The sequence below is a fragment of the Acipenser ruthenus genome, chromosome 2 (genome assembly GCF_902713425.1).
Source record: "Acipenser ruthenus chromosome 2, fAciRut3.2 maternal haplotype, whole genome shotgun sequence".
NCBI lineage: Eukaryota > Metazoa > Chordata > Actinopteri > Acipenseriformes > Acipenseridae > Acipenser > Acipenser ruthenus.
The window spans coordinates 63,044,038-63,188,216 of NC_081190.1; the positions used below are offsets into that span (position 1 = coordinate 63,044,038).

Here is a 144,179-nt window from a genome sequence, read left to right on the forward strand (position 1 = left end):
ATTGCTGTACAACAATAGTCATTCATCTCTATTAAACACTCATAGTGCCAAATTTAGAAATAAGAAATACTAAAATAAACTAGAATTGAATGATAAAATGTGGCAAAGTGGGTAAGTGTGTGCATGTGAAGGTAATACAGCAGTGCAGAAGAAACAGACAGAGAACAATATCCAGGTGCAATGGTGTTTTTTGATTGTAATATGTCCAGAGCCTGACGGCAAACAACAGTAAACAATAATGAATTAAAGTGATACAGCGGCGTGTATCACTTTATTTATAATCCCCAGGTTTAACCAAAAGTCCCGTCCTTTATACACCCACACGTAACACAAAACACATATAGAGGTACTTTAGTGAGTGAATTAGTGCTTGTGGTGCAAATATAGTTCTCCGTGAAACAAGGGAAGTGCTGGTGTCCAGTTTTGGTGCTGGCCTTCGGCTACAGCTCTGGACTGTGTTAGTAGTCTAAATAACAAACAAACAGTTTTTATGTAAGACAATACAAACAAACACAACACTCACGTTTTCACAGGTTCTACTTTTAGGTTGTCTCTAACCATTTACAAAGGAACAGATCACTTTACTACGTCCCATTTATATACCCTCACTCATGACCCTTGGTTAACGAGCGCATCCGCTGCTCCAATCCACAGATGCCACGCCGTTTCCCGTCGGGGTCATTGAGTTTGTGTACCGTAGCTCCGCCCCCCTTTCTAGATGGCCGACTTCCACCTAACCCTAGGAATAAACTGTCATGAGCGGCATGGGGCACTCCAGCAGTGGTGATGCTGGACCCTCTGGACGGGTGGCTGTCTTTTGCCATGCTCCCCTCAGCAGTCGATGTAGCGGCTGCTGAGGTTGGCCTGGCAATTGCCCTGCTGAATATGGACTGGCAGAAGCTCCTCCCCTTCTGGCACTGGAGACGGCAGCAGCTCCTCCTACTTTAGCACTAGAGACGGCAACGACGCTTCCCCTTCCAGCTGTCTGAGTAACAGCAGTCCCTCCTCCTTTGGCTCTGGAGATGGCAGCAGCTCTTCCCCTTCCGGCTCTGGAGACGGCAGCGGCTTCTTCCCCTTTGGCACTGGAGATGGCAACAGCTCCTCCCCATCTGGCTCTCGAGACAACATGGCTTCTCCCTCTGACTGCCTCTGGGAATGAATGAATGTCCCTCCTGATATTGAAGGGTTTCACACCTCTGCCTGGGCCTGCACCAATGCCCCATCTGTGTCGACCGGGTCACCCTCCAACCCACCCACAAGAAGAAAAACTGACAGTATGTATATAAAGGGAAGAAAATACTCCATATATAAAGCATGATCATCTCAAGTCAAATTTGTTTTACGTGGCAGAAATAGTGTTCTCTTTCTCTCTTTTTTTAAACCGCCCCAAAAGGTAATTACAAGTTCACAAACAACAACATCTCATGTAGGCTGACATTTTGCTGTTAATGAATTCAAATGCATCAAAACCTTGGCATTTAAGCTCTGTCTACTTCTGTGAAAGTCACTCAAATGTTGAAAATAATCAATGCATAAAGTGAATGTACTGTACAGATGAGAAGAAAATAATGAAATAACATACTAAATGATTTCATAAGAGATTGCTGTATTTTTCTTAGAAGTCTTAGGAAACACTAATGTGATGCAAAATACTGTGTATGGCAATAATAAACTAAATTGCATAATAAACCATTGTTGTTACCAAACCAATCTGTAGCATTTTTTATTTATTTAGATCCAAAGGTTCAGTGGGTGTCCTCAGATCCCACAACCAAACCAGCTTACTTTTTCACCCAGGAATTCGAGAGCGGATGTCAGCAACCTACCGACCTCTGGAGGACAAAGGCCAGCCCTGCAGGTGTCCACCTTTAAGCTCATTGAGCACCTGGCCAGCAGGGTTCGCTGTAACTTAATGACTTTCCTCCCGACTAATAAGTTGTATGACCTTACTTGTGCTAAGTCACTAGGCATATTTAGGTAGCTTGCTATATTGTTTTCAGGAAGCTTTTTACATTATAAAGAATAGGAGCAATGCCTTTTTAAACAAACTATCATAAAACCAAAGTTTTCACACAGTAAAATTGGAGTCAGAATTTAATCTTGTTTCCTCTTTAATTTTTTCTGGCCATTAGTTTTCACGATTGTAACTATACATTATATGTTCCCTTACTGGGTCAAGCCTCCAGATAAAACGGTTCTGTTGTTTATTTATTTGTTTCACTGAGCTGGTTTAAGGTATATCTGCACATACTGTGACTTGAATTTTAATACTTGCAATGAACAAGCCATGGGGAACACAACAAAGCAATAAATAAATTATCTCTAGGGGGTGCCATTGAAGTCCATATGTGCATATCACATGGTAAATTGACTAAGCAGCTGTAAAGCAATTTTGAGAGGTCTTAGCTCATATATTCAGATTTGTATCACTTTGTGATGATAATTCAGTTAATTAGCCATGATGTGGGCTTCAACTCCAGATAGCCGGAACTGGCATATCATCGGCAGTGTCGGCTCACCATCACTGTTGGCGACCCTTCATTGGGCCAGTACTGGGCTGCAGTCGTTATCATTGTTCAATAGCAATATACCCAGCAGTATCGGGCCAGCTTATAATAATAATAATAATCCATCGGAAAAGTAACATACACTTTTTTGTGGTATTTGAATGTACAGTGGCACTTGTTATTTGTGTCTTCAATGGCACTAAGTCCTCAATAGAATAAGCTAGAAAAGAAAGTACCCTTTAAAGTTCTGTAAGCATTGCGTCATTTTAGAAATTTGACCCTGATCATAACTTTGGCTGTAAGAGACAAAACAGGATTAAAAACGTAACGTGAGTGTAGACGCTGTCATTTAAACTAGCCGGTTGCAATATATGCAGGATTCTTCCCTCATATAAAATAATAAACAAGTAAATATTTTTACAAAAACACTTTCTCAGTTTTCTTACCGCAGGGCTTAACATGTATTTGACTAAACAAAGGGAATAACAACTGCTTCTGCTTATTGTAAAAACAAACCAAACACAGTGGTGAAAGACAGTTTGTCTCACAACGCCTATTAGTTTCCACTTCATTTTAATCTTAAATCAAAGAGGATTTTTATAACACAGCAGGTAATAACAAATATTATCTGGAAGGTACAGTACTAAGGCACAGCTTTTGCTTGTATACATACAGTACTGTTGGTGAAGGCACAACAGGATCTTCTGGACTACCTTGTTCTGTGTATCTTTTGGTTTGTTATCCAAGTAGTGAGCTTTTTGCTTTGTTGCCAAATAAATCACATGGGTTTGTCAATATGGCATTTTCCCAATCTACAAAATAGACATATTCGGCAACCTGTATGAATATGAAAAGCCTTTAGGCTAAAAATAATCTGGCATGGAAAATTTATATTGGCTAAAAAGAATACTCCAGTGATAGCCCGGTGTATTTATTTTTTATTGTAAATATAACTGGTAGCATCTACCATCCATCATAACAGTGAAATACTGCAAACATCAGGTCCATTATTGTATAAATGCCACTAGAGGGCAATATCAGGATGGCTCAAAAAGGTGTACCAACAGAAAGTCGTGAGAATATTATAAAAGTCACATTGTTTTTTGTTACCATTTTAAGATTTCTCAGCTCTTTTTCTTTTATTAAAAAAAGCTATTGGTGTAACTCTATGTGCACATGTTTCTTGAAATGTGCATGGGTGCAGTACGGTAGCTACGATGGATGATCTCACAAAACGCTGAAAAAAATACAATCATACAGGGCAGTAGAGTGACAAAAAAGTACAGTAAAGGAACGGGCTCTTACTGTGTGCCATTTTGTTTTTTATGATACAGTATAGTATAGCAGAACCCATCAAAGAACAAGGCCTGCTTGAGTTATCACATCTTACAAATGATATATTAGGCATAACACACGGCTTGGTAGAATATATATTCACTAAGTGTGACTTCATATTATAGTAAATTATATTATGCTAATATGTGGTAAAAAGATCTTATTAAGCAGTGACAGTTACTTCATAGTCGACAGCTTTGTTCATATACAGTAATGTATCTCCTTAAAGTCTTAGTGGATCAATGTATGATAAATTCGACATCTATATTAAACAGTGATGTTTTGTTTCCTCACTCCCAAGGGATTTGCATGACAAATTTGGCAACTTTTCCTGGGAAAAGTCTCATAACTCATTTCCAGACACAATGGGTTTCAAATTAAATGAGTGATATTTTGATAAGAGTTTTTTTCCTTTTCAATTGTTGGCATGTGTAACTTCTTGGCGCAAACCTTTGCAATACAACAACATGTAACCAAATGTAACCTTTAAAATTATATATTTAATTAGTAGAATTGTATATTTTAGTGGGAATAAATGTGGGTGCTGACCAACTATGTGAAATACGCCTATTGGACGTATTTCAATACGGATAGCCCAAGGTTTAAATGGCTATTTAGGTTAGAACTCTGATGACAGAAGGACTTTTTGAAAAACATTTTAACTGAAATCTGCAGTGGAGTATGTACTGTATTTTGTTGGTTTAGAATGCCCCACAATGTTTCTGATATCCTAATGTTTTACTTTTAACCAAGTATCTTAATGTAAAAATTTGAAGTACTGTATATTGAAACTTGCTACTTGATAGAAACCTATTGTGACAGGCACATTTCCATATGTTACTGATTAAGTAAATGATGTGGTTTCTCTAGGATAGAAAGTGATGTGCATGCTTGACAAAATATGTCAGGAATGAATCGTGCTGTGTTATATGTCAGAAATAACAAGAAAAAAGTTACTTGTAAATGGGTTTTCACTGGTGTCACTTGTTTGTCATTATACAGTACGATATGCTGTTGGTATCAGAAAAACAAAACAAAACAAACATAATTGCATCATCTTGCACATTGCTTAGTTTATTCAGAACTCTACATTTAGTCTTAAGAATTTCATATCTCACTAATACCCTTCTCCACTGGCACATCCGACCTGTGAGGGCTCGGTACGGTATGGGTACGGTTGGTTGTTAAGACGAGCAAGAACCAAACTGTGAAACTCCGGCCTCACAAAAGATCTGAATCTGGCTCAGAGACAAGCAACAGAAAGACACTCCAGAAAGACAAACAACAAACAACATGGCAGGCAGCGAGTGTGATGAGAGAAAAGTACAACTTTGGGACACTGAGGAAGTGCAGGCTCTAGTTTCTCTGTGGGCAGATAGAAGTGTTCAGGAAGATCTGGAGTCGTGTGTCACAAATGAGAAAGTTTATGCCTGAATTTCTGATGATTTGATGCAAATGGACATAAACCGCGGGTACGGTACACTTAACTCACTCACTCAAAAACACAAAATTCTACCAAATTTCTCATCCTTGACCTTTATTATATTAATATAAAGAAAAATAAAATGTGGACAATAACAAAATTCTAAACTTATTTACAAAAATATAGAAAAAAAATAAAACTGTTCCATAGATACAACTACGGCTCGTTGCAATCTAAACAGGATATCTTTGGCAAATCATATTTTTAAAACCTTCTTTTTTCCCCTTCAACAGAACTAATTGAAGTTTATTAAGTTGATATAATCAGTAAAATTTGTGGATTATAAAGACATTCCTAAATATATTTACAAAATATAGCTATACAGATACAACTGTACCGTTGGTCTATTCATTTTTGAACACCAATTGTTTGTGCATCTTTTGGCAAACTGAGTTAATTAATAAAAATAATTAATAGTCTTTCATTGTGTGATACGTTAGTAGCACGGCTCGGCTCTGCAGTGGAAAAACAACCCGTGAGGACTCGGTGCGGCCCCGGCACAGCTCGGTTGTACAATGGAAAAGAGACATAAGGGGTAGGTGTACTAAGATGGGCCAATCAAAGCACAAACATACCACAATTTGCATTTTCGTTGCGACACTTAACAAAGTGAAACTTTTGTCATATGTACTAAGAGAAAATATATTAATGAAGACAGCTGCAATATACTAATTTAAATATTTGTTGCGTCTTAGCGAGATCAATAGCATTATACACTGAGAGAGTCGTGCGACATTGTTCAAATAATTAGCGGGAGTTGAGTTGTGGTTTGCTGCAGCAGAGGGTGCCTGAAGGATAACGTCTATACATGCAAGTGTGCAAGAATCAAAATAACATTGTTTTTGTTAAATGTAAACGTCATCTGTACAATGCAAATGAAAGGCAGTTTAATCCCATCCGAATCTATAGTGGGGCCCCCACCTTCACCCCCAAATAAAAAATGTGTTTCTATAAAACTTTTTATAATCATACAGTAGCCCATCACTAAACCAGATATGTTTGTCTGACATTAGGAGTTTAAAAAAATAAATAAATAAATCGCACACACATACATTTATAGTGCACAATGTATTTTAAATGTATAAATCATTGCGCTGAAATAACACTAATGTGTTTTGGGTAGGCTACACATTACATTATGAAAAAATATATAAATCTGTACAGTACACCATTATAAAGCACATTTGGGCAGCAATGTGGAGTAGTGGTTAGGGCTCTTGACTCTTGACCAGAGGGTTGTGGGTTCAATCCCAGATGGGGGACACTGCTGTTAATAATATCTTTATTATTTTAAATCTAGTGGTTTGAGACATATATTCTGATGTACAGATCACAGCTTCAGCTCATTCACTTATTTGACCCCACAGGGGAAATATCTGGTACATAGTGGAAGCGGCTGTATGTGTGTACTGTACATTAGGGATGCAGTGGTTATGATTTTCCCAAACTGAAGCTGAACTAAAACCGACATTTCCATAACATTCATAACCGAACGATACCAAAATCCCATTTTTTTGTGTATAATTAAAAAGCGTCAGTGATCTCAGCACTAAGCCGGCTGCATTTTTCTGCATGTAGATAGTTCATATTAACATCCCTTAATAATTTTAATATAGTAACATTAGTCAAAAGTATTGACAAGACTTACCTGATTGATTCTGACTGCCCTCAGTAAGGATAACCGCAGCTTTCATACTTAGTTTTATTGTAGTAACGGGCTATAATAAACCAGCATACTAAACAAGAACTTTGTTAATGTTTTTTGGGGGGCTAGTGGCGGGCCTGAGTTCTAGCTTTATTTTTTCTGACATAAATCAAGCTGCACAAATGTAGTTCAATTTTTTGGTTTTAAACATTCATTTTGGTTTTACTGAAAACCATCTGGATGTCAAAAACAACTGAGAAGTGATAAAACAAATGAACCAGTCATAACCAACTTGCATCCCTAATGTACATCCGTCTGTTCAAGTCACACTTACATTTTTACAAATATCAAGGGAAATGCTTATCCTTTAGCACAAGCTATTGAAAGTATCAGACGCTGGTTATATATTGAAGAGCATATCTGTGCTATTTGTATGTACTGTCGATGTAACATGCTTTTAGTCAGAATCTGGGGAAATAATAACACATCTGTCATCTTAGTTTGTCCGATTTACATTTTTACAAGTCCTAGTAATCTGCTTTTTCATTTTACTTTATTCTAATTTAGCTTTAACAATCATGGCAGAGGGTAAGTATGTTTAACCAAAGGGTCTAGTGATGATACTTTGGTTTTGTTTTCCCCTACAGATTGTCAGAACTCTTTGCCTTTTCTTGACTCCTACTGAACGTAAATGCTCACAGCTTTGCAGAGCAGAATTATCCTTCAGATACGATTCCGGTCTCTGTGCAGGGCTTATTAAAGGTAGGATTTTTTTTTTTAAATGACAAATAACTCAAGATTGTATTCAGAATATAAGTAGACTTTGAAAACTCAGTTTACCAAAAAGCTTGGAAGTTTTAAAATCGTCTGCTTTCCTAACTTTAAACACGGCAGGAAGAATTAACAGGAGATGGATGGGCAGCTACCCATCGATCAGAATGGATCAGGAAGAACAATACTTGACGGGGATGATAAATGTAGAGGGATCTGTGTGCTCAGATCTCTGTTCCAACTGCAAATCTAAAAATGTGTGTAGCAAGCCAATATACCAAATCTGTCTGTTTAGAAAAGTGCTGCAGCAACAACATTTGAAAAGAAATACTGGCTACTTTACACTAACTGCAAAGAACATCTTTAGCTGTATAAAGTACTGAGCAGGTATTGATTTGAAGGTTGTTTCTGTGTGTTGCTAGAGATACAGTGTTTTACTTATTTTCAAAGAATGCAAAGTCTGGAGAGGAGCATTTCTTGACTGCAGTGTGGAGTAGTGGTTAGGGCTCTGGACTCTTGACCAGAGAGTCGTGGGTTCAATCCCAGATGGGGGACACTGCTGCTGTACCCTTGAGCAAGGTACTTTACCTAGATTGCTCCAGTAAAAACCCAACTGTACAAATGGGTAATTGTATGTAACAATAATGTGATATCTTGTAACAACACTATGTAACACAATTTTTGTTCCTGGGTAGTAAGTGTTATTTCCTAATTGCTTATGCCTCAAAAGTATAGAAAATGGCTATTATTCCCCACAAACTTTGCTTTTGTGACCAGGACAGTGATATTTTGAAATGTACCTATTTCCAATGAGAAAACGGGCAAATTAGTGTCTTTTCGTTCACATAAAGTCAGAAAAAAACAACATATGAATCCAAATTAGCATGTATTTATACTAAAGTAATACAAAAATGACTACAAAAGATTTAGAAGTGAGTAGTTTTTCGAGATTTACGATTATACTGTAAATCACTTTCACGAATCAGCCCCCAAATGTAGTCTCCCATCATGTTCTCGTTATACTGTCCTTGGTAGCGGCGTTCAAAGTCCAGTATATCCTGGTGGAAGCGCTCGCCTTGCTCCTCCGAGTACGCTCCCATGTTCTCCTTGAATTTATCAAGATGAGCATCAAGGATATGGACTTTGAGGGACATCCTACAGCCCATTGTGCCATAGTTCTTCACCAGAGTCTCAACCAGCTCCACATAGTTTTCGGCCTTGTGATTGCCCAGGAAGCCCCGAACCACTGCGACAAAGCTGTTCCAAGCCGCTTTCTCCTTACTAGTGAGCTTCTTGGGGAATTCATTGCACTCCAGGATCTTCTTTATCTGTGGTCCGACAAAGACACCGGCTTTGACCTTTGCCTCAGACAGCTTAGGGAAGAAGTCTTGAAGGTACTTGAAGGCTGCCGACTCCTTATCTGGAACTCTGACAAATTTTTTCATAAGGCCCAATTTGATGTGCAGTGGTGGCATCAGCACCTTCCGGGGGTCCACCAGTGGCTCCCACTTGACGTTGTTCCTCCCCACAGAGAACTCGGTCCGCTGTGGCCAGTCCCGCCTGTGGTAGTGCGCCTTGGTGTCCCTGCTGTCCCAAAGGCAAAGATAGCAGGGAATCTTGGTAAAACCGCCTTGGAGACCCATCAGGAATGCCACCATTTTGAAGTCTCCTATGACCTTGATGCCATCTCAGAAAAATACAGATATGTATCCACTTAGGCAGCTGGAACTAAACTGAACTGGTGGGCTTAAGTCCCCTGTATTTATACTACTATTTATATTACTGGAAAGTTCTAGAAGTTACTCCAAGTTTACTCAGCACTGAATCTATCTGGAATGTTCTGGAAAATAGGTAAATTTCAAAATATCACTGTCCTGGTCACAAAAGCAAAGTTTGTGGGGAATAATAGCCATTTTCTATACTTTTGAGGCATAAGCAATTAGGAAATAACACTTACTACACAGGAACCAAAAAAAAAAAAAAAATTGTTACACGGTGCAATTGTAAGTCGCCCTGGATAAGGGTGTCTGCTAAGAAATTAATAATAATCATTTGTCTTATCAAAATTACAGATTTCTTTTTTTAGACAGCATTATTTAAAAAAACAAATGGACATCTAGCATTCTGCTGCCCGCCTGGTGTTCACTCTGCCTCGCTTCGCCCACGCTACTCCACTGGCTCCCGATCACCGCTCGCATCCAGTTCAAGACTCTTGTACTAGCCTACAGATGCCTTGACCATACTGCACCCAGCTACCTCCAGACCCTCATCTCTCCCTACACCCCCACTCGACCTCTCCGCTCCGCCTGCACTAGAAGACTAGCTCTACCTCCGCTACGCTCCCTTGTCTCCAGAGCCCGCTCCTTCTCCACCCTTGCTCCGCAGTGGTGGAATGACCTTCCTACAGATGTCAGGACTGCCCAGTCCCTTACCACATTCCGGCGCCTCCTTAAGACTCACCTCTTCAAACAGCACCTGTAGAACTCCTCTGTTTGTATCCTGGGACACTATCACCCTTCATGTAAATGTGCTTTATTTTGCTCTTATCTGCCCCCTATTTTACTGCATTTAATCCTGTACTTCAGAATACTGTAATCTGCCAAGTGTTTAACCTGTAGTACTTTGTATTTAATCACATCCTGATGTAACTATCACTATTTAATCATATCCTGATCTAACTATCACTATTATCTGCTGTATTATTGAATTGTGGTTTGTCACACTTGAACAAAAGTTATTGTATTTCTTGCTCTTATTGTATTACTTGTATTGTAACACTTGAATGTATTTGTATTTGCTTGCGATTGTAAGTCGCCCTGGATAAGGGCGTCTGCTAAGAAATAAATAATAATAATAATAATAATAATAATAATAATAATAATAATAATAATAATAATAATAATAATAATTCACATAAATGCACTGCTTTCTAATCTGTGCTCATTCTACTGCTTGTATTCACTGAATTTAAGAAAAACTAAAATGTAATCTGGCTGTCCCAACCTTTTTGCTCTGCATAGAAGTAGCGTACTGCATTGAATATTCCACACTCGACTGGAATTACTTCATTAAAAAAAAAAAAAAAAAAAAAAAACCATTACCACAGTTTTAGTACTGTTCATTTTCAACAATATATGTGCTACAGTGTTTTTGCAGAGGTTGCCTGCATATAGTAACAGAAGTTAATGTGAAATAAAAAGAGGCTACATTTGTTGCTTGACTTGTGAACTGTAATGTAGTGTGAATGATGAGGGTTTATTCAACCAGCTTTAATATCTCACAAGACTATATGCCAAAAGTACATTTTATTAACACTACTTCTGGACATAATGTGTACAGTCTGTTCTTGACATTGTCCTATTTAACCAAAATGCTATAAATCCTATCGACTGTGTGCAACCAATCCTGTTCCATTTACACATCACAGCCCACCAGAAGTGATAAGTAACATCCTGTACACTCTCCAATCATTTTTGTATTCTGCAAATTGTTTCCCACCCACCTCGTCTTCATATTCCAGTGTTTTTTATAAGTACATCGAGCGAAGTTGGCGATTAGTGAGTGCAATTAATTGCGTTAGAAATTGATAGATTTGTTTGCTACTAATGGTTGCGGGGACCAGCACGTATTTACAGTTACTGGATCTGAGGACAACCCAAGCCCCAGTGCATTATTTGTCATGAGATTTTGTCAAACAAAACTCTTAAACCTGCTAAATTGAGACACTATTTACCTACAAATCATTCAGGATGTAAAAAGAAATAAACAATTTTAAACAAAAGAAAACAGGAACTTTGCCATCAGCAACTTTCAGTGCGCAGAATGGCAACATTCCTTGCTCACCTGGTAGCGAAGATTCAAGCCCAGGTATGTTATATAAATACTGTTGCATGTTTGTAGAATGAACAGACAAGAAGCCACACTTGAAATCACACTTGAAATTCCTACCCTGATCGCTGTGTAATTCACCAGGAACTCCAAACCGACTGAAGAACTGGCTAATGATCACCTTTGCCACAGTCTCTGTGCACTGATTGGGAAATGCATATGCTTCTGGCCACTTCATAAAATAGTCCATGGCCACTAAGATGACCTTGTTGCCATACTCAGTAGTGGGCAGCAGTCCATAGACATCCACCGCCACTTTTTCGATTGGGGCACCAACATTGTATTGCTACAGAGAGGCTTGAGACCATCCTGGTGGTACACAGCGATCATACCACCTGCACCACGACTCCACGTCCCGCCTGTACCGCACCCAGTAGAGCCTGCTACATAGCTTCTGTAGGGTCTTGATAGATCCATAATGCCCAGCCGCCGCAGTCCCATGGGCAGCAGCCAGAAAGTCTCTTTTCAGGGCAGCCGGCACCACAAAATTCCATATAGTGGAGGCTCCCGATGGGTCCTCCCACCACTGCTGGTGTACACCTGAGCGCAGCTCTAGGGAGTCCCACTGCGCCCAGAGGGCCTTCCTTTAAGGGTTCCGGGAGCCCGCTCATCTCACTCCAGGGGGACCACCTGCTGTCCTCCTTCCAGTGAAGCTGCATTGGGCCTGCCTCTCCATCCCCCAGTTGCTGCTCCCTCCACTCAGCTGCTATTAGTTCTTGATCTGTGTCCAAGGCTCATACCTCAGGCAGCAGCTGAGTCTGTTGCCTGCCCGTGGTCTCTCCCTCCCCGGCCTCATGGAGCTCACAGAATCGACAGTCAATGGCTGCACATGGCCGCCGGGACAGTCCGTCTGCATTGCTGTGTTTCTGCCCAGCCCAATGGCACACTGTGAAGTTGTATTGCTGCAGCCTTTCCAGCCAGCGGGCGAGCTGACCTTCTGGGAGCAGCCACTGGAGGGAGGCATGGTCAGTTCTCAACTCAAACTGCCACCCATACAAGTAATGGTGGTAGTGTTCCATAGATCAGAGAGCTGCCAGTAACTCCCACCGAGTGACACAATAGTTCCGCTCTTCCCTGCAGAGTGCCTGGCTGAAGTACCCCAGAACTTTCTCCCCTTCGGTGGTGAGCTGGGACAGGACAGCGTCAATTCCTACGTCGCTGGCATCTGTATCTAGGATGAACGGCAGGTCATGTTGCGGGAAAGGAAGTATGTGAGTGGTAGCCAAGGCCTACCGCAGCTGACGGTGCAGATCTGGTGCGGTGGAACCTCAGCAGTGCCCCGGGTCCCAGGCAGTTCTTTAGGCTGGGGAATATTAGTGTGATGGCAGAACCGGTATCCACGAGCCCGCTGCACACCACCCCCTCAATCCAGCACTGGGCAAACAGTTGTATTGTCCAGTTCACACCACCCACAGGGGCCTTGGTAGTTGTAGGCTTCCCCGTGGTGGTTCCATTCAGTAAATAGGGTGACCAGTCCCTGCCCTGCATGACTGGCCTCCTCTAGTTTTCCAACTCATGTGAAGACCAGGCTTGGAAGGTGGCAAGCTGGGAGCAGTTTGAAAAGCGGTGCCCTGCCTGGAGGTAGTACGACCCACTACTAAATCCGATCACTGGGGGCTGTGAGGTGTGGGGATCCGCTGGGTTGGGCGCTCCTGTGGCTGGCGCTCTTCCTCACCCATGGCTGCATGAACAGACCTGGTGGGTTGCTCCATCGCCCAAACACCTTCTCGCTCCATCACCAACTCCAAAGCCTCTTGCAGTGTCTCCGAGTGGGCCAGGCGGACCTCGGCACGCAGCTCCCCAGATCCCAGGGCCTCGATAAACTGGTCCTTGGCCAGCTCTTCCTAAACTACTTTGACACCAGTGTTGCGTGTTTGTATAATGAACACACAAGAAGCCAGGAGTTGCATTTTAGGCACCTATGGTACTTTATAAGGCTGCTTAAAATAACTAGTCACGCACAACAAACTCACAGAATACAACACAGAGCCCCATCCCCACCACAACAGACCTCCCCCCCCACAGACAGTGGTGTCAAAAGTTCCCGTTTACCCCCCCATCCCCCCCCAATAACACATAACACAAGACCCCCACCTCCCGTTGGTGACACCCACATGCGCTAATCACCCCACAAACCCGGCGTTTCCCCCCTAGGATCCCCATATTCCCCTAGGATTAATGTAACCATCTTGCTCTAGACCAGTATTTGCATAAATAACATGCCACCTAGACCAGCATGCTTTGCATCAACTTAATACCTGGGCTGCTCCCAGCTCAACCAGCAGGCGGCTCTGTACTCCATGCTACAATACTTTACTTTCTACGTGTATACATATACACATACAAATTAGTTTAAAAATGTTGTTGTGAAAAAATGCTTGACAAGTGGTCCGTGGGAAAAATCTAAACACCTAGGTGGTCCCTACTTTAAAACTACTGCCCTAGTACAATAATTATGCTCTGAACCTTCTTCCATCAAACGCTCTGCTTACGTCTCTTCTCAACACTAGTTTAACTTCTCCAGTCTTCCATGTCATGCAGATTGTCACTCATATCAGACAACTTGAAGAAAACTGCTCACTGCATTATATTAAACAATGATGTCTGCAAATACTGTAATGTATGTAACTTTTATACCATATGAACCAAGTTAATTTTTTAAATTTAGTTTTCCACACAACCGATCTCCACCCTGATTTCAGATCCTGCAATTTGGCTGAATTAGGTACTGGTACTTCAGTTTGGTGCTTTACAGGAACTATCACTATGGCTGGAGAGGTCGATATTTTAGGATTTTAAAGAATTCAAAGAAATTCATTATCATTTCATTCTTATTCTATTTAATTTCTGTTAGTTTTTTATTGTAAAAAATATATAATCTAAGTGGCCTGAAGTCAGTATGGCGGCACTAATTTTTTTTTTAAGCTGTTGACCCATACACGCTTTCATTTTCAGTGATGATTATCCTCTGCATGGTCATGTTACCTTGTTCAGCCAATCACAATGTTTGATTTGTTCAAGCCATTTTATAACAGAAATTAGAAAATGGATCAGAGAATTCCTTCCACTACATAGTAGAACACCCTATTCTCTGGTAAAGGACCTCTTTTATACTAGGTTTAATATCTGTTCCAAATCAATCCACTGGATATGCAAATACAGCATTTATGTAATTTACCTTTTTTCTGCTTGATTAAAGAAAATCTATGCTCTAGTACACACCCTCTGAATGTTGTCTCTCAATGTAGACTAGAGTCTGTTTCAACCAGTCCTTTATGTTCAATCTATATATTTACCTTTAGTATAGCATATAAAGTAAAATGCTACTGGTATTTTTATCCTTTTATATGTTTTATATGTTTTACATACATTTTTTAAAGAGGTTAATAAAAGCAAACAGTTCACAAACCATGTTTGCTTTTGAGGTATGAGGTACCTAAACTGTAGAACAGCTCCATGCAAGTACTTTTTGTTTTTTGTATTGAGTTACTATTTAGGCTATTGGAAATAGCCATGATGCAACATCATCCACCGGTGGGATACTGATGTCTGAAGGCTACCAAACCACACATGGTATTCTGAGCAAACTACATTACTCATAGAATATTTATTAGCAACTAAAACAAGTGCTGCATACAATCACGAAAAAAAAACAAAAAACAGAAGAACTTTAAATGTATTTAATTTTTTTACGCAGCTATTTTCTAATAGCAATAGAACCCACATAAGAGGGCTTTACCATCTGGTAAGGCCCTTCTCGTTATGTTACAATTTGACGACATAAGGCAGGTCTTACCAGATTGTAAAGCCCTCTTCTTCGGGTTCTCTTGCTCGGGTTCTATTGCTTAATAAAACTACCATTTCTGTTTGTAAAAAAAATATATATTTTGTGATTGACATCCCAGTTTTGATGCTCTCTGTTAAATATTTTAGGTTAAAGGCATGTATGCTCCCCATAACCATAGGAAGCTGTCAATCTCAAATGTAAGCAGTCAGATGTGCTTTTACAGCTGCGGTTTTATTTATAATTGTTTTTCTCTATTACCGCCTGGAAGGGAATAATATGCAAAAGCAATATCATGTTTTTAAATATGTAAATATGAATACAGTGATCCAATTGTTAGTGGAAGTGCCAATCTCCAGTGGTCTTGTCACTGCATTAGAAAAAAATAAAACATAAAGCACTAATCTTTAGCGTTCTCAAGAGTTTCAAACTTATCTCTATTTATTGGCCTGCTCCTTTTGAGGAAAATAAAATTGTGGTGTGGGCACATAAGCAGCTGCTGTTTGTCTCAGAGGGTTAATTCTAGCTGTTGAGACTAAAGGAGTAGATTGCATCTGATAGTCTGCTTGGATTACAAGAAAGGGAAGGTCAGTTTTCAGTGCAACATAACTGTCTGCTGTGTTCTCTGGCCCCAAAAGGTTAGCAGTTTGGAATGTATCACTAAAGTTACCAAACAAATGGGAAGAACTGTTATCTGTGAAAGTCATACGTTTGAGAAACTTTATTTGAAAGCAGGCAATTAGGGTTGGGTAATTTATTTAATGTTATTATGGAAGCAGCAGCACATTATCAATAAACACAGTTTACAGAAAACAGCATGTACCCAAAAAAGGGCATATGTAAGAGCAGAAGGATTACAACACGCTGAAGTACTTTACTGTTGTAAATTCTTTGGTATCTTAAGTTCTGCATTTTCCACTACATAGTAGAACACCATTTTCAAACAATTGTAGAGTACATTTGTGTTTTGTCATGCATTCTAGGCATAGAAACAATGGAATTATATTATTATTATTATATTTCATGTCCATAATAGCCCAGTAATAATAATGTCACCAGATGCAGATTCCTGAGGTCATGCACTAATCATCTAATTTTACTGATAATGCCAAGAATTTGAGTATGAAACATGAAAGTCTCATAAACTACGACAGTAGTATTTTAGTATTGCCTGTTACTAGTTATGTTCCTTTAAACACATTTCTTCAGTGCTTTTATTTATGAAACCAGTCAGTAATCATTTTGGTCCATCACACTTGATTCTCTTAGTTTCTTGGTTTATCACTTTTCACCCTGAGTTATACCCTGTCACTCAAACTGATTACAATCAAGCTGATAACCTAGACTTGATCATAGCATGTAATGTAGATTTTCAGATAACACTGATGAGGAACCTGCTGTGCTTGTTTGTGAAAATTATCTATAACATCTTGTTATAGCTGCAGGGGCATAACATCAACTTTGTGGATTTTCAGTGACTCCTTAAGGGAATAAAAGAAAGTATGCATGAACTGCCCTGATCCATGACAAACAGAAAAACAAACATTATTTGGGGATAATAGTAAGGGGAGTTGAAAGACTAGTGCATATTTAAAGAATTGGACCAATACATTATTTAAGCAATATCCGAACAAGAAGGGAACCGAAAAAGAAGGGGCTCCAACATGCAGTTAATGTCCTCAATATCTTTTTTTTAAGTCATGTTTATGACATTAGTGTAGCTCAGATGTTTAAATACCCTGCTGGAAATGTACATATTTTAATTGCAATGTATACTATATTAAAATACATCCTTAGACCATATCATTATCACATTATTATTATATTATATTTCAAAATATATTATAAATCAAATGTAAACAAAAAGGCATCACACTTGCATTGCAATTTTATTAGCATGTCAATGCAATTTAATTTCAGTAATCACATTATTAATATACGTCAAAATATATTATAAATCAGGGGGCTCCCGAGTGGCGCATCCAGTAAAAGCACTCGCTAGAGTGCAGGATGCGCTCAATAGCCTGGACGTCGCCGGTTCGAGTCCAGACTATTCCACAGCCGACCGGACGGGATCTCCCAGGGGACGGCGCTCAATTGGCCGAGCGTCGCCCGGGGGGAGGGAGGGTGAGGTCGGCCAGGGTGTCCTCAGCTCACCGCGCAGCAGCGACCCCTGTAGTCTGGCCGGGCGCCTGCAGGCCCATAGCTGCGTTGTCCTCCGACGCTGTAGCTCTGAGGCGGCTGCACGGTGAGTTCGCAGTGTGTAAAGAAGCGGGCGGCTGACGGCACACTCTTCGGAGGACAGCGTGTGTTCATCTTCGCCCCTCCCGAGTCAGCGCAGGGGTGGTAGCGGTGAGCTGAGCCTAAAAAATAATTGGGCATATCAAATTGGGGAGAAAATAATAAAAACTAATTGGCAACGACTAAATTATTAAAAAAGAAAAGAAAAAAAATATATACATATATATTATAAATCAAATGACAATTCCATATCAACACAATGGTATTACACTTTGTGGAAGGGTGTTGGCCAATTCACTGACACACACGGGAGACAGAAGGTTTAATTGAAAATACTGCACTTGTGCCCAGTTTTATTATTTTCTCTATTTTCTTTTAGCCCGCAGAGGGCGCTGTTGTCCGTGGCCTGAATAGCGGCAACGGTGAACAGGACCAGAGAAATAACAAAAATGGTAAACAGTTAAATGCTGGTGCACTCACAGGTGCTCTTAAATAATAAATAACAAAAGGCAAAAGAAAAGGGAAAATAAAACACAGCAATAAAACTACAAAATAAAGGTGCTGCTTATGCAGTGCCCCCACTGCTGCTAAGCCAGTCAGCTTTGGTCCTCCGTCCACACCCCTTTGTATAGTTGACATATCAGCTTACAGTTCAACAGGAATCATAATTATAGATATTATTAACATATTTTTTTTAATTAGCACAGATGCTTCCAGACGAAGACAAAATTCCCTCCCCTGAAAGAACAGCTCCCCATAACAGTAAAATCTAAAATAGACGAGCCGGCAGATACGAAATAGGAAACAATCGAGCAATGTAAGATAAGGAAGCTTTATTGTCTCTGTGTCCCTCATATGCAATTTAAGTAATTGTTGTAGTCATAGTCGTAGTAGTAATAATAATAATAATAATAATAATAATAATAATAATAATAATAATAATAAAGCAGACACAATGGCAGTCGAGTATCAACTACCCTCCGGACTGGCCTGGGCGGGGCAGTTAATTCAACTTAAATAACACACTTCATATGATACGTGATATTTAAGTTGAATGAACTGCTTCGCCTGGGCTTGTTCGAGCATTCACCCCCCCTAAACTGCATCCATGTGTGAATGAAACAAATATTACAATGAATGTATCTAAATAAAACGACCACGGCAGGACTTGAACCAGTGCTATTGGAGATTGTAGTTACAACAGGTATTACGTTACAAATTAAAATGTAGCACTAATATACTGTTTCAGGTCATCTGACTAATTTAATTTGGGTTGATGTGACATTTCTGAAACTATTCCGCTGCTGTCAATGTTTTCCCCCCTTCCAACAAAAGTTTTTTTGACCTTCAAAATGTAACAGGAGTTATAATTTCTACACAGACGGTTCACAAAGGGCTTCATGAGGCTGGTATGAGGTCCAGAAGAGCCTTAATTCATTTACCTCTGACACTGACAAATTCAGGAACGTTTGAGAGGGGCTGGGGATCACATCAGGTGCAACATCACTGATTGGACGCCATTCCTCTTCACTGACGATGTCACATTTTGTCTTGATTATACTGCCAGACAGCATGGGCACGTTTCTTGCCGCATCATGTTGCAGAACGCAATAGAAAATGGAGGAGAATCTGGGACATGCTAAAGAGAGTGATAGCAGCCTGTCCAGTGCAACCAAGCAGGAGCTCCAGGACAACCTTATCCAAGAATAGGCCCAGCACCAACACCAATGTGCACAGTATCTGATTAGTGGGATGTGCAGGCGTTGTTAAAGTGGCATGTTGTCTCGTGGCAGACATACAGGCAGTGACTCTTTATTAACTTTATTATGCATGATTTTTTACAGGTTAAACTGTATATACAATCAGCCTTTTGTTTTAAAAAATGTGTATTTTTAATATTTAGTTATATATTGTGCAATTTGGTATATAATGGAGTAAAATTAAGGGGTACGAATATTAAATAACGTTTTAATTAAATGTATGTTTACCCGTACCGGGAGATCAGAGGTCAGGGGGGTTAATAAAAGAAAATATGTCCGTTTACACTGAGAAAGTCTTAGACCATGTTGTCATGTAGGATACTGCTGTAACTGATACCAGATTCTTTATTTTTAATTTTGAAAGTACTTTTAAACAACCTGCAGATTATTTATTATTTTTGACATTGTTTGCACATTTTGGATGTGTTTGGATATGGCACAACGTACACTATTCCACTGGGATTTATTTACAATATATTTCTGCACTTTATGGATTATACCGGAGGTATGTTGTGCTGAACTGTTTTTAAAACTACCCTTTCTATTTATGTACTATTGGACTCTGCATCTTATATTTAAGTAAAACTCTTGAAATGGAACACTGCTTGTGACTGAATTAATACTGCTCTGCACACAACGCTGCCATAGGAAGTGACTTGAACCCTGAGTTTTCAAATATAGTGATAGTCTGCAGGATAACGCCACTCAGCTTCACGACACAGCCATTCAATAAATGTCACTGAATGAAACGCCGTTTTGATGAAAATCGTTATCTCTAGCAAATGTTGAGTAGTATATAATATTTCTTAACTGGTTTACACAACGTACGTTACCAGCCTTCAAAAATAACCCCATCTGGCTCTAAAACTGTTCACCTCCGCATGCAATTCAAACACTTTACATTTAAGATGTGACGTGTTATTATTTTGTATTGTACCGTTTAACCCTATTTACTGATAACGTTCTATACTTGTAGATTACTGAAGTAGGAAGAACAGGTCTATATAGATTTCACGCTGTCCCATTATAACTGAATCGCCAGATAATGTGGGCAGGGGATCTTCATGCAAAAAATTGCAGAGTGTTACTTTTAAACAGCATACTGTCATTTAGTTCTTCACAAACAAACTAGAACACTTGAATTAAATAAAATCTAATGTTTTTCTATAACGGCTTGACTTTACTGTGGTAAAAACTCTAGGAAACTAAGTCTAGTAGACACATATTTTGGTAGAAGTCTTTATCAATGTCTTTATTGTTACAACCAATAAAGAGATTGATAAGGGATACTATACATGAAATATTTGTCTGCTCGACTTCCACTTTTACTTCTGATTTACTGTTTAAAGTTATGGATAAACAGTTTATATTAAATGTCCCAGTTTAGAGGAGTTCACTCTTTTCATGTACCAGTGTTGAATCGCCTTCTAATGTTCAATGACATCTTGGTGAATGTTAAAGTATTTTATTCAGGAAACAGTGTTTAAAATGTCTCATAAATATAAGTACATGAGTACCAGGATGTTTCATGGAATTCTACACTTTAATTGTATATTGACCTTTTAAAGAAAGTGTGAGCTTGGAATTACAGGTTCTAACTAACAAATTGGTAAAATGTAGGTGTTGTGGGAAGCTTCTATCTTTGTGCTATACAACATGTTCAATACATGGGAGCTAGTTTAATCATAAGGTAAAATGTATTTGTAAAAAGTTCTAACTACTGTGACAGAAATAGAATGATTCTTGGTGGTAAATCTCCCTACCGGCCTGTGAGGGTGCTAAGTAACAGGAACAGAGTACCTTGGACTGTTTGGACTGGCAATTCATTCCCAGGGTTAAAAGGAAGTCAGTCATCTAGAAAGGGGTTGGAGCTTCGGTGCACTAACTCATCGACCCGGAAGGGAAATGATGTGGCAGCCGCAGAGTGGCTGCACTCGTTTACCAAGGGGTCATGTGTGACTGTACAAATAGGGGTTGAAGTGACGTAATCTGTTCCTTCGTTTTGGTTAAGAAACAACCCAGAAGGACTTGTGTTTACAACTTTGTGAAGTATATCGTGAGTGTTTTGTTTGTTTTGTCTTGTCTGAAAATACTGTTTGTTATTGTTTAGACGGCTAACACGATCCGAAGCTGTCACCATAGGCCAGCACCAACCCGGACTACATCACTGCACTTTGTTTCATTAAGGACTGTATATTCACTACGAGCACTAGAGCATGCACTGTGGACTTGTGTTTGTGTTACGTGTTACGTATGGGTGAATAAGAACTGAAATGTTTATTTTTTGGCAACCAACCGGGAATTTAAACAGAGCAATACACACCGCTGTATTGCCTGTTAACATTGTTTATTATTTACTGTTGTTATGCCATCAGGCAATTGTATTACAAACCATTAAACAACATTGCACCTGGATTATAATCGTCTGTCTGTTTATTGATCACCTGCACCTGCACTCTGTTAACCACTTTGCCACACTACATATCCCTCAGTTTATAATGGTTTTTCTGCACCACCATCTCCACCAATCAGAAAGCCTCTTACTAGCTGAACAGCCAATTAACTGAGTTTTTAGAACAGTGTTACCAGACCAGATCTAAGCAATCATGGCAAGCAGACCACAACATAATGCTGCCAGGAAATTAGAAAATTAGATTTAAACGCAATTTTTGATTTTTTTTAAAAAGATGATTGCAAAACATCATCTGATGATGACTGCCTTCCCTCAGAGTCTGATAGCGGTGGATGGTAAGTACACAGTAATAGGAAGTTATGTGACATTCTGGAATTAACATTGTACCATGTTGTGTAAAACTACAACAGAAGTCATTTGATGCAGTTATAAACACTATTAGAGCAGTTAATACATATAGAGATGGTTTGAATACTGTATTGTAATTTTTTTAATTACAGGTTATATGTAGTTCATAGATTATAGAACAGATTATTTTAATTATTACAGCATTCTGATACATGCAATTTATATTTCAGTCAAATCAGAGAGCAGGGGTCCGCACAGCCAGGCAGCATTGAGCAGGGGTCTGCACAGCCTAATGCAATGACTATTAAGAAAAGATGAAAAAAGACCATAGCAAACCCACAGGAATGGAATGCAGTTAAAAAGAAGAAACTCTGCCAGGAAGGAAAGGCATACATACATAGGAAAGGAAGTCTTAAACTTTAAAGTCATTTAAAGATTGTGAGAATCCATGCAAGTACAGTTGCATGAAAAAGATCACAGAGAATGAGAGGAAACAAATATTTGACAACTACTATAGTTTACCTCAGGATAGAAAGTATGATTTTATTGCTACTACCACAGAGTACCAGACCAAGAAGTACCTTTTCAATATTCAAGGCAGTAGGGTCAGATCTGCAAACTATATTACCTGGGCACACTAGATATCAGCCAGAAACCAGTGTACAATATACACCAAAAGAAAAGTCCAATAACAAGGACTCCAAAACCAGATGGAAGAGGCAAACATCCCAAAAGAGTTGTACCAGAAGCAATGAAAGATAAAGTCAGGGCTCACATCAGCTCCTTTCAAGTTGTGAAATCGCACTACTGCAGGGCAAAAACTAATAAACAGTATTTAGAGTCCAGTCTAAATGTAGCAAAAATGTAGATCTTACACAAGATGAAAAAAGACCATGGGCAGGAGTGTGGAGTAGTGGTTAGGGCTCTGGACTCTTGACTGGAGGGTTGTGGGTTCAATCCCAGGTGGGGGACACTGTTGCTGTACCCTTGAGCAAGGTACTTTACCTAGTTTGCTCCAGTAAAAACCCAACTGTATAAATGGGTAATTGTATGTAAAAATAATGTGTAAAAAATAATGTAATTGTATGCAAAAATAATGTGATATCTTGTAACAATTGTAAGTCACCCTGGATAAGGGCGTCTGCTAAGAAATTGATAATAATACTATATGAGCAGGCTGTGTGGTCCAGTGGTTAAAGGAAAGGGCTTGTAACCCCTGGTTCAAATCCCACCTCAGCCACTGACTCATTGTGTGACCCTGAGCAAGTCACTTAACCTCCTTGTGCTCCGTCTTTCGGGTGGGACGTAGTTGTAAGTGACTCTGCAGCTGATGCATAGTTCACACACCCTAGTCTCTGTAAGTCACCTTGGATACAGGTGTCTGCTAAATAAACAAATAATAAACAGAAGGAGCAGTGCAGTAAAACTGGTGAAAATCTTGTGAAATTGTCATACTACTGTGAGCCGTTATAATGAAGCTAGCAGGAATTACAATAGTTTGATTTTGTTAGTGTATGTATATTATTTTGTATCTTAACAGAATGCTGGGAGAAAAGGAGGAGGTTGTTGTTGTGCAGGAGACGTGGTGGAGTGCAGATCGCTACCGACTGCTTCCCCTTACTTTAATTATTTTTTTTACTGTAATCACACCACAGTTTATATACTATCTGCTGGCCAATTACTTTGTGTGTTTCTACTATTGCTTAGCCTGTATACTGGAGTTGCTGTTTAATAATACCTGATCAAGACTGTAAGGAAGATCAAGCGCCTGCTTCATTTGTCCTCGCTACGGATCCCTGAGAACTGAAGGTAACTCATGGCCTTACACTGCCAACACATCTTTGTCACTGAATTTAACCTTGCATTTCATGTACCAAAGTCAGACAGGTGTGATCAGTGTGAGGAATATGAGGTTGCTAGGAGACAAGGCCTTACTACTCCTGAGCTTGATAAACAGCACCAGGATCATGTGTTGGAAAACGAAGCTATGTGCAATGGGCAGCAGTGTGGAGTAGTGGTTAGAGCTCTGGACTCTTGACCGGAGGGTTGTGGGTTCAATCCCCAGTGGGGGACACTGCTGTTGTACCCTTGAGCAAGGTACTTTACCTAGATTGCTCCAGTAAAAACCCAACTGTATAAATGGGTAATTGTATGTAAAAATAATGTGATATCTGTATAATGTATAACGTGATATCTTGTAACAATTGTAAGTCGCCCTGGATAAGGGCGTCTGCTAAGAAATAAATAATAATAATAATAATAATGAAAAGACCTTGATAACGCAGAAAAGCTGACAGTAACTTTTGACCTTGAGAATGTTATAACTTGTCCCAAAGCTGAGGTTAGTTCATTCTTCTATAAGCATTCATTCTTCTATTTTTTAATGAGTAGTTAAAAAAAACATATAATGAAATAATTTTTTGATGTATTGCTTATGTTTTCCAAAAAAAATCAAATAAATGTTAAAATTCTGATAAACATGATCAGTTCTGTGTTTAATTAAAACAAATCTATATTAAAAATGTCAGATGGAATTATGTACCTCAAACGATATTGAGACTATTAAGTTACATGGTTCTATCTGCAAAAGCACCCCTCGAAAAAATCCCCCAAAAATGAATGGTGGGCCCATGGTTATCTGGCTGTGACTTGCCTTTCAGGTGATGAATACACAGGGATAGAGCAGACAAAGATGTTACTGAACAACATTCAGATGTGGTCTTTGAAAGTACCACACAACCTGCTTTCAGAATTCCGAACCACATGTCTAAAAATATGGTTCAGTTGTTTCTTGCTAACTTTGTTAATAACAGTTTTTTTTCCTTCAGAAAACACAATGGCTCACACTTTGCAAAACAAGTAAATCGGGGCCAAGATGCATTTATGATTATTATCAAAATAGTTTATTACATTAAGGACAACACAGTTTGTGTTATAAACTCACACACTGTGATATTTTGATTTTTTACATTTATTTTTTATTTGTTGTACTTATGAGCCCTTATGGAAAAAACATATATATGGTAGAAAAGTATGATCTTTATATTTTTCATATATAGAAATTGGCCCCTTTTTTGTATATATTTAAAATATATGGGATATATTTTTATATTTTTTAGTCTGTAATCCATATATTTATTTTATATGTTGAAAATATATGGTGCACCATATACTTTCATTAGTCTGTAATCCATATAAAATAAATATATGGATTACAGACTAAAATATATTTTAATATATGTATTTAATATAGGTATCCCATATATTTTAAATATATAAAAAGGGGCCAATTTCTATATATGAAAAGTATAAGGATCATACTTTTCTACCATATATTAAAAATGTATGTTTGTTCCATAAGGGAGTAAACCAACAAACACATTTTCACCTGCTTGAATAAGCCAGGATAACAAGGAGTTTTAGCTGAAACTACTGGTGCTATTTGAATCAAATCTAGGAAGCACATTTTCCTCAGCAATGCAATTTTATGCATCAGGAAAAGTCTTAATGTAAGCTGTATTTCATTAAACATTTAAATTTATTTCAAATACTTTTTTCATATGAGGTTGTGGCATTGCTTGGAATGATTTTTTTTTTATCACATTTTAAAGTTTGTATTTGGAATACATGTTGAAGAAAAACACATATTAAAATAAAATGTATTGGATTTAAATTGTATTAAAACATGTACATTTCCAGTAGGGTAACATATATTCAATAAACAAGGCAACAGCTTAGATAAAGGTTAGAAATAATAACATGTATTAGAAGTAGTGTTAAAATATAACCCAGCATCTCGCCTTATGGCCACCGGGAGTCACCCTCTTTTCAGGTGAGCCGCTGACAGTGGTTAGAAGACATTGAAGGCTGGGTGATGTGACCCATCAACCCCCCCTAAAGGAAAACATAGCTGCAAAGGAGGTAGTGGGATAGAGGAGGAGAAAGAAACCACACATTTAAAAAAAGTAAGCACTGAATTTAAAGCTAACCAACAAACTGTAGCCTTCCCCGTAAAATCAAGGCAAGCCTCCCTTAATATAGAACAGCAATTAAATGTTATTCTGCTGACAATTCAGGTTAAACAAAATCCTGTTCCATTTTCGAATGTTAAACAGAATAGTATTGGCTGGACAATACTATACTGTGCCATAGCCAGCCAAGAAAAATCACTGAGCTTAAGTGGGTTGACAAGATGGAGAGAGTTTAGCTGCATGAGTTGTAAGCACATCATAACCAGTGTGCAGTTTAGAGGGTTGCAGTTCAAGCTTTTTGGCTGACCAGTCGATTAAATAGGCTATTTTGGCTGTGTTCTGACTTACATCCTTGAATATGCATTTGACTTCTATTGTGATTGGCCAGCTGCGAGGCTCCTTGCAAACCGCAGCTCCATGAACTTGAATAAACCTGGAAGTATCACTAACTGCAAATGCAAAAGTCAAACACCAGAACTGATATTTAGGGTTTCTTTGTTTTCAGGTTTTATTTTTTAGCGCTCCGCCTGCCTTTAATCTTATAATTAGTGTCATTTAACCATCTCAGTTTCTTAATTTATCATGGAAGAATCATAATGACAAGAAAAGCTCAACTAGATTTCTACCTATATATTCCTAAAACCACAGTGATGATCGCTTTACCCTCACTGCTTTGAGGTTGTAGCTACACTAACTGTTTCATAAAAGAAAGACTTGACCCTGGCTAAACTCGTCAAATAAAATTAATAATAATTGAGATGATTAATTATGTGTTGGTATTATAAGAGCACTACTTAAAATGCAGAGCAATTAATTTTATTCCACCGGCTTCATTCTGCACATTATTCGATGGAGTAGAAAGAAGTCTACGTAAATCTTCTCGTTTCACTTTTTAATAAGCTTCTTAGCTTCCTGATGAACAGTTTAGTTTTATTCTATTCTTGGGTTTACCTACCTTTTTTGTATGATTTGTGTGAGGAGTGAAAATGACTATACAAACATCGTGGTCAAACTTTCATCTCTACAGCCCAGCCTGAAGCTCGCAGGCAGATCTCTATTGTCAGAATCTGCACAAATCAATATATATATATATATATATATATATATATATATATATATATATATATATCAGTGGCAGCTGGTGGTCAAAAAAATGGGGAGACAGAAAAAAAGCAGAGGTCTTGGGGTCCCCTTCACCAGAAGAATCTTATTATTCTATTCTGACTGACAACCTTTTTCATCTTCTTAACATTTTGCCCCAATTCAAAGCTGTTACACATATTTTCTTCACCAGCCAGCAGAAAAAAGAAAACAGTAGTCCATTGTAATTTATTCGAATAAACTTAACTGTTACACACTGCCAAAATGTGTTTAAAATACAGCATTGCATTAATTTAACATTTAGATTTCAAGACCATGTCCCTTTAACATACTTTGCATAAAATATTTTCGAAACAAAGTTGTTGAAGCAGGTGAAAGTGAGACACAAATCAAGCACACCCTATGCTAATTTGTTAAACTTAATAAATGACCAACAAAAAATTTAGATACTGTTCTGTACATATGAAACGTATCTATTTAATATAAATAACAAACATTATTTCTGGAGTAAGGTACATTACTCAGCTGTATCTTGAAACAAAGGTGGACGATGGAAAACCTCCTCCCAAAAGTAATTTAAAAAAACAAACAGAAACAGTAATTTTAATTATAATTAAAAACATTTATTGTCATTTTGCGTACCTTCTGAGTTGATCTAAAGGTTTATACAAAAATAAAAAATAAAAAACTTTCCCACTGCTCCCAGTGTCATCTGTGTGACTGACAGCAGAGAGAGAGAAGACAGAGACAGAGAATTCCCCTCTTCTTCCTTTCTTTGGTGGATAAATAGTATTTTTCGGTAAGAAAAACTTTTATACACGCACACTAACCTGCCCCAGAAGTTGAAGTTTAACTTCACAACTGCCATGGTCTCTTGACTTGCTGTGATGCTTTATAGCCTGATCCACATTTTTTTAAATCAATAAAGCCATACTTTGACCATGCGAGGGCAGAGTTACTGAAAAGTAAACGAAGCCAGCAATAAAGATGGTTATTTGCTACACCTCCGTCCACTCTGTCATATTATGATTAACACACTCCACAGTGGCGCACTGCCACCTACCCCCCAAATATTGAAGAAATTAATGAAAATGAGCAGCTGAGACACGGCCCGTCCCCCAGGGCATGACTGCGCTGAGGGAGAGAGCCCAGCCTCTCCAACCTGACCACTCACCCCACAGAACTAAATACGGACCACTCAGCACTCAGGTAAGGAAAACCCCACTACTCACATATTTTTAATTTTTGATGTGGGGGAAACCTCAGGGAATCCGTGGCTGAGGGTAGCCCTTCCTCCAGACTCTAAGCGGTCAACTCCCGTTTCGGCTTCCCAGCGTGTGACTGAGAGGCCGAAGCAAAAGAAGCGACATGGAAGAGTAACACACAGAGCCTTTATGCGCTTGCTGATGACGTGTTGGTTAAGGGCGGATTCTCCTTCCAGAAAAGCAACCAAGTTTACAATTATTATTAGCAATTTCAATTTTTGGTTGTGGCCTCCCTTCAGATTTTATCCTAAGTTTTTCAGTATAATCTAGTGTGGCAAACAGTCTTAATTAGCCGATCAACTGCGTTATCTTCTATTTTATATTTAACACCTGCACAAGACAAGCACCAAAATATAACAATTACAAAATATATTGTGTTTCTTACCCCTGATGCATTATTGCCTCCTCGCATAAAAAAAACCTCTCTGTGCTAATTAAAACCTGTGCTCAGATCATGCGATCTGCTAGTGTGAGTACTGTGTTTCAGACAGACAGGAGTTCGTAATCAGAGGCATTGTCTCCTCTCATAAAAAAAACTTCTCTGGGCTCCTCCAATTAAAGCCTATGCTCAGAGTACGCAATCTGCTACTGCGACTACTGACTTTAATGGGAGATAGCACCAGGACTAGAACACCATCTGCCACTGCTGGTACTCTAAGTGTATCTCTCAGCAGCCAGAATTGTTGTTAATTTAGAAATGTTGAATCAAGAGTTTAGGTTAAAATATATTTTTATTTTTTAAAAATACTATTTTTTTTCTTTGAAAAGTTGAGGAGGCTCTACCTCCCACGCGTCATCTAAAGAGCCCACTGATAGATATAGATATATTGATTTAATAGGTCAATTAAAAAAAATATTCAGCAAAAAAGGCACTTTACAGAGCGTTTAAAAGGAACCAAAAACAAAGAGAAAAAAGAAAGAGTACTTGGAAATGCAAACGCAAGTCAAAAAGGAAGTTAGAAAGGCCAAGAGAGAGATAGAAATGAACATTGCTAAGGGGGCTAAAACCAATTCCAAAATGTTTTTCCAATATTATAATAGCAAGAAAACATTCAAAGAGGAAGTTAAATGTCTAAGAGATACAAGTGGCAAAATCATAGAAGAAGAAAAAAAATAGCAAATATATTAAATGATTACTTTTCACAAGTTTTTACAAAGGAGGATACGGACAACATACCACACATGTCGACCTATTCCTAACCAGTTTTAAATAACTTTAGCATAACAGAGGCAGAAGTGTTAAAGGGACTAGGAGCTCTTAAAATAAACAAATCCATTGGAGCGGATGAGACCCTCCCAACAGTACTCAGTGAAATGAAAGGATTTATTTACAAACCGCTAACCAAGGTTATGCAACAGTCTTTTGACACAGAGGTTGTACCGACAGACTGGAGAATTGCAAACGGAATACCGATCCACAAAAAGGGAGACAAAACCGAACCAGGTAACTACAGACCAATAAGCCTGACTTCTATTATATGTAAACTCATGGAAACTATTATAAGATCCAAAATGAAAATTACCTATATGGTAACAATATCCTGGGAGACAGTCAGCATGGTTTTAGGAAAGGGAGATTGTGTCTAACAACTTGATGTTTTTGAGGATGCAACATCGACAATGGATAATTGCAAAGCATATTACATGATTTATTTAGATTTCCAGAAAGCTTTTGACAAAGTCCCACATAAAAGATTAATTCTGAAACTGAACACAGTAGTGATTAAAGGAAATGCATACACATAGATTAGGGAGTGGTTAACATGTAGAAAACAGAAAGTACTGATTAGAGGAGAAACCTCAAAATGGAGTGAGGTAACCAGTGGAGTACCACAGGGATCAGTATTAGGTCCTCTGCTATTCCTAATCTACATTAATGATTTAGATTCTGGTATAGTAAGCAAACTTGTTAAATTTGCAGACGACACAAAAATAGTAGTGGCAAACACTGTTGCAGCAGCAAAGGTCATTCAAAATGATCTAGACAGCATTCAGAACTGGGCAGACACATGGCAAATGACAATTAATAGAGAAAAATGTAAGGTACTGCACACAGGCAATAACAATGTGCATTATAAATATCATATGGGAGATACTGAAATTGAAGAAGGAATCTATGAAAAAGACCTAATCAAGGGAAGTAATGTTAAAACTTTGCAATGCATTAGTAAGACCTCATCTAGAATATTGTGTTCAGTTCTGGTCACCTTGTTACAAAAAGGATATTGCTGCTCTAGAAAGAGTGCAAAGAAGAGTGACCAGAATTATCCCATGTTTAAAAGACATGTTGTTTGCAGACAGGCTAAAATAATTGAATCCATTCAGTCTTGAACAAAGAAGACTATGCGGTGATCTGATTCAAGCATTCAAAATTCTAAAAGGTATTGACAATGTTGACCCATATGTTAACATATGCAACACATCTCTTAGAAGTGACATGTACCAGTATATACATATTCTCTAGAAGACCAGCTGAATAAGTACTACCCCTGCCAAGTTGAAAATAATTTCGATACACATAGTAAGTGTGATCTACAAAATATAAGTTAGATGTCCTGGCTCCATTACTGCCTTATAACACCTTGTAGAAAAGTGTGTTAAAAATAACAAATTATCTACCAGACCAGTGCATCAAAGCTTTAGATCACTTAATCCCTTTAAAATGTCTTCATGCAACACCAGATTAAAAATGTAGGTCACTAAATTCTTTGAGACTGTTCATTCATCTGCTGCAGTCCTCAGTAATTAGCAGGTTTTTCAAACCTAAATCCTTTGAAAGCAGGAGGACACACAGCGAGGACACACAGCTTTGTTGTTGTAATTACATATTTGAAACTTCTTATCTAACAATTAGCATTTTAAAATCTGCAAAGCATAAATTTAATAAGCTTTGTAAGTGGTATCTTTATTACATTGGTGCAGGTTAACTATAAAATTTTGAATGGTTACTTTTATAAATAAAACACCACTAAGTGCCATACTTTGGATTTGTGACAACTTCAAAACATAGAATCCATCTCAGTACCAACAAAAATTCAAAAACTTACAATGGTAAAAAGAATGAAGAATCAAAGACTCAATGGTGAATGTTCCTGTCTTAATCCAGCAGCGTCTGCTTTAATTTCATTACTATGACCAGCAGGTATTCTGTGAGATATTTCTTATAGTGCTTCCAACGAGCTGCATGTATAACCCCAAGCTATAATGTTTGAAAGCATTTAGTCATAAATAGTTATAAAAATGGATGTTACATTTTTTACACTGACATTATTTATCTTAAATGTGCTCTAGGATTGTGTTATCTGTGAGAAAATTGAATTTAGGCCCAATCTATCATAATCACTCCTATGCTGCGTTTACACTGCCACCTCGGACCTAAGCTGACTCAGGTCAAACTGATTGCGGAGATTCTTAAAATTTTTCACGTAGCATTTACACTGCGGTTGTGCCCTGAGCAGGCTTAGGTCAGAATGCGCACACACACCATCTAAATTACAATAAACAAGTCTTGCAGACTGAAACAGGTTTTCCTCTAGAATTTCCCTGTACTTGGCTCCATCCAATTTGCCCTCAATCCTGACCAGTTTCCCAGTCCCTGCCGATGAAAAGCATCCCCATAACATGATGCTGCCACCACCATGCTTCACCGTGGGGAGGTTGTTCTCAGGGTGATGAGCAGTGTTGGCTTTGCGCCACACATAAGCTAAGGCCAAAAAGTTCAGTTTTGGTCTCATCAGACCAGAGAACCTTTTTCCACATGTTTGCTGTGTCTCCCACATGCCTTTTGGCAAAATCCAAACTGGCTTTGATATGGGTTTTTTTCAGCAATGGCTTTCTTCTCGCCACTCTTTCATAAAGCCCAGCTTTGTGGAGCGTCCGGGTTATAGTTGTCCCATGGACAGTTTCTCCCATCTCAGCTGTGGATCTCTCCAGCTCCTTCAGAGTTACCATTGGCCTCTTGGTTGCTTCTCTGACTAATGCCCTCCTTACCTGGTCACTGAGTTTTGGTGGACGGCCTTCTCTAGGCAGAGTCGCGGTTGTGCCATATTCTTTCCATTTTTTTATAATGGATTTAACGGTGCTCCGGGGGATGTTCAAAGTTTGGGATATTTTTTTATAACCCAACCCTGATTGGTGCTTCTCCAGAACTATATCCAGGACTTGTTTTGATAGCTCCTTGGTCTTCATGATGCTGTTTATTTAGATATGCTCTCTAACAAACTCGGGGGCCTTCCAGAAACAGGTGTATTTAATCTGAGATCATGTGACACTTTAATTGCACACAGGTGGACTCCATTCAACTAATTATGTGACTTCTGAAGGCAATTGGTTGCTTATTTAGGGGTGTCACAGCAAAGGGGGTGAATACTTATGCAATCAAGACTTTTCAGTTTTTTATTTGTAAATAATTTTGAAAAATATGTAGATTTTTTTTCCCCACTTTGACATTATGGACTATTTTGTGTAGATCAGTGACAACTAATGTTAATTAAATCCATTTTAATTCCAAATTGTAACACTACAAAATGTGGAAAAGTCCAAGGGGGGTGAATACTTATGCAAGGCAATGTAAACCTGCAGCTCTCTACCCTCGGGGGGAGTGTACAGAGGAGAGTACGGGAGAGCGGAGAGAGCGAAGAGAAAGAAACAATTGCTATATAGAAAGTATACTTGTTTCGTTATTGTTTATTTGTTTGGCCAACGTGCCCTTTTGTTGTAGTGTTTCGTTTTGTTTAAATCTTTTGTTTATTTATTATTTAATAAAAGCACTGAACGCCGTATCGTTCAGTTTCACCCACCACCATTCCTTGTTTTGGTTCCTGTTTCTGGTCTGTGATGTCACCACTCACACGCCACTCAACAGCACTCAGTCACACTGTCCTAAAAACGGCCAGTGTAAACGCACCAGTAGTGACTTAGGCCCATAGTAATTATTTATACAAACATTTTGACAAAATGCTTTTCATCAAAGAGTTTAGTTTTATAGCTAAGTTTCTTTTTAAGACTACTGTATCAATAAAAAAAGGTTAATTTTGAACATATCTTGCTGAACTGCACATTATAATTGAAATGTAATTGCCAATGCAGCACAACATAATTATCTTGTACTTTATTGGTGCTAGAGTAAAAAGTTACGGGGGAACTTGCATTTCATAAAGACAAAATATGAAAAATTATTCAGCCCTAACAATGCTTGTCCAGTTTGTAGTTGCTGATTGAATTGCATCCACATTCTCCCATCCAACAATAACTGTCCCACACATGCACTAGGAGCTCCATATTTTCAAATCTATCTTCCTAATCACCAGGTGGTTCAATGTAATCCTCTTGTCAGAAAATCTAAACTGTTTTCTTTTACAAATCGTTTTTCCCCTTTGCGTGCTTTAATAAAAAAAAAAAAACTACTGTGTTAAACATCGAAAATTAAACACTAGTAAGTTTAAACATTTTCCTTGGTTATCATTTTTTTTTTTTTAGGATACTATGATTTCCAAGTAAACTCAGACAAGGTTACAGTGTGTTCTGCGTGACATATACGTAAACATAAGAACCTACAGACAACTACTTCAAGACTTAAATATATGGGGGAATTATGTATTAAAAATGTATCATTTTATTATTATTTAGCAGACTCCTTTATCCAAGGCGACTTACAGAGACTAGGGTGTGTGAACTATGCATCAGCTGCAGAGTCTCATCCGAAAGACAGAGCACAAGGAGATTAAGTGACTTGCTCAGGGTCACATAATGAGTCAGTGGCTAAAGTGGGATTTGAATCGGGGACTTCCTGGTTACAAGGCCTTTTCTTTAACCACTGGACCACACAGCATCATTCATTAAACACTGAAGTATGTTATGCCCTAGTAGAAACATTGTATTGACCTAGCGTAGTAGCATTATCAGTAATGAAATACTGAAATATGTTTACAAAGCTTTAACCCAAGTTATCTAAAGAATGTTTTAATAAGAGTAAGTATGTATTTTTCTTAATTCAACACAGTTTGACATTCAATACATTTACTGGTCTTAAAACAGCCACAATCAGTTTCCTTAATATCAAACTGTATCTTTTACTTGGAATTCAAAGAGAACATGAGAAAAATGAACAATGGATTGGTATGCAACACCCTGTGTAAACCTTAAACCTTAAAACGCAAAATTATGTTTTTTGTTGTTATCTCTTTCCGAGTGTTAAATTAAGGATATAAATTAATGAAATCCTGGGCAAGCTTTTATATTAACCATAAACACATCAAATGACAGGCCAAGAAGTAGGAGGTGGGGAGGTTTATCACTATTATATCACTGTTTATCAAGGGAAGAAATGGATCATTCTGAAGTAATATCTGAGTGTGGAGAATTAACATATATTAAAAAAATTAAAACATTGCAGAATAGAATTCAATTTGTTGATCCGACTGAAAATGTAAATTAGAAGCAGTAAATCTATAATTTACCCCAAAAATTGAGACTTAAAGGGGTTTACCATCAGTAGCCCTGCCATATATGACATTGATGTTAACCCTACTGCTAGCCATTTTGAAAGGCCCAGAACAACGCTTGAATATAGAGTTTAAGTTGCAAGAGTACAGCTGTTGAGGCCATTAGGGGGTAGGGGGGATGTTTATTATAGTCACCACATTTCTTCTCTGTTACAGGCTTGAGCTTAATGAAAACGAGGGGAAAGTATTGAACAGACTTTTTTTGTACTGTACAGTATAAACAGCTATGGAGGGAGGGAGGTGAGGAGGGAAGGGGGGGGGGGGGGTGTCACCATATCCAACCTACTGTGAGCAATATTGTAAAACCCTTAAATAACAAGCAAGAAATAGCAGTGTGGAGTAGTGGTTAGGGCTCTGGACTCTTGACCAGAGGGTCGTGGGTTCAATCCCCGGTGGAGGACACTGCTGCTGTACCCTTGAGCAAGGTACTTTACCTAGATTGCTCCAGTAAAAACCTGACTGTATAAATGGGTAATTGTATGTAAAACTAATGTGATATCTTGTAACAATTGTAAGTCGCCCTGGATAAGGGCGTCTGCTAAGAAATAAATAATAATAATAATAATAATAATAATAATAATAATAATAATAATAATAATAATAATGAAAGAAATAACAACGAGCTTCTGATATTTCCACAACAGGCCATGTTCTGATGAGCTCCTATGGGCTAATACAGAGGTTGCTGGTCACAAGGCTATTTGGTGTTGCACCCTGTGTGGGGGATAAGCTTAGGGAAGGCAGAAAAAAGGCAGCAAAGGAGTTTCTGGGTTTATATTTCAACCGCTTCATGGAAGGCTCCGCAATGTATTCATTTTAGAGATCTTTTCAAACTCTTTATATTGTTTTAAAACTTCAGACTACTATATTTTCCAAAGGTCATTTTAAATGCCATGTAATATTTCACAAATCCTTCCTGTTTTCCTAGGAAATATGTCATGAATGCAAAAGGCACATGTGTAGCTTCTTATTAGGTCTCCTTGAAGAAACTAAGCAGTAAATTGCAGGTCAGCTTTCAGTAATTGGGTTCCAAAGTGTAATATGAACAAAGAAAACTAAAAAGTGCCAGGCTCACTAGAAAATAAAGTGTGAAAGGGTAATTTTGTGCTTTGCTTTGAAACAAGACATGATTTGTGGTAATCTGTAACAGATTTAAGAGACCAGAGTGAAAAGTAGAGACCTCCACAGTGTGGTAAGATGTGCACTTCCATGACCAACTTTCACACTTTCATTTAAATATTTCCATGTGCATGAAATGGAGACAGGGACTGATTTTCAAAAACATCTCAGACAATCCCTTTCCCTTAAGAACCCTGATCCTGAGAGTCAGCAATTCAACATGTATTTAAATGACCCCCACCCCAATATTGGATTTAAATGAGAAAATGCACACAGGTTGACAGAAGCTGCTTAAAAAAATCTAACTGACTGCCCAAATTGGGTGTACTCACACTCTGATGCTAGAATTATCAATTCATTATGTATGTTACTGTATAAATATATAAAAAATAATAATGGAACTTTACAATATGTCACATGTTATCTCATTGAATGTGTTCATTACCACTTAAAATAAAATTTTAAAATTAGAAAAAAATATGACAACTTACCACTCTTGTTTTTTTTGTTTTTTTTTAAAATAATAACAACTGTCCAATTTAACTACTACACAAATAATCCACACATGGATTATCTTGTGGTGGGCACTTGAGGTTTCTCTGGTTTATAGAGGAGCCCAGTGTATGTAATTTGCTTGGAAAAGGTATCAGTCATTTTTAGGTCAAAATTCAGGCTAGGCCATGACCCAAAAACAATTTTCATCCCTTTTAAAGTGTAGTTCTTCACATGTTTTTTCATACATTTCTTGGTTCTTATTGCCTCCTTCTGTTGCAAGCTATACTGTAGCAGGAGCATTTATCCTACATTGTTTCAAGGGTACCGGAAATATAAAACCTACTGTAACTTTTCTCTGGAAAATTTTCGTTTATTTTTCTATATATACATCATCTCCATAGATAAATAAATCCATTCTGTCACATGAAACAATAAATTACTGAGATATTACAAAGAGATTAAGACACAAAATTGTGGACGTTGGTAGTACAAGGCTTCAGTCGTTGATGGAAATCTGGCCTCAGCAGCACTTGAACAATCTCTCTCTCTTTCATATATACGATACTCTGTACTTTATGTGTGGGGTAAGTTTGTATAGCCTCTGATGATCATTTGTTTAAGACAGATTGGTATTTTGAAGGGGAAAGCTAGGTCTTAATAAAAGACTATCTTAAGGATCAAATATCTCAGCCATAAATACTGAGAAAGGCAAATGTGTCCTTAATCGACTTTTTTTCTATTGAAAAAAAGAATACAAATACAATAAGGATAACAAGGAATTATATATAATTTATTATTCCTCTATAATTTACAAAACTATGAAACTTGACTTGATTCAGTTCTAAAAATTTAGTTTTTTCATCCATTAGGAAAACCCTGCAATTATTTCCATTGCATTACACACCATTTATCAAACAAATGTAGGAATTCTATTGCTTTTAATTTGGCAAATGATAAAACCAAGAATAACATACTTAGTTTGAAAGCTTTGCTATGTAATGCAATACTTAGACTTGATTTATGTGATCACAAAACATTTGATTTAAACAAGTTTGTACAGAATCTAGTGGAGCACACATACCAAACAAAAACAACTAAACAGTCCTTTGAATCAAGCCGAGAAGCTGGGTTTGGGGGCCACAGCTTGATTCATATTCATACATGTATGGATGAAGTGTCTGCTACTGTAATCCTCCTACTCCTAAGAAGGGCACATTGTAAGGGCTTGAGATCACAGGTACCAGTACATGAAAGCAGATTCTGTTCATCAATAGCATAACATAAACACACAGGTCTATGGATTCAAGCAACACTTTGCTGTTTTCAAGACTAACTTAATCTTTTTGTTTGTTTTTGTTTTTGTAAAATTATATCATTTCATTCTTTTGTGCACTAATTAAAATAACATATTACCGCTATTACAAAACTGATTAGAGTAATTCCTGTAACTATAAAATATAATATCTGCTTCAAGTCACATATTAAAATGAACTAATAGTAACATACTAACTATGCATGATTCTGTAGTTAGTATGGAGGACTAGTACCAAATACCTCCAGATATTCTTCAGGTAGGTTTTAAAAATGTAAACAAATTCCAAACACAGTGTAATAGCTTTATTACCCCTTTAGTTTTGTAAAGCATATGTATAGATTGATTAAGTAAGCCCCTGAGTACTGTTCTGACTTGTAACCCAAGGTCAGAGCCGCCTGATCGGTATTTGGAGTTAAAGTAATGAAGTAATATTCAAATTTACCATTTCAAAGGGAAAATGTATCAATTTTACACCAATTTGACTGCTTATTATAAATCTGCTTATTTTTTTTCCTTTTAGGTGGCGTTACAGGTTTTGCATTAATCCAGTAGTTTTTTTTCTTTTCTTTCATTATGGTCTGTGTTGTGTAAAGGTATATTGATTTCATCTTCTAGTGAGGTTTAATGTACAGGTTGCAGAGGATTATGGAGTTCAGCCAGCAGGATCTTGAGTTTTCAGGCAGTTTCAGGTCATTGAGGTATAATGCATTGTTTAGACTGAACAAACCACTTTTAAAATTGAACTGCGTGCTATGAGCAGGTGTAATTCCCCAAAGACATCCCTTTTTAAACCCCAGCAGATGCTAACATTTAAAAACATGGTATCAGATCACAACATCTCGGTTCCCCTTAGGCCAAACAAAAATAAACTGTTTCTCTGTACAGTCCTGTAAAGTAGCTCTGTGTATCTTAATGACTTAGAATTGACATAAACAAACACAGCTTTTTCATTTACAAAGTGCATATGAATGGGTCACTATATGGGAAAAAATAATCCCCTAAATCCACTTCCTTCTGCAGTAAGAAAAATAACCTTAAAATCTTACAATAATTAAACATAACACCGATAATGAATTCTTAATAGTAATCTTTAAGAAATGTAGACGTTTATATAAAACAAATCTATTTAGGACGTTAAATTAGAAATGTAGTTTACTCAGCTAATGTATTTTTTAATACTACATGCCATGCCGTTAATACATAAATGAATAAATAAATAAATAAATAAATAAATAAATAAATAAATTAAAACAACTTGAACTGTAACTGTGAAAGTGATTACACATAGTACAGTACTGCTTTCCAGAAATGCAGTTCTCTTTGTATTATCCATTCTTTTTTTTTTCTAGTGGACACAGTAACCAACATTGATTTATTAAATACTATTGTGTCCGTCAAAAACTGCACAGCTGCTTTAGAAAAATATATTCTTAGAAGGAGACATTTTGGCAGACTAAGGGTTAAAGCTGCCTGGGAAAATTGTATTAAAATGTCTGCAAAACAAGATTAGCCTTCACCACTTGATCTTTGCTGAAACAAGATTGAACTGAGATGTTTTAAAGCTGACAGGACTCCATGAATTCCATTTTTAACTGGGCAAGTGATCCTGAGAGCAGAGGCTATGGTCCTTCGGTGCCCTTTTATTGTTGCAGAGTTCCATCAGGGCAATTCTTACGTGGGAACAAGCTGTGCTTACATCTTCAGACAACTGAGAGGTTGGGCTCCAATGGTTTTAGATTCTATACGAGCCCTCATAGAAATTCCTATAGGCTTCTTCCTTCAGTTGCAGGATTGACTCAAACACTTATGGTTAATAGCATGTGACACTTGATCCTCATCATTTGTTTCTAGAGTTTGCTGAGGTAGAAGCGCTAACTATTCAGCAAGTAAGCACAGTCAGCTGAGAGAATTAAGTCAAGAATTAACCCACTTTTACAAATGAGTAACTTTTCAATTGCATTGTGAAGAAAGCTGACCATCACGATGAAGCACTGTGCAAATTTCTGAAGAACGTCTACATAGCTAAACTGCCTGTAGTTATTTAAGAGTGTATGTGTAGTACAGTTATTTTGTTTGGCAGGAATGGGTAACTCCAGTCTTAGAGGACTAAGTTTAACGGCTAAAATTAAATAATTAACTATTTTGGAACCTGTTTGGAGGCTACAAGTTACCCAGGCCTGATTGTTCCAACCATGTTCTTAACTGGAACAACTGACCTCCAACCAGGGCCTAAATTAAATCAAAGTTTGTGACGCTGCCATAGCCATACTTTATATTGGCTATGACACCGCCATTATATTGATTTAACCCCTTGTCTGCTGAGGCCCTTTTGATGCTCTGCTACAAGAATGTTGTGATTTTTGGAGTCAGCTGTTTTACTCTTTTGTACAATTATATTAGCTTTTCCCAGGATTACCCATTGATATGTCTCTTTAATCACAGACACATTCACATGCACTTTTATTATTTACAATAAACAAAACAAACAATCAAAACAAAACAAAACCTAACTCCACTTTGGAGCACTAACTGAAACTTTTCCTCCGTCACTAACTATAACTGGACGGCTAAGCCGTTTACCAGCAAAACAAAAACCAAACACTTCTCAAATACGCAACCACGGTACCTCTTCAACAGGTTCTTCAGCAGCTGGCTTTTTCTCCTTCAGCCTGGCTGACTGCAAGTTCTATGGAGCGATCCTCATCCATTCCACCTCGACAAGGCTCCCCTTCATCCTTGGCTCAGAAAGAGAGGGGTAGATCCTCCCCTGATGGCTCTGTGCCTAGGGAGAGCAGGAGAGCTTCACGTAGGAGAGCACCTTTGCAGCCTTCCTCATCTTCTCCTTTGTCCTCTCCTCCTGCTTCCCCTCCTAAGAAGAGGAGGAGAAAGAGCCACTGATCTCATCGATCAGAAAGCTCAGAGCAGCTGGATAAACTCTGGGTGGTGGTCTCCCAGCAGGGCACCGTGTTAGCTGAGCTACTGCGTGAGCGCACTGCTCCACCTACTCCTGCTGTGCCTTTAGAGGAACAGGGAGTAGAACACACAGAATGGCAGCAAGAAGATCTACTGTCTATCGCCGCCTCTGAGGAGATGGCAGATCAAGAGTTCTCCTCTGAGGAGGGAGACTCAGATAGCGCAACACCAGTAGCACATTTTTCCTTGTCAGCAGAGCTTATGCTGCAGATCAAGAGGGCCACTGATGTCTTGGTTCCATGTCCTGTAGATGACACGTGGAAACATTCCATATTTGAGGATAATCCCGCTCCCTCTCAGGTGTCTCCCCCAGTGCACCTGGACTTTCTCTTTGAGGTCCATTCATCCTGGGGTCACCCAGCTACAGTGCCTGGTGTTTCACGTTCCATGGGGACACTGTACCGTTTGCATGAGGCGGGGAAGCTCGGCTTGGCTGATTTTCCTCCAGTAGATGATGCTATTGCCTCGCTGGTGCAAGCACCAAAGCTAGCGCTTTTAAATAAAGACGCTACCTGCCCAAATAAACAGTGCAGGGTTTCAGAGACAATTCTCAAGAAGACTTACTCAGCAGGTGCATTCACTGCACAGCTGGGTAACTACAACAGTATCTTGGTAGCTTACCAAAACTGTTTGTTAAAGTCTCAGAGCCACAGACCCACACCACAACAGCTCGAGGAGCTGTGGTTGGTGAAAAAGAACCTGCTCCGTATAAGTTGAATAGGCAGGCGGTGGGCAGGAACATTGCTGCGTTAGTAGCCACAAGAAGACAGCTCTGGCTGTCCCAAGTACGACTAGCTGATGGGGACAAGGCACCATTGCTGGATGCTTCCATTACTCCGGGACACACTTTTGGTCCCGCACTAGATGACATGCTGCAGAGCTTGCACTGTGCTTGAGAGTCTACAAAGGAACTGGTACTTCAGTATGCAGACCAGCACCAAACTGGCAACCAAGGTTCCAGCAGCTTCAGAGACCACCACAGCTGGCTCTTGCTAAAGCCAGCAGAGGTTTTTACAATTGACCCGCGGCTGTGCAAAGGGGAAACTTTAATAAATTCCGCCGTCAAGCGCAAAGGCAAAAGCCTCCAGCTAAGCCAAAAGTGCAGCAGCAGCCCTAGCAATTTGCTGCCACAGGCTCAGGGCCCCTTTTCAGGGAGTCACCTAGAGTACTGGCATCAATCCACCACGGACACCTGGGTGCTCAATACTGTACAGACCGGCTATTCTGTACAATTCAAACATGGTCCCCTTCCCTTTCGTGATGCGGCTGTGTTGTCTCAGGAGGTGACAGCCCTGCTACAAAAGCAGGCTATTTGCACAGTCCACCCTCTTCATTTGGAAGAAGGGTTTTACACCAGGTACTTCCTGGTGCCCAAGCGGGATGGTGGCCTCAGACCAATCCTCAACTTCAGACAGGTCAACCTGTATCTGAGTCGAGGGAGGTTCAAAATGCTGACTATGCAGCAGTTGTTGCAGTCAATAGGGCCAGGCGACTGATACAGCTCCTGAGCTACCAGCCATGGAGCTTGCCTAAACGCAGCAACCTGCTCAGTCAGGCGTGGGGGGCATTGTGGCATCTCGACCCATCGAGCGTGCAGCTTTAGGCCTGGCCCCTGAACGGCAACATTTGAGCCATCTGGGGTTATCCAATAGGGTCATCAACACCCTACAGAATACCAGAGCAGTGTTCATGCGTTCCCAGTATGGGTACAAGTGGGGTGTCTTTCAAACGTGGTGCCTGCCTAAGGGTTTTGACCCCACAACCTGTCCCATGGCGGTTATACTGCAATTTTTACAAGACCTATTTGATGAGGGGAAATCTCCCTCTACATTAAAGGTCTATTTGGCAGCCATTTCAGCTTGTCATATTAAAATTGATCCAGTCTCCCCAGGAGCTAATTTCCTGGCGGGGCAATTTTTAAAGGGAGCTCAGAGGCTTCGGCTGCCTATGAAGGACATTGTCCCTCGTTGGAGGCTTAATGTGGTGCTTGAAGCACTTATGAAGCCCCCCTTTGAGCCACTGCATTCAGCTGAGCTGAAATATTTATCATTAAAAGCGGCTTTCTTGCTTGCAATCACATCCACTAAGCGGGTGGGTGAAATACAGGCATTTTGCGAAAGCCTGCTTTATTTTTGCAGAAGCCAGGGCGAATATTATGCTTTGTCCTGCTTTTTTGCAGAAAACCATCTTGGCATTCCACATTAGAACTTGAGGCTTTTCATCTGCCTCCTTTCCAGTCTGACAGGGAGTGGCAGCTCCATACACTGTGTCCGGTGCGGCTGCAAGCATACTGTGGACAGAATTCAGATTTGGAGGCAGTCTGAACAATTTGTTATGGGGCTAAGTCTCATAAAAAAGCCCTGTCTAAGCAGAGGCTGTCTAAATGGATTAGAGACACAGCCAACTTTCCCCCTCCAGAGAAGCTCACTGCCCATTCCACCAGGGGCATGTCAACTTCGTGGGGTTTGTTCCAGGGCGCATCTGTCAGAGACCTTTGTGATGCAGCAGTATGGGCCACTCCCCATACTTTTACATGGTTCTATCAGCTGAATGTCAAAGATCCACAAAACCCTGGTTTTATATTTATTTTATATTTATTGCATTTATATAGCGCTTTTTAAACAAAAGTATCGCAAAGTACTGTACAGTATATACCAGAAAAAAACACAAAATACAAAAGAAGCAATTCTAAAGTTACATTAAATCCCATTAAAATAAAGCCATTTTATAAAAGTGCATTTTTAGTCTTGACTTGAAAACTGTAATGGTCCCAGCTTCCCTGACAAATGAAGGCACAGCATTCCATAATTTAGGAGCTCTACAAGAAAAAGCCCTACCTCCTGTTTTGCTTTTGTTGACCCTAGGAATAACCAGCAGCCCCGCATCCTGTGAACTCACAGCGCGGTTTGGAAGATATGGGGTCAGTAACTCCTGCAAATAACTAGGTGCTAATCCATTCAGGGCCTTGTAAGTTAACAGCAAACGTCTGATAATGCAGATTTTACCTCCCAATAGAGACTAAATGAAACCTATCAGAAAAATAAGATTTGAACCAGGATAGGACAAGGCCAGACAGTCCTACTGTGTTTTCAAGACGATTCAGTAGGATGGAATGGGCTACATAATCAAAGGCAGCACTGATCAAGAAGAATTAATACTGATGGAAAGCCAGAGTCAGAGTTTATCAGCAGATCATTCACAGCTCTGACAAGGGCCATCTCGGTGCTATGTGCAGCATGAAAACCAGACTGAAACTTCTCGAATATACCATTAATTGAATTGCAACAACTCTCTCTAGAACCTTATCTAAGAATGGTAGGTTGGAGATTGGCCTATAGTTATTGAGGACTTTAGGGTCCAAATTGTGTTTCCTAAGCATAGGCTTTACCACAGCTACCTTAAGTGCTGAGGGAACTATACTGGAGGGAAGTGAACCATTTATAATTTTTAAAATGTGGGTATTAGTAACACCAAGAACATATCTTAATAGTTTTGTAGGGATAGGATCAAGAGAGCATGTAGTAGCTCTCATATGTCGAATTAGCTCTGTCAGTTCCTGTAAGGTAATCAAAGAAAAAGCTCCCATAGTAGCCTTAATAGGTGCAGTTGGTAAAATTAAGGAGTCCTCCTTAATAGACGGTGTCTGTGGAATCTCATTTCTGATGTCTAGTATTTTATTTTTAAAGAAATGTAAGAAGTTACTGTAGCTGTGAGAGGAGACAATGTCAAGCGTAGGACTATTAGGAAAATGATTAATTAATTTATCTAGGGTAGCAAAAAGAAATCAAGGATTATTTTTATTTGTTACAATTAAATTAGAATAATATGATGATCTAGCCAATGCCAGAGCCTTCCTATATTTAACCAGATGGCCCTTCTATGCGATGTAATGAACGTGCAGTTTAGATTCCCGCCATCTCCGTTCTATTTTACGACCCTCATATTTCATCTTACAAGTTGTATCATTGAACCATGGTGAGCTTTTTGTAAAAGACACTCTCCGAGTTTTGATTGGTGCTACAGTAGCTAAGATACCAGTCAAGGTGGTGTTGTAGGTATTAACCAGCTCATCTACTGATGAGGACTCAGAGTGTGGTAATGAGCTCAATACATCATAAAGCTTAACAGCACCTGAAGAATGAATTACCTGGGATTTAAATGTACGGACCACAGTCTTTGTAGATACTGGCAGATTCTCCTCAAAAAGAATGGCAAGATGATCAGAAATAGTAAGATCTAGGGTTATGACTTTCTTAACAGCTAAACCACGAGAAATGACCAGATCTAAAGTATGGCCACGATTATGCGTAGAACCTTTGACATGCACGATATAATCTAAGGAATCCAGTAGCCTCAAAAGGTCTAAGGAGTTAGAATCAGAATCAATGTCAACATGAAGGTTAAAATATTTGACTGTCAATATAGATATTGGTGGTGGTCGAAAAATAATTACAATATGAACAGGTAATGGACTGTTTAATGTCAAGGTTAAAACTTCAAAAGATAAATAACCTTCAACAATTTCCTGTTTGATTCCAAGGTCACTATAGAAAACAGTAGCTAGTCCACCTCCCCACCCAGTACAGCGAGCTTTTTGAAAAAAAAAAATAGTTAGGTGGAGAAGCCTCAATCAGGGAAACATTGTCTTTCGGTCCAAGCCATGTTTCAGTTAAAGAGAGAATATCAATGTTGTAATCCTAAATAAAATCACTAATTAATGGAGCCTTATTAGACAGAGACCTGACATTAAATAAACCTAGGCGTAAATTGGTCCAATCAACAGCATGTGATTGAGCATGGGTAATAAGATTTTAATGAAGGTTACTGTAGCATACACCTCTGTGTTTACTCAGTGGGTAGAGGGAATGGCAAGATACTTTAACCTGAATTTTACATGCCTCTTTAGATTCCCTCCCCTCCTGTTCCTAGTTTAAATACTTTTTCAGATACCAATTTATAAATCCCAGGTTAATTAGCACAGTACCTGCACCAATCTGGGCCAATTCACAGGGCAATTAAAAAAAGAATGTAGCCACACCCTACCAGAATAGGTACTAGCAATGTGGAACAAGCTACTCAAACTATTTAGTCAATATTAATAAGCTAAGTAAAATGAACTTACCAATCACAATAAAGCCTCAATGAAAATCTTCAGTAAATCACAGGTTAACAATAGAAGTGCCAGAATTTCAAACTACCTAGTATCGCTAAATCAGTCATTTTAACTGGTAGCTTTTTAAACAGCTGTAATATGATAATGAAAGACAAACGATTGTATAAAACTCAAAAGTTTTAAATGGAAAACAAAACATACAATATTTGTTTACAAAAGGAGCAGTACAAAACAAGAAAAACTTTTTTTGTAACAGATCTCTGTACATACAAAATTGTATAAACAACATCAAAGGGTCTTTTTTTCGAAAATAGTATATAATGCACTACTTCAAAACATAAATAACTATAACACAATAAACTATTTACATAACATATTCATTTAGCCTACATACCTGGCAGCTTTCTAACCTGTACAGTCCACACATAATACACGCTTCTCCACTTTCCATGAGCATTTACCGCACACAACCACAACTTCCACAACCGGCGCAGACATCCAAAGTTTTGTTGTCGTGCATTTTGCAACCTGGCACTGTTTTCTCTTGCGGCTGCAGCACTGCCAGAAGGGGCATCTGTCTCTGCCCTTTTCTGATCCATATGTGCTTGCCGAAGCTCCATGGCTAACTGCAAGATGAAGTCTCTCCTGTTGCAGTTTACCCCAGTACATTCCTTGACAGGCCACTTACAAGATCTGCCTTTGACTGAATACTGTTGTGCCATCTGGTCCAGCACATCCACACCGAACTTTGTGGCATTGTAGTATTCCACTGTCTCAGGCTTTTTTTTTTGCCATCGGTTCCAATTGCCAATGTTTTGTGCATAGATCTGAGAATGAACCTGCAATGCTATACACAGGGGAGTACCTATGACTCAGAGAAGCATGTTTTTCAAGCACTCAAAGAATGTAGACAGATAGATGCACTTGATCATGGGACTGATTGTTTTGAAAAGGACAGGCAGGATTATAGAATATATTTGATAAATAAATAGGATATATTTGATAAATCAATGAAAATCTTCAGGAAAATCACAGGTTAAGCGTGATCTCTGCCTGTTCTGGACTCTAACTCAGTTTTGCTCTGACTTTTTGAAACAAGAGTGTTAAGGGCCTCGGGGTCGACCCTTACAACATAAACATAGAGATGAGTTCTCCCTCAATGTTTTAGCCCTAGCTACTTGTACTGGGGTTCCTAATGGTAACTCACAAGGTAGCCTTGCTTGACCTTGTGGCATTCCGGTTGGTCTGCAGTATTGCTTTGAGACAGCTTTGGTATTCATACCCATGAGGTAATGGTTACATTTCATACTTGATAGGGAACATTAGGTTATTACCATAACCCTGGTTCCCTGAAATAAAAATGTAACTATTAACCTTCAAGGTCACTGTGTCCATATTGCAGCAGTCTTGAAGGAAAAATAATGACAACGTTTGCCCTTGGCACTACATGCATCTTTGATATATCTTATTCAGGTTATCACTGTCTTTAGGTAGTAATGGTTATATTTTTGTTTTAGGGAACCATGGTTATGATAATAACCTAATGTTCCCTATCAAGTATGGGATTCATCGGTGCAAACATCCAAAATGCTAACAGTATATTACATTTAATATATTAAACGTCCTCATTTGAAAACTATCAACTATTAAGTTTTGCTGAGAGAGAGGATACAGCTATGGCCACAACTTTTGCATCACCTACATTTTCCAGAATCAAAACAGTCCCTTTTACTGTGGCTTTAATAATCAGCTGCTGCTTCTGCTGGGCTGCCTTCCCACCGTTTCCGGCCTCGCATGGGCCTCGCTTGTTGCCTACGGTTGCTGGAGTGGCATATGCAAGCTCCAGTCCAGGGTTGGTGCTTGCTTCCGGCAAGGCTTAGCTGCCTCTGGCTACCCTACAGTACCGCCTTCCAGTTCCCAGCTAAGACGGTCCTGGATCGCCTTCTTCACCCCCTTTACCCCGTACAGGGTAGCACCATGTTTGTAGCAGCAAAGACGCCACCTGCAGGTCAATGAAGAGGCAAGGACAAAATCATTATTGAGTCATAAAGGGGGCACAGCCACAAGCAATGCACAGTGTAATAAGGCAACACCGTTTTCTATTATGAAACGGTTCTGAAAGAGTACAGTAATGCCATGCTAAAGACAATACATTAGTTATGTGGTGTATTACACCAGCTTTGTATGTCATTATTCCAAATTCCAACAGCAAACTAATAATTAATTTATATATATATATATATATATATATATATATATATATATATATATATATATATATAAAATAAAGAAATTAAAGTTTCTATAAGAAGCCTCCCGGAGAAGGCGCACGTGCCCCAACTCATATTTCTTTCCTAAAGCTCCCGATTGATATAAATAGTAGCAGATCAGTTTTTAGCAACACTCTTGAGAGAGAGAGAGAGAGAGAGAGAGAGAGAGAGAGAGAGAGAGAGAGAGAGAGAGAGAGAGAGAGAGAGAGAGAGAGAGAGAGAGAGAGAGAGAGAGAGAGAGAGAGAGAGAGAGACCAAAACACCGCACTTCTGATCATGTTTACACCCTACACACCCTAATCAATAAACACGTCCATCAAACTAATAAAGGAAAAATATTCGCTTGCTTTATAGACTTTAAAAAGGCATTTGATTCAATTTGGCATAAAGGACTATTTCTTAAACTTCTTCAAAGTGGTGTAGGGGGTAAAGTCTATGACATCATAAAATCGATGTACTCAGAAAATAAGTGTGGTGTGAAAATTGGCAACAAAAGAACAGAATTCTTCACACAAGGGCGTGGGGTGAGACAGGGCTGCAGTCTGAGCCCAACACTGTTCAACATCTATATCAATGAGCTGGCCACAGTGTTGGAGCAGTCTGCAGCCCCTGGCCTCACTCTACATGACACTGAAGTCAAGTTTCTGCTCTATGCAGATGACCTGGTCCTGCTGTCACCCACAGAGCAGGGGCTGCAGCAGAGCCTGGCACTGCTAGAGCAGTACTGTCAGACCTGGGCCCTGGCAGTAAACATGAACAAGACCAGAGTCATGATATTCCAGAAGAAAGCCAGATCTCAGGGAAATAAGTACCACTTCACTCTAGGTAACACCACCCTAGAGCACACCAGCAGCTACACATACCTGGGTCTGACCATCAGTGCGTCAGGGAGCTTTAACCTGGCAGTGAATGCACTAAAGGAGAAAGCACGCAGGGCTTTTTATGCCATAAAGAGGAGGCTCTACAATATAAATCCCCCCGTCAAAATTTGGCTCAAAATTTTTGAAAGTGTAATTCAGCCAATTGCTCTCTATGGCAGTGAAGTGTGGGGTCCAATCACCAACCAGGACTACACAAAATGGGACAAACACCCCACAGAAACCCTGCATGCAGAGTTCTGTAAAAACATCATGAGATTACAAAGAAAAACACCAAACAATGCATGCAGGGCTGAATTAGGCCTTTATCCATTGATTATTAACATCCAAAAAAGAGCATTAAAATACTGGATTCATCTAAAAACTAGTGACCCAAACTCACTCCATCATAAAGCCCTGCAATACCAAGAGCTCAGCCCAGAAAAGAGTCCCCTCAGCCAGCTGGTCCTGAAGCTCACTGAGCTGAGCAACACTGACATCAGTCAGCTTCAGGACAGCACTGCAAAAACAATTCCAATTAGTGTCAACCAAATTATAAAACACCTGAAACACTCCTATCTGGACCATTGGGATACAAACACTAAAACACAAAACAAACTAGAGTGCTATCGGACCCTAAATAGAAATTACACCCTGGCAGAATACCTGGTAACTGTCAGAAACACAAAGCAGAGGCAGATCCTGACCAAATACCGGCTCAGTGACCACAACCTGGCCATTGAAAAAGGCCGACAGAGGCAAACCTGGCTGGCCAGGGAGAACAGGCACTGTGGTCACTGTGAGACAGGAGAGGTCGAGACAGAGATTCACTTCCTGACACACTGTGAAAAATATAAAAACATAAGGGACATTTTCTTCCCCAAATTCTGTGATTTAGTCCCAGAATTCCCAAAAATGTGTGATACCCAGAAGCTGTCAATCCTGCTGGGGGAAGACAAACACACAGCCAGACTGGCCGGTCAATACGTGGAGACCTGTCATAGCCTGAGGGACAGACCGTGAACACGTCACACTAGAGAGGGAAAAGAGAGAGGGAGGGAGGGAGGGATTCTGTTTAATATAGAAAGAGGGAGGGAGGGAGGGAGGGGGGATTCTGTTTAATAGAGGGAGGGAGGGGGATTCTGTTTAATATAGAGGGGGGAAGGGGGTACTGTTTGATATAGAGGGGAAGGGAGGGATTCTGTTTACTGTATTAATATAGAGGGAGGAGGGATACTGTTAGTATTAAGAAAAATTCTTTGTCTGTATATTTGAGTTGGTTATGCCATGTATGTGCTTTGGCAACACAATTATTTTTATTGTCATGCCAATAAAGCCAATTTGAATTTGAATTTGAGAGAGAGAGAGAGAGAGAGAGAGAGAGAGAGAGAGATCGCTCCTGGAACCAGGGGGAGGAGAAGGCGGCTGGAGACCCAATAAATTGCATTAAACATGCCATTCCCCTCTCTGTGGATTTTAGCGCGATCTGGAGTTTCAGTAAACTGGATCTCCGGTGTTCTTTCTGGGAAAGTTTCACTTCACTCAACGCGTGCAAACTCCTGCAGTTAAAGGTGTATTTTATTTTTTCTTGTATAGAAAACATCGATACTACTTTGGCATTTTTAAATCATCGCCGATTATACAAAAAAAATATATCTAAAGCATAAGCTAGCCAGGAGAAAATTTAAAGCAACACTTGAGCAACCTCGAATTATCAAAACCAAGTGAACTTGTATTGAAAGGAAATATTAACCACTGACATTACCTCGGATTGTTAGAGTATAAAATGCACTTACTGGAATTATATCTTTTAGTGATCTTTACTGTATTGCTTCAAAGAGACTCTGCTTTTGAATCAGATCATGATTACTATGATTATGAACAGGATCAAGCGGATACAGAGGTAGGTTGAAAATCGCGATATTGACTACTATGCATGTATCAGATATTGCAGGTATTATTATTATTATTATTATTATTATTATTATTATTATTGTTATTTGCCAATACGGAGCAAGATAGTCTTATTAAAATTGTCATGTTCAGCTGGATACATTTATTTGGGAAATGTATTGTCAGTATATAATGTATGTGATACATTCATTTCAAGTGGTACAGAAAGACCTAAAGTATTATCACATTATGATGTCAGTCATGTAGTTCAACAGCGATGCTTTCACTGCTGAAGAGTTCTCTCTGACATGATCGTATTATCATTTTAATTGTACAATTAAACGGGGCATTTAGAACCTTGGAGTGTTCCACTTTACCCTAGTACCTTAGCTGACTGATGATGTTACTTTATGTTCTGGAGCCTAACACTACCGATACAAAATTGTTGGTGGGGCTAAAATGACACATGCCCTAAAGCCCTACATCGGTTTGCGATCATGCTGGCTTCATGGACTCTTTTCAATCTGAGGTATGTTCCAAGCGATATAGGGAAATGTGGTATAAACAACTATAGCCTACCAATGTCAAACGGGAGTGGAGTTAGAGCAGATCTTAAGAAAGTGCAAGTGAGGCGAAGTAGGAAAGGGAGAGAGGGGGGATTGTCAGGCGTCAGCGGGTCAAAAACAGGCAAAAACTGAATGTGGGGGAGTTTGGAGTATCGGTATGTGGTAAAAAAAAAAAAAAGTAAAATAATGTGTAACATGTTTCTGTTTAAGGTAGTTATTTGGTTACTGTGTTGTTAAGAAACCAGATTTGGGGAAACTGATTCACTCCCACATTAATGTAAAAAAAACAGAAGTTGTCAAACTACATTGGTTTTCTGACAGAAAATTATTCACATTTTCTTTGTAATAAACTATTGCAATTTCTTGAAACAGCGTTTAGCATATTATAAACCTTTGTTAAAAGACATATGACTAATGTACTGACAGGTAGTATGTTTACCACTTAGAGGTGAATTTATCCTTCCTCTAAGGTTCAGTGAAAACTTGATAAATAAATACACTCAATGCATTCTTCCCTGAACAAAATCCATGTATTTCAGCTGATTTCCACTGAAGAGCTAAAGTAAATGTTGTTGAAAGTGATGCGTTAAGCTCAATTTATAGCACATGTATATAAAATACATTGATAACAGTTACATGCTCAATAAGTTGTTTTTAAATAAATTACTTACCATAATTTGGCTCAGTGGCAGAGGAAGATGGGCCTCGGTGCAGGACCTTATTGTGGGCCCCCGAAAACTTGAATGCAGCACTTGCTATAAACATAAAACATTCCAAGTCAAGTGTTCAGTATTTAACAATATTTCATTACCAGAATGTTAGCATGTGTGAAACAGTATACGACTGCATGTAATAAGAACGTTTTTTACTCATCTACTTGAATTGCATTTTACGTGCACATACACTTGTTTTTAATCACAACCTAACAAGTGTAATCACTAGCCCCACCAGGATTCCATGATTTTGCGAATGCAGATATGAATGCAGAACTCACACATGGGTGAAGGATTCTGCAAAGAAATGTGCAGAATTTCTCTCACATGGAAAACCATTTACTTTTCCCAATCAGAAATACAGGCATGTTCATTTGCTTTAGTTTATTTTGGTACCCAGCAGCACCTGTTAACAGCTTCCACCTAAACTACAGGATGAATCGAGTACACAGCAATGAAATCAAAAAACTGTGCTGTACAGTACCCCAAAACCTTCCAAGAAGACAGTGAGAAACTGTTTTGCAATATTGAGCGACCACCAGTTTAAAGCACAAGTGGTAGCGGAGTTAAAAAAAAGAGACACCAACGATACATCAAACAGTACCTAGCAGCTGCCATGCAAAGACAGTTGCGGGAAAAAAGGAAAATAAGTTTGGAAGCTCATTTTAATTCAATCTTTTTTTAAAACATAATTAAGAGAATAGCGGTACCTGTTGAAACGAGGGAGGATGCAAACGTAATTACTGGCACCGGTAGCTAGAATGATAAGAATATGAAGGTTGTAACATCTGCACACAAATGTGAAGGATATTATTACTGTCAACATTTTTTCAAACTTTCAGACCCCTCCAAGGCCCTCTGAGTCTGTGGGTCCATGTGCAGTTGCACTGGCTGCACCAGCTATTCCTTTGCCACTGATATGGCTACTATTGTAATAATGCTTTCTCACCAACCAAGTTTTCATAAGCATAGGGTTAATTATGTACCTGTATACAGTACAAAGCTATACAACTCCATTCTTGGCAAAGAAACCCCAGACACCTCCAGTTAACTACATTTCCAGATACTTGTGTTTCCAAATGTTATTTAAAAAAAAAACAATTTCCTAACATTCCTAACAAGGTAACATTATTTTGTGGAAGGGGAATAGTGTAAAAGGTTAACATTTCAAAGCTTTCTTGGCTGCATTTTCAAACTGAAGTGATTTTACTGGGCATGTTGCTTGGACAAGAACCAGTTTGTAAATTCTTGAAATTGAAGTATGCTGTGAATAAATTAAAACTCTTGCCAAAAAGTCAAAACTTGCAAGAGTCATGTTTGAAATTTAATAACATTCAAAATTATTATCACCTGCTTGAAAAGCATATCGCTGTCAACAGGGGAAAGAGTGGAAGTGCCTGTGCTGTGAATATTGGTTGTGATACTTTCTGGACAGAGAATCTACTGTAGGTATTGGTAACTTACGGCTGCTTAAGCTTGTCCTCAATGATTGGTTTTTCAACATACTGTGAACGTAGGTCATGATTGTGACACCTGATTAGATGAGCAATCCACTGGGCTTGTGTAACAGGCAGTGTTGTGTGATGCATGACTATTGCAGAGTTTGTCCCCTTTCAGTGGGACAAGAAGAGGTTAAAAGCTCAATAACCACGACTGCATAGTGATTGGTACGTTTCACTGTTACACTAGCCCTGCTAGTGTCTGTTTGAGCTCACAGGGTGCCTGGCCAGTATGGCCCTGTGACAGGAGCAGAGGGGCTGGAGAGCAAGAAGACACTGAATACTGGAGGTTTTGGGCTGAAATGCCGGTTGGCACTATTTTATTGATTATAGACTGGACACTATTAGGAATGTTCCAGCTCAAATTGGTCATTTTCTTTGTTTAATATTTTCCTCACTTTTGTTTTACCATAACAAAGGAATTTTTTTTTTGTATAACAAACAAAAAGAATAGAAAACGATAACTGTGAAAAACACTATAAAAATAAAGATGAATGTGGCTTGGCTTAAACACAGTAGCCGCCTCACAAAATAAGTATAGCTATTTCCCTCACTATACTTGTTTTATCTTCACTAGGCTTTCACTAAGTACCTTTTAAAGCAATTTTGTACTACAACATTAACAGAATTTGTTCAGTTATAATTTTCTCACCATGACCAGATTCGCTCACTGTGTGAGCAGACTTTTTATCAGTGGCATGCCGTCTATTCATGGAAACAAAGTGCGTCTTAAGGGATTTTTAAAATTTTGGCTACTGTTGTGGATTCTCTAATAAAGCTTGATAGTGAGTTCCAAAGAAAAGGAGCAACACAGCTAAAACTACGCCCTCCAAGTGTAACACGTTTTGGAACCATGCATTTTAACAGTCCAGAGTTAGAGGATCTAAGCTGCCCCTCAGGGATGCAAGGGCTAAGAAGGTCCATTATATAACTAGGACCCTGACCGTACAAAGCCTTGTAGGTCAACAGCAATATTTTAAAGGAAACACAGGACTGGATAGGAAGCCAATGCAAGCGCTTTAGGACCGGAGTAATGTGTTCTGTCTGCTTGGTACCGGTAAGAACCCTTGCTGCTGCATTCTACACCATCTGCAGTCGAGGTAAAGAGCGAGCAGGAAGATTAACAAAAAGAGCATTACAGTAATCCAACCGAGACGTGACAAATGCATGAACGAGAATCTCAGCATCCCTAGAGGGCAGAAAATGACACACTCTAAGTACTAAAAACCTGTCTTCACCACTGAAGAGATGTGTTTTCCAAATAAAAGCTTTGAGTCAAGTTGAACACCTAAGCTGTGGACTAACAAAGAGGCATCTATTATTATTATTATTTATTTCTTAGCAGACGCCCTTATCCAGGGCGACTTACAATTGTTACAAGATATCACATTATTTTTACATACAATTACCCATTTTACAGTTGGGTTTTTACTGGAGCAATCTAGGTAAAGTACCTTGCTCAAGGGTACAGCAGCAGTGTCCCCACCGGGGATTGAACCCACAACCCTCCGGTCAAGAGTCCAGAGCCCTAACCACTACTCCACACTGCTGCATCTACAAGGCAATCACCAAAAGAACTGGGTATTAGATCCAGTAACCAATAGCTCAGTTTTGCTAGCATTCAATTTCAAAAAATTATTTGACATCCAAGTCTGAATATCTGCCAAACAAGCAGATAGGACTGTATCAGTGTTCGAATTTATTTGTAAATAGATCTGTGTATCACCTGCATAAGAATGAAACTGAACCCCATGCTTTCGAATAATATCACCCAGTGGCAGCATTTAAATGTTTAAGAGAGATGTCTGCAGAGGAACAATGTGCTAAGCTATAAATTAATCTTACAAAAGAACAGTTTGGCCCATTGATCTCTTGTTAGAAAACCAAAAGCAACCACAACCACAATCCAAGATTGCAAACATCCAAATCTGGTCTGGATCCAATTAGCATTAATACATAGACATTAACGTGATGTGGAAGAATGTTTCTGTAATTTGGCAACAATATCCAGCACTTATGTTTTTTTTTTTTTTTTTTTATGGATTATAACATATGTATAAAAAAACATACATATTAAGTGCATATAAATATATACAGTAATTAAAAAAAAACTAAAAAACTGTAATACAATATAACACATCTACACTTTTTTGCTAAAAGATTAGTTTGGATCACCTTGTCCAATGACTTGATCAAGTTCTTTCTTTACAGCTTCATTTGTATTGCGCTGTTAAGCATAGCATTGTGAAACCTCAGCTCTTAGTTTGACTTCCATTCACTTTATTCAGTTGAGGCCGCAGTCAAAGCGATCCTTCTGGCAGATATATGGAGCAGGCTCGGGTGTGTACAAGTTGCTGAAGGTGACCCACCTTGTTAGCCATTATTGCATCTACTTAACTGTTCTACATTCTTAGTACAGTACTACAAACTATAAACATGTTGCTGTGTTTTAGGTGACTAAACCCTTTAGTAGCAAACCCAAATGACAATATTACTTTTTAACCTTCAACCAGTTAATTTATCTAGAGAAATAAACTTTAGTTTTAATGTGAAAGTTGTGTATGCTCTAGGCCTCCCATGTAGCCTAGCCCCATTATCAAGAACTTCATGTGCCTCTATTTTAAGTCACATTTTCCTCTTTCAGAAGAATATATGCATTAATTGCTAAATTGCATGCATTTGGTGAGAAAATAGATTTGTTAAGCTTGAAATTCCAGATATTTAGTGCATGTCAGAAGCCCTCTTTTTCCTATCACTGAATGGTTACACAGTGTAAAGAAACAGGTCCTCATTCATTGGACACAGATGCCTTGCTAACACTGTGAAAAACTGTATCAGGTGTTAGTGGGACATCAGCACTAAAAGGCAGTGTTGTGCAGTACATTTTGAAAGGAGGATGAGTATATTTAAGTAAAATACAGAATGGACATATTCATAGTTGTTAAAAGTACTTTAAATATCATTAATCATATTACTGAGCTTTATTAATTTTGACTGTATTTCAAGAGATTTAAGAAATTTGTAGATGCAATTTGTTGTTATGTTTACAATTTCTTTACATGATAATATTAGCAATTATTAGTACTTTTCAAATTCTTTATTTTGTATACATGTGAATAACTAAAAAAAAAAACATTGTACATTTGTAAAATGATGATGATTCTTAAGAAAACAGTACCTAGAAAACAATAATAAAATAGTATTTTCTCTTGAAATAGTTCATTTACTATTTTCAATCAAAAGACTGGATGGCTAATGACTATACTGTGTTCATGATTTTTTATGAGATAACATAGTAGTCTTTTTTTCTGTGGTATTTAATTGTGTAGTATGGGCTCTTGTTTGTTTAAAATAATATTTACTTACTCAGTTTGCTGTTGTGATTTGAGATGTCATAACAAGAATGAAACTTGATAACCAGGGTTTGAAATGAGAGAGCGAAGAAGCAGAGGTTTTCTGGCTTATGAAGAATGTGCAAATTATAATAGACATGAATGGTTAAAGACTTTAGTCCTTGTTAAAGATGAAGAATGATGATATATATATCATCATTACTGCAGTTTGAGAATGGCTTGTAAATGAAATCTGAAACACTCTTTGGCTCACATTACAGTTAGGAATGTAATTAAGCATCCCCATAAGGGGAGTTTGTGTAAATTAGCAAGTTTCCCACTGCCGGCTCAACACTTCCGACTGCCAACACCCCTGCAACTGCTATTATCTCATAAACCACCGCATTGTCAAAGCTAGAAACCATCTGAGGTAGTGACTTCATATTAGCAGGGTTTTAGAAACCCTACATGCTAAACATGTTGCTGACTACGACATTGGCTGCCATATTAAGGTCTATGTGACTAAGTTTCGGATGTTCTTTTTTCATCTCCTAGATTGTTGCATCCACAGCATAAAAATGAAGCACGGTTTACATTTTCAGTAGATGCTGGCATTTCAAAATGCTTAAACGTGGTTGTCATCACTTTTTTTCTTTAAAAAGTACAGTACCTTATATGCAGCAAAAATCAGCTTGTGTACCAGAATTTTTTTACTTAATAAACCAAGTCTATTTTAACCAAAAGAATGTGAATGCTCTGTAAACAGAATTATGTTTAAACAAAAATGTTTGTAAAGGAAGATGCCGAGTTTAATGAAAGTCTAATATGGTCAGATGAAACAAAAAAAAAAATGTGTTTGTCACATTTATAAGTTTATAAGTTCAAGCAAAAGAGGTATCAGAAAACTGTAAAGCAGTGAGTTATTCAGTGTTGTCCTCTGGAGAGAAACATATCCATGTTGTAAATGACACACATAATGCAACGATATTTTGCAAAGTAGCATGCTGCTAGCAGCTTATTGAGCAGCATTTATACTGAGGAAAAGATCAAGAGTGGCCCAGTTTAATTAAATGGAGAATATATGGGATGCCAACACCACCGAAGGAACTGGAGACCATCTGCTTGAAAAAGTGAAGTCATTGAAACTGTAAGAAGTATGTTAATACTGAACAACCAGACATGCACAAGTTATTATTTACAGCACTTTGTTATGACGTGCAGTAATTAGTTTTTCTAAAATTGCATTTATTCTTACGGCTAAACCAGTGAGCAGTGTACTGCAGATAAAAAAAAAAAGACTGGAAAAATGACGAGACGTAGTGAAAGATTTTACTTAATAAAGGTTTGTTTGTCCTTTTGTACAGACTCAGGCATAGAAATTGAATTCTCACAGACTGCCCATTTTTTATACTTGACTGCTGATTACAGACATGTGACATCAATTAATTAAATAAACAAATTACACCTGTGGCTGTGCAAGCACATCCACACACACACACGCACACACACACACACACACACACACAGGAATTTGCCCTGCCACATATCCTCCCCCTTGTGCTCAGCACAGCAGACATTCCAAGGCCACTTCACCCACCCCCTCCTTTAAAACCCATCCTCCCTCCTCAAGTCCCACATTGTCCCTCTTCACTCTATGTGGGTGGACTTAAGGGCGGGTCGATCCATTCTCCGGTGACCTCGGGAAGGGACCACGAACCTGCGACACAGGACCCAAACGGGGTGACTGGGGTGACTGACGCGCAGGCCAGTAACCTGGTGGGTGCAGCAGCAGGCAGAAGTGAGAGCCTCGGATCCAGCGTTGCGACGTCTGATACTCCAGGGGAAACATAGTAGGAGGCAGGGGGACCGTACGTGACTTCAGCCGACTGCGCTGTGACGTCTGGAGTTTCAGGGGGAGCGGAGTAGGAGACCTTCTCACAGACTGCCCTGAACAAACAAGCCGTTTTTTATTTAAACTTGACTGCTGATTACAGGCACTTGACAGCAATTCATTAAATAAACTAATTACACATGTGGCTGTGCAAACACATCCAGCTTTATAATAAACCAAAAAGTGTTACATAACATGCATAAAATGAAAAATAACATGCAAAAATATTTTATATATATATATAACATACTTTGACAAAAGTATTTGGACAATCAACATATTTTGTATGAAACCCATTTGTTGCTGATTATCATGATTGAAAACCAACACCTGATGATAATTCCAGAATAAATAAATACATAATCATCATGACAAACACAGGAGAACAGGAACTACTGCAACTAGCTCCAGGTGTGGAAGACCAAGAAAGATTTCTGCAAAATCTGGAAGAAGAATGATTCAAGCAATCTGGCAAAATCGTCGGATTACTGCAAAAGATTTGACACAAGAATTGAGAGAAGATGGTCACGAGTGAACAATTCAACGATACCATAACAAGATGAATGTCCATTGGCGAAAACCAAGATGCAAATATTTGTTAAAAACAACACACAAAAGAAAGCGATTGAAGTTTTCCATTGAATACTTGAAGAATCCTGATCATTTCTTCAACCAAATTTTATGGTCAGAAAAAATCCAAAATATAACTTTTTTTCACCATGAAAGCAACAATATGTTAGTATGTGTTGAAGAATGGGCAAAAAAGATGCCAGGAACTGGTTTCAAAATACAAAAAATACTGTAAAGGAAGTAAAGGGTGGGCATAATACTAATGTAAGGGTGTCCAAAGTATGAAATTTGCTTTTGCATGTTATTTTTCATTTTATGCATGTTATGTAATAATTTGTTGTTTTATTATAAAGCTGAATCTTTATCTTTATATCTTTCAATAGAACAATTAGAAATAATAGAAATCACTTTCTTACTGCCCAAATGCTTTTGTCTGCGACTGTGTGTGTTTGGTGTGTATATATATATATATATATATATATATATATATATATATATATATATATATATATATATATATATATATAATCTGGCAACCCTGCTCACATACTCACATATCACACAGAGCTCTTTTTCATTTGCCATTTTTTGAAAACTGTCGAGCAAATTCTGGTGAGATGGTAAATAAATGCAAGGTATTTTTGTCATTTGTGACCAATACGAACATCTGATTTTTGTATGCGAAAACATGTAAAAAAATATTTGTTTGAATATTCAGATATTTGTCACAGCTCTACTTACACAACACTATTTACAATATATACACACAAAAAAACCCACTCCTCATGCCCTGCCACAACCTGCAACAGGTTATATTTTGGCAACCAAAGTAATGGGTTCCAATCTTTACAAAGGTGTTAAAAAATGTTTAACCACTTCAACTCCAGATGTAAAAATGAGACCCCTTCCCAGGTACCAGATTTTGAAAATAATAAAAATAGATGCTGGCAACTGTATAAATGGGTAATTGTATGTAAAGATAATGTGATATCTTGTAACAATTGTAAGTCGCCCTGGATAAGGGTGTCTGCTAACAAATAAATAATAATAATAAGTCAGCATCACTGTCGCTGGTATCAACATCCTCTGAACCAACTTCACTCCCGTTGCTCATTATAGAAAGACCACGTACGTTGCCATGTTTAGCTTTCGCTAAAAACTATATAAACTATAACTAAACAAGTAAAACTAATAATAAATACAAAAAATAATAATTTAAAACACTATATATATATATATATATATATATATATATATATATATATATATATATATATATATACTTGTAAAAGCTGAATGGCTTCCTGCAATATATCTCAGCCTTCTAAACGCCCACAGTTAGATTGGAATCGCCACATGACACGCAATTGGATAAAAATGTCACCTGACCCTCCCCCAACTTTTATTGCACATTCCACTGTACTAGCACTGCTTTAGAGAATGAAACCTGAAACGCTAGACTGAGAAACCGATTATAGAATAGAATGGGAAACTTGACGTACGCAGGTACGGCATGGTACTGTAAGTGGGTTTTCAATTGACTTATGTGCGTATGTCATGGAGTTGAAGTGGTTAAAAGCAGCTTTTGCTTTTGTGATGTTTTTTTTTTTAAATACCAGATACATTTTACTGAAAAGGAACCTGTCCACTTGTTTGAAATACTATATACATTTCATCTGCTGCTACTTGCATAGCTTTAGGCAGATGGGCATCAAGGAACTAGAATCATGCATAACTGACAGGAATTCCTCTGTTTAGGATACCTTGTCTGATATTGCTCTGCAAGTCTGAAATGCAGCAGGCTTTGTTCCAATTGTGATGTAGGCTGGTAGACTGCTGGACCTTTCCTCTGGTTAGGAAACAGGACATTGGCCAGATAGAGAGCAGCAGTATGTTTCCGTCTTTTTTCCAGACGTGCTGCTATGGTGTGGAGATGAGGGATGATTAAATCACCCAAATTATGTTACTAAGAGATATTATGGTAGACCTAATATTAATAATATTCAGGAAATTCATAACCCCAAGTCACAGTTGCATAAACAAATTAATGTTTTGTAAAGTTTGGACTGTTTGAGCTTTTAGTGATTTTAGTAAACCAATATTTTCAATCATTTAAAAAATGCCATTCCTGGACAGAATAATAGCCAGAAATATAGTAATACCTAGTAAACACACCTAAGCTTGAAGTGCAGGGTGAGTCATGAGAGGGTGTTGGAATCTTGTCCTGAGTTTGTGATCTTGGGGGATGACAGGGATCACAGCATTGATCTTTCCGCACCTGGGGGTTATGGAGGAAAATTGACTGTTCAGGGACCCCATGATTCCAGGCAGGGCTTGTAATATTGTTTCGGCTATTGTATCCCAGTTTTTCAGAATGGTTGAGAAAGTGTTCACAGGAATGTTGAAATCTGCAGCAACATCTTCCTTTTTCTTGTACGATGGTGCATTGTCCACTGCTTTCAACACCTCCACTTTTGTCTGCAAGGATAATGCACTTTTTTTGTTCATGAAAATGGCATTGATGTGTGAGCACTATGGCAACTCAAAATGCATCATAGGACCAGTAGTCCTAAAATAGCACTAAAATACAGAACCGAGGCTCCAATCTGGATGCAAGTTAATACATTTCCCAATATCCTTAACACTCAGCAGTTCGAACTGGAGCAATTCATTTAATTAAAATATTTCTTCCCTGGGGGTGTTCCAAAATAATTTGCACAAACAGGAAATTTGTGTTAAGTGAATTTGTATAAGAAGTAATTTAAAAGAAATGAGGCGGGGATATGGCTCCCGAGTGACACATCCAGTAAAGGCACACCGCCCGAAGTGCAGGATGCGCCCTATAGCTTAGAGATCGCTGGTTCGACCATGGACGGGAGTTCCCAGGGGCCGGCACACAACTGGCCAAGTGCTGTCTGGGCGGGGTAGGGGCTAGGTTGGCTGGGGTGTCCTTGGCTCACCACGCACAAGTGACCCCTGTCGCTGGCTGGGCGACTGCAGTCCTCCCTGCACACAATTCAGAACTGCGTGGTCCTCCGACAATGTAAGTTCTAGATATGGCTGCATGGCAGGCTTGCAGAGTTTTGGAGGACGCGAGTGCTTGTCTTCGTCTCTCCCAAGTTAGTTTGGGGGTTGCAGTGGTGAGCGAGGTTGAATAATACTTGGATATTCCAAATTGGGAGGAAATTGAATAAAAATAATTGTTCTAAATATTTAAATAAATAAACAAATGAGACAGGGACCACATAGAACATTTGTAGTATCAGGAAATTAGTTTAATTTGAGTTTGTTTAAATTCTTAAGATATACTGTATTATAAACTTGCCTGTTTATAACTCACTGGTAAAGACCGCTACTCTAGGATTTAAGTTCTGTATGTATGTATATTTTTTGACATAATAGTAAAATATAGGGATGCAAGTCAGTTATGATCATTTTTAAATGTATTTTTTAGTTAGAGTGCCCAATTATTTCACTCCCCAGTTTAGAATGGCCAATTATGTTTCCTTACCGCAGCAATTCCGCACACAGCTCCGGAGAACTGAAGGTTCAGTGGGTGTCCTCCGATTCCACGACAAAGCCAATTTCCTCTTTTACACCCAGGATCTTAAGAACGGATGTCAGCGAACTACCGTCCTCTGGAAGACAAAGGCCAGCTCTGCAGGTGTCTGTCTGAGTTCACTAGGTGCCTGAAAGGTAACAACCACTTTAGTGGGATGAGGAGAAGCATCGCCCACAGTGTGCAACAATCCATTGCAGTGGCACTGAATGATGGCGGATATGAAAACGTACTGGCGAAATGCAGAAAACTTGTGGGGCATTTCAAACACAGCCCAGCTAACAGTGCAGAACAACAAAGACAACAAGATGCAAATGGACAAAAAGAAGAACCTCTAGTACAAGATGTTCCAACTAGATGGAATTCCACATTGGAAATGATTCGTCGCGATATCTTTCCTTGCAGGTATGTGACTGAGCTCCTTGGGGGAGAATTGTACATTTCTTGCTCCGTAGTTTTGCCTGCTTTTGCCATTTATTTTGTGTTATGTTAGCCTCAGATGATGGCCCAGCATATGTTGTTCGGTTTAAGAAGACCTTCGCTGCAGACCTAACAAAACGGAAGGAAAGTACCAATATCTCATGGCAAAGATCGCGACAGCACTCGACCCAAGGTTTAATAATCTGAAGTGGCTTCCTAGATCTGAGCGGGGCGAGGTGTGGAATTTAATTGGTACTTTGCTGTCAGAAGTCGATGCGCAGCAGCCTGTTGCGCAAACTACAGAACCTGAACCATCAAAAAAGAAGATGAACCTCCTGTTGGTGGCATCTGACTCTGATGATGAAGGTGAAGAAACGTCAATCAGCACTGCTTTGGATCATTATAAAGCAGAACCCATCATAAACACCTGCTACAACGGTGCCACGTGAATGGCTTTTCTCACTTTCGGGTAACATTGTACAGAAGCTGGCAGCATTATCCCCTGAAAACGTAAACAGGCTTGTCTGAATTCTGCATCAGTCCTTCCATGTCAATTGGCCTTGAAACAGTTTTTTTTTACAGTGGTAACTCTTTCTTCTGTACATGTTAGAGGCACAGGATGGATGCTACAAGATAGCAAGCAAACAAATAAGTAGGAAACTACATCTGAAGATAGATTACAGCCGTTTTGATTAGAACAGAGATGTGTTTTTTAGGGATTTCCTTTGATTGAAGAGGAAGGTAATTTGTAGGTGATATACCTTCCTTTCATGTGATTAAACAGTTGCCAACAATGTTCTACCCATAAAGTACAGTGGAAAGTATTTCTTTATGTAAGCTCAATGGTTAACATCAGAGTACATATAACATTTATTGTTGTGATGTTGAACCTAACTGTTTACATTTTACTTTGTGCATTGTGTGTAATGTAAAGGTTGATTCACTCCTAACACTGGGTTATGATTGTAACCTGTCTGCGATTGGCTGGAGATTGCGAGGTGTCCTTTTGTCTGCACATACAGGTGGTCAAGAAGTCAAGAAGGACAATCATTTTGCAGTTTTATACTGTAGGTCAAATGCATGCATTTTTTATTATTTACATCTGAGCATGTGAACCTAGATTTTAGGCCAAATTCACAAAGCTTTTACTTGTTGGTTATGTGAATGAATGAAAACACATACGATATCCATGAAACAATTCTATACTATTGTTAAAGAAGCCAGTTTCATGAATATTGAGCAGTTCACTTCCTGATAGTTCCTGATAGTGTCACCGAGAGGGGCATTTGGTGTCTAAAGGGTGGAGACAGTTTACAGCAGCCAGGAAGAGACAAAAGCAGAAACAAAACATCACAGAAACTTGTTTAGAGCAAATAAAAAAGGGGGAAACACTGTAAATCTGACGTAGTTGACTTATTATATTAGAACATTTATTCAGTCTCATGTGTTTTAATATATATATATATATATATATATATATATATATATATATATATATATATATATATATATATGTTTTTACAACATTTATAAATATCAAGAAACAAGTGGATATTCATGAACTAAATGTATCAGGTACATTTTTTTCCTCATTACTGATACTTAAATGAGTAACTTATTTTATTTATAAATATTTATTTTGAGAAAATAAATCGAGAACAGTGGCCATTATTGCTTATAAAGACCCTGAGAATACACGTGTATTATGTCATTGCAATCACTCAGGTGAAACAATGTCTTGTAATTTGCCCAAACATCAATATTTTTCAACAAAACTTTCAGGAAGTATTGTAAGGTCCCTCGGGTCATAGAATAACACATTTCTATACATGTATCTCTAAGCAGGATACATAATAAAAATGACTTTAAAAAAACAAACAAAAAAAACCCCTGAAATATTTTGTTGAAAAAAAAAGCGAAAAGTTTGTATGGTTTTTGAAGTACTTTATAATGTTCCCCAGAGTGTTCTGAAAAAAGGGACACCGTTTGCAAGCTACTTTAAAACATTGATTTTTAGTGAATTTTTATAGGAAGAGAGTCAACTACAGCCAAAAAGTGCCTGGTCCTGGGGGAGCATCCCACTGAAAAATGCTTGGTCCTGAAAGGGTTAATTTGTGTTTTTTGTTGAGAAAATTGCTCAGCACACACACAGCAAAGGCAGCTGCAGGGCTCTGCAGCACTGAGCAAGACTGAGATACTCACTTCAGTTGTTATTGCTTAAGCAATTTCAACCACAGTATCTGATGCCATTTTTGGTCATAGCTTTTTTAGCATCTGTACGTTGCCAGCAGCGGTGACTGCACACCGGTACCAGTACCATCCCGACCCCATGCTAAAGTCACCGAACCGGCCCCACTCGGATCTTGACCTGCCTGGTTGATACCGATAGGCAGATTTAGGCAGCAACTGTACAACTGTAATACTGTACACTGCATTGCTTGCTACTTCCATCATGCCTAGGTTTTATCCCTGTGAGGCATGCAGGACCAGTCTGCTTATTGAGGACAAGCACGGCAGTTGCTAGTACTTCCTGGGGCCAGAGCATGTCAAGGGCTTCTATTGCCACCTTGGACCAGGCGCCTAAATTAACGCTCCTACCCAAGGACTTTGCCTGCCCTAAGTGCTGGGTCACTGAGGTGATGCTCAAGAGAGCCTATTCAGCTAGTGTGTTAACTGCACGGCTAGGGAACTACAACAGAATCCTGGTAGTCTACCAGTTGCATTTGCTGTGGTCCCTGTTTGAGAACCAGAGGGCCTCACCATAACAGCTGGATGAGCTGCACTTTGTTAACAAAAACCTGCTCTGTGTGTCAAAGCTCATCTGACTGCGCTGATAGCTGCACGCAGGCAGCTCTAGCTTTCCCAGGCACACGTGCCTGACGGGGACAAAGCACCGCTGCTGGATGCCCCTATTACACCAGGGCATACCTTTGGTCTTGCTGTGGATGAGATGCTGCAGCGCTCTCATCGAGTGCGGGAATCCATGAAGGAACTGGTTCGCTTGCTTCCCAAGTGACCACCTCCAGTGCGCAAGCCTGTGGCAAACTAGTGCCCCAGGCTCCAGCAGCCTCAAAGACAGGCACAGATGGCTGCGCCTGCTGCCAGAGGTGGTGTTCAGAACAGGCCCGGGGCTGCTCAGACAGGTCAGTTTGGCTTTTCTCTAGCTCGCTGTGCCTTCTCGGAGTGCATGGAAGCTATCCTGGCCCCATTAAGACTCAGAGGTATTAGTGTGTTCAATTATCTGGCTCACACAGAACTTGAAAACAGACACCTTCAATGGTTGGTCCTTACTGTGAATCATGCAAAGAGCCAGCTCACGCTTTCTCAGACAGCCTGCTATCTAGAAGTGTGCTTAGACTTGAGCCTGTAGCTTTGGATCTGACCCCAGGAAGGCTGCATTTGAGCCGCCTGGGCCTGTCCAATAGGGTTATTAACACCCTATAAAATGCCAGAGCAGTGTTCACACGTTCCCAGTATGGGTACAAGTAGAGCATCTTTGAGACGTGGTGTCTGCCTCGTGGGTTCGACCCCACGACCTGTCCCATGGCAGTAATACTGCAATTTTGCAGGACTTGTTTGACAAGGGGAAATCCCCCTCTACATTAAAGGTCTATCTGGCAGCTATTTCAGTTTGCCATGTCAAAATTAACTTGGTCTCCCAGGAGCTCAAACTTCTTGGGGGGGCAATTTTTGAAGGGCTCGGCCCGCCTATGAAGGGCATTGTTCCCCGCTGGAAGCTAAACGTGGTGCCTAATGCAATCATGAAGCCTCCATCTGAGCCCATGCATTCAGCTGAGCTGAAATATTTATTGCTCAAAGCATTCTCAATTGCGAAAGCCTGCTTAATTTTTGCAGAAGCCAGGATAAAGGTTACGCTCCGTACCAATCCTGCTTTTTTGCTGAAGACTGTCTCGGCATTTCATTATTATTTATTTCTTAGCAGACGCCCTTATCCAGGGCGACTTACAATCATAAGCAAATACATTTCAAGTATCACAGTACAAGTAATAATACAATTAAGAGCAAGATAAATACAATGACTTTGGTTCAAGCAAGTACAAGTGTGACAAAATACAATTCAATAATACAGCAGATAACAGTGTCAGTGATAGTTACATCAGGATATGATTAAATACAAAATACTACAGATTAAACACTTGGCAGATTACAGTACTCTGAAGTACAGGATTAAATGCAGTAAAATAGGGGGCAGATAAGAGCAAGTAAAGTGCATTTAAGGAAGGGTGATAAGTGTCCCAGGGGAAAAACAGAGGAGATCTACAAGTGCTGTCTGAAGAGGTGAGTCTTAAGGAGACGCCGGAATATGGTCAGGGACTGGGCAGTCCTGACATCTGTGGGAAGGTCATTCCACCACTGCGGAGCGAGGGTGGAGAAGGAGCGGGCTCTGGAGGCAGGGGAGCGTAGAGGAGGTAGAGCCAGTCTTCTAGTGCAGGCGGAGCGGAGAGGTCGAGTGGGGGTGTAGGGAGAGATGAGGGTCTGGAGGTAGCTGGGTGCAGTTTCATATCAACCAGTCTGTGGAATTGGAGGCTTTCCATCCATCTCCTTTCCAGTTTGACAGAGAGCGGCAGCTCCATACGCTCTTGTTGACAGGATGAAAAGTTGGAGGCAGTCCGAACTATTTTTTGTCTGCTATGCGGCAAATTCCTATATTGTGGGGGGTGTGGCGTTTTGGAGTGTCAGTTGGGAGCAGAAGCTAGTGTAACCCTTGCTGTGGCGGGCGTTGCTGTTTAGGGGATAGCCACGGGATCAACTCATCTTTCTCACCGAAGCCCTGCGTAGATGAGGAAACCGTGAGTGTTTAATTGTCTTGCTGGTTGAAGAGAACGCACCATATATAAAAGAATTCAGCCCTGCGACTCTTAGAAACTGCTGTAAGAAAAGAAAGGGAAAATAAACCGACCTCCTCAGTGCTGAACTGTCATTTCTCTCTTATTATTATGTCCCTCTCCACGCTACACTGGTGTGTGTCCTCACCAAGTCAAACACTGATCTGATCTGCGAGCTCAACAGCTTTCAGTTTAAAGTTGTAGGACTTCTTCGCCATCCTGATCAAGTTGTATCCGCAGAAATAAACTTCAATATACGCCTCCTTCAAATACCTAAAAAAATGCAATAAAAAAATGCAATACAAAATTGTGCCTTTCGAAAACCGTAGTACTTCTAATTACCACCTGTGATGGGGTACACCCCGGCCCTGTGTGTATTATGTTTATTTAGTATTATTATTATTATTTAAATGCATTATTTAGTGCGTAAAAAACATGATGTTAAAATTCCCCATCCATGCTAAACTCGTGCAGAATGTGACTGTCTCCAGATTTTTTAATTTATTACTTATCTGGAGATGGTCATATATACAAAAATCTGCAGCTCTGTCTGAACGGGGATGTGAGCCGTGAAATAAAGAAAATAACATAATATAGAAAACAATTGCTACCCATGCTAGTTTTACACCAGCATGATACTTGTTTGCTCCATGTCAGTTCTTACACCAGCATGATACTTGTTTGTCAGTTTTGTCTGTTTATTTTGGCAACAGTGCCATTTTGTTTTGTAAAGTTTTGTTTAAACCTTTTATTTTATTATTAAAATCTGCGCAGCAGCGCCTTCATTATTATTATTATTATTTATTTCTTAGCAGACGCCCTTATCCAGGGCGACTTACAATTGTTATCACTTACAATTGATATCACATTATTTTTACATACAATTACATTATTTTTTACACATTATTTACCCATTTATGCAGTTGGGTTTTTACTGGAGCAATCTAGGTAAAGTACCTTGCTCAAGGGTACAGCAGCAGCGTCCCCCACCTGGGATTGAACCCATGACCCTCTGATCAAGAGTCCAGATCCCTAACCACTACTCCACACTGCTGCCTGCCTTCACTCACCATACTGTGTGTCCGGTCTCTTCCTGGTCTGACGGTGGTGTCAAGCCTCCATGACAACACCGCCCTTGAAAAAAAAAATATATATATATATATATACATATACAGTATATAATTACAGAAATAGTTATTTATTCTCAGTGTATAGCCAAAAGAATGAAAACATTGCAACATTACTTTAAAGGGTGTTCACTTCTGATTTAAGCTTTTTCGGTTTATGTTTAGGCAGAAAGGAAACCTTCAAGAGTATTATTGGGTAAAAACAATACAAGAACAAATAAACATGGGGCAAGGAAACAAGCAATATGTGAATTTGTTGATAAATCTTATAATCTATTGTTCTTGGTAGGAAACAGACTGTGGATGTTATCTCAGGAATCGAATAAACAAAGACATAAATGTTCTCAATACAAAAAAGAAAACAATTATTTTTTTTTGGCTTTTCCCTACAGTTCATGCTCCCTGAACAAATACAAGTAATGTTGGTGGGGGGATTTGTTTTTGTTGTTAAATATGTTTAGAATACACAGTAACGCCCATGTGTATCCCTGCAGTAAAACTCAGATTCTGTAACTCTTTTTATTTTTTATAATGGATGTAAATTAAGTTACGCATTTTAAAACATTCTCATGTGTGTTATCTGAACTTCATAATATGTGGGTTATATAGAGACTTTATGTATTTATGTTTGTATGCAACACTTACTGTACATTTTAACTTTCTGTCTCTCAATCTGTATGTTACACTAAGTTTTTACATATACCCAGTGTTTCAGTTAACTGGTAATTACCCGTCAGAAGCTAGTTGACGGGCAGAGACTGAAGCCATCGGTCAGTTTGACTGTCAGCAAAATGTCTGTGACGGGCAACTGGAAACATTGACTTTTACTAACAAGAGCGAATGAGTGCGCCTCTAGCGAGCCTCTGGACTTTACAGGCACAGGCTATTAAATGAGACAGTTCCTTCCTTAGTGCATGCTTGTTAACAAAGCAAGTCACCAATATGGTGATTCAATCCGCGTCCCCTCCTTTCTTTTCTTCTGGAGGGGAGGATTTGTTTATTTAGTTTTAATCCATGATTGTGATTGACTGTGATTCATGTGTTCATTGAAATGAAAGCATAAACATGTTCTCTTTAATCTAGATATGTCAGTCTGGTCTTATGTAAGTTTGCACACCCTCCTATTTGTTTCAGTACAAAATACTTTAATTCACACCAGGGACGCCGCCACCACGGGGGCCAATGGCCTACCCACTTTTCAGACATGGGGGCCGAGTATATGGTTTGGCCCCCTTTGTTTCACTCTGAAAAAATAAAGCTGCATACATTTTTTTTCATGTCCTCTGTGTGGCAATGTGGCACTGTTGTGTATTAATGCACTTTTTTCATGAACAGTGGTTAATTTAAATTAGAAAACATTTTCTCTGGTCACAGACAACTGTTGGTTATGGGAAAGGAAAACAGTTTCTTAGAGGGATTTGAAATGAAACGGTCTTAAGTCAGATTGAATCTACCAATCTGCATGACAGAAACTCGATTATACACACCAGCATTTATTTAATCAGGTGAATATTTTTTTTCTGTAGTCTTACAGTCCTATAATTAAAATAATTGATCTCGTGAGAATCAAATACTCCTCCATTCAGATTTAAACAGTGAGAGAAAGCAGCATGTAGGGTTTGCATGATCACATTTGTTTTACTGTTAAAGAAACAAGGCTCCAAGTGTGTGCAGTTTTGTATAAAATCTTGTTAATGCCTGTCATCGTGTTTATTATTGTTGTTCTTCTACTGGTGATAGAGCTGTGGGTTATCTCTATTGTGCATGCTGTTGAGCAAGTGTATTTGATATATGACGGTATATTGCTTTATTTAGATTAGGGCGCTTACCTTAATGAAGTTGCTGTAGCTTTACATGTGGGACAAGTGTTTTGTTTAGACATATGTTTGGTAATCTTCCAATAGAAGGGGTAATGCTAATGTTCAGTTATTACTGGCAAGAGTTAAGGACTAGAGAATAATAATGACATAGATAATAATAAGTAAACATAGGATAATGTAATAGTTTATCGATCCTCTGTTTGTAAACAAAGACAGTGCTCATGCTTAAACAAAAACATGTAAAAGGAGAAGAAACATGTTTAATGTAAGATATATTGTAATGAAATGGTTTATACTGACTAATTTACTGCTGCCACCACCTTTGACAACCAGTAAGGTCCAGCTATGGAAGGGAAAACCTAGTAGTAATGGCACAAGGAAAGAGACACCAAGGTAGGTTCAATAATTTACTTAAACAGATTTTACTGTTAAAAACAAACATGCACTTTACCCCAATTACAGCCGTTACACAGGGGATCCCTGTACACAACTTTAAAATACAATGATTCTTAAACAATTCAATGGAACTAAAAACATATAACATCTCAAAATAATCAAACAAAACTATAAACTACTGCCCCCTTTTCACACAGCCAAGCAGTTATCAAGATATTATTTAAAAGCACAGCACACAACATATAAATTGTCTTACAAGCCCCTCACTCTAAAGCACATATTACAACAAGAGTTACAATAATACATTAAAACACAATGAAAGTCACACTTCCCTGATTTCCAGACCAAGAGGAAAAGTCCAATTGTCCTGTAACTGGTCAAAAATTGCAACCAGGAGAAGTGAAAGAGAGTCATTATAATCCCATGAACTGGCCCAGGAGCTTCCCTGCTCTAGTTTAAAACCACAGTCCTTCACTCATTCCAACAAGATGCAACAGCTGTCTCCACTCCAGTTTCACGCATTGAAACAGGTTCTCAGTCCTTTTAGCCCCTGTGCAATTATCACCCTGTTAGCCAGCATCCTGCACGAGGATAACAACCTCTCACTCAGTTGTCCTCAGCTGGGGTTTGTTAAAATATGAATATGTATTGTAAAAAGTATGAATGGAATGAATGTTAAATAATATAGTTTATTTTTTTATAAAATCATTCCTGGTGTATCTCTTTATTGAATAATTCATCCTGTTAGGAGTATGAGGGGCTGGGGCTTATTTAATTCCATGGCTTTCCTGTGTATTTTGTCATTTGTGCTCTTGTCTTTGTGAGTGTCAGTCATTTTATGTACAACCTGTTAGTCTGTGAGCACCAGTTGTCATTTGTGTGAAGTAGTGTCAAAATTAATATTTATGTCTGTGAACACTACCAAGGTGTGCTTACTGCATTCCAAAAACATCCATGTTCCTGAGGTAAAAAATGTGATTGTGGGTGGGGGTAAGCTCGGACCATCACCCTGTCATGATAAAAAACAAATACATACACACAAAAAGAAAAGAATGCGGAATCGGGATTTAGGAAAAGGATCAAATAATATTAGTAATGAAGAAGTAACTAACAATCGGGTGTACAATAGTAAGAATATCAAAGTTAAAACAAACAAAGAGAAGATGACTAAGAGTCATGAAGTGGACACAGTATTTCATTTATCTGATAAAACATTAACAGCCTCACAGAAAGCCTTACTATGCAAGAGGTTCATGTTTGTTCCTGCAAGAAGATACATAAATAAGGATAAGGTAATAACAGAATTAAAAGAATGGGAAAGACGAAGGAGGCTAGCAGAATACTTTTATAATGAAACACACACAGTTACAGAATATGTGCGTCAACATGGAAGAGAGATTAAAAGAAAGCAGAGTGAAGAAACAAATGGTTAGACATGTATATTGAAATAGTTAGAGATGAAATAATAACAGGTCTTAGAAGTAAAGGTAAACTACATGTAACTATGAATGAAGAAGAAGCGCTAAAGGAATTAATAGATATTGATAGCATCATTATAAGAGCAGTAGATAAAGGTTCTGGGGTGGTAGTCATGAACAAAGATGATTATATAAAAGCAGTAGGGACTGAATTGCAAAATATAAATACATATGAAGAAGTAAAAACTAATAACAATAACAGCATAATAAAAGAAGTGAGAAATTTGGCAGATGGGTTATATAAAAATGGGTTTGTATCAAAAGAATTAAAAAATGACATGCTTCCGCAAAATCCAAGAGCAGGTTTGGTTAGAGGTGACCCAGAAATGCACAAAGAAAAACACCCAATGCAAATGATTGTTAGCACAATTGATAACCCAACATATGTGAAAGCTTACCTAGGTATGTTAACAATACAACACATATTCTGAAAAGGATTAATAATATAAAGGTTAAACTTCCACAGAATACCATTTTATTTTGCATGGATGTAAAATCCCTGTACCTCAGTGTTTCCTGGCATGAAACTTTAGAAGCATGTAAAGAGGCACTTGAAAATAGAGTAGCTAAGAACATGATACCTACGAATGAAATATTAAATAAATAGTTTTAGAAAATAGTTATTTTTACATTTGGAAATAGAGGTTACAAACAGAATAATGGCACAGCAGTAGACTCAAAATTAGGTATGCATTTTGCAAGCACGTATATTGGCAAATGGGAGGAAATGTTAATGAGTAAACGAGACAAGAAACCATTAGAATACATAAGATATATGCGGATGACATATTTGGAATATGGACACATGGAGAAGAATCTCTTGTACAGTTTCATAAATTAGCAAATTATATAACATTTTGGTGTATTTAAGGTGGACAAAATCTGAAATTGAATTCTTAAACACCTTGGTTAAACTTGATCAAGAACAAATTATTGAGGGAGGATTGAGAGAGGTTGACAAACTCAATAGGAATGAACTACTTGATTATAAGAAAAGAGAAGAGAGGGTTAAGAGAGTACCACTAATAATTACATATTCTACATTATTACCCAACATTTCAAAAATAGTTTGGAAGCATTTACATGTACTTCATAATTCTATTTCCAAAAGCACTGATCGTAGCTTTTAGAAGGGAAGCAAATTTAGCTGGCATTTTAGTCCACAAAAAACATAAAGGGGTCATATATACATTAAGGGACATTGCAACCTGTAAAAGCACATGCAAAGTGTGAAAATATATTGGTAAAGATAAAAGTGAAATCGCAATAACACAAGAGACATCCATCATCATGGTCCACTAGGTGTATGACCTCTAAGTGCTCCCTAGAGACCTATTAGGAAGCTGTGTGGTCCAGTGTTTTAAGAAATGGGGCTTGGAACCAAGAGGTCCCCGGTTCAAATCCCGGCTCACTCACTGAGTCAGCCCATGAAAACACAGTGTGACCGAGTGCTGTTGAGTGGTGTGTGTGGTGATGTCACGGACCAAGAAGTACCAGAAACAAAACAATGGATGGGCGGGTGAAGCTGAACGTTACTGCGCTCAGCGTATTCATTAAAATAATAAAGAAACAGTTTAAACAAAACAAAACCACTTGCACAAAACAAAAGGGCACGTTGGCCAAACAAATAAGTGTGCTGGTTTTAGCACCAGCACGATACTTAGCAGTTGTTTTTTTTAAATGAAATTTCTTTCTCCACTCCCCATACTTGTTTTTTTTATTTCTTAGCAGACGCCCTCATCCAGGGCTCCTCTGTACACTCTATTCTCCAGCACGGACAGCTGTTGGTTCTTATATTCTGGCCAAGGGGTTAACTAGCTGTTAATTATCTTATTACCCCTCGGCCACAGTCTGCACGAGTTTAGTAAGGATGTGTGACTGTCAGCTAGTTAAATAATCAGTAGCTGATCAGCCACGCATCCTCACAAGGTTTTTAAATTATAAAAACAACAAATACGTGGCGCTTTGATCTGCGCCACAAACAAAAATAAAAATAATAATAAATATATATATAGGGGTGGGACAGTCTGCCACACACAGTTACAAAACAGTGCACCTCATACACTTCCATTTTTGCAGGTGACAATATCATAGTGTCATACATCTGTCACATGGGTGTCCTGTTCTTAAAGTGCTCCCATTCCCCCTATCCATGTTACTGTGAATGATAATACCGGCCCATCACCCCGTGCAAAAGAATGTATTATGCTATTGAACATCTGCAATTCCATACAACAGAAAGTTGTGCTAGGACATAGATTCATATCACAGCACTATTGGTAGTCCTTCTGTCATGCACCTGTGTCTCATGATTGACCATACATACACACTTCCCCTCATGTTGCCCTGCATACAGTCCCTCACCCCCTACCCAACACACTTACGCACATCAAACATGTGGATGCCACACAAGACATTGATCATGGCAGAGGAATTCATAAAGGTACAGTGTGATGTTGGTGCCTTTATTATGCATAAGCATTGCCCAGATATACACGACCCCCCAACACACTCGCATGGCAGTAGACCTCATACACCTAATGGACCATGATGATGGATGTCTCTTGTGTTATCTGCAGAGAGTTGTACATTGTTCGTTTTAACTGATGGCGGCTGTCTGTGGTTGCTTGTGTTGCCTTGCCCCTTCCACTGCTTGTAAGGGGGTGGGAAGGAATGCAGAGTTAGGGTTAAAAACCCTACACAGCATTTCCTTACTTTTGTTGTTTTAATAGCAACCCTAACTGATGAATTAACAACATTTTTGTGCAAAGAATTTCCTTCCATTTTGAGAATATATTTATAGCTAAGTGTATACATGTTAAAGTGACACAGGTTTATATATATATATATATATATATATATATATATATATATATATATATATATATATATATATATATACAGGTGTATAGATGTTAAAATGACACAGGTTTATATATACACATGAGTAGTTTTTCTTCACCTATTCACACAAAGTGCCTAGCGATCTTAGCTCCACCTTGCACCGGCGCTACAATTTACTGAGCCCTGGTGCAAGACTATGTAGACTCCCTACACCCCTCCCCCCAAAATGTATTAAAATGTATTAATCATAGGCACCAATTGGATTTTTAAGTTATCAAGTACAAAAGTCAGTACGAAAACGTTTCTATTAAAAAAAAAACACATGTGCATGTCAAAACCTGGTCCACAGTACAAATGCATTCGTTACAACTCACAAAAAAAATCATTCTTTGAACAAACTTAGCAGTATTTATTTAAAATGTTCTATCCTTTCATTTTTTTTTAATACTGAATTTTGACCATCCGTTAGTAAAATTCAAAGTTGATGGAATTTTGTGAGGAAGGCAGACTTCGACACATTCAGCTTGTTCGATGTGGAACATGAACAGATTTTAACCTTTTGTCTGACAGCGACTTGGGAATGCTGTTTGTGCGTTGTGGTGATTTTGTTTAGACAAAAAGTTCCAAGCAGTAGTTACATCATATGTAATAAACTATAACATTAATATTACAGGTGAAATATATAAATACATCTTGCTATACAGTACAGACCATCGTAAATCAAGGCTATGTTTATTGTATTTTGCCAGTATTGCATGTACAGTTGTAATTTATCTATTAGAATACAGTGAATTAGCAGTACAGCTATGGCCAGATGTTTTGCATCTCCCTATATAATTAAATCATTTTGCTTCACAGAGTTGAATGAAGCGTGTGGAATAATGTTACATTAACATACTGAATTACATACCGCTTTGTAGTTCCCTTTCAATGCAAAGACAACCAACAACCAATACTTTTGGGATATGCCTGCCACAGGTCAGGTATTTACTGAGCATTTTATGTCACAGCGGGCGATTGGCCTCTCCTGGGAATGACATCCTAGTTTTTCATACCTAATAAAAAACTGTGGCATTTAAAAATGTGACATTTTTAAATCCAACATGCCTTAAAAACATCTAAATTATGTTATCTACTCTTTATTTATTTGTTTATTTTAAATTGTCTCAATCCCCCAAAAAATGTAGGTGATGCAAAAGTTGTGGCCATAGCTACACCATCTCTCTCAGCAAAAAATTTAAAAAAAATGCAAAAATGTAATAGTTGATAGTTTTCACACAAGGATGTTTAATTTTACTATAACCATTAAAATATTTAATATATAAAATGTACTCATGAACAACAACTAATAAATTATGTTAGTATAAAAGGATAACACCGTGTAACAATTTTTTTTTTTTTTTTGGTTCCTGGGTAGTAAGTGTTATTTCCTAATTGCTTATGCCTCAAAAGTATAGAAAATGGCTATTATTCCCCACAAACTTTGCTTTTGTGACCAGGACAGTGATATTTTGAAATGTACCTATTTTCCAGAACATTCCAGATAGATTCAGTGCTGAGTAAACTTGGAGTAACTTCTAGAACTTTCTAGAACTTTCCAGTAATATAAATAGTAGTATAAATACAGGGGCCTTAAGCCCACCAGTTCAGTTTAGTTCCAGCTGCCTAAGTGGATACATATCTGCATTTTTCTGAGATGGCATCAAGGTCATAGGAGACTTCAAATTGGTGGCATTCCTGATGGGTCTCCAAGGCGGTTTTACCAAGTTTCCCTGCTATCTTTGCCTTTGGGACAGCAGGGACACCAAGGCGCACTACCACAGGCGGGACTGGCCACAGCGGACCGAGTTCTCTGTGGGGAGGAACAACGTCAAGTGGGAGCCACTGGTGGACCCCCGGAAGGTGCTGATGCCACCACTGCACATCAAATTGGGCCTTATGAAACAATTTGTCAGAGCTCTAGATAAGGAGTCGGCAGCCTTCAAGTACCTTCAAGACTTCTTCCCTAAGCTGTCTGAGGCAAAGGTCAAAGCCGGTGTCTTCGTCGGACCACAGATAAAGAAGATCCTGGAGTGCAATGAATTCCCCAAGAAGCTCACTAGTAAGGAGAAAGCGGCTTGGAACAGCTTTGTCACAGTGGTTCGGGGCTTCCTGGGCAATCATAAGGCCGAAAACTATGTGGAGCTGGTTGAGACTCTGGTGAAGAACTACGGCACAATGGGCTATAGGATGTCCCTCAAAGTCCATATCCTTGATGCTCATCTTGATAAATTCAAGGAGAACATGGGAGCATACTCGGAGGAGCAAGGCAAGCGCTTCCACCAGGATATACTGGACTTTGAACGCCGCTACCAAGGACAGTATAACGACAACATGATGGGAGACTACATTTGTGGACTGATTCGTGAAAGTGATTTACAGTATAATCGTAAATCTCGAAAAACTACTCACTTCTAAATCTTTTGTAGTCATTTTTGTATTACTTTAGTATAAATACATGTTAATTTGGATTCATATGTTGTTTTTTTCTGACTTTATGTGAACGAAAAGACACAAATTTGCCCGTTTTCTCATTGGAAATTGGTAAATTTCAAAATATCACTGTCCTGGTCACAAAAGTTTGTGGGGAATAATAGCCATTTTCTATACTTTTGAGGCATAAGCAATTAGGAAATAACACTTACTACCCAGGAACAAAAATTGTGTTACATATAAAAAGTAAGTTTTCACCAGTGGTGCGCAAAGTGGGGGGCGTGGAGAGTCAGTAAGGGGGGCACGACTATGACTAAATGGGTAGTTCTGTAAAAAAAAAATGAAAGGATAGAACATTTTAAATAAATACATAAATGACAGCTAATTAGTCCAAGTCATTACCTTTCAAATGACCATTGACGATCATTCATTGTATGGTGTTTGAAGTGGCGCGTGTCAGTGAAACTGCAGTGAACAGAGCCGAAATGACGGCTACCATGTATGGGGTGACGTGTAAAAAAAAAAGCACTAAGGTTTTAACAGGTGTTTTTTGCCCGGATTTAATGTAAATCTCGTATTTTCCACTAGATTTAACCAAAAAAAAAGTCCACATTTAGCTAAATACATAAATGTTAACAAACACATTCTTAACTGTCGGAGTGTGAGGCAGCTCTGCAGCAATGCCAAATCAAACGCGTCAATAGCCGTGGGCTTGCATGTTAGCAGATATACCAGTAGCTGGCAAAACCTGTTTTTGATTCAAACACAGGCTCCCTCGAAGCTGGCTCTTTGAGCTAAATATATATATAAATATGTATATATATATATATATATATATATATATATATATATATATATATATATATATATATATATATATATATTTTTTTTTCGTGAAAACACAGATTTGTGTTTTCAGATTTATCTATTTTCTTTCCAAGTTTTTAAAAAAAATTTTGAAATTCACGGATTTATTTGTTAGAAACCCAGATTTAACATGTCAGCTAAATGTTCACTCATTCACAAAATGTTGGTTGTGATAAGTTTATGTATTTAGCTAAATCTGGACTTTTTGTGGATAACTCAAGAACAGATTCATATTTTTTCACCAAACCAGAAAAAGGCACTATTCTGGGCCAGTCCCCTTGTACCCTAAAATTGCCAAACAGTTTTGGAGCTGGAGACTGACAAAAAAAACAAACAGCAAAAACACAGATTTTTAAATCATTTAACATGTTCACTGAGTTTAATAATGTATTGTTAAAATAGAAGTTCTGTTTCTGTGCTTATCTTCATATATACCGGTGTGTTTTGTTTCAGTCCTTATCTTCAAAGTCGTATTGGCTGTGGTCAATAAAGTGAATACGAATAGCTGTTGTGATTTTATTTTTATACTAAGTTTTTGTACAGTAGTTCAAAGTAACATTGCAGTTAAAATGTAATGCATACCCCATTACCATTAAAGATTGTACAGTATTTATCAAGGTTACTCATGTTGCATTTTACCCCCTGAAAATACATTTTACTCTCCTAGTGTTAAAGTTAGAGGGTAAGTTACCCCCAGACCCAAACTGTCTTCACAACAGCACAAGCTGGCAGTTAACAAAAATGATGACCAGATTTCAAAATGTTACTAATAAAACAGAGATGTGTTTGTTGAAAATCAGGAAAATGCTGCCACAAGAAGAAAAGACGTTCAGTGATATAAATTTACTAAAACTTAGTAAAAGCGTAACTGGAAGAAAATGGAGAAAACAGGAAAATGCATCAAATACCAGTACAGCAACTCGACAACATTACGGTATACTGGGAAGCAAAGACAGGTATTTAATGCGACACAAACATGAAAGTTCAATTTACTACAGTAACCAAACAGACTTCACAAAAACAAAAGAAAGTTTAGTGGCAAAACAAAAGCATAAAAAAACAAGTGAAGAGAAATGGTCATATGTGCTACGGCATGAGATGGGATGTCGGTGTAGTTTAGTTGTGAGTATCATGTGAAAGATTTCTGGGGGCACGTCTACACACCTCTTGTTTCATAAAATAAATACATTCTGCCTGCAGAAGCACATAACAAATGCAGAATTAGCAAGAAACAATTGAGGGGATTCATTACGTGTTTGAATTAAAAAGGGCGCAATATAAATCTGGTGATACAGAGAAATGAACTTGATAGAGCGACCAGCTAGTCAATTTTCATGTGCATCATTTGCTGGAGTGAAAAGAAAGGCACATTAAGTGAGTCTTGCTGCTATGGATTTTTTTTTAAGTACAAGTGCTGTTTGAAGGCAAGTAGTTTTGGTAGGAAGACATGTTGAAAACTACCAAGCCTAATTACTAGGTGCTAATCCATTCAGGGCCTTGTAAGTTAACAGCAAAATCTTAAAACCAATTCTATACTGCACAGGGAGCCTGTGTAAGAGGCCAAAACAAGGGTAATATGTTCACCTTTTCTGGTTTTAGTCAGAATTCTAGCGGCGGTATTCTGAACAAGCTGCAAGCGGGATACCACATGTTTTGGGACACCAGAAAAAAGTGCATTAAAATAATCAATTCTAGATGAAACAAAGGCATGCATTAGTCTCTCTGCATCAGATACAGAAATAATTGGTCTAAGTTTTCTCAAATGGTAGAAAGATACTTTAGTAAGTTCCCTAATATGAGTCTCAAATGAGAGATCAGGATCAAAGATGACCCCCAAACTCTTAATGTCTAGTTTAAGTTTGGATGAGAGACTGCAAGGGTCAAGCTCATGTAATCCCACATTTCCTTTTAGTTGGTTCTGTGAGCCCACTAGCATAACCTCTGTTTTATCTGAATTCAACATTAGAAAATTCTGTGACATCCAATACTTGATGTCTGTAAAGCAAGCAGCTAATAACACCCAGGCAGAAGACATTCCTGGCTTTAGGGACAAATATAGCTGGGTATCATCAGCATAGCAATGGAAGTTCACTCTGTGTCTGCGGAGTCACCTAACGGTAGCACATATAATGAAAACAGCAAGGGACCTAGAATGGAGCCCTGTGGAACACCACAGACAACTTCCGATAATGCAGATTTTCTTCCCCAATACAGACAAACTGAAACCTATCAGAAAGATAAGATTTGAACCAGGATAGGACAAGGCCAGACAGTCCTACTGTGCTTTCAGGATGATTCAGTAGGATGGAATGGTCTGCAGTATCAAAGGCAGCACTTAGATCTAGCAGAATTAAAACTGATGGAAAGTCCAAGTCAGAGCTTATCAGCAGATCATTCACAACTCTGACAAAGGCCATCTCAGTGTTATGTGCATCATGAAAACCAGACTGAAACTTCTCGAATATACCATTAAGAGTTAGAAAGTTTTATAATTGAATTACAACAACTCTCTAGAACCTTATCTAAGAATGGTAGGTTGGAGATTGGCCTATAGTTATTGAGGACATAGGGTCCAAATTGTGTTTCTTTACCACAGCTATCTTAAGTGCTGAGGGAACTATACCAGAGGAAAGTGAACTATTTATGATTTTTTAAATGTGGGTATTAATAACACCAAGAACATCTTTTAATAGTTCTGTAGGAATAGGATCAAGAGAGCATGTAGTAGCTCTCATATGTTGACCTAGCTTTGTCAGTTCCTGTAAGGTAATCAAAGAAAAAGCCCCCATAGTAGCCTTAATAGGTGTAGTTGGTAAAACTGTGCCGGAGTCCTCCTTAATAGAAGGTCACAGTGGAATCTCATTTCTGATGTCTAGTATTTTTTTTTAAAGAAATGTAAAAGGTCATTGCAGCTGTGAGAGGCGCCAATGTCAAGGGTAGGACTATTAGGGGAAGGATTCATTCATTTATCTAGGGTTGCAAAAATAAATCTAGGGTTATTTTTATTTGTTTCAATTAAATTAGAATAATATGACCATCTAGCCAACGCCAGAGCCTTCCTATATTTAACCAGGTGGCCCTTCCATGCGATGTAATCAACGTGCAGTTTAGATTCCTGCCATCTCCGTTCTTGTTTAAAATATATTGCTTGAGTCCCGTTGGTCAATTGTAACAAGTTGGCCTTAGTTAAAGGTCAATATTGTATCAGTTCTGCATATATAAATAGATACAATATTCAAAACAGTATTCAAGTATTTAAATTTTTTTTAAGTCTTGTTAAAACATAAGATGCTATGATGTTGTATTTAAGTTTTGTTAAAATATATAAAATGACGGGTCTTTATGCACATGTCTATATGTCCAACATTTGTCTAATGGCCCTCCCACTCTTTTATCCATGATGGAACCTCTGATTCACGCTGATAATATACCTGTATTTGAATTTGAAATATTTGAATTTGAATTTATAAAGCAAAAAATGAATGTTAAAAAATAAGAAAATATTTCGAGAAATTTTGAAAATTATTTCGTTCTTTGCTAAATTAAAAAAAATAAGGCTGCTTTTTCACATAGGCCCATTCTGTTTTCCATAAAAAATAAAATCTGTGTATCGCTTTAAGAATGGACAGGTGTCACATGAATGATGATGATGTTTTGAGGTGTGACTGGTAAAACATTTTAGTGAAGTCACTGTGACGGGCAGCAGTTTTTCCTAGTGGAAACATTGATACCTGGAGAAGCGTGTTCTGAACATTTGTAATCTAATGTGGATATCATAATCTGGGAGTATACTGTATGAAGGCATCAAGTTGCCTGCCTGTATGTGAAACCTACAATTATACATGTGCATACTGTACAGTGGATATAGGACATGGTGATATATTGTTTTGTGTTACTGATGGCTCTAATTAATAATCCCTGTTAGAGAAGAATGTATGAAATACTAACCTTATAATTGCTTAATTTGAGTATAAATTATTCAAAAGCCACTTACCAAGTTTTCAAAATCATTCTCAATTTTTACGAGGGTTTTAAACAACTAACAGCATTTTCAGAGCAATATGGAGGTCATTCCAGGATAAACCTGCTGTTTGGCTATAAAAAAAAGAATCCTGTCTTGTTTTATCATCTAGGGACATGGATATTTCTGTGGTTTCAAAATCTGAGAGGAAAATAAATATAACTTGATTAGTGCAACAGCTGTTGGCCCAAAAAGTTGAAAAAGGTATTATGTAAATCATATTCATTAATCAAAATCAGTGATGAAAGTGCCTCTCACGTTAGCAAAACACAGATGTCTGATCTGGTTATGATACCGATGTTACATTAAACTGCACAATCTCTGCATTTTCCTTCCATAAAATCACTGGCTATATCATTACTACCAAAGAAATAAAAGTTGATTACAATGACATTTCAGATAATGCATTCATCAAAAATAAATAAATAAAACACTTGGGGCATAGCAGGTGACTCCCCACGGTTCTCTTTAAACCTAGTTTTGTTCATTGTTTTAAATGTTTTAATTACCTCATAACCACTGTATAATCATTATCTGAAAGAAAATCACACCAAGTTATCAAAAGTGCCCAGCCATTTAAAGTGGAAATATCAAAAACAAAAGCTTAAATTTCAAGAAACCATTGGGGCAACCTTGCCCAACACAAAGCAAATAGGCACAGCTGTAAAAGTGGTGGGGGTAAATTGTTTCTACTAACTTGGGGCAACCTTGACCTTGGCTGGGCACTTTTGATAACTTAGTGTTTTTTTCACATTTCCAATGTGTTTTTGTTTCAGATATCACTTCACTTTTTCCACTTAATGGAGAATAACACACACACGTTACAGGAATAGCAAAATTTTTCAACCTATATTGAGGCAATGTATTGCTGTTTGGATAGGGTAAATGTAGCTTAGTCTGTTGAAAGGGTTAAGATGTGAATCAATATAAACCCTGTGTGGGAATCGAACCCAAGACATGCTTCTAATGCAGCTTGCAATGCAGACGCCCTAGCTTTCACGCCTTCCATTTTGTCCTTCCATTTTACAACATTTGCAAGTAGTATAGCAGTAAAGTTACAGTTTTTAACAAGTAACGAGACAAACAAGATTTTGTTAATAATGATTATGTATTATCCCGATTGTATTGAAGGCTTTTATCTGATTTTGCAAACTATCATAATAAGCTTGATCCGTTCATTTAGTATATTGTAACATTTTCATGTTTAGGAAGTAGACGGTGTTGAATTCTCAAAATGTTTGATTTATTTGAAAAACTACAGAGAATTCCTGTCAGGGGCCAGAATTAACAGCACTTTCATTGCATATTCTCTCCGGTCACAGCTCACACACTTGCTCAGTCCCACCCACAGTTTATCATTCAAGTTCAGCGCGGGACTTTCTCCAGTCCCCAGGCTCATGCACCCACTCACTTATTATACAACCTCCTGTCGTTTTTCAGTCACTCACTCCCCCTTCCCATGCTAAGTAACGGCATGACCTGTAATATACATATGCATGGATAAATGTGCCTGAGGTCTGTAAAATTCTGCAATCTCTTACTGTATGACAGGTATTGACTTTTTTATATTTCACCTAAGAGTGTTGGGAACTACAAATTAAAAGTGAAATGGTGCTTTTGGCTGATTTCCTTTTGCTGCGCCAATACCCTGAAAACACGTAAACTATCCTTGCTGTATAGATAGTCTCTGGCAGTTCTAGCTGATAACCTCCGTTCCTCTCAATATGGCACTCCAGGTTGTGTGTTGTTGTGGGATATCGCCACTTCTCAGGCAGTGGATGACACAATGCACCTGAGGAGTGGCGATACACCACAAGAACACCCTCTTGTGTTATTGCTTAATTAAAAATGATTATTGTATCCCATCATATTATTTTGTTATACGTTTTGATGCTGACACATCGGTGCAATATATTTCTTATTTATAAGAATGTTTTTATTTGATAAACTAAAGAGATGTAAATGCTATGATTAGTAGTTTGGTGGCAAATTAGGTCTACTAAATCAGTGGAGATAAACATATTTCTAGAAATGTTTTATTGACTTCCCTGGAGTCAACATTATCTTTTGAGTTTTATCACTCCCTGCAATCAGTCATTAGGGCAACTGGGCATACGTCCTGGTATGTTCAAGACAAGAGTATCGGTTTCCATCAGCAGCTACTGACAACCTGTATAACAGACTTCATGTTTTTACACTTTGAGAAAGAGTGTCCCAAAGGGGCTGCATGTTGCACATTCACACTACAACTCTTGTGTTTAATGTTAATTCCCAGATCTGCTAAAATTCTACTCAGCTTACCAAATAAACAGGATCATGACTGGTCCTGGGTGAAGGAGAATTGGATGTTAAAATGTTGTGTAAACATTATAAAGATAAGATTATTACCATGATTAATGGCAGTGCACTTAGATGCAATTACAGTCAGTATTGCATTAAGACAACCAGAACAAATTGGAGCTAGGTTATTGAAGAATTCATTACCCACCAATTTTATGAATTAATGTGAATATTATAATATTAATCAGTAGGCACAGTAGCTGGAAAAGAGGTTAAATGTTGACCTTTTTCAAAATAACCCAACACCTTGCATTTAAAGAGGAATGCCAATTGCAGACAGGACTAGAAGCTTCCAAGTTAAGCAGGCATGTAAGCTAGAGGTCTAGTTGTAAGTGTTGCAGTTGTTCTGACGGCAGCTAAGTTATGGTTTTGACACCAGGAATAAACAAAACAATTCATTTAACTAACGAAAGGAAAGAATTTTTTTTTTTTAATTTAGAATCGCCAATTATTTTACCCTTAATTTTGTCCCAGTTTGGAATGTCCAATTATTGTTATTATTATTAGTATTATTAGTATTATTATTTCTTCTTCACCGCGGCGATTCCCCACACAGCTCAGGGACCTGAGGCTCAGTGGGCGTCCTCCGATCCCACGAGCCAATCAGCGTCTTTTTACACCCAGGAACTCGAGAGCGAATGTCCACAAGCTACCAGCCTCTGGAGGACAAAGACCAGCCCAGCAAATCTTCACCCCTGGCCTGTAGGGGTCGCCGTAGAGCGGTGAAGAGAAACAGTCGGATCCCACCTACCCAACCTCGGGAGTGCCAAAGCCCCCACGGAATCCCCAGTGAAGACCTGCTGCATTGCGCAACCAGGATTCGAACTTGCGATCTCTGGTTGTATGACTCACCCTGCATGCCGCGCGGCAGTGCTTTTACGAGGTGAGCCATTTGGGGACCCCTGAAAGGAAAGATTTTAATCTAAATTCACATACAGTATATTGAACAATTAGTTTTATAAAGCAGTGTTGAAAGATCAAACATCTGAGTTTTATCTTCAATTTCACAAACAGCGCTGTGTTCTTTCTTACAAATAGGCAAATTATATTCGAAGAAAGATGATTTGTAAAATGCGTTTGATATATTTCTTAAGTTATACTATACAAAAGATTACAACTACCCAGTGAGATCAAAAAGTGGACAGAAAGAGGCAATATTATAGACCACCATTATAAGAGTCCAGAGCCCTAACCACTACTCCACACTGCTGGCCTATTATTTTTATTATTATTTTTATCAATTGAATATTTTTCTAGGTTGCATACAAGACCTTTATAGGAGACACTATACAATGGTGTGACCTCTCAGCAAAATAACATGATTCAAGAATGATTTTATTATGTTGCACTCATTCTCTTCTGCCACATCATTACAAATTACAAATGTTTGCTGTTATGCCTGGGGGTTCATGATTCCTTTGAAACTTGCACTGCAAGTTGTTAAAATATGTGATTCATGGTACGGTGCATTTTCAATATAAAAGATATTCAGTATAATAATATAAAAAATGCATAAATTAAGCACATACAGGAACTGTTTTTTTCCTTATTAGTACTCAATTAATGCAAGTATCCATTACTATTTGAAAGCTCAAGCCACTGAGAGGTCTACCAGGAAAAGACAACTAGAAAGAAAGAAAACAGCTGTGGATCTGATTAAGTTTCTAGGAAACTACGGAATCTGATATACATCAGTAGACAGATTGCAAGATTGTTTAGGAAGAAACCATTAATTAGTAAGAAAAACAAGCAGAATGGAACATTGAGTGAAGCAGAACACTGATAAGTCCTCAGTCCTTCTGAGAAGTAAAATATGGACTGATGATAGAAAATGATTTACAAATTGTATTCTCATCACAGAGTACAAGGAGAACTGAGTTATGGTAATAATATTGTTTTTCCAAACTTTTATAAACCAGGATAACAGGACGGGGAGAACTATTTGCCATTTACTTTCTCAGTTAGCTAATAATGTTTTTGTTTTTTATCTACCTGTCTATATAAAGGAAATCTCAGTTAATTTTTTTTACAGTTTGCAGATGACGCTGTCAGCTTTTATTTCTCTCTATGCAGTAACTGTTTTTTTTGTTTGTTTTTTTTTAAACTGAAGAGACGGTTTCTAATACACTCATTTATGGTTAGAGATATGGAAGTACATCATTAATCAGGTTGTGAAACTAATATCATATTCACACAACCTAAATAATGCCTAAACATCTTGTTTTGAAAATATGGCTGTGAATTAAGTGAATTGTAATCAGCACATGTTGGTTGCACATTATTATGGTAATGTGGATAGGGTATAAAAGACAAATATGAACAATACGGAAAGGAGTTTTTCTGTGCAGAATGATATTTCCACACCTTATTGTGTTTTAAAAACTTCACAGACTTTACTCATGTCTGCTACCGTTTTCATGTAACTTTTTTGCTACAGTAGATGGGGGGTGTTATTGGTAAGCTCATGAAGCTTCTTTAAAATGAGTGTGAAATCTTTTAATAGACGACTTGATTGAGGCACTTTTTACTTTAGAGAGCTCCAGCACAGTGTAACTGATCTCCTGTGTTTCTTTGTTAGGACTATCCAGAGCCAGAGCTAGAAGAACAGTTGCGGTCTGTATCCAATGTGGATGAACTCATGAAAATAGTCTACCCAAAATATTGGAATATGTTAAGATGTCAGTCAAAGAGCGGCGGGCATCTGCACTTCAGAGAAAAAGCTTCCTCCGACACAAGGACTGAGGATCCCTTGGTATTTGCAGCAGCATTTTACAATCTTGACATTTTAAAAAGTAAGTTTGTTGAAACTCATTGCATGTTGTTTAAGTAACTTAAGCTCCTTTCACACTGGCATGCTCTACCCGGGTTGGAATCTACCTGGGTCAGGACCCGGTGTCATGCGGGTCGGCTACACGATTTCACGCTGCTTTTGATAAAGTGAGTGACAGACGCAAGTACACAATGCGCGTATCAATGCCCCGGAATGTTACGGACGCTTCCATCCAAGCTTCTCTGGATTGAATATCGGCCCAAATGTTGATTAGAACAAATTCATCCCTGCTGCAATCTGGCTCATGGCGTGTCTCAGGCAATACAAATATGGCTGTTTGTTATGTGGTTGTCATGCGTTATGTCTCACTCAACCCGGGTCACAGCGTGTCGACCAACATCCTGAGGTGGATCGCTGGGACCCGGGTCAACCAGGGTATGACCCAGGTACGCGGTTTCACACTTCGCGGGATTGTGACCCAGGTAGAAGTGCCAGTGTGAAAGGGGCTTTAGTAGATAATTAAACTGGTTTTATTTCAGACCTGCCAAAGGACATTTTCCAGAGTTATACAACAAGCAGTTTTGCCTCTGGGCTGTACAGAACCATTTATCTTGTATGTTTTTTTTCTATATGTTATATATGTAAACATTCTAGAGATATATGTAAAATTAACAGCATAACAAGCAAAAGGTTAAAATCTGAAAGATTTGTAATTCCTGCTGTTATCCTCAGGAGAAACGCTGCTAAAATTTGAAACATTTCCCAACAAAATGACATCAGTGGCCAGATATTGTTTCCTTTCCAAGCCAAATAATCAGATCTCAGAATTACAATAAGAAACCCTGATTACTGACCCTACTGCCCAGTAGTGCCAAAACCATTATGAGATTAAAAAGTGAAATGTTGTAATTAAAGAATAAGACAATGAACTTCGGCTTTATATCCCAGTTTTTTCAGTAAGCTATGAAAGGTTGACAGCTAAAAAGATACTGTAATGGGATATTGAAGATCATTGAGTATTCTACAACAAATGTGCCTTCTGGAGGAAAAGGGGCAAATAGTTGTAGTATTTATTTGTTTTTCCTTATGTTTGCTTAAAAAAAAAATATATATATATATATATAGAGAGAGAGAGAGAGAGAGAGAGAGAGAGAGAGAGAGAGAGAATGTACAACCTTTTAAATATGAAACTTTTCTGTAAACTACACTGTCCCACGAGTACACAGGCAGATCACTTTATAATAAAGGACATTTACATTACATTAGAAATTAATTAATGAGATTATGATGATGCTTGCATGGACATTGTTTGTTATTTACTGCACATGTACAATAGCATATTTTAAACCTAATCATGTGGGCAGTGCATCGGATATTTTGTTTAGCACTATTGTGTTTCAACTTATTCTGCTGTCTGATTTCTCAAAATGCATTTGACAGGTATTGATACTGAGTGGAGAAAGACCCAGTGCATGCCACGAGAGGTTTGTTTAGATGTGGGAAAAGAGTTTGGGGCAGCAACAAACACCTTCTTTAAACCACCCTGCGTGTCTGTCTACAGATGTGGGGGCTGCTGCAACAATGAAGGACTTCAGTGCATGAACATTAGTACATCTTACATCAGCAAAACGGTGGGTTTTTATTAAACTTAAAATACAGTCTTCTAAAACTTCACCCATAAATTGTGCCCTCTAGATGTAGTGTATGTATTCCTACATTTGAAACCTGTATTTCTTCTTTTTCCCTTTATCTGACCTATCTGATGAGTTCAAAAAGTGTCTTACTGTAAATGCTGTTTGTTTTGTGCCCAGAGATAATTACAGTACAGCATGTGGTGAGCAAACTGAAGCCAATTCCATTTTTTTTTTCTTTTTACGGAAATTAATTCAGTTGGTGCCTACATTTAAATGAGAAAATCATATGTGCTCTATACATACATGGCTATAAATTAGCCTGTGAAGGGAAGGGTTACTCCCAGTAAATCAGGTGGTGTCATTTCCTAGGTCATGTTGTTAGGTCAGACCATCTTGTTACTACTTGATCACTATCAGTGACAAGAGTTTTAGTTGTAATATTTATAGTCGGGACAGTGTGTCATGCCAAGTTTTTATGTCTGTAAAACTGAGTTGATTTGCCAGAACATGCAAGTGTTATGACCAGGTAGTAAAAGGAAAAGGTCAACACGATTGGTTTTAACAACAGTTGTGAATTGTGTAACAGTGCATGAAGTAACAGCCTTTTCAGTTAAGGACTGTAATAAATAATCAGTGGAAGTCACTTGAGTAACCTCTTCCAAATACAAATTGTACGATCCTTTAAGTAATATGTTGATATATACTTCCAGTAACTGTTGAACTGAAATTGATTATTGATAAAAAAAAAACTGAATGTTTTTGACAAGTATCACTTTTTATGATGTGTAAAGTGCAATTTGATGCAAACCTATTTTATTTCTTTAAGAAAATGTATTTTGCAAAAACAAAAACTAACAAATGAATATACACTTTAAGGGTTCTTAGTCTACATGAATTAGCATTTTCTTTAGTTTAGAAGTGTTTGTTTATGTAATTGTATGCTTTGGTAAATATATTGTGCATGAATGGGAAAACAACCAATCAGGATATTCATTGTAACATGAAGTAACTTCTAACAGTAAATCGGAGAAAATAATGTGCGATTTTGATTGCCATTAAAGCTTTAGGCTCATTTGTTTTAAGACATATGAGTTGCTAATGCTGCTGTCTCTCTTGAAAATGTTTAAATAAGCATTTATGGTTGACACAGCTATGTGGGCTCAGGCAAACCAGTTTATTTAAACAAAAATGATACATTAAAGAAATTACTATGCTCAACCATTGTTAACAATGCTTTTTTCAAACACAATTTGTATTAGACTAAACAACATGGATGAAAAACGAAACTACTTTGTTGAGAGTCATGCTGTTTGCAGACAGTTATGTTCCACAAGAATGTCAAATTATGGTCATGTTTTTAGTCATATCATTGATTTTTTTTCCTATTTTGTCCTCTTCTAGTTGTTTGAAATTACAGTACCACTGTCTCAAGGACCAAAACCAGTGACAGTCAGCTTTGCCAATCATACATCTTGCCGCTGCTTGTCCAAACTGGATGTTTATAGACATGTGCACTCAATCATTAGACGTTCTCTACCAGAGTAAGTTTCTGACTCTTTCATTTGATGTTGTTATTCTGTTTTTATTTCTCAAACAAGTAACTGTTTATTTTTGGGGGAAAAAAGATTGAGGATGAGAGCGTGCTCAGTTTAAAAATATATAACCATAACTCTAAAAGCTGAAGATTGTAGCTTTCTGTGTTTTTAGATTTGAGGTATTTTCCACAGTATAATCTAGACTTTTCCTTGGTCATATTGATATCAGTAGATTTAATTCCAACACTGCAGAATTTACAGACCTTTTTAGTTCTACTGCAGTCCATGAAAAGCCCATATGCAACCTTGAAAAAGAAAGTATAATACTTATTCTTTATAACCTGGTGTCGATCTCCCTGAACCCATTACATTTAGGGGGTGGTTTTCTTTAATGGTTTCATTTACTTTGAACATGCCTTAGAAATGGAATGCAGATAGTGAGGTACTGATTGCTGCTTAACTCGCCTGATGCCACCGTAACAAGAGAATAGTTAAACTGGGGCCAATGTACAGTATATTTTTCATTGAAATTGAGATTCCCAGTATGATTTATAGGCAGTATTAGGGAAGAGTGGCAAAGTGGTTAACAGTGTGCAGGTGCAAGTTATCAATGAACAGACAGATAATTATAATCCAGGTGCAAAGTAGTTTAATGGGTTTGTATGTCCAGTGCCTGACGGCAAAAAAAACAATAAACAATAATGATGGTAAGTAATACAGCGGCGTGTATTACTTACTTTGTAATGCCCGGGTTTGTCCCAAAATAATAGTCCTGTTTATTGTACACCCACACCAAACACAAAACACATACACAAATCCGTTAGTGCGTGAATTAGTGCTCATGGTGAAAATACAGTTATTTGTGATACAATGCAGTGCTGTTCCGGGTTTGTGCTGGCCTCTGGCGACAGCTCCAGAACGTGTTAGCTGTCTAATAAGTAACAGTTAGACAAAACAAACAAACACTCACGATACGGATACACAAAACACAGGTCCTTCCAGGTTCTTTTTCATTAACCAAAATGAAGGAGCAGATTATGTCACTTCGACCCCTACTTATACCATCACTCATGACTCCTTGGTAAACGATTGCAGCCGCTCCTCCAAACCGCGGCTGCCACATCATTTCCCTTCCGGGTCGATAAGTTAGGGTGGATTGCGCAGTTCGAGACAGACTGGATCAGACTCGATCTCAGATTTAATCCTGGATTGATATTTCTATTCCGTTGCGCAGATCAAGATTCAAATTCAATCCTAGATCACATTCCAATCCTGGTAGAGGGTGGATTGAATCTGGATTCTTGTGAAGGTGGTCGGTTATTTTGGATGGTCGGGTTGTTTGTGAACTCGTTAATATATTAAAACCACAAAAGTTAGATACAGAGTCAAAAAAGACTCTCTTCCTCCACTCATTAATCTGCTACTTGAGATTTCATGCCACTGGGTCATTTCAGAAAGTAATCGGGTGCAGTGCCTGTTTCATGTCGATGCGTCATCTAGTAATTCACAGGATCACTGAAGTTACGTGAGCAATATATTCATTTTCCAACGGGAGAACAAGTTACGAGCCATCGTATACAGCGGCTGCTAACACAGTTTTTCACCAATTAAACTAGGGTAAAATAACCGACTATTTCACCGATACACATGACTTTGAGCTATATTTGCAGTAGCGAATTATTGGGGAGGTAGCTACTGTAGTTTTTTGTTTGTTTGTTTTGTTTTTTTCACCAGTATGTATTAGATTTAGGAAAAAAACAGATATCATGTAAGATAAAATAGTTACAAGTGTATGGTATTTATTATTCTGTACAAGTTTATGTACAGATACTACTGCTTATTCCTCTCCCTTTTCAAAGCAGCTATCTGGTTTGCAACTTGAGCCTTTTCTTCTTTCAATGCATAGATGTATACGTGTGTTCTTTATGAGCCATCTCCAGGAGGGCGGGGCCAGGGTCAGCTGATTCACATCTCCGCTTTCTTACAGGCGGCAAAGTGACAGTGGGCGGGCCTTGCTCTGTGGGAGCGAACTATTATTATTATTATTATTATTATTTATTTCTTAGCAGACGCCCTTATCCAAGGCGACTTACAATTGTTACAAGATATCACATTATACATTATTTCACATTATACAGATATCACATTATTTTACATACAATTACCCATTTATACAGTTGGGTTTTTACTGGAGCAACTAGTGGCAACTACAGACAGCGGCATCAGGGGCCGGGCCAGTATCAATCAGTCAAAGAAAATGTTTTGTAAATAAATACATGTTCTAGTAATTAATTCAGTTATTGATTATTATTCTTATTCATAACACAAACATACATTAGTTAATCAGCACATAGACTTGCTGTCAAGGTAAATAATGTTTGGTTATGTTTTTTTTTTTATTGTTATATAATTATATCTTTATCAAAAATTTAATTTGATAAAAGGTTATTCTCAAAGAAAGAAAACGCACAGGTTTTAGTAGTTGCCATGGTTATGCTCTGATTACCACTTCACGAGACAGTGTTTCGTAATCAACTAGCGTCACAGACAACCTGAATCCAGGATTAAGGGGTGAATTTCAGATTCAATCTCGGATCCGCAGATCCGCCACCAGTGTTGATCTGCGCAACAGAAATGAATCCAGGATCCAATCTTGGATTAGTCAATCCTAGATTGGGTTGAATCTTGATCTTGATGTGCACAATCCACCCTTAATGTACCGAAGCTCCGCCCCTTTTCTAAATGACTTCCTTTTAACCCTAGGAACGAAGTGTCAGGCCAAGCAGTCCAGGGTACTCTGTTCCCATTACTTAGCGCCCTCACAGGTCGGGAGGGAGATTTACCACCAAGAATCATTGTCTTTCAATCACAGGAAGTTACAGTTATTTTTATTATTTATTTCTTAGCAGACGCCCTTATCCAGGGCGACTTACAGTTGTATTCAAAAAATACATATCAAGAATTACAGTGCAATTAAGAGCAAGATACAAAATACATTGACTTCAGTCCGATTTGATATCGGGGCAGTTCAAGAGCAGATAACAGTGTTAATAGTTACATCAGGGTTAGATAAGTGTGCAGGTGGAATACAAAATACTACAGATTGGATTAAGTGCAGGATTAAATACAGTAAATTAGGGTTAAAGTGCATTAAAGGCAGAGTGATATATTGTCCAGAAGGGAAGAGGTGTGTCTGAAGAGGTGTGTCTTGAGGAGGCGCTGGAAGGTGGTCAGGGACTGGGCAGTCCTGCCATCCATAGGAAGGCCGTTCCACCACTACGGGGAAAGGGTGGAGAAGGAGCAGGCTCTGGAAGCAGGGAAGCATAGCTGAGGTACAACCAGTCTTCTACTGCAGACGGAGCGGAGAGGTCGGGTGGGGGTGTAGGGAGAGATGAGGATCTGGAGGTAGCTGGGTGCAGTCTGGTCAAGGCATCGGTAGGCAAGTACAAGATTCTTGAACTGGATGCAAGCGGTGATCGGGAGCCAGTGGAGTAGCGTGGGAGAAGCAAGGCAGAGAGAACACCAGACGAGCAGCAGAGTTCTGGATGAGCTGGAGTGGATGGGTGGCGGACGCAGGGAGGCCAGCCAGGAGGGAGTTGCAGTAGTCTAGGCGGGAGAGTACCAGGGCCTGGACGAGGAGTTGCGTGGAGTATTTGGTGAGGAAGGGTCAGATTCTTTGTATGTTGCTCAGGAAGAATCGGCAGGTGTGTGCTAGAGTGGAGATGTGCTGGGAGTAGGAGAGGCAGGGGTCCATGTTTCTCCAAGGTTCTTGGCTGAGGAGGAGGGAGAGAGCATGGTAGATTCCAGAGGAATGGAGATAGAGAGATCAGAGGAGGGGGAAGATGAGGAGGGGAAGAAAAGGAGGTCAGATTTAGAGAGGTTGAGTTTAAGGTGATGCGAGTGCATCCAGGAGGAGATAGCAGACAGGTAGAGATATGGGAGGGGATGTTGGGGTCTGAGGGGGGGAAGGAGAGGAAGATCTGAGCATCCTCAGCATATAAATGGTGTGAGAAACCGTAGGATGCGATGAGGGGGCCCAGGGAGCGGGTGTAGAGAGAGAACAGGAGAAGACCCAAGACTGATCCTTGGGGGACTCCTGTTGAGAAAGGGTGAGGTGTGGAGGTTGAGCTGCACCAGGTTACCTGGTAGGTGTGGTCGGAGAGGTAGGAGGAGAACCAGGCCAGAGCAGTGCTGGAGATTCCCAGGCCAGCGAGAGAGGATAGGAGAATAGAGTGACCCATAGTATCAAAGGCAGCAGAGGTGTTAAAGGGTATGCGGATACCAGAGATTTTAGAGGAGAAGAAAGAGGCAAAGTCGTCAGCGGAGATAGAGGAGGGAAGAGGAGGGGGAGGGTTGAGGAGGGAGGAGAAGGTAGAGAATAGTTTCGGGGGGTTGTTAGTGGAGGATTGGGTAATAGATTAGAAATAGGAGTGTTTAGCATTTTGCAAAGTGCCATTTTTTATTGTGTTATCGTGTTTATAGACATGGTTACTTCGTTGTGAGGATTATCATGTCATGTTTGTAATTTAGTGCAGTCATGTACAGTGAACTTACACTAATGTTACAGGTTATGATAATGGAGAAATTCAAGCCAGCTTTCCATCTTGGACACCCAACTCTGGATTTTTTTGTTGTGTAGATTTGATAAATATTATGTCATTGTTTAACCAATTCTATATACATATTAAACCCTGTTCACACTTGCATGTTTATACCAGTATCGTTGCGGATCAGAATCACAAAGTCTGTTCACACTGGAGTTGTTATTGGTGTTGTACCGGTATAACTGTATTGATACGAAACCCAGATAAGAGGAAGTTTCATACCGGTACAGTTGCGATGCGACTCGGAACAGTTCAAGTGCAGACGGGTGGATCAGTACAAAATTGCGACATATGTACAAAAGGGAAATGCCCAGTGCATCTCGAAAAATGTACATACTCAAATTCATAAGGACACCTTTACCCCTCCACAGCAAGATACTCCAGGGAATATGCAGGTAGCTTCTTAACATCTCATTGGTCTCTGAGATGCTCCTGATTACATATGCAGAGCAGATGCACCTGTGCATAATGATATGTACTAAAGTGAGCATCCAATCGCTCCATTACTTGCACATGCTTAACTTAGGACTTGGAGACAGGGCTATAAAAAGATGAGCTTGTGTGGGTGTGTTCTCCATACAGAGATAAGTCATGAAATACTGTATTTCTGTCCTGGGCAGATGTGGCAATAACATAAAAATGTTGTATGTCGTGGCCTTTAATTAGATATCTTGTTTATACCAAGAATACATACAACAATAATGTACTGTATCTACATATTTAATTTTGTTTTAAACACATGCCTTTGGGGGAAAAAGATGTGACGTCTCTGACTCAGTGCCTGCATTTATGTGGCTTAATTAGTTTATGAAGGGCTACATTAAAAATAAATTGTATATTTTATTGTAATGTGGTCAGTGTTTTCGCTGTCGCTCGTCACTCTCGCCAGTGATGACTGCTTCTATTTTGAATAATTTGTTTAAATTTTCAATAATTGTTTAATAGGATGTTAGCAGTTAAAACACAACCACACAATATGGTAGAGAGACCGGTAAAGCAGAAGATCATACTACTATAATCTCTATGGAACTATGAATAATGTTGCTAGTACTACCCACGTTCCATAGAGCTCAGTGGTTCTTGCTAATAATGCATTTTTTTAATTTGCTAATCTTAAAAAGAGTGTGTATTTTCTGAAACAAGTTGTGTGTACAGTACTGTAGTGACTACATCTTCCTTACAGGGAGAGGAAAGCAAACCGTTTTGTTCAAGGAATGTATGGCTAGAATTATTATTTTTTTTGCTTGTTTTATCATCGTCTGATATTCATGATGTACAGTAATTGAGATGGTTTAACAATGGCAATGAAAATGTATACATAGTTGTAAATTAAATAAGGATGTTTAAAATATTAAAGGTGCCCCTATCAAAGCCTTCATGGTTTTTTTAAATGATACGCAGTAGACAATATAATGCATTTGCGTTGCATGGTGTCAAAAGAAAAAAAAAGATTTTGTTGAAGTGAAGTTTCTGTAGCCATGAGAACGATCTGTTGACTGTCTTGATCCCTTTGCTAGTGTGAAAGGGTTATAATGGCATTATACTGGCTGTGTGAATGGGTATTTTGAATAACTTTTTAAATGTCTCTGAGACGGCTCAGTAGCGACATTTGTTTGTGAAAGGGGCATTGGACATGGTGCCAGGATTTCTAGCAACAACCACACAAATCCCCCTTCAGCCAAATCCAGAGCCTACACTATTCTGATGCATGGCACATCCACTTCATTTAAATACTCCGGCCCACGTTCAGATGCACAGGTGCAGCTTTCAGCATTCCACAGTTAATACATATCCCGCAACTTTTGAGATGCACAGCTCAAATTAAATATGCACCTGCATCTACTTGCACTTGCCAGCTGTTAGTACGTAGCCCACCCCTAGTGTACACAACAGAGTTGAAAGGTCACACCACAGAGGCAGGCCAGGCACCTCTACAGTGTCCAGGAAACAAAAAACAGAGGAACCTCTTGTTTATCTACAGTTTTCAAAAATATGTTCACCCAGTCTGACCTCTCGTTGAGCTACAGTATGTTTCGTTTTGGAGAAAATGTGCATTTATTTTCAACAGACTGGGACCAAGGGAATACATTCTATAAAGATACGTCAGGGTACCCTACACTGTGCCAAAAAAGTTGCAAGTAATACAGTGTAAGTATTAATTAATCATTATTTTATAAAGGCTGCAACACTACTTTTGGGATTCAAAAATAAATTAGCAAGAGCTGTATATGAATATCCCAACCAGGGGTTACAGTAACAAACGATCTGTGTTTGGAATGTGAAACTGTTCAACAGCTGATATTTGTTAATCTCAATTTCGAACTTGTATGAATTGGGAAGTGTATTTGAAACACTGTTTTTTTTATTCATTTTGTAAACAAGTTAGCAATAGCAATACATGTACATGTATTTGCCATGAAACTGTTATTTTGTTAAAACTTATACAGTAAATCATTAAAAGCAATCAAATAGTGTTTACAATGCAGTTAATTCCATCTCTGTCCCTTATCTAATCTAAGTATGTATTTCAAAAACTATGCCACAAATTAGTGAAAGTAATGTGCTGTGTGTTAAAACTGAACAATACGTTATCAAGGCTGTTTATACATCAGAATATTTGGCTAATAGTAAACTGAGAGATATTTGTAACACTTCAGGGACATTTTTGCGTGTGTCTTGGAAGGATTTTTATCCTTGTTATCTTGACATTGTGTTCCAAAACAGCTTTTATAAACAGATGGCCACACTGCAGTGATCTTCAGCCACAAATCATTTCCGCTGTCATCATAGTGTACGATATAAAATAAATCGTTCTCATTGAAACTGTCATTTACACAGTTGTAAGTTAAGTCGTCTGGGGAATCCGTTTATAAATACTTCCTCAATGGTTTATTCATTTGCACTTCATTCCAAAAAAATCATTACTGTCAAGATGATTTGCAATATGAGAAATTTTGGAAAAAGGTATCTCTCATGGGTTTTAGAAATTCAGTACGTAAGAAAAATCAGATGTTCTTTAGACCGTTATATACTTTTGTTGTTAGGGGTGTCTCTTGGAATTTAATGAACCTGCCATATCTTAACTCCCCTTAACATCTTCTGCTCGTCTCTAAAACATTTTGTTCTTATTTTGTTCTCTACATTTGACCTCATTGCATGCACAAGTTCTTCTTGCCTGCACATACTAGGAATGCATATGTCTATAGCTTTTGCTGTTTTCTAAAAGGCAAGTAAATTAAGATTCTTCACACATTCCTGAGACATTTTTTAAAGACCTCTTAACCCACTGTCACTTATTTTTCAACACTTTGTCATGTTCAATCTGCAAACACTTTTTCTTAACTGTAACACACTATTGTTGCCAAAACCATTACTGGAATATAAAAGTCCTTGGTTGCTGTATAGGGACATTAAACAGGGTTATTACTATATTAGATCGACTTGATGCACTCATTCAGGAAGGAGGAACGGGAGCGAGCGAGAGAGGAGAAAGTAAAAGAAAACCAAGTGCTACGCTTGCACGGTACTACTAGGATCAGTGAAGGTGACTGCCCAGCCTGACCTAGGTTTTTGTTTTTGTTTTATGTGTTCGAGATTTGGTTTTGTCTAAATATTTATTTTGCTCTGTGAGCGTTGTTTTGTGTACACTTTTTATTTAATTTTTGTTGGAATAAAAACAGGCACCAGTGCATCAACCTGTGTCTGTGTCAACTTCCTGGTCTGGGGATGTCACCACACAGCCGTCCTGCCACAGTGTCCTGCGCAGGTCAGATTTTTACGACCCGCTTCCGACCCGGACCCGCTACTACAGGACCCGACCTGAACCTGCAACCCGCTGCAACACCGTCTTGTTACCCGCCACTTGACCCGACCCGCTTTAATAAGACCTGCAACCCGACCCAAACCCGCAAGTGTTTGTCCTTTACCTACTGCCTGCATCGACTGAGTCTCACGCTCTCACATTAACACAGAGATATCTCTACCATTCTCCACAGATTGAGTTTACCCAATGCTCGGATATATTATGAAAAGTGTTGAATTTAAATCAAGAGAAGTAATGTTAAAGAAGACCTCATGTAGAATGTTGTGTTCAGTTGTGGTCACCTCATTACAAAAAGGATATTGCTGCTAGAAAGAGTGCAAAGAAGAGCGACCAGAATTATCCCGGGTTTAAAAGGCATTTCGTATGCAGACAGGCTAAAAGAATTGAATCTATTCATTCTTGAACAAAGAAGACTATGTGGTGATCTGATTCGAGCATTCAAAATCCTAAAAGGTATAGACAATGTCGACCCAGGGGACTTTTTCGACCTGAAAAAAGAAACAAGGACCCGGGGTCACAAATGGAGATTAGATAAAGGGGCATTCAGAACAGAAAATAGGCGGCACTTTTTTACACAGAGAATTGTGAGGGTCTGGAACCAACTCCCCAGTAATGTTGTTGAAGCTGACACCCTGGGATCCTTCAAGAAGCTGCTTGATGAGATTCTGGGATCAATAAGCTACTAACAACCAAACAAGCAAGATGGGCCGAATGGCCTCCTCTCGTTTGTAAACTTTCTTATGTTCTTATATTCTAATAGGCTATACAGCATGATTGCTTTCTCTAGTGGTCTTTGTAGCATATTAACTATCTCTACTTACTTTATTATAAAATGCCTGTCTATTCCTTTCGTGCCACCAGTTGAAAGGAAGCTACCAGTTTTGTGGCTGTCGGTCACAAAAACATAATGACAGGTTTTACAAGCAATGGATCCAATTCAAATTCAGATGTGAAATTTTTTTTTTTTTAACCCGCACCCCACGTGGGTACCTGACCCAATGGTGTCAGAGTGGGGTATAGTGCCGCCACAGATCCAGCCAGAGCAGGTACTGCGGGTACAGATTTTTACTTGTGGAAGGATTTTTTTTTGTGAATGAAGAGAATGGAACAAGGGCTGGACGTCTGCATAACCTGCCTAAAAGGAGAGGAGTGGTGCTTTGCTGTTGGCGAGGTTGGCCACGTGTCACCTGACTGCCACCCCCCACCCCAGGAAGAGGAACAACTGCTGTCCACCAGTAAGAGCCGCGCCATTTTCCAGCGACCTAGGGAGAGCAGCACCAGTCTCCATAGACAGAAGGAGACTACCCGCTGCTCCCTTCTCCACCACCATATGGCGTGTACTCGCGTCTTCTGCCTCCACCTCCAGAGGGAGGCTACCTGTTGCTCCCGCCTCCACCTCCAGAGGGAGACTACCCATTGCTCCTGCCTCTGCCTGGTGAGTTGCTGTCGCCTCCCAAGGGTCCGCACCTGCCGTTGCCTCCCGAGGGACTGCTCCTGCTCTGTCCTGCACTGCTTAGGGCTGCCAAGCCTGCACCACATAGGGCTGCCAAGCCTGCACCGCATAGGGCTGCCAAGCCTGCACCGCCTGGGGATGCCAGTTCGCCATCGTCCGGGGAGGCCAGTTAACCATCACCCGGGAAGGCCAGGTCGTCACCGTCCCGGGGAGGCCTGCTCGTCAACGCCCGGGGAGGCCTGCTCATCACCGCCCGGGGATTGGTTGTGTACACTAGCAGCAGTTGCTCTGCTGGAAATTCTGGGGCTGGAGCCCAAGAAAAGGGAGCTGCTGTCTACAGATAAGAGGGGGAGGTGAGGAGACCACCTGCACCAATAGCAGTTTTACTGCCGAAGTACAGCGCGCCGCTGCCACTGCCGGAGTGTCCCAAGAAAATACTGCACAGCAAAATAGTTTAAGTTTTGTTTTTGGTTGTAAGTAACTCATTTTTATTTCAGGATTCAGATGGAATCTTTAATTTCCTTTCCTGTTAGTCTGTAAAACACTCATAATTCACAACACAACCCTGCAGATTTTGAATGTTTGAAACCAAAACTCAAAATAGTTAATGATAATATTATTTATAAACTTTCTTACTGGAAGTACACATATTAGCAATCAGAAAGTGAAATATATGTAATATATAAGCGAGCATTGTAAGAAGAACATTCCTACTAGTTTTTAGAAATGCATTTTAACCTTCCTAAGCCATTAAACATATGATAATTGAAAATACATTGGCACAACATCTTTGTCCAGCTTGCCCCAGGCATTTTTTGAAATGTCAGTATATAACTCCACAGACATCGCTTTATATCAACTAGCCATACAGATATTGCCTGTTGTTCATATTCTGCCTAAATAAACACCAATCAAAATCATATGCAAAATTATGGGGTCTATTTATAAGATTAAAACAAATTACTTTTTTAAAATCATATGTGAAAGCCTGCTGGCGCGTGGGTGCGTGCATTCGCTTTTGAGTGTCAGGCAGGAGATGGAGACGGAGGTTAAAGTTCATACGTCCTGCTGGTGAACATGATTTATTTACATATTCACAGTGAGAACAGCTCACGTGACACTACCAACAATGGTAGCACACTGAGGTCATACAGGGGTATGTAAGTAAAGCAAAATAAAACACTGTACAAAAACTATAAAATAAAAGGGGCCATGGAGGACCCACATAGACACTCGCACGGTCGTCGTCGGTTTTGGTTTCTTTATATTCTGATCCCGGGTCACTCTCATGGTGATCAGAAGTTTACAGCAAGTTCTCTTTGTCCGGGTAGCATGGATGGTATTCAGCCCATTGTCTTTGGCTTTGCAGCAGTACTGGGGTATAAACTGAACCTTTTTATACCTTACGCCCCTAACTGCTGATTAGATTCCAGAGCTGGAATTCTGTTTCTTTACAGTGTATCTTAGGGTACAACTCCATTTCTTCAAGGAGGTCTTTTCTTAGGCTGCTGAGAGAGGTGGATTAAGCTCAGGTGGCTGCAGCAAGCTGATAATGGTTTTGATAAAAAGCCAAGACACATGACTGGTAGAGAAAGATGTCTTGTAATTCTTGCAAGCCCACCTCTCCTGACATGAGGTAACCTCTCTCCTCATACCCTCGTGTCACTCTTATCATACATAATCCAGGCCCCTGTTAAGACCTCATTTTAACCTGGCTGACACTATAGAGCAACACTGTTATTATTTAACTTAGGAGATTTAATTTTATATTTTTTAATACTTTGTGAGAACAATAGTATAATTTCAATGGATAAGCTAATGCAACAAAAAGTAAAAATTCCCATTGGGCAAAAATTCCCATATAAATATGAGGTGAGACAATGGCTCAGATACCTTGTTTCCATGCATTCACTCAACCCAGGTTGAAAACCCTGCTGCCAGTTAATCCACATGCTGGGCTATCAGGTTACTCTGTGCTTTAATATCCTCCTTTTGCTTTGTTTGTAACTAAAAGCACCAACTTAGCCTACCAATCTGGTACATACTTACCCCAAAAGACTTAAAGCTGTTATTGCATTGAAAGGTGGCTCTACCAAATATTCATGTGTGGGGGTTGAATACTTATGCAAGCAAGATATTTCAGTTTTTTTATTTTTCTTAAAAATATTTCCCAACATAAAACCTATGTCACCTTAAAATAATTGATTTTTAGTTTCATTGTTTTAAAATAAAATATCAAACAGAACAAAATTTCAATGTACCATTTGTAATTCAGTAATATGAGAGAACTGCTCAGGAGTCTGAATACTTTTGCAAGGCACTGTGTGTATATATACGTACAACGTACAACTAAAGTTGCCTGTATGCCCACCCGTCATTGGGTCATTGTCCCTCAGCACCAGCACATCTGATCTACAACCCATTCACAAACTTGCTCAGCGTCAGCTGGCCTGGTCTGTCACAATTCATTGTCTGTCTAATCTTGTCCTGCGAGATTGACTAATTATCATAATGCATTATTGTTGCCATTCTTTTTACTGTTAGGCTAATTCGGAAGCAAAGCAATAGCGTCCATCCTTTCAGTTTTCTACACAAATGAATGCGACCTTATCTGCCAGGCTTGCTGGGAAAGAATCACCAATATCTGTCAAACTCACATTGCATGGAAACTGTCTTTTCACTCAACTCAGGTGGGCTATCAACAGGGAGAATTCGTATCAGATCCGATTGGTGGTCATTCCGTGCTCATGGAAGTGTTCAGAAGCATAGAAAGGGCAACTTTACTGAAAACAAGATTATAATCACATCTTTCTAAAGAGAGCAGATTGTCCTTATATACATAATAAACGTGACACTCCTGTGATGTTTTAGCACGCAGTTTAATAGTGTAATATTAGAGTAAACCATTCGCTACCTGATTAAGCGTAATCACGATTAAATTGTTATGAATGTTAACGTGGACCGCTTTATTGTATTGCATTATATGTAAAAATAATGTGATATCTTGTAACAATTGTAAGTCGCCCTGGATAAGGGCGTCTGCTAAGAAATAAATAATAATAATAATAATAATAATAATAATAATAATAGCTGACAATGTCTTAGAAAATGAAGACAAATTGTTTGGAAAGGGAAAAACAAAAAAATACAAAGGGTGAGAAAAATAAGATTTGTCACTAAACACTGTGAAATGTATTAAAAACAATACTATGCAATGATTCTGTCACTATAGTTTACATATTAAACATAATTAGCATTAAATACATTTTCATATTTCTGAATTATAAAATCCTCTGTACCAAGACTTACCTGTTCGGACGGAGCACTAAATCAGTGAGAAATAACTAATTACACCACACAGTTAAACAAGTATAATCTCATATAATGATAAAATAGAAGCTGAATAATTGTATGGTACAGTTTTTAAGAAGTTTTGCACTTCTTTTTATAGAAGTTTTAGTGCCCCGTCCTTCACCTGGTTTTCACCCACTTCCCAGATAACATCATGCTGTAATTATGATTTGATATTTGAGTTAAAGAAAAAAATGTATAAAGCCAAATTCACTGGTGGAGGACTTGCCTCAGAGCAGATCTTTTTAATAGAGAAAGGGTGTCCCAAGCAATTACCATAGAGCTTGTGGAAGGTATAGAGGCCATGACATTATTGGGAGTGCTCTGGGCACAAAATTAATCGCTGTTTTCTACATGAACATCACATTTTTTCATAATGCGAGGCACCTGCGATGTTGACACGCCAACTTTCTTTGCAACAACAGCCTGAGAAACCACAACAGACTCCAGATCCTTCAGGAGTTCATCGTGGTTTACGCAATTTACGCAAGTCACAGCGTAATCACATACTCACATACTCACGACACTGTGCTATCAACTACAATGTCTCTGTTGTCTGATGATTTTTTTTTAACCTCTGGTGTTGTCAGAGCATTTTCTCCATATTAAACAATATTGCGCGAAATTCAGCTATTCTTACACCGCTTACCCTAGCACATTTATGTCCCGCCTCTGCTCACTAATGATTGGACAGCTGCAAAACCAGGGCAGATGACTTTACCATTGATTAAACTCCCAAGACCTTCAGCTGAAATGGAAAATACCTTCAACAGTTCATGACCTACCTCTGCTAACTCATGACTGGACACCTGCATAACAAGGGGCAGATATTTGACTCTCCCATTGGAAAACTTGCTTAAGACCTCCAGCTGAGGCAGAGAATACTTTCTACTGTTTATGACCCGCCTCCATTCACTTATGTCGCAGAGAAAATGCAGATCAACTCTTTAGTTGATTAATTGGTCTGATTAATCTGTTAATCGGAATAGCCTGAGGCATTAAAATCATAGTATAATAATTATTTATTTAGGCCCTTTTACATGTTGCTTTGCCACAAAATAAAATGCATTTCATCCTCATTTCACACTCAGAAATAAAATGCATTCGTCTTTTGCATTTGAAGTAAATGGGATACTTCAAGGTTTATTTCAGAGAGTGCGTGATTGACGCTGGGAGTTGAGTTGAGGTTGTGTCGAGTTCATAAGGCTGTGGTTTGCAAGGAACCTCGCAGCTGGCCAATCACATTAATAGAAGTCATATTCATATTCATGAGTATAAGTCAGAACAGCCAAACAGCCTATTAAATTGACTGGTCAGCTCGAGCTGCAACCTTCACGCAGCTAAACGCTCTCTTAATCGGATGATAATCGATCAATAGAAAATGTCAAGATTAAAACCCCTAATTACTATATATCTGTATCATGTAAAGAAAGTATTACGATTCAACTGTACACAATGAATCATTACATTCTATCTTTATATACAGGCATCGGTAAGCTAGTGTTTTTTTATCAGCTGCAACATATAACATCAGAGGGTTAATAGAGGGTTATTTAGCCTTTTAACAGTTTATATTTGTATTTGGAAATTCTTATAATACCCTAAAAACAGTCAGCAAATAAATACAACCCATTGGTATTCATGACAGAGAGTACATTTTAATGTTAAATTGATATTAAGAATGGCATTTCTCCACACCTGTCATTTTCAAGTTTAAGCATGTTTTATTCCTGCTAAATGCAGCTTGCTGCTCTGAATTAAGTTACTGATACTATGTCATAGTCCTTTTTCTTTATGCCCTGCAGACAGAAGAATGAATGTGTGGTGAAGCAAATGCACCGTATGTCCAACATGGGTTGTGTCATCTGTATTCCATAGAGCACTCATTAAATTACACAAAGATAACTAGCAGAACGGAAAGGAATATATCACATCATTTTACCTGATAATGATACTTTGTTCTAGTAAGCCTTTGGGTTTATAACACTGTCTTCAATGAGTTATGCGCCTTGGAATATACTTTGTAAATACATATACACTTCCTCAGTTATGTTTGTCCACAGCAGTGTGGAGTAGTGGTTAGGGCTCTGGACTCTTGACCGGAGGGTCGCGGGTTCAATCCCAGGTGGGGGACACTGCTGCTGTACCCTTGAGCAAGGTACTTTACCTAGATTGCTCCAGTAAGAAACCCAACTGTATAAATGGGTAATTGTATGAAAAAAAGAATGTGATATCTTGTAACAATTGTAAGTCGCCCTGGATAAGTGCGTCTGCTAAGAAATTAATAATAATAATAATAATGAGGTAGCCCCTCGCTAAACTGCATATGTTTGTCCGACATAAGGAGGTGTCGGGTTTAATAAAATACAATAAAATCGCACACACACATACATTTATAGTGCTCAATGTATTTTAAATGTATAAATCATTACTCTGAAATAACACTAATGTGTTTTGGATAGGCTACAAAAAATGCATTATGTATAAATATAAATCTGTACAGTAGGCCTATAAAGTATAATCAAATGAATAAATAGCACTAGACAATTAACACAAAATAGATTATGGTGCCGCATTGGCAACTTATGAATCATGATACTTACAGGAGGAGAGTCAATTCTCGTTAATACGAATTTCAAAGGACCAGCAACAAATGTTGCATTATACAAACTAATTCGTATTATCATGAGTAAGCCAAATGTATACTGTCAGTTTTTATTTCAGTTAGTCAATGGTGCAGTGCTAAATTGTGCACAATTACAAACCTCCTGCACATTAATAGATTAGGTGTGTTTCCTATTCCTATACAAATGTTCAGAATGAGCTGGAGGAGTTAGCGGCACATGTGTATAGTCTATTTCTCCCAACATGTTGGGGAAACCAGAAATGTCATGTAAATTTGTTTTCAAGGCTTGTAAGTATACCCTGCATTTAGGGAAAAATAGGTATTTGGGTGTTCGCCTCAAAAATGCATTGAGCACAACTGGCAACGCACAAGAAAAAGCGGACTGGGAAATACTAGCAGGAGGGGTTTTCATTGAATGTTATACCAAAATTGAATTTTATACCTATATTTTAGTTCCAGCACTTATTTACTTAAATACATTACAGCTGACTTCTGTATTAATTTCCCTTACAGGTGTCATGCTGCAAACAAGACCTGTCCAAAGAATCACATCTGGAATAATCACATCTGTAGATGTGTGAAGCAGCACGACTTCACTTTTCCTTCCCAGTATCCAGGATCTTGTAAGTGCAGAATCATTCAGTTTCTTTGGGTTTAAGTACAGTAGCTGGGTCTTGTCAGTTGATCTAAATGCTTGCAGATTTAAATACTGTCTTTATTTGAACCATTTAAAGAAAGGCCCTTTGTGAAAACCTAACATCTCTTAACAATGCCTGTGAGTTTCTGAAGCTGTCTTTAGAGTAGTGTCCCTTTTGCCTATAAACATTTGTAAAATATCTGATTGGATCTATTATTATTTAAGCAGTGACAAATTGACCTCACTATGCCCCCACTATGTGTAAGTCTTTTTCTATATTCATGTTTCATCTTTTTTTCCTAAATGTTATCAAAGACATAGCAATTTTCCTTCAAATAACTTTTACACGCTCAGAACTGAGTAGATCCGTACCATACTGGTACCAAGGTCACCGACCTGCTCCGTTCCCAACCCGGTACTGTACCACACCGAACCGGGACCAAGTTTACCGCACCAGTACGGTGCCGTGCTTGTAACCGTACCATATCGTACTCGTTTTTGCTTTTAGCACCAGACATTTTTATATTTATGTAATTGTTTAATTACTGTTTTTTGTTGAAAAAGTATTTTCTCTTGTGTCTACTTGCAGGCCAGTCTGCAATGTGGTGCTCAGCACACATGTAGCAAGGGCAACTGCTGGGCTCAGCAGCACTGCGCAGGACCAAGATACTCGCTTCTGTTGTTGTTGCTTTAAGCAATTTCATCTACAGCATCTTGATGCCATTTTGGTGACAGCTTTTAACATCACCATTGCGAAGGCTGTTAGTCCATACTAACAAGCAGGCTTTCTCAGTCTCGTTTGTGGTACTGACTGAGTGATTTTGCCAGTGGCCCTGTACGTTGCCACCGGCGATAACTGCGAACCGGTGGACCCGTACCTTACCGGTAACAAGGTCACTGACCTGTTCTGGTGCCATTCGTGTACCGACCTGGTGTTAAAAGTCACCGCACCGGTACCGTCATGGTACTGTCCTGGTTCCGACCTTTACCGTGCCGACCGGGTGCTAAAGCCACCGAACCGACCCCGCTCGGGTCTTGACCCGCCTGGTCGATACCTATAGGCAGATTGAGACAGCAACTGTACAACTGCATACTGTACACTGCATTGCTTGCTACTTGCATTATGCCAGGGTTTTATCCCTGTGAGACATGCAAGACCAGTCTGTCTATTGAGGACAAGCATAGCAGGAGCTCTTACTGCCTAAGACCAGAGCATGCCATGGAGGCACTGGCTAATCACAGCTTCTGCAAGTTTTGTACCCCTTTTTCCAAGCACACGCTTGAGAAACGGCTATCCCACAGCTCTAAGGAGTGCTCTGCTTCCCTTACTCCTGCTCAGCCTATATAGGGTGCAAGATGCAGAGAAGCTGAGCCTGTCCCATTTTCCACCGTTTGAGGTTTCTATTGCAGCCTTGGTCCAGGTGCCTAATTATAGCTCTCCTCTCTAAGGATGCTGCCTGCCCTAACAAGCAGAGAGCCTATATAGATAGGGAACTACAATAGCATCCTTGTAGCCTACCAATCGCATTGTTGTGGTCCCTCTCTTATAACCATTGGCCCTCACCACAACAGCTGCATGAACTACGCTTGGTTAACAAAAACCTGCTCTGTGTGTCCAAGCTCAACGGACAGGCTGTAGGTAGAAACCTGGCTGCACTGGTAGCTGCACATAGACAGCTTTGGCTTTCCCAGGCATGCATGCCTTACAGGGACAAAGCACCATGGTTGGATGCCCTGATTCCTCCAGGGCATACTTATGGTCCCGTGGTAAACGAGATGCTGCAGTGCAGGAATCCACTAAGGAGCTGGCTCGCCTGCTTCCCAAGCGACCACCTCCAGTACGTAAACCAGCGGTAAACTAGCACTGGGCAGTGTCATCTGGGCTGGGGTGCTATGTGGAATGGCAGGGGTGCGCAAGGTGTGTGGAACCCCCCTTGGCAGGGTCTCCACATCAATGTTTTGGAGCTGCAGGTAGTTTACCTGGCCTTGCCACATGTTTTGCAGGTTCGAGGGAGAAATGTGCTTGTCTGTACAGACAGCACAACGGTGGTGGCTTACATCAACCACCAGTGCGGCCTCCGGTCGCCCAGTAGCCATCCTGTGTCCCGCAACCTTCTCCTCTCACTGTGGGCAGTACATCTGCCTGGAGTGACAAACTGGGCGGCAGACCTCCTCTCAAGGAGAGTTCCTAGCGCCTCAGAGTGGAGGCTTCACCCCGAGGTGGTGAGCCTCATTTGGGAGAGGTTCAGGAGAGCAGATAGATCTTTGCCTCCCAGGAAACAACCCACTGTCGCCTCTGGTTCTCCACAATAGAAGGCAGGGACCCACTGGCAGTAGATGCCTTTGCACATGTTATATGCCTTCCCACCGCTTGCCCTGCTCCCACTGTGTCTGGAGAGAATCAGACAGGACTGGGCCATGGTGCTCCTAGTAGCCCTTTATTGGCCCAGGAGACTGATTTTCAACCCTGATGCAGCTCTTGAGCGGCCAGCCGTGAGACTGCCGACACGCTGTGACCTGCTCAGTAAGGCACGGTGGACCTTATGGCATTCCAACCCATCGAGCCTGCAACTCTGGATCTGGCTGTGGAACGGCTGCATTTGATCCGTCTGGGTCTGTCCAATAGGGTTATTGACACCCTACAAAATGTCAGAGCAGCATCCACACGTTCCCAGTACGGGTACAGATGTGGCGTCTTTTAGACGTGGTTTCTGCCTCGTGGGTTCGATCCCATGACTTGTCCCATGGCAGTTATACTGCAATTTTAGTTTATTGTTAAAGGGATAAACCTAGTGGTTTATAAGCCACTATGCCATGATTTTGCCTCAGTTTCGCACTTTTGCTGAACTTTAATCTTGCTAGCATTTTCAAACATCATATTTCCCTTTAATAGGGAAATAGTTTATTTGCTTTAATTTCTTTTCTGGAATATTTATGCTGCCAAATAGTTTGGTGCTGTTATCAGCCACGTTCTGTAATATCCAGAGATTATGTGTTGCAACAGAAAGTTCATTTCATTACAAAAGTACTTAGGAAATTGTATATTGCAAATATCTTTAACACTGAATAGCAACATAAAAATGTTGTAAGATAATTTACTGAAATAAGTATGTGATTAATTAATAAGAGCCACGTTGTTTAGGCATGTATTTTTAAACATATTTTTAATAACGGCACTGTTTAGATACATAAAATAGGTCCCTTTGAGTACCAAGGTACCAAAAATCTAACATGTAACAGTGCATCACTTTAGTGTATTTCTGTGTGGTAAAGTATGTATGGAGAGGGTCCTGTTTTAGTGATTTAAACAGCTGCATTTTTCTGCCACCATTTAACTGTAAGACGATATAAAGATTGATAGAGACTATCACTTCCCTGTACGTAGTCCTGGTCTTAATTTCTTGAGATTTGTTCATAAAATGATAATGTGCTAGAAAATTGAGCAATGAGGCCTGGCCATGTTGAATCTACTCTAAAAGGGGAAAGTAAAACACATTCCTCTTTGATTATCTTTATCCGTTCTAGCAGATAATCAATCTACAGTAACACCTAGTAACGTGGTTAAGATTTATTACTAGTTAGGCATAAGACTAATCAGTCCAGAACATATTTACCATGAGCGTTTCCTGTGAAAATTGTTTTGAACTCTCTTGAAGAATGTAGGGGGCCTATAATATTTTATGGCCGGATGATATCCCAGTGCTTAACACTATAATAGGTGATATAAAATGTCCAGAAAGATTCCAGAAGATGGATTTTAACTTGAAGCACACAAAAGGAAAATAAAACAGCTGTCAAGGCCTCATGGGGATATAGGATTTCAAAGAATGAAGTCTGCTGCATTATATTACTATGTATTCAATTATATATCAAAAAACACATACAGTAATATTACTTTTGAACCATGTGTTTGCAGTGACACAGTGGTTGTAACAGCTATAGCACCTTCATTTAGTGTGAATGTGACAGAATAGTGCTGTGGCCCAAGATGTTAGCAAGAATGAGACTCAGAAACAAGGAAGCTGAAGTTCAAGCACTTGTGTGCACATTTTTTAAACAAAACAACAAATAAACAGGAACAAATAAATAGGGCATAAGGGCAAAAAGAAAGATTTAAACAAAACAAGCAAACATACACAAACACTGCCATCTAGCTGGGCATTCACCTTCACTGACCAGATACAAGCAAAACCCAGTTTCACACAGTTGCACTCAATCCCCTCATCAAACAAAGGACTTTGTGCTCCTTTATAAAAGTGGCCACTCCCCAATTAGCACTCTATTACATAATTGGGGAATGGCCACACCTGTGATTGTTGGCAGGGGCAGAATTAACCTCATCCCTGTCAACCTTACATTCCCACACACAGTATTTACACAAGCAGGGCTTTCTCCCTGCAATAATGAATAACAAGGGGCCCATGTGAACTCCCTAAGTCTGGTGGAATGTAGGGTTAGAGTACCAGAGCAATTCAATGGAAACTGTATAATTACTGTGCAAAGTCTTTAATGTTAGAGTGATTGATCATGCGTAACATTTTCAGAGACAAAAGTACTGCCTGTATATAGCTGATAAATTATATTTATTAGTATTGTAAAACAGGCATAAAAGAGTTACTGTCAAGCTGGTATTAGACCCAAATGTACAAATAAGGAGAGATACATTTTTTGTCAGTTTTGGAGTAGAAGGTAAAGAAGATGTTCAAAGTGCAGCTTATATGTTAAAGGACAATCTTAATAAACATGATGTTAAAAATACTACAAACAGATAACTGGTGAGACATACAGTATATCCATTTAAAAAAAAGTGTTTTTCTGTCTTGAGATTTACAATCTCATTGTGTATTTACTTGCTTTAAGGTTTGCTCGGGCAAACACCATGTAAATGACCTGCTACTGTGTATGGAAACTTTTTTTATATAAAGGTCTGCAAAATATAGTTTGTCACACAAGGATACCATGTGTGGTCTGGCTCAGATTAATTATCATTTGGTTTGGTTTGTTGTCACGCAGTTTTGATGAAGTTTCAATGTGATGACAAAGGTTATTATAGATACTGTTTGAAATTTCAGTTTTAAGTAGAAGAAAAACAAGATTAATTTGTACTGTTCTTTTCTTGCTTCCAGATGCATTTGATGGAGTCAATGATATTTGTGGACCAAATAAAGAGCTAGACGATGAGACTTGCCAGTGTGTCTGTAAGGGTATCTTGAGCCCCTCCAGCTGTGGACCCAACAGAGTAATGGATAGAGATTCCTGCCAATGTGTGTGCAAACTACTTCCAACGTCATGTGGACCCAATACAGTTTTTGATAAAGACACATGCCAGTGCGCTTGTTCAAAAGTCTGCCCAAGACATCAGCCGCTGAATCCTGATAAATGTACATGCGAATGTACAGAATCACCAAATAGATGCTTTTTGAGAGGAAGAAGGTTTCAACACCAGACATGCAGGTAATACGACTTTTCTACGAATAGAACACAAGGGTCAGAATACCTGCAGCACTGCCTGTGCAGCAGGTTACCCCACCTAAGCCTAACACTGAAGTATGGGGTCAACTGGGGGTTGTAATACTTGCTGGTTAAAATTTTTTATCCAATTTGCTTCAACTGGCTCAAAATAAAAATGAAAAATGTTTTAGGTACTACTTTTTATTATAATAAAGCTTGCCAGGCAGTGCTGTTGATTGCCCTCCACCCCAGGTTTTATCTTTTCCCTCATGCTGTTGTCATGCACTGGACATACATGCTACCTTTATAAATCAGTGTTAGATGGTACGAGTAGTAGATTTTGCAGGGTGCATTGTATGTTCCAAGGGTAGTATTGCTCTTGTGGCAGAGCCGTGGCTCTGCTTGTGTGGGTGTGTGTGTGTTTTGGCTGGCAGCCATCTTGGCTTGAGCATAGAGGAACAGCCTGGGGCCAAGATGGCCACCTTTGCACAGCCACATGGCTTGTTTGGTTCTTTTACTAATTGTTTAATTTACTGTTTTATTCGTTAATTACAGAAGTATGGAGTAGGGCCAGGTGGTGAGTTAATGATTGATTGTAAATTACCCCATGGCCACACCCTATAAAAGGACAAAGGGAATGTTTGGGGGAGAATGTTTCAGTGAAGGCGCATGCCTAGCCTGATCAGGGAGAGGGTGTGTTGGAGAGTTTGATGATGAGAAAACAAAAGAAAAGCAAATGGTATTTTGTGGGTTTTTAGGTTGGGGAAAGGAGATTAGCTCCCATTATTTAGTTAAACAGTTGTTATTTTGTTCCAGTGTTTTGTTCATTTGTTTGTATATAATAAAAGTGTGTAAGAAGTGCTTAAAACTGCAGTCTGGGTTCACTGTTTCAATAGCAAAGACCAACCATGACCTGGGGCTTTACCACACTATGTAAAGGTTTTTAGTCATAGATAGCACTTAATACTTAACATGTTTATGTCATTCATATACTGTGGAAACATAGTAATGATGTTTTACCCTATTCACACTTCTTTAATAATGCACAATCAACACGTGTTGAAATATGCATATTTAACTCACAGTAAGAAAACCAAAATCTACTGTGTTCATTTTGTGTAAGACAAAAGGTTTTCATTATATTTAATGATGTAGTTCCACATGAACTTAACTCTGTTCAAAATACCTTTAGCGTTTATGCAAACCTAAAAAGTAGGAAAATTGAATTTTCAGAGCTTTGCTGACTTGTGCTTGCCAAACCATGCGTTCAAGCAAACCGGTGCTAAACATGTATGGTGCGATCCTTGTGGAACACTTAGTTGAACTACAATATGAAAACATCTGTATTTGTTTAAGGCCAGTGGTGATGTTTTTGCTTTTACTGCCTTGATACAGTTTAAAAACAGAAACAGACATCCAATGCACAACACTGCATGTGTACATTTATCAATTTCAGTTCTCAATCAAGTTATAACCGGAATTTATTTTATGTACAGATTTGTGTTTTGGCTCTTCATTCACTGCCAGAACCTTCAATATGTTAGAGGCTTGACAGAAGTCAGATATAATGCCAAAACAGTATATTAATCCTTAACCACACTCCTGTTTACAGTTCTTCCAATATAGGGCTAAGAATAAAATGCCTTGTAAAATAATGAACATAAGACTTTTGCTTTTATTGAGTGCTATTTTAAATGGTGTAAACTGAAATATTTTTTCAATACTATATTTTTTCTATACACATGAATGGCAGAGGAACCCAGATAAAACTGTGAGCAATAGAAAGAACTGCTGTTTTAAGCACATCTGTTTTAAGCACAAATGTTTAGGTCATTCATGTTTCATTGTATTAACTAGTGTACCTACAACAACAGTTATATAACTGCTCTGGCAAACAAGTTTGCTCTTTTGTATGTTTTTTTGTACTTTTTCTACTGTTGCTATTTCATTTTAATATGACAGGTTTATACCCTGTCAACTGTAAGATTAGATGTATATCCTTGCAATTAACCAACAATTACAGTCTCTGTGACTTTATTGCCCAAAGTGTAATTTAATAGGCCAATTCGCCACAGTAAGAGGATGTGGTTTTACATTTACGTTGTGAAAATATTAATTCATGAATGATTATATAACATTTGTGATCAAGTTAACCGTGCTCCTAGATCATATCTGGCATTTTCCTGCTTATTGAATACAGATAAACGTAATTAATTTAGCCAGGTGAGGGCCAGGTCTCCTTTGATAAAAAAAAAACACGAGGGATTTCCCAAAAGAAATACCTTGCTTTTTATTCATGTTAAACTCCATATAATAGTTTGCAGCTGGGTAACGCTTATATGACATCTTGCAATCACTCCTCTACTCGAAAAATGTACAGATGTGCTCAAATTTGTTGGTACCCCTCCACAAAAAACGAAGAATGCACAATTTACTCTGCAATAACTTGAAACTGACAAAAGTAATTGGCATCCGCCATTGTTTATTCCATATTTAATAGAAATCAGACTTTGCTTTTGATTTTTTATCCAACATAATATTGTAAATAATAAAACAAATGAAAATGGCATGGACAAAAATGATGGGACCGCTAACCTAATATTTTGTTGCACAACCTTTAGAGGCAATCACTGCACTCAAACGTTTTCTGTAGCTCTCAATGAGACTTCTGCACCTGTTAACAGGTAGTTTGGCCCACTCTTCCTGAGCAAACTGCGCCAGCTGTCTCAGGTTTGATGGGTGCCTTCTCCAGACTGCAAGTTTCAGCTCTTTCAATAGATGTTCGATAGGATTCAGATCAGGACTCATAGAAGGCCACTTCAGAATAGTCCAATGTTTTGTTCTTATCCATTCTTGGGTACTTTTAGCTGTGTGTTTTGGGTCATTATCCTGTTGGAGGACCCATGACCTGCGACTGAGACAGAGCTTTCTGACACTGGGCAGTAAGTTTCGCTCCAGAATGCCTTGATAGTCTTGAGATTTCATTGTGCCCTGCACAGATTCAAGGCACCCTGTGCCAGGCGCAGCAAAGCAGCCCCAAAACATAACCGAGCCTCCTCCATGTTTCACTGTAGGTATGGTGTTCTTTTCTTTGAAAGCTTCATTTTTTCGTCTGTGAACATAGAGCTGATGTGACTTGCCAAAAAGCTCCAGTTTTGACTCATCTGTCCAAAGGACATTCTCCCAGAAGGATTGTGGCTTGTCAATATGCATTTTAGCAAATTCCAGTCTGGCTTTTTTGTGTTTTTCTTTCAAAAGTGGAGTCCTCCTGGGTCTTCTTCCATGGAGCCCACTTTCGCTCAAGAAGCGACGGATGGTGCGATCAGAAACTGACGTACCTTCACCTTGGAGTTCAGCTTGTACCTCTTTGGCAGTTATCCTCGGTTCTTTTTCTACCATTCGCACTATCCTTCTGTTCAATCTGGGGTTGATTTTCCTCTTGCGGCCGCGCCCAGGGAGGTTGGCTACAGTTCCATGGACCTTAAACTTCTTAATAATATTTGCAACTGTTGTCACAGGAACATCAAGCTGCTTGGAGATGGTCTTGTAGACTTTACCTTTACCATGCTTGTCTATTATTTTCTTTCTGATCTCCTCAGACAACTCTCTCCTTTGCTTTCTCTGGTCCATGTTCAGTGTGGTGCACACAATGATACCAAACAGCACAGTGACTACTTTTCTCCATTTAAATAGGCTGAATTAGAAATAGACTGATTACAAGATTGGAGACATGTGTGATACTAATTAAAGAAACTAATTAGTTTGAAATATCACTATAATCCAATTATTTATTATCTTTTCTAAGGGGTACCAACAAATGTGTCCAGGCCTTTTTAGAATATCTTTGTAGAATAAGCAATAATTCATCTCTTTTCACAGCTTCTTTGCTTTATTCTATGACATACCAAAGGCATGCAAGTATACATGATAAAATAGCTTTTAATTTCATCACTTTTCAGGAGGAATGAAGCATTATTTCAATGAGCTGTAAGGGTACCAACAAATTTGAGCACGTCTGTATGTCTGTGGTAACTCCTATGCTTTGATAAACTTACATTGAGAAGTATTTTATAATATATTTAATACATGTATTGTATATGTGTACAAGGGCTGGCAAAATCAGCTAGTATGAAAACATAGTTTAAGGAGTAATGCACAGCAAAACACTATCAATAGGTTTGATTTGAAGTGATGAGGTTTTATTTGTCTGAATGAGTACATGCCATTCCTCAATGATTAAGGCCTCTAATTACTGCAGTGCTTCGCAAATGTTGCTGGGTGTAAATCTGCAGCAAAGTCTGGTCCATAGTTTAACACCTATAGCGTTATTTTTTTTTTTTTTTAAATATTACTATCGTAAAATTACCAACTAAAATAACATCTACTGGAGGCAAAACCAGTACTGCAGTGATCTCAGCATCATCTGCTTTTTCTTAGGCCTCTTATCAGTTAAGTTGCATGTGCTGACTTACTGTAAATGAATGTATAAAATACTTCTATTATCATAGAATAACAACTGCCTTCCCTTGTCACCAAGGAAAACAACCTCTGAGCTAAGTGTGCTTTTACATCTACTATAGGGCATATTTGTATGCTTTTAAGGGTTTTTACTTAAAGGTCTTATTTTATTGCCACTGTGTTTTTGCTTACTGTAAGAAGCATTGTACCTTTCCAGGTTATTATGTTAGAAAGTTACACCCTTAAGATATTGTATAAACAAGGACAAATATTGGTTTAAGAGCAGTCTTGATTTATATATATATATATATTTATATATTTATTTTTTTTGCCACAGTTGCTACAGCCCACCTTGTGAAGGTCGAAGAAAGCGATGCGAGGCAAGATTTTACTTCAGTGAGGAGGTTTGCCGCTGTGTACCAACGTTCTGGAGAAGACCTGCATACACAGATTAAATATATCTGAATAATACATATACCAACAACACTTACATGCAAAGTGACATGTTGAAATGTGCACTGCTTGGATATACCTGTGCACCAAAGACCCCCAAGGACTATGAGGACACAGATACATTGTGCATTTCCATTAACTTTGGCCATCATGTAGAGAACTTACAAAGGACATAGTTCTCAGGCAGTGACCAAATGGCCTAGGTTTTCCTTTTTGTGATTTTTTTTTTCAGATAATGACTCTATAATTTATTGCCACTAAAAAGTCTGCAGCAATTTTGTTAATAGCAATTGCAATCGTAAAAAAAAACAAACAAAAAAAAAAACAGTGATCAATATTTTTGTATCATGTGAAGTATCTTTAAAATAAATATAACATTGTATTGTACACTCTTAAGCCGTGTATCAGTCAAAGCAGTCCTAGAAATACAAATGAAGACAAAAAGGTACCGTACTGTTGGCAGGGGAAATAAAGCATTGTTCTATTGCTCTATGTCAAAGAATGTATCAAACAGTTAAAATAAAACCATGCCAGGTTTTATATACAGTACTTCAAGATCAGGCTCATTACTGCAGATTTTTTCATTAAATATAGTAATGGTGAGAGGGGATTACTGCTGTCAGAAATGTCCTTATTTTCTTTGTGGTTAGGGCAGGTGGGCAATCCTTGAGTGACCCAATCAAATATCAAGATTTGACATTTTACCATTAAGCTTTTCATCAGCTGAGAGAAGAACTACCACCCTTGAAATGGTTAGGTCATTACCATAACAAACACTTTCATACAAGGTGTTTGGTAAATTGTTTTATTGGCTAGGTAAATAATATAGTTTATTAGCTTCATGATAAACTTAATAGCTACTTGTGTGTCATATTCTGATTCTTTTTTGTTGTTGTTATGTGCATGTGTTGTACTGTGGGTTTAAAATCAGTTCCTACCACTTGTTAGCTTTACCGTAGTCAATGCTCTCTTGAACTTGTTGTTTATAATGGGTTTTCAAACCTTAGTTGCAACTACACATTTACACATTTGCTTGTGCTTTTAAAACACACTTTATAGCGAAACTACCAAACAACCCAAAATACAAGGTCTGCTATTTTGCTAAACAAAATGAGATACTGAAGCAGGCTCACATATAGGAAGGTCTTGTCCCTCACATCTATCAAAATTAAATATATGAGTAATTATAAATAATTATTATTCATGTTGGTCAAAAAACAAGAAAAATGTATCAAAAAACAATAACCTAAAGAGAACTGAACTCATGCTACACATAAGCGTTTCTCTCTGTCTAGTCTGTTCTTTGAGAAAATGTCATATGCAGACTTTTCCACATTGAAGGTACACCCCCTTTATGTGATGATGCATAAATAACATTTTAGTGAAGGCACCAAATTTGAGACAAAATAAGTGTTAGCAACAGATTTAAGAGTTTGCAGGAATACCTACAACCCAGCACACATCAAATGAAAGTAAGGTGTTTTGCTGTAATTGCTACAGCCTGTTCCTGTTCAGTAGCATTTTAAGGTGGAGTTAAATCTGGCTTCAATTACACAGCCATGACTGCATACTGTTCTGTTTTGTTTTAACTGACATTTATCATTTGCTCTTTAACATGGTAGGTATGGAAACAAAAATGCCAGCTTTCTTTGAGTAAGGTGGTAGACCAATTATTTAAATTCAGCTTCCAGGAGGAAGGAGAACAATGTATTATCCCTATTATATATGTTGTACAGTACTCTCAGTGGGGCTAGACCTCAGGGTTACTATATATGAAATAACAGCTGTTGGAAAAGACCATTACACTTAAAGTGTTGTCTCGGGAGCTGCTTCAGACTTGGAACTTATGTGAATTAAAGCTTGACAGGAATTTATAGATGACTATTAAAATGCAATGTAGGATTTTTTTGAAGACAGTAAGTTCAAAGCATACTTGAGAGAAAACACATTTTATGAATGTTGTGTATATTTTCAAAGGTGAAATTAAATATTCGTGTTTAGCTATTTAAAAATTAAAAAAATTGCAGTACTTCTGATATTTCAGAGAAGTATTACATCTGTGTGGTCCAAACAACAGCTCTTACTGTAATCACTCAGATTATAGTACTTGTATTAACTGAGCTATTTCAAAGGTCTGGCGAGTGGAGCTAAGACCCACAGGATGGCTCATCCCTCTAAAATGCTTTTTCTCAGCTGCATGGAGAGATTTAGCTGTCGGCTGGCTGCTCAGCAAATCAATTGACAGTAAACTGTAGTGGAAGATGTTATCCAACTGTTGAGGCACTATAGGCTGCAAACGTTTAGACAAGGTGAGCAATAACAAATAACTGGATTAAGCAAAATAAATAATGTAATAGTAATTGTCTAGGCTACTATTAAGTAATGGCTCTATACAGTAAGTGTTTAATGTAAATACTAAGACGATTACTTATAATACTCAAATTCTGTAACAACATCATAGGAGACAGCAAACACATATTTATGGAAGATAGATCCTGTATGACTAAGCTTCTTTCAAGATGGATAGAAACAAGATTGTATGACATGATATACAGTATCTGGTCTGTAAAAAGGCTTTGATTAAGATCTTAAGCTCAAATTAGTGGAAATCGAAGGTAGTAGATGTACATCATTGGTGCCCAGGACGTCGATCGCGGTCGACCGGTCGATCCCAAACTTGTTTCTAGTAGACCGCATAAAAGTTTTCAAAACTTATGCACTAAAAATATATATTTTGGCAATTCACAGATTGACCTTCAAGTCTCCTTAAAAATAATGAGGTCTACAGTTCTGAAGCACCGTATGCTTTGCTTACACTAATGATTGCTTCTTGCTCGAATATTACTGCACAGCCAAAATATAAAAAAAACAGCTTGATTGACATAAAATTTGACCAACCCATGGCACTGTAGTTGCTACATTGTTTTTTTTTCCAAACTGTCGCTACCATAGCAACCGTCTGCTGTTCGTACGTTTACGTTCCACACTTGCGAAGCAGGAGACCTGTAACAGAATATTTTTTCTTCTTGGTTGTTGTTTTTTTACTAAGTTTTTTTTTTCTATAAAATTGCAGTTAAGTTTTTAATATGAGTGCTGGACCAAGCAGCAAGAAACCGAAAACCTACCACTTTCACAGTGAGTGGGAGGAAGATTATTTTTTCACCACAACAAATTCAAAATGTGTGTGTCTGATCTGCCATTCAAGTGTAGCTCTTGCTAAGAAGGGAAATGTCGAGAGGCATTTCAAAACTGTTCACAAGAAATATGAAAGCGACTTTCCAGCTAAAAGTGAACTACGAAAGAGAAAAGTGAAAGAATTGAAGTCTCAACTAGCTGCCCAACAATCGATCTTTACAAGGCCCAGCTCAAAATCAAAGGCAGCCACGATTGCATCATTCCGGGTGAGTCGCATACTAGCAAAGCACAAGAAACCGTTCCAGGATGGAGAAATGGTAAAAGAGGCCTTTTTAGAGGCAGCAGAATCATTGTTTGATGATTTCAAAAATAAATCAGAAATCATTTCTGCTATTAAGGATGTTCAGCTATCCAGAAATACCGTTACACGGCGCTGTGAAATGATGGATGAGGATTTGGGGGAGCATCTTAAAAAAGACGTAAATGACTGTGTGTTCTTTTCACTTCAATTTGACGAGTCGACAGACGTGATCGACACATCTCAGTTGTGCATTTTCATTAGAATGGTGTTTGAAGATATGACTGCCAAAGAGGAACTGCTCAAAATCATATCATTGAAAGGAAAAACTCGAGGGGAGGACATTTTTGGGGCATTCAAGGACTTTATTAATAGCACTCAGTTACCCATTTACAAACTTGTGTCCATAACTACGGATGGAGCACCAGCCATGACTGGCCGCATCAATGGGTTTATTGCCCTTTGCAAAAGTGATGATGACTTTCCAGACTTCCTCAATTATCACTGCATAATCCATCAGCAGGCTTTGTGTGGTAAAATGCTGAATATGAAAGATGTCATGGATATCGCGCTCAAAATCGTGTATTCGATTCGGGGCAGAAGTCTGCAGAGGCGCCTCTTCAGGTCTCAACTGGAAGAAAGTGAAGCTGAACACACAGACCTCTTGCTACACACGGATGTAAGGTGGCTTAGTAGAGGTAAATTCCTGCAGCGATTTAGGGATCTGTTATTTGAAATCAAGGAGTTTCTGGCTTCAAAAGATGCGGAATATAAACAGTTGGAAGACGAAGTGTGGTTGTTAGATTTAGCTTTTTTGACCGACGTAACTGTTCGGTTGAATGAGCTCAATTTAGAGCTGCAAGGAAAAGGCAAAAATATTGTTGAAATGATTAGCTCTGTGACAGCTTTTAAACAAAAATTAAAATTGCTGTCCTCACAATTGCAGCGACACGAACTGAGGAATTTCAAAAATATGATGTCAGAGCTCGAAAGTCAGGGAAAAGCACCTGCACATTGCGACAGTGGTCGATACGTTGAACAGGTGTACAACATTATCGCAGACTTTGACCGACGCTTTCAAGACTTTGCAATCCTGGAACCTGTGGCAACATTTATGTGCTTTCCGTTTGGTGTGGAAGTTGATGTTGACGAAATTGCAACAAAAATAGCATCATTGTTTCACATGGAGACATCTGCCGTCGAGAGTGAAATTTTGACTCTTCAAAGCGACCTCCAAATCAAATCGAGGGCATCAGGGGAACACTTTTGGAACCTTATCGTGGAGGAAAAATATCCAAATATGAGAAAAATTGCCATGTACTTGACAGCATTTTTTGGATCTACCTACCTTTGCGAGTCAGCATTTTCAGACATGAAGATCATCAAGTCAAAATACCGGTCCACTCTAACAGATGATCACCTGGACACCTGCTTGAGGCTAACAACCCAGACTATGCAAAGCTTGCTGACACCATGCAGTGCAAATCATCAAATCAATAAGGTAAAAAGTTATTATTTCTTATTATTGTACAATTGTTTTAAAAATAGGGCCTATTTTATTTGTGGTCTGGTAATAATGTAGTGTGCAACATGTTTGAATGGGGGGGTTAGGTAGACCGCGTTAGGAAGAGGGTGGAAAAAGTAGATCCTATGTAACTAAAGTCTGGGCACCCCTGATGTACATTATGTGATGGGTAAAAACACAGGCAGCAAATAGTACTGTAAGGGGTTTAAATTCTAGTTGGGATTATGTACTCAGTGGGGTGCTGGGACTACATAAAGAATGATAAACATTTTTTTTTTTTAGAATAGTAATAGTGTGACTGGGGCAGGGCCACACTTCACCAAGATATGTTAACTCCATGTAAAATAAAGACCAGATGATACCAAAAACTGTCTGCGAAGAGTCTCTGAATAATAGAAAGCTGTAAATTATGTGAAATGTTGCAACAAACTTACAAATGAAAATCTGTTTTTGGAGGACTTTTCTGAGATCAATCCTAGGACTAAAATCCATTACCACCTGTGCCTACCTCCAATAGAATTGTTATTGCAAGGGTAATGATAGATCATAAGATGCTAAAAGGTTGGGTTTGGCCGGGGGTCCCCTTTGACTCATGGAGAACCCTCCTGCTGAGGTAAAGGAAGCAGAGCTTAACCAAGGGTTGGAGAAAGTGAGATCACCAACCCCCCAAAGAATGGACCCCCGGCTCCCCTCTAAAGAATCCTATATGTGCAGACAAACAAAAGAACCGCCAATGCATATACAAAGAAAGAAATAAAGAAAACATTTTAACACAACAAAGAAGGTTAGTAACTGGCTCAGTGGAAGAACGTATGTATGATTCAGCTGCTGATGAGGTCCAGCACCTCATATTTTTAATTAGATGATGGTTAATCTTTGCCCTTGCTGCTGATGTGCAAAATAGGTTTGCGTTCTGTGATATATTTCTGCATGGAAGCATATGGGCATAGAGGAGAGTCAATTTTTGATGGCTGAATAATTTGACCAAGCTGTTTTGGAAATGCTCAGGAAGAGGATAAAGTGGGAACCCAAGATGCGCATGAGATCACCGCAGCAAATACCCAGCATAGGAAAGCTGGCAATAGAAGGAACTGCATATTCTGAACATCTTAAAAAACAAAAAAATGCAGTTATTAGGTCATCAAATATAGAGAAGCAGCCTTGACAGAGGATTGAAATCAAATTGCTTAGAATATCTATACAGATAGGCAGACGAGAAGGAGAAGCAGTCGAAGAGTTCTTAGAGATTCTGCGCAGGAGGAAACGGACAGCTGGTATTGATAGGAGAGTTGGAGAGGTAATGAACATCAAGCAAAATTGGTATTGTATTCCTGACAGACAGGATTTGATTGTAGCTGGTGCAAGATGTAAAGTCCTTTGCGTGTACTATAAAAGCCATAATTCAGTCCTGGTTGAATGGGGTCGGATTAATCCTGCTTTGGGAGCAGAAAATCAAATAGGTGGTCCACAGATGGATTCACAATAGAAAATGAAAAGGGATTCTCGATTGCTTCCTGTTGGGATTTCGCTGCCGTTTTTAAGGAGGCTGTTTATGAGCTGGTTGAAAGTCCAGTCCTTAAAGTACAGACGCTCGGGAGAGATATCCTGATTTCAGAGCCGCTTCGGTCAGCGAGGATTAACTTGAACGGTGGGTAGTGGAAAGGTATCCTGCTCGGGAGGCACTTGTTCAGATGTTTCAGATACGCCTAATAGAGGGAAGAGTGGTGGGGTGCTCGGCTCAGATTGATGCTGTCGGAGAATGCTCTGATACAGACATTATGTTATCCTCAAAAACCCTCCGAATCCGAGGAAGAGTTGTGCAGTAAGTAGTCCATACTTTATTTGTTCTTAATTCTTTACACAGAAAGAAATTGCTGGGGGTTTGGTTCACAACCAAACGAAAAAACACAAGACACTGTGTAGGGTGTGACTAATGGTTTAAATATAAAGTAGATTTGATTAAGAACATAAGAACATAAGAAAGTTTACAAACGAGAGGAGGTCATTCAGCCCATGTTGCTCATTTGGTTGTTAGTAGCTTATTGATCCCAGAATCTCATCAAGCAGTTTCTTGAAGGATCCCAGGGTGTCAGCTTCAACAACATTACTGGAGAGTTGGTTCCAGACCCTCACAATTCTGTGTAAAAAAGTGCCTCCTATTTTCTGTTCTGAATGCCCCTTTATCTAATCACCATTTGTGACCCCTGGTCCTTGTTTCTTTTTTCAGGTAAAAAAAAGTCCCCTTGGTCGACATTGTCTATACCTTTTAGGATTTTGAATGCTTGAATCAGATCACTGCGTAGTCTTCTTTGTTCAAGACTGAATAGAGTCAATTTTTTAGCCTGTCTGCATATGACATGCCTTTTAAACCTGGGATAATTCTAGTTGCTCTTCTTTGCACTCTTTCTAGAGCAGCAATATCCTTTTTGTAATGAGGTGACAAGAACTGAACACAATATTCTAGATGAGGTCTTACTAATGCATTGCAAAGTTTTAACATTACTTCCCTTGATTTAAATTAAACACTTTTCACAATATATCCTTGGCCTTTTTTTATAGCTTCCCCACATTGTCTAGATGAAGACATTTCTGAGTCAACATAAACTCCTAGGTCTTTTTCATAGATTCCTTCTTCAATTTCAGTATCTCCCATATGTTATTTATAATGCACATTTTTATTGCCTGCATGCAGTACCTTACACTTTTTTTCTATTAAATGTCATTTGCCATGTGTCTGCCCAGTTCTGAATGCTGTCTAGATCATTTTGAATGACCTTTGCTGCTGCAACAGTGTTTGACACTCCTCCTATTTTTGTGTCATCTGCAAATTTAACAAGTTTGCTTACTATACCAGAATCTAAATCATTAATGTAGATTAGGAAGAGCATAGGACCTAATACTGATCCCTGTGGTACACCACTGGTTACCTCGCTCCATTTTGAGGTTTCTCCTCTAATCAGTACTTTCGGTTTTCTACATGTTAGCCACTCCCTAATCCATGTGCATGCATTTCCTTGAATCCCTACTGTTTTTAGTTTGAGAATTAATCTTTTATGCAGGACTTTGTCAAAAGCTTTCTGGAAATCTAAACAAACCATGCAATATGCTTTGCAATTATCCATTGTCGATGTTGCATCCTCAAAAACATCAAGCAGTTTAGTTAGACATGATCTCTCTCTATTTATATTTTTAGATGAATGTAATTGACAACAAATTGGAGAAGACAAATAATAATTGGATTAGATGCTGATTTCAGCTCACCAGAAAACTTCACTCCTTACCCACTTTTTCCACCATGTCCTTACCTCTTTATCCTTAGACAGCAGCTTCATATGTTCTTCTTGATAACACAGCTGACATCAATTACCCTTAGAAATCTTTCTTGGGAGTTGCCTTCCGAGGAAAAGTTAAGACCTGCCAATCGTTCCCTCACAGTCCTCCACTGGAATCTCAAACCTCACCCATTTCCTCTCATGTTCCTCCAGCAAATACTGTTCCCAGAGAGGTTTCTTGGGTATGACTGTGTGTAAGTAAACAATAAACGTAATATTGATGTGTGGCAAGCAGATTGTTATAATTTTGTAATAGCATCAAGCTGTTACAGTTGTTATCGTAGATAAAAACTACTTTTATGTTTGGATGTGTTCAGTTGATATATTTTGGGTGTGGTTGCTTATAACAGTGAAATAATTGATACATATAAATTAATTTAAACAATTAATATATAATATATACACATAATGTTACCAATTAAACATTATAATTACATGCATCATAAACCTGCTCAAATGTTTACCAATTAATACATTTATTTGTATGTTTATAAAGCAAGGTCAAACTGAAACAGGTATAAATCAACAGCAAAGTAATGAAAGGGGCATTTAAAAGCAGACCATTATAAACAGAAGCCTTGTGTAAGTCATTTAACTGCCTTTCAGATACACGTTATCTATACTGTTATTAGAGAGATTTAGCTATCAGCCAGAACAAGCATAACTGTTGAGGCATTGGTATTTCTTTAAACTGTGGGAAAGGAAACCATTAGGTAGTAATGTAGAAATAATCTAAGAGCAAGAAAAGGAGGATGTGGACTTTGTCAAAAAGAAAAGTGTTGTTTTCTACATCTAAGACAATATATTACGTGGACACTAGGTAATGCACACAATTATAGTGACAGTATATAAGGCCAACTGCTCTAATAAGTATATGGGGTAGTCATGATTAATAGTTTAGTAGTCAGCGATGCATGTGATTTTTTAAAGTCACTCAACATGTTGCAGTACAATCAGAATGTTTTTTATGTCTCCATCTATAAAAGCAATTAAATTTGGAAATATAACATGAAATACTGTACTATTATGTCTTCCGGTAGACTTTTGTGATATCATTTCGTAGTTTCTTTGAATACGTGATGTTAAATAAAATATCTAAATTGTGTTTTTTGGGGTTTTTTTTGGTTTTTTTTTTTTTAATTATGTATCAATCCTAAAATTCTAGGTGAGGCAAAATGTTTGGCCATAGCTGTAGGTTGAGGACTGATATTAGAAATGTTTGATAGATGAGGAATCCAGGAACTGTCTAGGTCTATTATAACATGTAGTGTCTGCTTGGGAATGTTCACGCTTAGCAGAAATGTGAAAATAAATTACACCTAGAATCAAAAGCTAGGGAATATTTTTTTGTAACGATGTATACACCTGTGGTTCTTCTGGGATGCCTCAATTTTTCTATAGCATCCATTAGTTTTATACAAATTTTTCAAATATGTATGTGTATCTGCTGGTTAGATTTGAACATGATGAAGTGTATGCTTAATGCTATTACCGAGCAGCTAGGTTACATCTTTTAGAAAACCAGCTTCCTTACAGGTTATTGTAACAGGACCATAACATTAAAAATACACAAAATGCAGTTACATTTTTAAACAAAAGCCCCACATGAAGTATTAAACAAAGTTTCTTATAAAAAAAGTCCCAATATTCTGTATTTCTTTACAAAAATGTACAGGTAAAGTAATCTAGTTTTATAAACCACGTTTGTGATTTTAGCTAATACAAGAAGACTTAGGGACATAGTACTTTTCATTATACTCTCAGTACAAAACAATTACACTCTGACTGTGTCCAAGCATTTAGACTTTTCTTGACATTCTCTAGGTTTACTGTTACAAGTAATCTTATCTTCTTTTTGGAAACCAGTATGATTCTAGGCTACTTGCATCACAGATCACAGGAATGCTATGTGAGCATGGGTGGTCTGAAATCAGGAATATGTTAATATGGTATCACTTTGTGTTCCTCATCACTAAATACTGTTCATGAATAATAGCGAGAAATAGCTCAGTTACTGTGGATGGCTTTATCTAGTTTTTTGGACCTCAACCCACTTTAGCGGTTGTTGCTAATTATAAAGAGTATATAGAGCTGGTTTCTGTACTGCTGAATATTGGATTTGTATTACAACAACATAATACAATGCCATTTAACACACTTGCTTTCCACACAGGTTTGCGTTCTATTTATTCAATTACTAAAACAATTTGTATAGTAACCTTCCGTTATTTGTTGATTTAGATGTTCTGAAGTAAAAATAATCACAGTATACAATACAAGTTTAAATATAACACATTCCTAGGAAAGGAAAAGTCCCTTTCAAAGGGTGTATACTATGAATGTCAGATATTGTGACCAATTTACAGAATGTTTCCTTCAGGGATATGGTATGACTCCTTGATGACCGAAAGCTTCTGTGGTTCGTATCTATTAAAGGAGTGATAGCCAAGGCTTTAAAGTACTTTTCTCTCTTTTTTCTGCTAGCATTAGCAATAATATAACTGGTCATCTGTTCTCTGGAATGAATATCTTTTTGTTCTTTCCTTGTTGGCAATATGCTACACTTTAAAATAATTAGAGAGAAGTTCCTCCAGTGCTTTCAAAAGTTACACCAAACACCAATACAGTATGTGATGTAACTGCTGTAGTAAGTACGTAAGGAAAGGGCCTGGAGGATAAGCAAAACTTGCCAATTATATCCTGGTGAACATGGAAATTTAAAGTCATATGTGATTCTCACACTTATCCAAATGTCCAATGCTTAATCATTTCAAATATTATATCTTCTGGTACACATTGGGCCATACTGATCAAGTGCAAACTGTTTTATAATGTAGGCACACTTCTGAGATTATTTGTACTAGTTTTCGTTACACTCTCCCCTAAATTTCATTACCAAAGGTTGTGATGGGATGTTAACTGGTATTACTTAGTTACAGGAAAAAATCTATAAACTGATCACATTTTTATTTTTTACACTAACACTTTTTTGCACTGTGTCTTTGTCACAGAGCAGAGGCCTTGCACACTGATAAATGTGTGTGTGTGTTTTTTTTGTGGCTGGCAGCCATTTTGGTTTGAGAATGGAGGAACAGCATGGAGCCAAGATGACCACCTTTGCACAGCCACATAGTTTAATAACTTTGAGGTAATTGTTTAATTATTTAATAAGAAAAGTGTGGAATGTTTTAATTTTAAGTGTGTGGAATGTGGCCAGGTGGTGATTGATTGTGTCAATTAACCCCTGGCCACATGCCACATACTATATAAAGACAATTAAAGGTTTTTTTTAGTGCGCACTGTGGAGAGACGGGTCAGTGAAGGTCCTTGCCCAGCCGGAGTGGAGTGGAGTGGAGTGGAGTGAGAAGCCGAGAGCAGCAGGTTGTGCTCGCTGTGTATATTGCACCAGGATAGCAAAGCTTGGGTGCTGTTTATTTAGTGTTTTGTTTAAAAACCTTTTGTTTTGTTCCTGTGTTTTGCTTATTTATTAATTAATAAAAGTGCACCAAGGAGCATTAAACTTGAGTTTCCGTTTCTGCTGGACAGCAACCATCATCTGGAAAAGTTGCTCCATTTTGTTCTCTTCTCTCATTTTTTATTTATTTTTTCTTCACTTGCAGTTTTGGGCTGGTTCATTGCAAATGTACTCGCATAGCATAAAACTAATGTCATGTGAATGTTGGATGGTACTTTATCTGCAGTTCCACAATTCAACTTTTACATTTGTGTTCAGTAGCTTATTTGAATATTCTGAACACTGTATTCACTGTATGGAGTGTATTCGATGCAGACACACAAATATAGCTTGTATGAGTTATAGGTTATCTCAATGGATAAAACACAAATGTCTTGTAAAGTTAAAATTAAGCAAACAACCTTTTCTAGCAACAGTGTTCCTGTCTACTTTAATTGGTTTCATATATGTGTGCTATAAATAAAGGTTTCAGCCTCATTCTCAAATACTGTACTATTATTAAAAGCTATTCTGTCCCTTTGTTTTCTCACCTAACCTCACTTGAACATTTCATCCAATTTTACCTTACTGTAAATGACCATCATCACGGCTGTTTTGCCTATGGTGTTGCCATACATATTTCATTTACCCTGTGCCAAAAATTTTTTAAAAAAACTCTTCTCTGCTCCTGTGTTAGTAAATGTTTGAGTTTTAAGCTGTATAACCAATAATTTCCTAATTCTGTTTACCATCAACAGAACAAAGTATTTTTTTTTGTACGTTACAATTTTTCTAACAAATAAACTGCAGCACCAAGTTGTTTTAAGCAAAGTATAAATCTTAATAATAGAATAACAGTTACTGTGGCAGCAGAATATATAGGGCTGGTTTCACAGACTTTGATTATCAGTAATCGTGGACTACCTTATCTAAATTAACATTAGGTAGTCCAAGATTAATGCTAATCAGGGTCTGTGAAACCAGCTGATATTGTACAACTTTAGGGTGATAAAGTTTTAGAATTGTAATTGTCTTTAAAAAATGTTAATTTAAGTCCAAAACTGTGGTATTTTATACTGCCGACACCTTGCAAAAGGACCATACAGACAGCTAGAAATAAATAATCTAAATGCATGGCTGAAATCGTGGTGCACACAGGAAGGCTTCACCTTCCTTGAACACTGGGCCACATTCTACAACAAGGACTATATATAGGCTGGATGGACTGCACTTAAAGTATTAATCTTGGTTATAAATCTCCCTCCTGACCGGTGAGGGTGCTGTGTAAAGGGAACAGAGTGCCCCAGACTGGATGGTCTGACAATTCATTGGTGTACCGTGGCACTGCCCCCTTTTTGGATGGTCTGACAAGGGAAAGGTGGAAGTCGACCATCTAAAAAGGGGGCAGTGCCACGGTACACCAAGTCATCGCCCCAGAAGGGAAGAGATGTGACAACCGCGGATTGGAGGAGAAACGGTTACACTTGCTAACCAAGGGGGCAGTACAAAAGGGGGCGTGGCTAGGTGATCAGTTCCTTTGTTATGGTTAAGATCGAACCCATGAAGGAGAATAATAAAGTAACTGTGAGTGTTTAGTGTATGTTTGTTTTGTCGTGTCTAATTGTACTTGTTTGTTCTTGTTAGATGGCTAACACATACCGGGAGCTGTCGCTTAAGGCCAGCCCCAACCCGAACAACATTCACCACTGTACACTAATAAATTGGATTTCACCACTTGCATGTTAGCACTCACTCAGGACTTGTGGTTGTGTGTGTGTCTTTGTGTGTGTTATACTGCGTTTATTATTTTGGGACTGTAACCCGTTGTTTGGAACAGTGCAATACACATTGTTGTGTATTGCCTGGGATTATTCTTTGTTTGGATAGTGTACTTTGTTGTCTGTCTTCTGGTTCGTAATCACCTCTACACCTGTGCACTGCAAACCACTTTGCCCCAGGAACCAATCTACTCGGAAAAAGAATACTCGAGGAGGTTCAGAAGCATTTAAACTAGAAAGGAAGGGGGGAGAAATCAACAATAAAACAGAAGGGAGACTACATCAAAACATGGGCAACAACTCAGGTAAGATAGCCATTAAATGTATTTATCTAAATGCTAGAAGTCTCAAAAATAAAATGTTAGAACCTGAAGCTACTACACTAACAAGTAACTAAGATGTGATAGGCGTTACAGAAACATGGTTATCCGAGAGTGATGGAGACGAATATAATATTAGTGGGTACACACTGTATAGGAAAGACAGGCAGGACAGAAGAGGTGGAGGGGTAGCGCTATACATAAGAAATAGTCTTGAAGCCCAGGTGTTAAATCTGGAAGAAAAAAATAACACAGAAGCAATATGGGACAGAATAATGGATAAAAACTCAAAGGGCATAATAATAGGGGTATGCTATAGACCACAAATTCAGACACTGAACAAAATAATACAATGACATTAGAAATGCGTGTAGCAAAGGAGAAGCCATACTAATGGGGGATTTCAACTTCCCCCATATAAAATGGAAAAACCCGGTGGGGAGAATGACAGATTAAATCTAAATGGTAGAAATGACAAATGACTGCCTAACGAAGACAGAATAACTAAAAAAGAGGTTAGAGAACCATTGGCAAACTCAGATCACAACATTGTCTCAAGTGCTAGTTAAAACCCCAAAAGTAACAACTAAAGCTAAGGTTTACAATTTTAAAAAGGCAAATTATGAAGGAATGAAACAGGGACTAACAGAAGTAGATTGGAGTAAAATAGGGAAAACATCCACAGAAAAAGGATGGATATTTTTCAGAAATATAGTACTAGAGGTGCAAAACAATTACATCCCAAAAGTAGACAAATCAAAATCTAAAACAAAATGGCCAAAATGGTTTAATAGATCATTTAAAAAAATATTCAGAGAAAAAAGGCACTTGACAGAGCGTTTAAAAGGGACTAAGAACAAAGTAAACAGAAAGAATACTTGGAACTGCAAACACAAGTCAAAAAGGAAGTTAGAAAGGCCAAGAGAGAGATCGAAATGAACATTGCCAAGGGGGCTAAAAACAATTCCAAAAAGTTTTTCCAATATTATAACAGCAAAAGAACATTCAAGGAGGAAGTAAAATGTCTAAGAGATACAAATGGCAAAATCATAGATGAAGAGAAAAAAAATAGCAAATATATTAAATAATTACATTTCAAACGTTTTTTACAAAGGGGGATATGGACAACATGCCCCACATGTCGACTTTAGCATAACAGAGGCAGAAGTGTTAAAGGGACTAGGAGCTCATAAAATAAATAAATCTCCTGGGCCGGATGAGATCCACCCAATAGTGCTCAAAGAAATGAAAGTTATGTACAAACCACTAACCAAGATCATGCAAGTCTCTTGAGACGGGGGTTGTACCGACAGACTGGAAAATTGCAAACGTAATACCGATCCACAAAAAGGGAGACAAAACCGAACCAAGTAACTACAGACCAATACGCCTGACTTCTATTATATGTACACTTTTGGAAACTATAATAAGATCCAAAATGGAAAATTACCTATATAGTAACAGTATCCTGGGAGACAGTCAACATGGTTTTAGGAAAGGAAGATTGTGCTAAACTGCTTGATTTTTTTGAGGATGCAACATCGACAATAATTGCAAAGCATATGACATGGTTTATTTAGATTTCCAGAAAGCTTTAAAAGATTAATTCTCAAACTGAATGCAGTAGGGATTCAAGGAAATGCATGCACTTGGATTAGGGAGTGGTTAACATGTAGAAAACAGAAAGTATTGATTAGAGGAGAAACCTCAAAATGGAGCGAGGTAAACAATGGCGTACCACAGGGGTCAGTATTAGGCACTCTGCTCTCCTTAATCTACACGGATAACTTAGATTCTGGTATAGTAAGCAAACTTGTTAAATTTGCAGATGACACAAAAATAGGAGGAGTGGCAAACACCTGATCTAGACAGCATTCAGAACTGGCAAATTACATTTAATATAGAAACGTGTAAGGTACTGCACACAGGCAATAAAAATGTACATTATAAATACCACATGGGAGATACTGAAATTGAAGAAGGAACCTATGAAAAAGATCTAGGAGTTTTGCTGACACAGAAATGTCTTCATCTAGACAATGGGAAGCTATAAAAATGGCCAACAAAATGCTCAAAGATATAATGAAGTGTGTTGAATTTAAATCAAGGGAAGTAATGTTAAAAGTTTACAATGCATTAGTAAGACCTCATCTAGAATATTGTAGCCCAGTGGTTAACCCTTTTCAGTCCATTTATTAAGTGCACGTCAGGCACGTCAGGTCCAATTTATTTTCACACGCGCAGTTAATTTTAGACGCGCTGTTTAAAAGTATTTTTTTCCACAGTCAAACGGGTTTAAAAGGCCCTGCATATCAACAAAGCACTCATTAGGCATCTCCAGCCCCGCCCCACCCTTTCGTTCGCTAGTCGTACATACCGATCAATCATCTCCTGATCACTCGTTTTATCACCAAACTCCTCAATAATGCGATCCAAGTCATTATTTTATTACTATAACATCTCAAAAAAGCTCTGCAAATGTCCGTGATATTCTCTGTGCGCTGATTCAGTATCAGTCAGCTTGTTTCCTTATGACTGCCCCTATGGCATGTCATATGCAGACAGGCTAAAAAAAATTAAATTTATTCAGTTTTGGAAGACTACGTGGCGATCTGATTCAAGCATTCAAAATTCTAAAAGGTATTGACAATGTCGACCCAGGGGACTTTTCAACCTGAAAAAAGAAACAAGAACCAGGGGTCACAAATGGAGATTAGATAAAGGGACATTCAGAACAGAAAATAGGAGGCACTTTTTTTTTTACAGACAATTGTGAGGGTCTGGAACCAATTCCCCAGTAATGTTGTTGAAGCTGACACTCTGGGATCCTTCAAGAAGCTGCTTGATGAGATTTTTTTGGATCAATAAGCTATTAGGGCAAGATGGGCCGAATGATCTCCTCTGGTTTGTAAACTTTCTTATGTTCTTATGTTCTAAGTCCTATAAATTGTTCATTAAGACATTTTTTGAAAAAAAATCTAAAGTGCTTGTGTCTCCCTGCCATAGTAAAAAAAACATTATCAATATACCTCTTCCATACCAACATCTGATCAAAGAAGGTCATTCTGTACATCATTTGTTGTTACTATATTCAGTCTATATGTGTATATTGTTTTCTTCTAATAGCTTATTGAGAAATAGTTCTTAATTGCAACAGGCTGTACCACTGCTAGAAGTGGCAGAACTTCTATTTTTAGAGATTGCTGTCTATGACAGAAATACAATGATTCTTGGTAGTAAATCTGTGAGGGCGCTAAGCAGTGAGAACAAAGTTCCCTGGACGGGCTGGCCTGACAGTTCTTTCCCAGGGTTCAAGGGAAGTCCGCCAGCTAGGAAGGGGGCGGGACTCTGTTGCATTAACGCATTGACCTGGAAGAGAAATGACATGGCAGTCGCAGATTGGAAGGGCGGCTGCACTCGTTTACCAAGGGGTCATGTGTGATAGCATAAAAGGGGGCGGAGCGACGCAATCTGTTCCTTCGCTTTGGTTTGTAATCTGAAACCTGAAAGAACCGTGAGAGACCCTGTGACTTATACGTATCATGAGTGTTTTGTTTGTTTGTCTGTAATTGTCTTGTTTTGTAAATTACTAGACGGCTAACATGATTCCAGAGCTGTCTCCGAGGGCCAGCACTAGCCGGAACAACACTGCACTGCTGTCACTAATAAACTGTATCACCCACCACGAGCACTACTGCACATACCCAGGACTGGTGACCGTGTTGTTATTATTATGGGGTGGATATTTGTGTTTATTGTTTGGGACTGCAACCCATTGTTATTTACTATGTGCAATACACATTGTTGTGTATTGCCGGGGGCTTATTATTTGGTCACCAGACCTGGATACAATAAAATCTCTTTCCAACTGGATTATAACTCTCTTTGTCTGTTTAATCATGCACTGCATCAGTCCTGCACCTGTATCCACTTAACCATTTTGCCACACTTCCCAGCATGCAGCTGATAGCTGATAGCTTTAAACCCTGAGAGTCTGGTACTTCATTTTGAAAAGAAAATGTGTGAATTTGGGCATTGTCATCTAATATTTACAGACATTTTACTACAGCTTAGAATGGTTTCAGAAAGCTTGTCAAACACCAATATATTTTATTTTAAAATGCTGAACTATAATGTAGTGCCTGATGAGATTGTCATTTCTCTCTTAATTTAGCAAGGTGTGTCCACAAGTAATGTACTGTTGTTATTTGGCTGATTTTTTCTAATAGGATAGGCAAGCCAACTGATTTTACACATTATGAAATGCTTGATCGTTTGGCCAAAGTTAAAATGATCAAGTCACTGATGAAAACTGTAAGGAAAGGGTGTGGACTGAACTGACGAAAGAATTTCAGTTAGTTGCATTAGAAAAGTAATGGCTCAGATGTGTCCCCATAATCCCCCAGCAGCAGTAGAGTCGCATTATTGTATTCTGATTGAAAACACTTTTCATATTATTATTATTTATTTATTTATTCGGCAGACACCTTTATCTAAGGGCAGTACAGGGTTACAATGCAAGATTAATATTTAAATACAGTATAGTTTACAGTAAGTGCAAATAATACTGCTAAAATACAATATGTAATATGATGCAACAAGTTAGGATTACAAATTATACCTATAATGACATATCAGTAGTACAATAGTGCAAGGATAGTGCATTAGCTGAGGATCCAGTAACGTGGTGCGTAGGTCAGGCAAATCCAGTGCATAGTAGGAGAGAATGATAAAGATATCTACAAGTGCAGTCTAAAAAGGTTTTACCTCAATTTGGCAGTTAAAACGCATTTCCTCCACTACCCAACAGAGAAAACAAAACAGGAGGCATTCATAGTTTATTCTAATATACTTAACTGTCACACACTGCCAGCTTATTTTTAAAAATGCACTGTATACAACATGAATATAGTATTTCAATTTCAAGACCATGTCACTAACATACTTTGCATAAACTATTTTCTAAACAAAGTTGTTAAGTCAGAAGAAAGGCAGACAAAAATCAAACACAACCTATTGACTTAATTTGCTGAACTTAAATAAATGACTAACAAAATAATGATATACCGTTCAGTGGCGGCTTTTGACTTCTAAGTTAGAAGAGGCACAACTACAAACCCGTTTTTTTCATAAATCTGCCATGCAAAAAAAACAGCTTCATTAATCTCTTCTAGCACAGTAAAGGAAATGGATGAAATCAAGCCATTATGTATGCTTTTTGACATCCCAGTAAACAAGATTGCTTGTTCAAGTAACTCGTCATAGCAAGCACTTATTTCTGGAAGTTTCCTGCAGTTTCCCCAGAGTGAATGTGGAGTTTCATGAAGGGGTATGTATTTTGGATATATGCCCATGGTCTGGTATTCTTGTTGTTAAAATCCAGTAATAAGTAGTACATTCATTTAAGTTTGGTTTGTTTCTGTGTCATAGACATGAACACATAACATTCGGGATTGTCTTGTTGGTTGAAATGCAGAAATTGTATTTCTGTTAGCAAATATGGAGCACCCTCTTCAGAACAAGACCAATAATATAGAACTTTCACGCTAGTTTCAGCAAAAGAAGGGGTTTGCTTTCAGACAGTTGCTGTTTCACCACCTGTAACCTCAAAATTAATTTTGCTATGCCAATTTAGAAAATGTGAATGGAGGAAATTAATGGTGAGGGTTGGAGACTAAGGCCTACAATTTCTTGGACAGGTTATTATGGGTCCTAATATACAGTTCAGAAAAAAAAAGTGGGGTGTTTGAAAATAAAACTACCAGTTAATGTTCTCACTGGGATGTCAGGGTGAAAATAAACATTATCAAGACAAACATGTTGTAGTAACATGTAATATTTGAAGCCTCTGATTTTATATTTATTTAATTATCAGCTGCATTGCTAAAAAATATATATCATTGGAATGTTACAGTAAGATGTTGTAGATGTATGGTTTCAATTACTTTGTGCAAGAGAAAATGTAAAGGTTGCCCATGTATTTGCTGATCAAGGAAATATATAATACACTTCCAGTCACTGTACACACTTGCAACACAAAGCATAATTTTAAAATAAAAAAATACAATTATAATCGTAAAAGCCCTTAAATAGTTTACCGTTACATTCTGCACTTGACATTTTTTGCTTAATTTGTCATAGTCATTTCCTGCTTTTAGTAACGCTCTACTCCCTTGTTTAAATAAAGAAATAACACATTGAAACTGCTGATTAAAATCTAAGGAATGCATTTTTGTTTGAATGCATTCTTTTCAAGTCCGTGGATCTAATCTTTTAAGCATCTGTCCTTGTATTTTTTTTTTTCTAAAAGGAAAAAGAAACAATAAAACTAGTACAATCAGATGAACAGTCTGAGTTTCCACTAACACTGTTTGCCTTCAAAAAAATAGAGGACACATTTCGGACGATTTTAAATAACAACCTCTATTAACCCTTTAAATACAATATTGGAGAAATAAGTTACTTGTATCTAAATGCTTCTACTTTCCATGTGAATCTAAATACAGTATGGGTATTCATGAAGCTGAAACCATCAATCCAGAAATTTACTGAATGTGTTTTCAAGGACTTATCTGGTGCAGATGACAAAGCAAAATGTAAATAGTGTGCATTCAGATACATGATCTGATCTTGCCATTCTAGCTGTGTAAAGAACATTGTATGCAGTTGGTACAGGGTGAAAAAGCAGTAGATCTTAAAGTAGTACCTTATGGGAGACGCAGGGGATTGAATATTCAGATAATGCAAACCATGTAAGTTGTTTTTTTTTGTTGTTTTTGTTTTATAGTAAAGTAGCTGTGCTATATTACCTGACCTTTTTTTGTCATATAGATACATTTGTTCAATGAAAATAATTTAAATTTATTACCAATTTAGACTTATGAAATATACTAGAATGGAGGCTGTGTGGTCCAGTGGTTAAAGAAAAGGGCTTGTAACCAGGAGGTCCCCGGTTCAAATCCCACCTCAGCCACTGACTCATTATGTGACCCTGAGCAAGTCACTTAACCTCCTTGTGCTCTGTCTTTCAGGTGAGATGTAGTTGTAAGTGACTCTGCAGCTGATGCATAGTTCACACACCCTAGTCTCTGTAAGTTGCCTTGGATAAAGGTGTCTGCTAAATAAACTAATAATAGAATGAGGTCATTTTAGCAGTCGATTATTTAGCAGCCACATATCTGACTGTGGTCAATTATTATACTTTGTATTGTGCTGGAGCTGGAGCTGTGGCTGTGAATAGGAAAAATGAACAACAAAAGGCAGTAGGTCTTGGAGAAGATTTTGCAGTCAGTGCCAGTGGGAGATTTTACACTTATCACATCTGGGATACAAAATAAAAAATAAGCAGGGGCTCTTTATCCACTCTAGCTCTTTGCATTAGAGGAGTGCATGTCTGCAACCTTTCCCCTGGTTCAAAAACTATAAGTAATAAAGGTATTTACTTCAGGATAAGCATTTATCCTATATACATATATATCTTAATTTAAAAAAAAAAATCAGCAACAGTTCTTTGATGTGACATGTTTTTCTTTGTTCTGTGAATGGACTTGTATTGCAGCTTGTTCAAATATCAGTTATTGCATACATGCTTTCCTATTTTGGTTTGTCTCTTACAGCTTTGAGAGATCCCCTATTTCCAATGTTTTTTGCCACCTATATATGTCCAGAAGAAAAAAAAACAGCTGCCTTGAGCCGGTCTGAATCCAATAATAAAATTCATAAGGAATTACTTGCATTCAGACTCGCCTTCAACACAAAAGACAATCCTAAGGAAAGAATACTGTTTTTTTTTCATATGCTTTGTTTAATATAGTTTCATTAATGTATTTATTAAGATGGGTTCTCATCCAACTAGTGACCTCTAAACATCATATAACAATAATAGGCGGTATCACCACTGGAAAGCTGAAATCGCACTAATTATAGAAAAACTGAAAACTTCAGAGCTGCAGGGTCCAATATAACAGCCCATTAGCTCACATGACCAGGTATGGAACACTTATATAAGCTTCTAACAACCAAGCAAGCAAGATGGGCCAAATGGCCTTCTCTCGTTTGTAAACTTTCTTATGTTCTTAACTGAGTGCAGGAGACTTAACACTAGAAGCCCCTCGGCAGTCGTTTTGGAGGTTTTTGGTTTTAAAATGTAATTTTCTCCACTTGTGTAACACATATGGGGCTGCGTGTTCATGTACCTTTCTGTCCATATGTATTCAATATTCTCACAAAGCATGAAATGCGGGAGTGCGGAAATAAAGGAGATATATTACATTATACCTTAAAGCCCCTGGAGCAGTCACATTGACAGCCACACAGAAAACAATTGTATTGTGATTATACAGAACGGTATTCTACTTTATTATTTTTATTTAACGGTCTGCAATGTGTTTACCTGTAATTAAATTAGTCTCTACTCTCTGCCTCAGTGAATGAATGACTGACAATGTTACATTTTTGTACCTCAGCGTGACAGGTCAACTCTTTCTTTTCTTCAGTTTCGGAAGAGTTGCTTTTATGAATTGATGCAGATTCGTTTTGTAACCATTCATCAAATGTCATGGGTGCAAATGTGATGTCTTCAGTATCTTCCATGACAGCAGGTATTTTGACAGGTGGTTTCTTTGATTTTGGTGGCGCAGTGATTTGCCTTTGTTCCTAAGTAGTTCCTAATCATGACATTGTGCTTGATATTGTAACAGCTTGGAACACTGATGGAGCAATTAGCATGCAGCATTCTAACACTCTGTTTTATAATAAACCTTATAATCTTACAGCTGTACATAATAAGACTGTAAACTCTGGGAGTTGTAATATAATCTATAGGGATGTAAACTGCTACACTGATACTACTACTACGACGACTACTGGAAAAGGTTTGCACAGACTTGATCCGTGGTGCCAAGGAGAACCTGAAGGTGAAGGGGCCTGTCCGTATGCCAACCAAGACTCTGTGCATCACAACCAGGAAGACTCCTTGTGGTGAAGGTTCCAAGACGTGGGATTGTTTTCAAATGCGGATCCACAAGCGTCTGATCGATCTACACAGCCCATCTGAGATTGTGAAGCAGATCACTTCCATCAGCATTGAACCTGGTGTAGAAGTTGAGGTTACAATTGCAGATGCATACATTTTGTATCGGCAGTGTAATAAAAAAATACACACACAAAAAAAAAAAACTACTACTACGACTACTATTACTACGACTACTACAACTAATAATAATAATAATAATAATAATAATAATACAACTTGGCAATTATGTGTTAATGATTAGGACAATGTATTATTCATTTTCATATAAGACACTGATAAAATTAAAATAGAAATGAAACTTTAAAATGTGCACTTACCGTGCTCAATCCTGGAAGAGCAGCAGAATTCAGATCATGCAGACGTGCTGTACTAACATTCGATGCCGCCAACGTATTTACCAGAAAGGTGATTTTACTGATTTTTGTTTCCCTCTGGCATTCTGGATCATCAGAATAATTGTTGCTCTTTTTGAAGGCTTCAACCAAACATATCTGCTTCAGCTTGCTCATTACTACTACTAAATAAACAGTACAATTCTATAAGATTAAAATGTCTGTTTCGCTTCAACCGACCACACAAGATACATGCGAGTCCACACTTATGAAGCTGAAAATTTGCAAATCAAAATGTATGCACGGTGCGTAACGTGCCTGCGGCTGCAGGCGCCAATGCGGTAGTCCATACGAGTTCAACACATTTCTCAGTAGATGCTGTAGTCTACCATGACTTCCTGTAACTTCCTTATGTAAATCTTGCAGAAAGCTGATGTTAAGCCCCATATTTGTCTTTTTGAACAAGTTCGTGGAACCAACAGGACAGTGGAGAGAGAGTATTGACTTTCTAAGCTGCATGGAAACCCGGACAGTGGGGACTGCTACAATATTGTGTGGATTATATATTTTAAATTAATAAAAGTGAGGGTACTGCACTACTTAATAACATTTTAGTTGCCGATAACAGACGATATTATGTGCTAATTTATTTATTATATATTTTGGTTATAGATGACTCTTCCTCCTACAGTCTTAATGGAGCAGGTGACATAACAATGCCTAATAACACTAGCATGCAAAAACATCATCTTGTGATTCATTTGAAGAAAATCTTAACATATTTGTGGCTTGACAAAACAACAATGAAGCTTTTATAGAAAACTATCATGGGAACATTTTATGATCTCAACAGTCATCATAAGACAATCATTATATTAAATATACTTAACTACGCCTTAATGAATAGCCCACTTTCTTCTTAAAGAAATAAGTGGATATACCGGTATATCTGCCAGTTACATATAACAAATATATCATGCTATTTTGTGTCTCAGGGTTACTAAAGTCAACTCTTTGATGGTGCAATAATGTCATCCGCTAGGGGCTTTGAGCACGCTATTAAAATTTCTGTGACTTGTGTTGGGGCTATAGTTTAGGTCAGTGGCTGCGCACCCCTGCCTCTTGTCTGTGATACTTGAGGCCCCCCTCCCCCCCCAACACACACACACACACACACACACACACACACACACACTCAAACTGCTAGTTTTTGTTTTGGGGGGGGTGGGAGGTTACTCAAACCAGCCACCAATCCATCATAATAAAAGCAAACTGAACATTGCAAATTACAGTTTACAAATTTTGAAAAAAACACTTACTACATAGTAAGTTGATAAACAACATACATTACCAGATGGCAGTGGACTTCATCCAATAATATCCAAGCTTAAAAGGCACCAGTCAGATGCACAGCGCCATCTACAAACTTTGACATGTCTGGAGGTGTCAGCATAAACATTTGTTTGAAGTTAATATATACCATATATATACCATATAGCGGATTTGCAATGTTGGGGGGTACGTCAGTTTTGCATTTATACTTTTAATTCCAAAACCATTTAAATAAATGTTTACTTAATTTAATATGTCTGCTAAAACAGTATCTCATTTACAGTAGCTCATTATAGCATCTACAATGTAAATGCAGCAACTTAGAGAACAACAAAGAAGGCCTTCTAATCAGTTACAGTATGTACCACTCTTATATGGCCCTTAATTCCTTAATTTTAAGAACCAGTACATTTTTATGATAAGCGTTTGCTCTCTCTCAGTTTCAAAACTATGGTTCACATAACACAGTGGAATGATCACAGTACTACCATGCAGTAATTGTAGGGCAGTATTGCCACGTGTGAAATCTTTAACAATAAAGCCAAAACGAAAATGCTTTTATTTGCTTTGAAATTATTTCAATCTGGTTAATAGACTAGCAAGGACTGGCAAAATCAGCTCAGTTTTAAGCGGTTCAAAATGTTTCAGCGTTTTTTTTTTGTTTCGGGACTTTGCGATACTACACGATGCCTGCATTAATAGTCGTATCTGCAACATATCAACAATAACAGTTAGAGACTTTCAACAAGTCTGACACAAACCATTTTGGCTGTTACTTAATTAAACCCTTCTTAAAAAATAACACAAAAATGCTTAACATAAAAAAGAACAGTCCCACTAGCAGGCAGTTTACACTGCCTCTGGGTTTCTGAACGCATCATCGGTTCCAGATTTTTTAAATCCATTGATGGAAATGTCCAGTCTACTTTTAATGTTTTCAAGCAAATTGGCTTCATCACTGCCATTCGCATATCCACTTTGATATATGACACATTATTTCTCTTGTCCAGTGCTTCTTTAACATGTTCTGTA

The 144,179-nt window shown here is 38.4% G+C and overlaps 1 protein-coding gene across 1 annotated transcript; it reads left to right on the forward strand.

The window, feature by feature from the left end:
* Positions 1 to 50,279: 50,279 nt before the first annotated feature.
* Positions 50,280 to 120,598, forward strand: vegfc (vascular endothelial growth factor c). The gene is made up of 7 exons (XM_034015973.3): positions 50,280 to 51,060; positions 88,391 to 88,604; positions 90,023 to 90,213; positions 91,618 to 91,757; positions 108,122 to 108,231; positions 113,372 to 113,699; positions 118,492 to 120,598. Exons 1-7 carry the CDS (start codon positions 50,944 to 50,946, stop codon positions 118,607 to 118,609), a joined length of 1,218 nt encoding a protein of 405 aa, XP_033871864.3. The 5' UTR covers positions 50,280 to 50,943; the 3' UTR covers positions 118,610 to 120,598.
* Positions 120,599 to 144,179: the final 23,581 nt, after the last annotated feature.

Coding starts and splice junctions, on each gene's coding strand:
- vegfc (XM_034015973.3), top strand. CDS start 50,944: ATGCACTTACTGGAATTATATCTTTTAGTGATCTTTACTGTATTGCTT. Junction 88,605..90,022: donor CAATCTTGACATTTTAAAAA/GTAAGTTTGTTG, acceptor TGCATTTGACAG/GTATTGATACTGAGTGGAGA. Junction 108,232..113,371: donor TTCCCAGTATCCAGGATCTT/GTAAGTGCAGAA, acceptor TCTTGCTTCCAG/ATGCATTTGATGGAGTCAAT.